This window comes from Rattus rattus, chromosome 6 (assembly GCF_011064425.1).
Source record: "Rattus rattus isolate New Zealand chromosome 6, Rrattus_CSIRO_v1, whole genome shotgun sequence".
In the NCBI taxonomy this organism is placed as follows: Eukaryota; Metazoa; Chordata; class Mammalia; order Rodentia; family Muridae; genus Rattus; species Rattus rattus.
In genome coordinates, this window is record NC_046159.1 from 146701973 (window position 1) to 146846151 (window position 144179).

The following is a 144179-nucleotide window of genomic DNA, read 5'->3' on the forward strand; positions in this document are numbered from 1 at the left end:
CATTCCTATACGCTGGGGCACCAATGTCCTCCCCTTCAATTGATGACAGATAAAGCAATCCTCGGCCACATATGTAGCTGGAGCCATGGATCCCTCCATGTATACTTTTTTTGGTTGATGTTTTAGTCACTGGGAACTCTGGGTAGTCATGTTAGTCGACATTGTTCTTGCAATGGGGTTGCAATCCCCTTCAGTTCCTCCAGTACTTTTCCTAGCTCTTCCATTTGGGGTTACTGGGTTCAGTCAGATGGGTGGCACTTGGTATCTGCATCTGTATTAGTCAGGTGCTGGCAGAACATGTCAGGGAAGAGCTAAACTAGGCTCCCGTCAGCAAGTGCTTTTTGGCATTAGCGATAGTGTAAGGGTTTCATGTTGGCACACAGGAAGAATCCCTAGGTGGTGTGGTCTTGGGATGGCATTTCCTTCAGTCTTGCTTCATTTTTTGTCCCTGTCTTTCCTTTAGACAGGAACAATCGCTGACCTCAAGCTATACGACAGAGCAATAATGATAAAAACTGCATGGTATTGGTACAGAGGTAGGCAGGTAGGTTAATGTAATAGAATCGAAGATCCAGAGATAAGCCTATACATATACAAAGAAGTCAAAACCATCCAGTGAAAAATAGACAGTATTTTCAACAAACAGTTCTCATTCAACTAGTTGTCAGCAGGTAGAAGAATGCAAATTGACCCACTCTTATCTCCTTGTACAAAGCTCAAAGTCTAAGTGGATCAAGAACCTCCACAGAAAACCAGATACACTGAATCTAATAGAAGAGAAAGTGGGGGAAAGACTTTGAACACGTTAACATAGGGCAAAATTGCCTGAACAGAATACTAATGGCTCAGGCTCTAAGACCAATAAATGAGACCTCATAAAATTGAAAAAGCTTCTGTAAGGCAAAGGACACTGTTAATAGGGCAAAATGGCATTCTACATATTAGAAAAAGATCTTTACCAACCCTATATTCAAGAAAGGGCTAATATCCAAAATATATGAAGAATTCAAGAACCACTCTAGAGAAACAAACAACCCTATTAAAATGGGATGCAGAGCTAAACAAAGAATTGTCAGCTTTGAAATCTTAAATGGCTGAGAGGTACCTAAAGAAATGTTCAACATCCTTAGACATCAGTGAAATGCAAATCAAAACAACACTGAGATTCCACCTCACAACAATCAGAATGGCTAAGTTTAAAAACATAGGTGATAGCAGATGCTGGCGAGGATGTGGAGAAAGAGGAACAATCTTCTCTTGCTGGTGAGATTGAAAGCTGGTAAAATCAGTTTGGAAAAGAATCTGGCGGTTCCTCAGAAAAATGGAAATAATTCTACGTGAGGACGCAGCTATAAAACTTCTGGGCTTATACCAAAAGATTCTCCAGCATATAACAGGAACACATGCTCCACTGTTTATAGCAGTCTTCTTTATAATAACCTGGAGCTAGAAATGACCCAGATGCCCCTATGGATACAGAAAATTTGGTACCTTACACAATGGAGTTCTGCTCAGCAGCATTGAAAACAGTGATATCGTGAAATTTGCAGGCAAATGGAGAGAACTAGAAAATATCATCCTCAGTGAGATAACCTAGTCACAAAAGAACACACATGGTATGTACTACCTGATAGGTGGTGATTAGCACAAAAGTTCACAGTACTCACAATACAACCCACAAAGCATATGCAGCTTAAGAAGAAGGAAGACCAAAGTGTGGATGTTTCACTCCTACATAGAAGGGTGAACAAAATAATTACAAGATATAGAGGGAGGGAAAGACCTGTGAGGCAGAGAGGAGGGGGAAGGAAAAAACCAGGGGCACGATCAGGTGTAGGAAGGGACAGAAGTACAGAGGGTCAGGAAATGGAATATAAATATGTAGCAGTGGGGAATGGAGAACTGGGAGTATCCATTAGAGGATGTTTTTCCTATAGTCAAAAAAATCACTTCTATTTCTTGCTTCTGAAACTTTTTCTTTTTGGGGGATCTATAAGAATAAGTTATAAGCAATTTCTCTAAAAATTTTAATACTATAAAATAATTTTATTGATATTGAATTGCATTTGTTATATTAAGAATTCATCTGCATTCTCACTGCCAGATGACTGTTGGTAATGGTGTATTTTTATATTTATGAAATAAAGGTTTTAATAGTATAGGGAGTTTTTATAACTTAGGTCATAGGAAAATATTGCAAGAACTTTAATGCAGTATTTTCTAATGTTGTAAATGAAATGACCCAGACCCAGGACAAAAAATGGGCTTATCCTTTTCAGCATTTTAAAAACCATTTTGCTTAAACTGGCATTTCCCCTTGGTTGAATATGTGAGCCTTTGTTTTAGCATATTTTCAATTATAATTTCTTTTCCTTTATCAGGTATTTCAAGATTCAGATTTATTTCCTCTCGCTTTAGTTTTAGTAAATTTTATTGCTCATCTCTGTCAGGGAAGTATTGTATTACTGTGATCATATTAGATCATGAAAATTCATGTTTCTGGTAATTCATGTTTCTTTTTTTTTCTTTGCTTTTGGTTTTAGCTTTGGGATGATTTAAGATTTTTTTCTTAAGGGTTCATGTGTTGAAATTGGAGCCAAATAGGAAATATTGGCAAGGTAGAAATTAAGTTTGGCTATTGTGAGTAGGGGCAGCCTTTGGTATGGGATTAGGACTGGATAAGGTTATGAAGACAGAGTTCCTATAATTAAAATTGCAAATCTAGTAAAGGTAAGAGAAATCCAACCAGCATCAAACCAGCACACACACACACACACACACACACACACATGCACACACACACACACACACACACACACACACAGAGAGAGAGAGAGAGAGAGAGAGAGAGAGAGAGAGAGAGAGAGAGAGAGAGAGGAGAGAAATGCAAAATAGACTATCACAAATTAGTCACTGTATTTCTAGAACAGGTACCTTAAGGAAATGATTATTTTATAAAGTTAACTAAACTAGCTTTGGGTGATATTTTTAATAGGGAAATCAAAAATACCAATGGACTAATCTAGAGAGTGAGCTTGTGGCTTTCATTATACAATAGTAATTTGCATTTTTTATGTACATTATGAAGATTATTTTGGCTCTATTTAATACTTATTAAAACAAACAAAGTGAGAAGGTAGAGATAGAATTTTACTGAGCTAAATTTTTATTAATTGATAATCTGTCATCTCAACTTTATGTCAGAATATATGAAAAATGGAAACAAGAAATAGAATTTTTCCTTTCTTCAGATATATTTTGCGACTTGGTAGTTCCTTTTTCAGGAAAAGTGGCCCATATGGAATTTGTAAAAAGTTAGTTTGATCTGGAAATAAAGGTTGTAACATCTTGTTTTTGGACAGTGCTGGAGCAGAACCAGAAAACTAAGTTTGACTTTTTAAAATAAGGGGATAGATAATTACTAATGTCTTTGCAAAAATAAAAAAATCAAGCTTTGTTGAAAATAAAAATTCAGGTGTGGTGGCACATGCCTTTAATGCCAGCACTTGGGCAGGAGAGGCAGATGGATCTTTGTGAGTTTGAGTTCAGCCTAGTCTGCATGTAAGTTTGCGGTGAGGCATAGCTTCATAGTGAGACCTTACCTTAAAAATTTCCTCAACCAAAAGTCCATATATATATGGAAAAAAGATGAGCACAATAGTTATGTTCACAAATGACCTTTTAATATGACATAATATCACATTACTTAAGTGTCTTTGTTTTTTATTATATCTACCCATAAACATATTATATTGAGAAAAGCATACATGTGATACATGAGTAATTCTATCCAGTTTATAAGGAAAGATGAAATGGTGAACTTTGCTCATTAGTGGCTGACATCATACAGACTGAGGTGAGTCTCACTGAGAAGGGCAAGTGCTGCATGTTCTCACTCACCTGAGGACCCTAGCACAAAATCTCGTGAGTACGTATTCTTGAATAAGTATAGAAACCAGGATAGTAAAATGTTGAATTACTGGGTTGAGAGGAGAAAGATGAATATAGAAAAGAATGACAGAGTATAAGATCAGAAAATAAGACAAACAGGGAGACGCTACTCAGGGCAGAAGGTAAAATAGCACTAAGGCAGTCTGAGAAGAGTCATGAGGAATCATATGATTAGCTATCGACCTAAAACAAACAAAGATGCATAGAATTCTGTGTGTAAATATGCAGATAAAGATTGTAAAAAGTTTCCTCACCTGAGTGGACAATACTGCCTCCAAGGGCTAAAAAAAACAGTTAATAAACCCTGAACACTGGACATGAGAAGCCTTCTATTGAGTTGTTTCTTACGGTTGTCAGAAAGGCTCCCCAAATATGACAGTCTATTGCTGTTGTCCTTAGTTGGCCCCCAGAGGTGGAAGGAAAGTGCCTATAGCAGAAGACACCAGGTACTTCAAAATCAGGGTCCAGCAGCTCCTGAATTAGAACTGATCCCAAATCCTTTCCTGTGAAGACTTTTATGGTATGAGAAGACACCATGAACGATGCTAAAAGAGGGAGGCAACCTACATTCCTACCCAGATATGATGTCTATAAACCAGAACAATGACTAGCATGGCATGCTATTCCTAAGAGTACAGTAGCACCATATAAATCTTTGCATGTGCACTCTGATTGGACTTAGGATACAAGACCCACTCAATAGGAGGGAAGCAATACCTAGTACTAGAAACAGACAATCACCCAAGCAAGTGAAGACATGGATTCCTGAAGAAGAACATGCAAATGTCATTTTACTAAACCAGCATAATCTGTAACTATTTGTTCTAAAAAAAAACAAATACAATATAATCTCCTAAAAAGGAAATCTTTTCTTTTTACAGCAGACAAAGACCAATACAGAAAGCCAATAAAAATACACAGTTGTGTAGGGGCAGCCCAATTCAAATTTATAGAACTACGAATCACCTACTGGACTTTAGGATTAAGGAATATTGTGGAAGATAGAATGAAGAGACTGTAAAGAGTCAGAATACTGGAAAATTTCCTGTGAAATTGTGTCTCCAGTAATTTCAGAAGCTATGCCCATAAAGACTCACTAACATGACTAAACATGAGCTGAACAAGTACACTAACACACATGCTAATGTGAACATGGAAACGCCCAGGAAGACTCAACCCTACACAAACTGATGGGAAAAATAATCTTCCCTAAAGAACAGCATACTGATTGCTTATCCAAAGCTAAGTAGTCAAACCTGAAAATATACATATACTGTAATATTATACACACTGAGCAGGTCACATTTATGTGTGTGTGTGTGTGTATAAGACATATATATATATATATATCATCTATAACACATTTATTATACATATAGTACACCTATATATAATGTATATTATATGTATATAGGGAATAGATATGTAAATATATGTCTGTGTAAACATCCATACATATATGTATGTAACAACAATTGATTAAAATAGAAGCCATGAATTTGAAACAGAGCAAGGATGGGTATATAGAAGATTAGAAGAAATGAAAGAAAAGGGGGAAATCATACACTTATAATAGTAATTTCAAAAACAAAAGATATTGATTTGCTAAGATAAAAAAAGAATATAACAGAGAGTGCTGTTCCACTTCTTCAGATGCAGCAGTTGGGAGGCCAAGATAAGTAAACATCTTTAAGTTGAGCTCAGCTTGGTTTACATTGTGAGTTCTGACTTCCAAGCCAGTCAGAGCTATGTACTGAGACCCTGTCTCAAAACCAAATTGACAATGAAACATACAACTCCCAACTCAAAATTCAAAACCAAAAAATAACAACCACCACAGAAGCCAAAAAACAAACAAACAAACAAAAAAACCAAAACAAAAAAAATCATAAGTAATCCTTTGAGTGCCTAAATTCATTAGATTTTGCTTTTTACAAGTAAATAACTGGGCAGAAAAAAGCTATTATTTTTCTATTTTGTTCATCATTATTTTCTCTTTGTTGGTGTTTTAGAGTCTTTGAAAATACATGAATTGTCTTCTGTTTCAGAGACGGTATAAAAGAACAAGCAAGCAGTTGTCTTCCAGCTTTGATTGGCTGTTACCAAATCTCTGTGAAAAACGGTCTGTGCACATAAATAAGCTTGTTTTCTTGCTGCTAGTATTCACTCTGTACTATCATTCACTGTTTGAGAGGGCTGGGATGAGAGAGCGCCCATCCTGGTGCAGAGTAAAATTAGACTAAGGAGACCTGAGTGATGCTGCAAAAGTCTCAGAGGAGAATAAATACTTTAGTTGTCTCCAGATGGAGGATTGTGCACACAGTCAAAAGGCAAATGCCCCATGCAAGCAGCTCTGTGTCTCAGAGGACAGCCATAGGCTCAGAGAGGCTGCAATTAGATGTCTCTGTTATGCTCTAGTTCTGATTTTGAGAGAGAATCGCATTGTCAAGTCCAGGCAAGTCTTAATTTTTGATGTATTTGCTTCTGCCTCCTGAGTACCAGTGCATGAGGTTTGCTATTTTGCTTTTCCTCCTCCTTCTCCTCCTTCTCCTTCTCCTTCTCCTCCTCTTTCTCCTCCTCCTTCTCCTCCTCTTTCTCCTCCTCCTTCTCCTCCTCCTTCTCCTCCTCCTCCTCCTCCTCCTCCTCTCCTCCTCCTCCTCCTTCTCCTCCTCCTCCTTCTCCTCCTCTTTCCCCCTTTTCCTCCTTATCCTTTTTTCTTCTATTCTTCTATTTCTTCTTTTAAATTCTTTTTAATTTTTATTACTTTTTTTTTTTACACTCCAGTCATTACCACCATCTTGGTCCACCTTCCCACAGTTCCTCATCCCTTTCCTCTCCCCCTTGTCTTCAAGTAGATGCCCCCACCCCCATCCTGGCAGGCCTCCCCATTCCCTGGGTCCTCTAGTCTCTTCAGGGTTAAGCTTGTATTCTCCCACTGAGGCCAGTTCTTTGTTGTATATATGTCAGGCCTCGGACAAGCTAGTGTACACTGCCTGGTGGATGTGGAGAGCTGCAATAACATTCGCCACCACAAGATGGCGCTGGCTTCCACTGTGCCCCACGTGGAAAGCTGGGATAGCATTTGCCATTACAAGATGGCGCTGGCTTCTGCCGCACCAGCCCGACTTCCTTTCAGGAAGTTAACTGTGTGTGCATGTGCAAGAGTGTCTTCGTGCCAGATCTTTGCCCACTCCGGGGCGTGCCTATGAGATCATGGGTAAGCGACCAATCAGGTGTGGATGCACCGCGCTAGGGTGTATATAAGCCGCACCATGCTGGCACACCGGGTCCCCTCTTTAAGATACAATAAACGCTTTGCTGCAGAAGGATTCGTGTGTCTGAGTGCGTTCTTGCTGGCGAGATGATAGCGCAGGACATTTGGTGCTGAAACCCGGAGAAACACCACACCATCACCAGGTGCAGAGGGGGGCCCTCCGTCCGCGGAGAGAATCCAAAGCTGCAGGACGCGGGTAAGCTCTGAGAGATATGTTTGGTCTTGACCTCTTTCACTTCTCTCCCCCACTAGAAGATGTGGCGGAAGCTTTTGTTATCGTTTTAGCAGCCTTCATTCTTTCTCTTTTGGTTTTTGATTTTGTGGCTGCTGCTAGGCACCATCAGAGGTCATGCCTAGAAGATGGGAAATGCCGCCCAACTGTGATAGCAGGACAGGGAGTGCTAGGGGAGTTACAAGACAGCATGACAGAAACAGAGCGGGATAAAAGATTAAAGAGCTCAAAGAGAAAAGGTACAAGTAAGAAAACAGACTCTTCCAAAGACTTTATATCTGAGGGAGCGAGAGATTGGGGAAAGAATGCCCCGGGAGAGAAACAGAGAAAGGAGAAGAAAGCTTTGAAAAGGAGAAGCCTTTATCCGGTAAAGGAGTTAGAGGCTTTGGAGCTTGATAGTTCAGAAACAGACGAGCTTAGCTCCTCTGAGGAAGAGGATTTAGAAGATGAGGCAGCTCACTATGAAGAAGAAGGATACCACCCAGATGAACAATGAGCTAACAGCTTGGGTAAACAGAAGAAAGTGGGAGGTGGAAACCATGCAGTTTCCCGGCCTATAAGCCCCAGCGCCCCTCCATCTTATATGGAGAGATTTCACTCAGATTCCTTCCTCACTAAAGAGGAACAGAAAAAGATACAGCAGGCATTTCCGGTGTTTGAGGCTGCTGATGGAGGCCGTGTTCACGCACCAGTAGAATATGTTCAAATTAAGGAACTTGCCGAGTCGGTCCGTAACTATGGAGTTAGTGCCAATTTTACTATTGCTCAAGTCGAGAGGCTTGCCACTCTGGCCATGACTCCAGGAGACTGGCAGACAACAGTGAAGGCTGCGCTCCCTAATATGGGACAATATATGGAATGGAAAGCCTTGTGGTATGACGCCTCTCAGGTGCAGGCCAAAGTCAATGCCATTGCTGAAGGCGATCAGAGAGATTGGACACTTGATCTACTAACAGGACAAGGGCAGTATGCCAATAATCAAACAAATTATAACTGGGGAGCATACGCTCAAATCTCCGCTGCCGCTGTTAAGGTGTGGAAGGCACTTTCCAAAAAGGGAGAGTCTGGGGGACACTTAGCAAGAATTATACAAGGCCCCCAGGATCCATTCTCAGACTTCGTGGCTAGGATGACAGAGGCAGCAGGCAGGATCTTTGGAGACCCCGAACAGGCAATGCCTTTAGTGGAACAGTTGGTCTATGAGCAAGCCACACAGGAATACAGAGCAGCTATTACACCTAGGAAGAGCAAAGGGTTACAGGACTGGCTGAGAGTTTGCCGAGAACTTGGAGGCCAGCTGCTATCCTACAGGGCCAAAAGCGCTCAGGTACAGGTGATCGCAGGGTCTGCTATAACTGTGGCAAACCAGGACATCTGAAAAAGGAGTGTCAGGCCCTCACAAAGAGTAGAGCACCAGGACTGTGTACTAAGTGTGGGAAAGGCTATCATTGGGCAAGTGAGTGTTGATCAGTTAAAGATATCAGAGGCAGGCTTATTCAGCCCGCGCCTCCCCAGGCAGAAGGGGTGAAAACACTCCAAAAAATGGGTATCTGGGCCCCAAGTCTCAGGGCCCCAAAACATATGGGACTCCAGCTCACAACAAACGGACACCACGGTTCACAGAGCTACAAAAGACTCAGCAGGAGTGGACCTCCGTTCCACCACCCAATTCATATTAATGCCACTGATGGGTGTGCAACCTGTCCCCACTGACTACAAAGGCCCCTTACCCGTGGGAAGTGTCGGCATTATTTTGGGTCGACCCTCCTTAACCTTAAAGGGACTTATTGTTTACCCTAGAATAACAGATCAAGATTACACGGGAGAACTTCAAGTTCTCTGCTCTTGCCCTCAAGGCGTTTTTTCCATCTCCTCAGGTGACAGGATTGCTCAGTTGATTATCCTTCCAAGCTTACATGATCATTTTCCTTCTTCCAGGGTCCCTAGAGGTACCGTGAAGTTTGGCTCTTCCGGGACTGATTCTGCTTATTTAATGATGGACCTTAATTCCAGACCCTCTTTAGAGTTGAATATAGAAGGGAAAACTTTTACGGGAATTCTAGATACAGGGGCTGATAAGAGCATTATCTCCTCTAGTTGGTGGCCTAAGGCATGGCCTGTCACTCAATCATCCCATTCCTTACAAGGACTAGGGTATGAGGCCAGCCCCACTATCAGCTCACGCTCCTTGATCTGGCATGCTCCAGAAGGCCAATCAGGAAGGTTCATTCCTTATGTCCTCCCTCTTCCTGTTAACCTTTGGGGGAGGGATATCTTACAGGGTCTAGGACTGACATTGACCAACGAGTACTCTCGACAAGCTGTCGAGATTATGAAGAGAATGGGTTACAAGGAAGGGAAGGGATTAGGAAAAAAGGAACAAGGAAAATTAGAACCGGTCCCACAAGAAGGTAATATAGGAAGGCAGGGCCTGGGTTTTTCCTAGGTGCCATTGAGGGTTCTATGCCCATACCCTGGCTCATGAAGGAAGCTACGTGGGTTCCTCAATGGCCTCTATCCTCGGAAAAATTGGAAGCTGCCACTAAATTGGTTAATGAACAATTACAGCTTGGTCATTTAGAACCTTCCATTTCACCATGGAATACTCCTATTTTTGTGATAAAGAAAAAATCAGGAAAATGGAGACTTCTCCATGATTTGAGTGCCATTAATGCACAGATGCGTTTATTTGGCTCGATCCAACGAGGCCTACCCTTACTCTCCGTCTTACCTAAGCAATGGAAGATAATAATTATAGATAATAAGGATTGTTTCTTTTCCATCCCCCTGTGTCCACAAGACAGACAGAGGTTTGCATTTACTATACCAGCTGTTAATCATCTTGAACCTGATAAGAGATTTCAGTGGAAGGTCCTGCCTCAAGGCATGGCCAATAGCCCCACTATGTGCCAACTATATGTGCAACTAGCCCTTGAACCTATAAGGAAGCGATTTCCATCTTTGCTTCTGGTTCATTACATGGATGATATTCTTATGTGTGATAGAGATTTAACAACCTTACAGACCTCATATCCCATCTTAATCAAAACATTGGGACAATGGGGACTACAAGTCACTACAGAAAAGGTTCAAATTGCAGAAATTGGCTTATTTCTGGGATCGGTCATTTATCCTGAAAAAATAGTTCCTCAGAAATTAGAGATTCATAGAGATCATTTACATACCTTAAATGATTTCCAAAAATTATTGGGAGATATAAATTGGCTGAGACCATTTTTAAAAATTTCCTCTGCTGAGTTGAAACTTTTATTTGATATTTTGGAAGGGGACTCTCATATCTCCTCTCCAAGAGCATTGACGCCAGCCGCAAACCAGGCCTTACAAGTTGTAGAAAGTGCCTTACAGGATGCTCAATTACAGCGCATTGATGAAACCAAGCCTTTTGATTTGTGTGTTTTCAAAACTATGCAATTACCAACAGCTGTCCTGTGGCAGGATGGGCCTTGATTATGGATCCATCCCAATGCATCTCCTGCTAAGATTATTGACTGGTATCCCGATGTGGTTGCTCAGCTTGCACTCCATGGGTTGAAGGCAGCTATTACTCATTTTGGGAAAGAATCCAATATTTTGATAGTACCATATACAGCCATTCAGGTTCAAACATTAGCTGCTACCTCAAATGCTTGGGCAGTGTTAGTTACTTCCTTTGCTGGACAGATTGATAATCATTATCCAAAACACCTGATCCTACAATTTGCTTTAAGCCAAGCCATTGTGTTCCCACACATAATGTCTCAGAAACCACTTGTTGATGGGGTTGTAGTGTATAGAGATGGGTCAAAAACTGGTGTAGGTGCTTATGTGGTCAATAATAAGGTAGTATCTAAGCAGTACAATGAAACCTCACCTCAAGTTGTAGAATGTTTAGTAGTGCTGGAGGTCCTCGAGACCTTCCCAGGCCCGCTTAACATTGTGTCAGATTCCTCCTATGTGGTTAATGCAGTTAAGGTTCTTGAGGTGGCTGGGTTTATCAGGCCTTCCAGCAAACTTGCTCAAATTTTTCAACAAATTCAATCTACCCTTCTCGGCAGGAGATCCCCTGTATTTATAACACATATTAGAGCTCACTCGGGCCTTCCTGGTCCAATGTCCCGCGGAAATGATCTAGCAGACCAAGCTATAAGAGTGATTGCAGTTGCCTTGTCCCCCCAATTAGATGTAGCAAAAGAATTTCACAGACAATTTCACGTGACGGCTGAAACTTTACGCCACCGATTTGCTTTGACTAGAAAAGAAGCTAGGGAGATAGTTACCCAATGTCAAAATTGTTCTCAATTCCTGCCTGTACCCCATGTGGGAGTTAATCCATGAGGAATCCGACCGCTACGGGTCTGGCAAATGGATGTTACTCATATCCCTTCTTTTGGAAGACTTCAGTATCTGCATGTTTCTATTGATACATGCTCTGGCATCATGTTTGCTAGACCTCTAAGAGGGGAAAAGGCCTCGCATGTAATTCAACATTGCCTCGAGGCGTGGAGTGCTTGGGGTAAACCCAAACTCCTTAAGACAGACAATGGACCAGCTTATACTTCTCAAAAATTTCAACAATTCTGCCACCAGATGGATGTGACTCATCTGACTGGTCTCCTGTATAGTCCTCAGGGACAGGGCATTGTAGAACGTGCCCATCGCACTCTCAAATCCTATTTAATTAAACAAAAAGGGGGAGTCGAGGAGGCTCTACCCTCAGTACCAAGAGTAGCTGTTTCCATGGCACACTTCACCCTTAATTTTTTAAATCTTGATGCCCAAGGCCATACTGCAGCCGAATGTCACTATTCAGAGCCTGATAGACCAAAAGAGATGGTCAAATGGAAAGATGTTTTGACTGGTCTATGGAAAGGCCCGGATCCTATTTTAATAAGATCCAGGGGAGCTGTTTGTGGTTTCCCGCAGGAAGAAGACAACCCATTCTGGCTACCGGACCAACTGACACGGAGAATTCTGACTCCTAGAAATGACTCCCGATGGATCCCTCAGAAACTACCTCTAGCCCTCACACTGCCTCTTTGGATTTGGATTCCTAGTACTTCAAAAGAATGGATGGGGTGGCTCTGTTTGGTGCAGCCTATGCTGTGGATTAGTGTTCATGCTATGGTTGGTTTGCAAACTCAGATCTCAACAGAAAATGACAAGGTCGTTATCACTCAAACACTTGTGGCCATTGAACAAGGGGCCTCCCCTGGAATTTGATTATCTATGCTCAGGAATTAGTCGGTATCTGAGTTCTCTGCTCTTGCACCCCATGGATCTGTGGATCCATTGCACTGGGATGAGAGAGACTCAATGATTCTTTGATCAGCCCTTCACATCGCTGAGGTTTCCTCATTGCACTGCGATAGGGTGATCATTTTCCCACTAACTCATTTTCTGGCTGGCCTCTTTTGTAGAGTTTGCCCTAGGTCGTTTAGCAGTTACTGTCACACAGCACTGCGGTATCCAGAGACGGGCAACTTTCCTCATGCACAGACCAATTTAAGACACGGGGCCTGGTGGTGATAGGGTTACCCTATGACAGATAAGGCTGTGACATAGAGGAACGACCTAAGACAGGAGCCACGGCAGATGGACGTAACTGCAGGGACCTAGACCAGCCTCATACTAGTAAAACAATAAGGGGGAGATGTGGAGAGCCGCAATAACATTCGCCACCACAAGATGGTGCTGGCTTCCACTGCGCCTCACGTGGAAAGCCGGGATAGCATTTGCCATTACAAGATGGCACTGGCTTCCGCCGCTCCAGCCCAACTTCCTTTCAGGAAGTTAACTGTGTGCGCATGTGCAAGAGTGTCTTTGTGCCAGGTCTTTGCCCACTCCGGGGCATGCCTATGAGATCATGGGTAAGCGACCAATCAGGTGTGGATGCGCCATGCTAGGGTGTATATAAGCCGCGCCATGCTGGCGCCCCGGGTCCCCTCTTTAAGATACAATAAACGCTTTGCTGCAGAAGGATTCGTGTGTCCGTGTGCGTTCTTGCTGGCGAGACGATAGCGCAGGACAGGTGGGTGGTTCAGTGTCTGGGAGATTTCAGGGATCTGGGTTAGTTGAGACTGATGGTCTTCCTACATATAGGGTCACACTTCTCTTCAGCTTCTTCCAGCTTTTCCTAGTTCAACCACAGGGGTCTCCCACTTCAGTCCATTGGTTGGTTGTATATATCTGTATCTGTCTCAGTCAGTCGCTTGTTAGGCCTCTCAGAGAACAGCCATGCTAGAATCCTGTCTGTAACACATCATAGCATCAGTAATAGTGTCAACCCTTGGAACCTCCCATTGAGATGGATCCCAAGTTGTGCCGGTGACTGGACCACCTTTCCCTCAGTCTCTTCTCCATTTTTGTCTCTGCAGTTCTTTTAGACAGGAACAATTCTGGGTCAGAGTTTTTGACTGTGGAATGGCAACCCCATCCATCTACTTGATGCCCTGTTTTTCTAATGGAGGTGGGCTCTGTCTTACACAATGGAAGACTATTCAGCTATTTGCAGGCAAATGGATGGAACTAGAAAATAACAGTCTGAGTGAGGTAACTGAGACCCAAAAGGAATGCATGGTATGTATTCACTAATAAGTGGATATTAGCAAAAAATACAGAATATCTAATATATAATCCACAGAATTTAAGGAGGTTTATAAGATAAAGGGCCCAAGTGAGGATGCCTCAATCCCACGTGGAAGGGAGAAGAAAGCCATCATGGAGTGTGCTTTTAAGCTGGAAAAATATGAATTCAAATTTCTGCACTTACCAGTACATGTCCAATAAATCTTTATTATTTTTTTGACTTTATATTTTGATTACTTTTTTGTTTCTTCTGTTTTTTGTTTTTTTAATTTTATTTTCAATTTACATTTTAAATGTTATCCCATTTCACTCTTTCCCCTCCAGTAACCCGCTATTCTACCCCCCTGCTTTTATGAGGGTGCTTCCTCACCTAACCACCCACTCCCTCCCACCTCCCTGTCTTGACATTCCCCTACACTGTGGCATTGAGCCTTGACAGGACCAAGGGCCTCTCCTCCCATGGATGCCAGACATGGTCATCCTCTGATACAATGAATCTGTTAATTTTCCACCCATGCATTTACACCTAATTTGAAACACTAGCCTTGTGAATAGAGACTGTGAGGACATGTAGTATCACTGCACTTCTTGATCATTTAAGGAGGATGCTTAATTGATGAAATTGGTGTCACTTGAATATGATAACATTTCAACAGGAACACACACTCATATTTCAGGATGTTTGGGCTATTTGTGTTAATTATTAGTAGCTTCCTGCCTAATCAAAATTCCATTTTCTCAGAATCATGTTCTTTGATAAACTGTATCCCAGAATTTCATTCATTAATAATGTCACCTTTAAATATGTTTAGAATATTCTACTCAATGGGTTTTTTTCTATACTGGAGCCTTCTAAACCCTTAAAAGTGTTTCGTCTTTGGCCTTACCCTACATTATACCATGTGTTTTTCCAGGCCTTCTTCAATGCATGTGATTCCTATTAGACATTCCCTCAGAAAGTATATCTGAAATTAAAAACATGTGAGGTTTCATATTGTGTTTAACACCATCGAAACGGAATACGGAGATAAGCTGTACATATCAAGATGGAACTATCATCAGGTCAGTGGCATACAGATTATGATTTAATATCCTGAGCATGAACACGTGATAAAAGCTTAGTTCCAAAAGTTACTCAATTGACTGTATTCTTAGAAGGAACTTTCTATTTTCTTATGCATTTGCATTCACAAACCTTTATTTTCATTGTATTTCTTGACATTTCACCATTATACTGGGAAGACAGCGTAAGTGCATCCATACCTATAGATCTCCCTCTCTTCTCACATTTATATGATATTGTTTTCTAGATATGGATGTATAGATTCACAGGTCAGTTACTCTTTTCTATTCACTCTTGTTTATACATTTAACTTTCGATGCAAATATTTTCAATGAAACAAGATTTTTGTTGTCAAAAGCAGCACACAGCCTATTCTGCTTGCCAGAGGGCACTATGGTTCAATGTCAGCACTCCTATTCTTCTGAGAGCTCGTTAGAGTTTAGTTTTGTGTGGAAGTCTTTCATGAAGAAAATATTTATGAGTGAATTTCAAGCAGCACCACACAGCTGTTGACGGCCTCCTTCTGACTTGAAAGGTTACTGTTGCCTGCCAATAACAAGTACTTTGGTACTGTAAATATTTTGCATGTTGATATGTTTTTATTACATACATTTGTACAAATGTAATTTAACTACTTAAAAATGTGGGGAAATTCCCTTGTATTCCCATGATTATAACAACACAGACTTGCTATTAAATTAAATGTTTATTATTCAGGAATAATTCTAATTTTTCTACTTTGTCTAGAAAAGGTTTTATGTGTAAATGTGCAGCTCGTGTTACTCTGTCACCTTCAATGCTTTGAGAAGTAAAACCTATAAACACGCAATCTGGCTATGACCCCCAAAATCATCAGAGTCACCATATAACATCAAAAAAATCTATCTATTATGAGACGGCGGGCAGTGAAAGGTACCCTGATTTCTGGTTGAGACAGGTTGAACCCCTGAGAGACCCTAAAAGGGAGGGCAGGTGCATTCCCAGCCTCCGAGAACAGGGCTGCACTAGCTTCAGACCCCCCACCCCACCCCTGTACAGAGGTTTGAGACAGACCAGTTATGTAGAGCAATGCTCCAAGCCCCTCCTCCATAGGTGAGGACTTGACCACAGATTACCTAGGCTCAAGTCAGATCACTCACAGAGGACAATGCCCAAACTCCTCCTCCACAGGTGAGGATGTGACCACAGGTCACATAGACTCAAGACAGATCAGCTATAGACACAAGACCACACCCCTGAATATATAGATGAGGTCTTCCCAAACTCTCAGGCCAAACCAACAGGACGTACCTGCTGTCAGACACTGACCTATCCAAAAAATTGCATTTAACTGCTGTGTTCTGAATTAAAGGTGTGCAGGAATTGTTCCATCATCTGAGAGCTTCTGTCATAAGAGCTGTAACACCGCCGATTGGGGAAGAGATCTTTTCTCCCTGAAATCACCACCAGAAGCTCCCCTGCACTGCGCTCACCCGCTAGTCAGTCTCCTGCTGGCTCAGCCTAGTTAAGCAACCAAAATGGCAGGCAGCAGAGGAAAGGAGAAGGACCAGCAGCTGGGGGTGGCAAAAGATGTTCTGCCTCCCTGTTTGAGTTCCCTCTCCCCTCACCCAAACCCACGCATCTAGCCAGGCGAGAAATCACTATGAAGAGTACCTTGGTGCCAGAGCCCTACAATCTGTCATTAATTAACCATTATTTTAAGTTACATTGCTAGGCAAAGGTTAATCACCATTTAGCATTAAGTGACACAGATACTAGGAAAGAGGAAATAGAAAAAAGTGGGAGGAATTTAACTAGTAATCAGGGAGGAAGGATGGGTAGATAACACTAAGGATATTGGAAAGGTCATAGAGAAACATTATTTTATTTTAAAAACATGCATAATATATAAGTAATTACATACATATGGATTTTAAATGAAATTATACAATTCTTGCAGACAATGCTTTACCCAAGACAAATGAATAGACTAGCTAACACAAAACTTAGTGGCATGCAAGGGAAAACTCCCTTCATCTTGTTTGTCAGGGGAGTTAAAGAGACTTCCAAAATGATACGGTTATTGCTATTGCCAGTGGTTTTCTCCAGGAACTTAAGGGTAAAATCCAATAATAAAGACAGCACATACTTCAGAAACAAGACTTGAAGAAATTAAGCTAGAACCGAACTAGAGCTCCCCACTCTCAGAGCTAAATTTTGTACTATGCAAACTGACAAATCAGAACAGCAACCTTACCTATTTACATAGCTTATGAATCACAACAATAATCAACATGACAATATGTTCCCATAGGTACAAGGGTAGAACTTATAGCTTAACAAACACCTGTCTTATATGATTTCAGCCCTGCATAATGGGGAATTGGTGTTGGCTTCTGTATACCTGTTATCTTTCTGAGTCTGGTGAAGTCATGGACCGGAGAACAGAGTTTGCTCTTGCCAATATCCTAAACAAGAATTATTTCTAGGTGAACTCTAAATAATTACTTTTACACCCACAGGTAAGTGGACGTTTCACCTCTTCGTCAAAGAAGCTTCACCGTTCACCGGAGTATTATAGGAACTACAACTGCAGAGAACAGCGGATCACAGCAGTGCCCAACCAAAATCAGTACAAGCCTTGCATGGGAAGCTCAAGGAACATCATGGAAGAGGAAGTGAAAAAGATAGCAAATATCAGGACATCTGCTTTGAAATAATGTGTTTATATATGACAGGGAAGCTGTACCCATGAAATATCGACAATGTTATGTAAACAAGATCATTACAATGGTACTCCCAGTCCGGATAGGGAAATTGTAGATTTCTTTTGAAGAGAGGAAAAAATGTGTGTTATTTAAGGATAAGCACTTGGTAGGTCATCCAATAGCAAGGTTTTCCCCTTAAACTCATATACGTACAATTAATACTAAGAGTACTCTGCAGGATATACGCATATGCATATGTATACATATATACATACACGTCCAGATGATGTATATGTGTATGTGTACATGTCTATGGATATTATTCTATGCATATGACCTATATTTGTATGAATATTATTTTATGTTATGATCTATATGTATATGCATATGACCTATATGTATGCAATAACTACTTATCTGTTTGGAACAATAATTAAAGAAGATGTCATGAGTTTGAAAGAGAGTGGCAAGGCACAGTGGTAGTTGCCAGGAGATACGGAGATAAAAATGATATAAATCCTGTCTTAATAAGTGAAAAATCTCTGAAAATATAAATTAAAAAAGTAATATCTTTTCTATAGCATAAAATATATTCGATACAAAATTCAGGTTTTGTAAAGATTGTCTTGGTGTCCAAAGAGAGGAGTTTTGCAATAATTTAGAAATTGCTTTAGGAACTAATTCTCAAGCTAATTTTTCTTTTTAAGCATCTACATTTTTATATAGAGGTTAAAAAATAGGGTCAGTTTTCTGTTTTGTGACTGACATTAACCCTATTGATTGGACAAGTCTCCGAGTTATAGATCCATTTCACTAGACAGGAGAGCAGACGGTGTCAAATGCTTCCTCATATCAAGTAAAACACACTGAAAAAAAAAACATATTCCTCTTCCTGTTTATGTATAAATTTTCACCTAAAGTCTTATAAATTTGAGCCGTTTTCTTCCAACTGATAATGCTGTTTTGGAACACCATGGACCTTTTTGGACATAGACCCCATTTGGTAGATATATGGCCATAGAATATTAGAAATTTGGCCTTAGGAGTTATAGAACAAAACTGCTTCCAGTTGACTTTTTCTGCTTCCTTATTGGCCTTGGAGATTTTGGTAGGCTGCTTCATGTTTCTTGCATGGTAGACAGAAACTGCAATTATTGCCATAAACAATGTTATATCCTGTCCCTCTGCCACCTATTAAAATGATGATGGTTTCAAGTAGCTTCTATCACATATTTTATCTCAGAAAAAGTAACCAATGCAATGCTCATACTTAACTAAAACTGAAGCCACAGCTAACATAGCTCTTGGTGAATTAGGTCAGCTGAAGACAGATAGTCCTGGGAGACTATAGTATTGGTAGAATAGGTCTCCAGGACATGGTTAGGTCCTAAAGAAATTTAATGTGAGATACTTCTCCTAGCAATTCCACTACTAATTATTGAGTAGATAGAAATGGTTTCCTAGCTGACATTAGGGGTCTTCTTGATTAAGATTTTGAAATAAGGATAATGGAATCCACACTAACCATTTTTAAGCAAAACAAGATTTACTTGCATTTATTTTGTGGTGTACAAAATCCTTGGAGGAATAGAAGGTGGGTGGTGTGGTTAGATAAAGCCTAGGAGAGACTGCCAAGGGAAACACTTACTATGAGACTCTCTTGGTAGAAACCCTAAGACATTGGTTCATGCCATTTGGCACCCAATATAACAAGAACCAGATGCTGGAATCGCCATTCAGGCAGGACGGATGGCTCTTCTTTATTTAATGTGCCTGTCTCTTTTGTAGCCTCAAGTTGTGTCCTTTTCCTTGGTTTCCTGCCAGAGTTTTTACTTGAATATCTGTAGAACTTTGGTTGTAAATGGTCTCTTAAATTTACTTTTAAAAATATGACCACTTTGGCAATAATGATACATGAAGATTGGGATCCATTTTATTCAGACATCCTGACTTTGAAGAGCAATCTAAGAGGGTATATACCAGCATTTGAAGTAAGTGAGTGTTGTAGTATTTTTCCATTGAGTTAGGATATAATGAAATAAACTCTCAAATCACTATAAACAAAAGAGACTTACTTTTTAATATTTAAGTATTGAGCAAATTACCCAGAGCAGAAAGCCAGGCACACATCATCCTGGTGGTCTCATACTACCCCCTGCCACCTTGAAATTTTACACAGAAAGAGCTAGTAACATCTCAGTGTTCACCATTGTTGAAACACTCTCAGATACAGAGGTAGCAGAGACTGAATCTTTCTGTGATTTCTTGTCAAGAATGGCCTAGACCCCAGAAATACCTTTTAGATGGAAATATCCCCTTGTTATCCTGGGTCTTAAAATCCAGACCTAAATCTGATGCCAGGATCAGCTCTTTAGATTGAAGAAGAGATATCTAGGTTCTCAGGCACTTAGCACTCACTAACAAGCCAAACGGACTGTGAAAACAGATTTGTAACTCATGGATAGCCACAAAGGATGAAATTATTTATTCATTTTCCTGGAACATTTTGTCATCAATGTGTACTGCAAGAATAAGTCCAGTTTGCAAGAGAAGTGGGTACAATGTGACAAACCCGGGGATATGAATGAGCTAATCAACTTTGAACTACCTCAATTCATTCAATTCTCTCAATTCATATCCATGTGCATGCACAGGAAGGCCTTGTTTCTAAAGGTAAGTCCTCAGAAGACATCTTTTTTCTTTGTCTTCGTCTTCATTTTTATCTTCCTCCTCCTCCTCCTCCTCCTCCTCTTCCTCCTCCTCCTCTTCTTCTTCTTCATCATCAAGTCAGGTTTTATTTATTTTTAATTCTAATTGAAATTTTAATTTATATTTTAAATATTATCACATTTCCTGGTTTCTCCTCCAGAAACTCTCTATCCCACCACCAGCTTCCACTTCTATGAGGGTGCTCATAGCAGTGGGTACACTGCTATCCCATCCTCCCATCAACCCACACTGACATTCCCCTACACTGGAACATTGAGCCTTGACAGGACCAAGGGCCTCTCCTCCCATTTATGCCTGACAAAATGAGACAAAAAACACTGTCAGCAGAGTCTCTAATGGAAAGCAATGTACAGAAACCCTTCAATACTACTTTGAAAGCAGCTGATAAATTCAAAGTGGCTCTCACCATTCCTGGGAAACTACTCAATGACAGTACTATGAGCCATGGAGTAGTTTTCATATTTATTATTCAAAGAGAGAGCTGCCATAGACCAGAAAGGGGAATTGTTCTTGTGACAATCTTAAAGAGAAAGGCTAGGCATCTCTAGGGCACAAGAAGTTTCTGCAAAAGAAAATTATGGAGTTGGCCATATGGAGGTACAACCAAGATTTCCCTCCAGACCACATCGGTTCTCCTCTGTTCATATCCCAATCCAACAAGAAAAAACAGCACATATTAGAAAAACTAAGAAAGACACATACAAATGTGAAGAATGTTCTAGATTTTCAGCAACTGTCACATCTTAGCTTATTAGAGAAGACACATAAATGAAACCACTTGTTTATATTGAATGTCACAGATGCTTTTTTTCAGATTCCAAACTCATGAGTACAATAGGTACCTCACATAAAAAAGAATTTATTTGCAATGGAACAGGCAGGAAAGTTCTTCAGCTACAAAACCAACTGCAGGCTCATAAGCTGGTTCACTATAGGAGAAAAACCTTGATGTGTCCTTCCTTTAGCAGAAAAATCTAGCCCCAATTTTCAAAGACCATCATTACTTGAGGGTCTCACCAGAAAATTGTACTCAAAAGTGCTCCTTCCTCATGAGAGAAACACACACACACACACACACACACACACACACACACACACATACACACACACACACACACACACCTGAATGGATAAATATGCTGGCTAAATCTTATAGAAAAAACACTGGAAAGAGGGGTTACTTTCAATTCCTTCATTTAAAGGTTCAAATCACTAAGGGAATTGTTTAAACTCAGTGCACTAATCTTTCTTTCTTTCTCTTTTTTATTCTACTGACACTGCACTATTTTTCTTTATTTTAAACTTTTAAATATTTTACTTTTTTGCCTTTCACTTGTAAAGTTTAAAATTCCTACTAAGCAAAACAAGCAGAAGATAGTGTTTATAAAAATCCAAGTGGGACACTTAGGAAGCAATGAAGGAATGCTGAAAACTACAAGAAATCCAACTCCACCCTGGCAAAGAATTTCACACTGTGGAAATAGCCTTTGGTGTACTCAAGGAGAATATTACAGAGATGAGTAATATGCTTTACCTCACTTGGTGGTGATTATCTTTCTCCTTGCTGGATAATTCTAGTATGAACCTACTACAAATAATTTATTAGGTGCTTATGGTGTACAATACACTGTGTAAGAGATTTAAAAGAATTCATATATAACTCTCACAAAATGTTAATTATGAACTAAGTATTGGATCATGAAATTTCTACATTTATTTGTATTTCACATACAAAGACTAAAAGATAACTGGTGTTGAAAATTGGTTCAAATGCTTTGTTTCAATGAAGAATCTCTGTGTCCAAATGCTAATGGTCCTTGTCCCCAGTTGGACTCTTATCAATCAATAAAGATGCCAGCAGCTAATGGCTGGGCAAAGGGAGACAGGACAGGACCCTTAGAATTTTCTGGGTTATGGCTCAGCAGAGAGGAGGGAGAGATCACCATGAAGTGGTGTAAGGCAGATGGACATGTGAGTAACAGATGATAAAGCCAACCAAGCATGTGGGAACTTAAGTGGGTGGCCTTCCCTGATATCAGGGGAAGGTTAAGGAATGCCTTAACCTTTGAGATAGCCAACGCATGCCAGCCTTTGAGATAATCAAGGCATTTTTAAATTAACTTGTGTGTGTGTGTGTGTGTGTGTGTGTGTGTGTGTGTGTGTGTGTGTGTGTGTGTGTGTCTTCCAGAGTTCCTGTCAGGGTGACTGGCTGAGAACACAAAGCGGTATAGCTCAATCTCACTTCTACAAACTGGGATCTTTAAAGTCTATGCTATGCCTACTTTTAATATACTATTATATCAATGATATTTAATATATTTTTAAATCTCTGCTTACTATTTTAAAGAAAAAATTCAAATTTTTAATGTTGTCTTCTAATACAAATACAGCACCCATAAAATCAGAATCCATAAAATGAACCTTAGGTTGATTGGATAGACTATGCTCATAAAAGAGTCTTTCATTTTCACTTGTGATCTGATTTATCGTTTTCACCTATAAAAATCAGGTGGTATATTCTTTTTGTACATAAATGCAGTTGTCCAGGTCAAATCTTCTGTGCTATTAGAGCCACTTTAATAATTTTCCAATAATATTTTCCTTACTACTGTTATGAATTTTAAGCATATATCATTTTCAGTTACACAAATGAATGATCTTCTGGAACTAGACACATGCATTCCATGAAGCTCACAATCTTGCTTTGAACTTTGCTTAATAAGGATTTCTCTTTAATGCTAAAGTAATACTACTAATGATATGTATGACTGATGCATATTAGACATGTCTTGGACTGCTTGCATGGATAGAAATTTTGATTGAATTGCTTTATAAAATAGGTAGGACATCAACATTTTAGAATTAATGATTATGCAAAATTACTGGAGTAGAGACATGATGGATGTTCATTACCTTTACTGAATATGAGAGGCTAAGTAAAAATACAGGGCTAAGAATTGGTTAATTCTTTAGGAGTTATTAGCTAGTAAATTTTCATAGATTTCCAAACATAATAGAATTCATCATTTTCTTGGATCCTTTCCAGAACGTGACAGTAAGACCCTATTGTTGAAGATTTAGCTAGGTAAAAGAATGTGGAGAAATTAAGCTACTACTGACCCAGAAATTTAACACCTTCTGGCTGGCTTTCATAAACATGTACATGTTACCACAGGGGAAATATGATTATAAATCATTACCAACAGGGACTCTGTGACCCACAGTGACTGACATATAAAGATGTGCTCACTAATCCAATTGTGATATGAACATGACAGAACACAAACACTTTGTGATTGAATTAACTCCTCTTCCTCAAATGAAACCCATACCTGGAACCCCTAACAGGTAGAATTCAGAGAGAGGAGTGAATACAGTCAAGACATAGCTTATGAAATTCTTAAGAACCAATAAAAATTTTAAATACAGAATTAAATTTATTTTTTGAGATTTTCATAACTCAATATAATCTGTTTGATTAAATTAACCACTTCTTCCTCTCTAACTCTTTCCATATCCCTGTCTCACTTATCATGCATCTTTCTCCATATACTCATATAAATATGACTCATTCATATATACATATGCATATGTGGATATGTATATGATGTATATGTATATATAGTAGTAACTTTTATTCAGCAGATGTAATTATTGTCTTAGAGGTTTACTACTGAGTAAACTCACTATTTCTAGTTCTTTCTTAACTCTGACTGGCTGGTTCTGGTTGTTCAAAACGCCTCTCCAAGCTGACCCATTCAAATGGGTTTCTCTTGGTTTCTTACTGAATTTTGGTATTTGGAAAAATTGCCTCTGAATGCCACAAACTGAACTGCACTGTCTGCTCTGACTGCATAACCTGAACTGAGTGAACAGAACTGCACAAACTCAGCAACTCAACTGTACTCAACTGAACTGCACTGAACTGAACGCAAATGAATTGCACTAACTACACTCCCTCCTCTCCTGACCTACTCTGCACTGCTCTTAAGTAGCCTCCCTTTCCTGTCTGTACTCCTGAGAGTTGGGCATAATCTATTTCTGATTCATTCTATCAAATCTTTCTCTGATTCCTCACTTTATCTGCCCCTGAATCAGATGTTGCTTTGAAACATGGCTTCTTCCTTCTACAAACTAACATCATTGTTTGGGATGAAAGGTATGTTCTAAAGGTGTGTTTGTATTTCAGCCAGAGGGATTAAAGCTGTGGATTAAGGGCATATCTGTATTCCAACCTAACACACAGATCTAGAATGTCTTTGCATATGATCCCTTACCAGAGCAGCTATGTTGCTGGAATTACAACTCACCTACATCTTCACTCCTTCTGTTTAAGCTAAAATTTTCACACAGTTTAACATTTGCAACATAAATAATTATCAAACTCATAAATTTGACAGTCTAAATGTCCTAAAGAAGATCCATTAATGTAATGATCTTTCATAACTGCAGTCTTGGTCTTCTCTTGTTTAGCGATTGCCAATTTCAGAATGTCATTTTGAGTCTGCCTGTCTGATGAACAATCCATCTTTCTTCAGATTGTGTGCTGTGCTGTCCCCATGCATGGGCGGGGGGTGGGTGGGTATGTGTGTGGGTGTGGAATCATCATGCTCTGCATTTCTGTCTGTCTGCATCTCTTGCTTCCTTGAGTTGTACTTTTCATGTGGAAACTTCTCTTATTCGGGACAGACCTTTACCAATTTTGATGGAGTCCATAGACTGTCAATACCTGTGTTAATATAGGCAAAACCTCTATCCCAATACAATGCATTCCTTGTTTTCGATTCTGAAGCTACTGCATCTAAAAGTTATATGTTGACACAAACCAGAAGTCTTCCTACAATCTAATGTCTTTCAGCTGATCTTACTCTCTCCTTCTGTTTATCAAGGTAAACTTAGAATTTTGAATCCACACATAAACTAGACATAGAGACACTCACATTCGCTGACCAGCCCAATACCAATGAGATGGACTTCTCACTCATTTAAACACATAAATACATACATAAATACACACACATACACACACACACACACACACACACACGCACGCACACACACACAAGCACACACACACATACATACACGCACAAAACAATTTAAAGACAGAGTTTAGATAAGAGAATTGAACTTTTTGAAATTAATTTATCCACTCCCTGAGCTTTATTACTAAATTTTGTTAATAAATACCTAGTTTTATGTCTTGATGGAATCATTTTGTTGAAACTCAAAACACAGCATCCTTAACTATTTCTGATATTTATTATTTTTTAGCTTTCAAAAGAGACAGTGGCTCTTGCCTTTAAGCTATGGATTAAGGAGACTGAAGCAATAAGATAGCCATGAGTTCAAATTGATCCTAAGCTAAATATCACTCTAGGCCCAAATAAATAGGACAAAATAATCAAGCACAATTTTGTCTTATAAAAGTAGAGATGTTTAGAATTAAAACTAATTTTGCAATATTAAAAATTGTATGACACATATACATGGAACATACTACTGTTCTATGAAAACAAACTAGTATGCTCTGTTTCAACTGGAGGTAAATATAGTTGTCGAGTTATAGATATTAGAGAAATATATTAGCCACCTATAGATATCTAAAAGTATCTGCATTTTTGAAACTACAAACATAAAATATAGCTTAATATATTATATATTTCTAAGTTAAACTCCTAGTGAATAAATTAATTTCTGATGGGAGGAATGTAATGAAAAAGTAGCAATTTTAATAGTCTAGAGTTACATTAATATCAGTTGTTTGTCAAGACAATGATTGCTAACAGGATGGAAAAGATGCATGTTTTCCTTCAAAGGACTGCAGGCAATTTTTTAAGGCAAAGGAACATGAGAATACATGAAAAATAGTCTAGGTTACACTTATCTCACCACCCATGGGCTCTTTGCTTTTCTTTTACTAAATATGGCTCTTCTAATAGCAAGAGTTTCTATTAGCTCTAAATTCTTGCGATGAGATGTCTGAGAAGTGGCTGAAATTCAAACTTTAATGCTGAATCTTCTTGAACATAAGTTCAAATTTCAGGAAGTGTCATTGCACATTAAGGTAACAAGAGCACAATAATAATATTCAAAATGGTCTATTATAGTGGGAGGAGTGTGAAGTAAGAGTTACATTCCTTCCAAATCTGATGGGACAAGGTGGAATCCTATGTGTGTGACTGACATGATAAATGACAGGGATTCAGGTAAAAGTTTATTGGCTTCTCATGACTATCTTCTTTGTTGTTCCTTAGAAGGAGAAATACATGCATGAAAAATAAAATTATTCATTATTATAATATTGTGTTTTATAAGAATGATGTACACAAGCAAATCATGTTTGAAAAGTGCTATGAAATAAAAGGGTAGTATGTTATTGGTATAATCTGATGCTCAGAACATTAGACCTGGTCCTTGAGATTTAATAAGAGGCATTGTCATGAATAAAAATGGATAAAAATGGACTATTATATTCTCTCTAATCTGGGAAGGTATGAGGATGTTCATTTCATACTTACTTTTGATTAATGCTGAATAACCAATTCAGTTTTTGGCTCATTTTGTAAGAATTCATTATGTTTACACTATTAAGTAGCTGAATTTATCAAATACAAAGCATTTTTTACTAAAGACTTTAAAACTTTTTTTTCTAGTCAAAACTTTCATTTGATATTTGTTATCTGACTTAAGAAAAATGTTTAGCTCATGCATCCTTAAGTACATTAAAATTGAAAAGTTTAAACATTTACAATTGCAAAGTCCAATGATTTCTTAAAGATCTATTTTTTTTTAACTAGACATCATTAACTACAAAAATCACCATGACTCAAATTACTTATTTGAAAAATAGAAAGCTGGGAGATTAAATAAAAAGAAGAGTAGAAGAAAGAAGAGGAAGGGGCAGAGAAGAAGAGAAGAGGACAGAAGAATGCAAGGAGATAATGGGGGAAGATGCTAGGAAAAGAGAAGAGAGGGAAAAGAGGGGAGGGAGAACCACACTTTAGATTGGATATCATGTATACCCCACACCAAGGGCTTAGGTATTCAAGTTGCAATTTCAATATGTAGCTATTGGAAGATGTAAAACTTTTAGGAGGTGGAAATAATGCAGCTCGAGATGCTATATCACTAGAGGCATGTCCTGGAAAAAGCTGTGGTTCCTTGGGAACTTTCTCTCTCTCTCTATTCACGCTCCAGATACTGGATGAGACTTTGGTTCCACTACGGTCTTTAGCAGTGATCTTATGTCCTTGTTCAATCCTCAGAGTGATAGGTTTTGAGTCCTAGTACAGGGCATCTTTGGGCCTTTCTATTTGCAAACCTCTTCCGTTCCACCAAAGAAGTATTTACATGGCTTTGACTATGTAGGTATACATGAATATAAAATAAAATTTATCGATAATAATTTATCAACTTATTTAAAGAATTCAATGGTACACATATAATGTAAACATTTACTAAAAACAAATGCAAATTTGTATACTAATGTGATTAAAATCTAAACAAAGAATCAAATATGAGAGGAGTACATGATTTTACAAGATACAGTCATTCTCAATGTCAAAGCAAATCAATATGTTGATTTTGTAATTGGGATCAATGGCAAGTATTCTGCTTTGTATAAGTATATAAATGTATAATGTAACACAAAAGAGCCGGACTATATGTAGAGATTTTAGAAAGTTCTTTCATCATCTCAGGGTAAATTTATTGAATGATTTTAAAGAAATTGATATAAAAATTCAAACAATTCTTAAGGTCAAACATTCAAACACAATAATATCCAAAGCTTTACTAATTTGGTTTATACCAGGAACTGTAGAAAGGAAAACAATAAAAGTGTTAGTTTTTCATAAACAAAGAACTATATTTCTGTAAGAGCAGAAAACTGCAGGTCCAGCATAAGTATATCTTACTTTAGAAGTGAAGAACACAGTTCCTTTGGGCCAAAGTATAATGGGAATTCATAACAAAGTGATAGTCAAGTAGTCATGGAGTATGGTGGCTGTCTAGTTTCCTTTCTTCATTTCTTATATGCTAACAAGCAGGAAATGATACAAAGAACACAACAGGGACATATAAGAAACAGACAACTACAGATGTAAGTATCACCAGCAGAATGCAAGAGATAGAAGAGAGAATCTCACGTGTAGAAGATACTATAGAAGAGATTGAAATAACTGCCAAAGAAAATTCAAAACATAAAAAAAAAATCCTAACCCAAAACATACAGGAAATTCAGGAAACAATGAAACAAACAAATCTAAGGAATACTTGGAATAAAGGAGAAGGCAGCTCAAAGGACCTGAAAACGTATTCAACAAAATAGTAGAAGAAAAGTTCCCCAATCTATAGAGCGAGATGGCCATAAAGGTACATGATGGCTATAGAACACCAAACAAATGGGACCAGAAAAGAAAATCCTCTCGTCACAAAATAATCAAAACACTAAGTGCACAAAACCAAAAAAAGAATATTAAAAGCTGCAAGAGAAAAGGGCCAAGTAACATACAAAGCTAGACCTGTCAGAATTACACCTGACTTCTCAACGAAGACTATGAAATCCAGAAGAGCCTGATCAGAGGTCATGCAGACTCAAAGACAACACAAATGCCAGTCTAGGCTACTATACCTAGCAAAACTCTCAATCAACATAGATGAAGAAACCAAGATATTCCAGGACAAAATTGTCCAAACAGTATATATCTCCAAATCCAGACCTACAGGAGACCTGAAAAGAAAAAAAAAAAAACTCCAACACAAGGAAAGAAAAGACAAGAAATTAAGCATCTCACAACAAAGTCAAAATGAGAGAACCACAAACACATAAAGTCACCTACAGAAACAAATATAACAGCTAACAACAGTCATCTGTCTTTAATATCTCTCAATGTTAATGGACTCAACTCAAGGCAACCTTGGGAGGAAGAAGGTTAGGAGGACCCTCCAGAAACCTGGGAAGTAAGAGACTCTCAGAATGCAAAGGGAGGGACCTTAGATGAAATGCCCTACAGTAGGGAGAGGAAACTTGTAGTGCCTACCTCGAACAGAAAGACAGGGCATTAAGTGTGGGATGGGGTTGATATTCCACAGTCAAAACTCTGACCCATAATTCTTCCTCTCTGAAAGAAAAGCAGGGATGGAAATGGAGAAGAGCCTGAGGAAAAGAAGGTCCATTGACACGTCCAAAATGGGGCCCAGCTCAAGGGGAGTCCTCACGACCTGACACCATTACTGAGGCTATGAAGTGTTCACCAAAAGGGACCTATCGTGGCTGTTCTCCAAAGACCCAGCAAGCAGCTGAAAGAGTCAGATGCAGATATTTGCACCCAGCAAATGAACGGAAGCTGCTGACCCCTGAGGTTGAATTAGGGAAAAGCTAGAAGAAGCTAAGGAGGAGGACGACCCTGTAGGAAGACCAGCAGTCTCAATTTTACCTGAACCCTGGAGATCCCTCAGACACTGGATCCCTAACCAGGCAGGATACACCAGGTGATATGAGGCCCCTAACCCATAAACAGCAGAAGACTGCTGGGTCTGGGTTCAGTCAGAGAAGATGCACTAACCCTCAAGAGACTGGAGGCTTCAGTGAGTTTAGAAGTCTGCTGGGGAGGGATGGGGTTGGGTAAAGTGGGACATCCTCTTGGAGCTGGGGTGGGGGTATTAGGATGCTGGGATGGGGTGGGGAGGAGATAGGGGATTTGAAATAGTTGGAGGGTGGACCGGGAGGTGAATAAAATCTGAGGTCAAAAAAAAAAAAAAAAAAAAAAGAAAAGAAAAGAAACAATTAGATGTAAGAATGTGAGTGACTTAAAGTGGTTTGATAATGGAATGAGAAAAAATGTAGAGTCTTAGCAGCAATCACAGGAGGAAATGTGAAAATGAGTCAATGTCAAGCATAGGTGAGATTTATAGAATAGCAGCCAGGTGAAATGAGTGCTGGTGATCTTCTTATGATATTGAGGCTTTCCAACATAAAAAAACAAAAACAAAAAAAAAACAAAAAAAAAACAAAAAACAAGGTCAGTTGATACAAGATCCTGCACACAGGGCAGCTCTGACAATGAGGTTGTTGTGTGGTCTTTGTCCTCTAGAGGTTTTAAGGATGGTCTTCCTCAGTCAACCTGACCGGATTGCAGTGACAGTTGCAAATGCTAAAGGAACACTTGCTATGATTTCCATCAAGAGGATATTATTATTTACAATAAATACAAATGATCAAAGAGCAATAATCAAGAGTCTTTTGTCCCTAGTTCTAATCCTGCGTAGAACAGTTAAATCTGATTTCTTGGTATGAAGTTCGTAACGATTGTTTTTTTGCAGGCATATCATGTTTGAAGGCAGGTGTTTTTATTTCTAGAGATGCTGATGAGTCAAATACATTACTTACTCTGTCGATAATATGATACCTACATTTTACTATTTATGGTAAGTTTACTGCAAGTGTGAAACAGGTTCAGAAATTTATTTCTACACAAGATAGTATTTTTTAAAAAAATAATTATTTTATTTATTTATAATCCAAGTTTTGCCCCATCTGCCATAACCCCTCCCACAGTGCCTCATCCATTCTTCCTATCCCCTGTTTCCCAGAGGGTGCTCCCTCTCCCAGGCCTTCCGCGTCCCTCGCTTCCCTCGGGTCTCATGTCTCAGTTTAAGCCCACCTTTTCCCCCTGAGGCTAGACCAGGCAGACATCTGCTGTATTTGGGCAAGACCATCACCTGTGTCTTTGGTTACAGTGAACCTCCTGAGAGGCAACAGGCTGTTGGCTGGGGGTGGGTATCTTGGGTCACTCATGTGGCCAGGGCTGGAAAGCAGACTAGAAGGGAAGGCAGTACTTTTAAAATAGCAATTATATGAGAGATAAAAGTACTTGAAAATATTAGGAATTTTTAAAAAATGAACTTATAAAAAGACTTTGTAAGAAACAACACAGTCATTTTACTAAAAAAATTAAGCACAAGTTTAAAAGCAAATATTTTAAAAATATTTAATTTTTGAAAAGGCAATGAATAGTATTTCTAATGCTTTTCTTAAAGGAACTTTTTCTTCTTTCTTTTCTTTATTTCTTTTTTCTTTTTTCCTTTTTACTTTCTTTCCTTCTTTCTTTCTTCCTTTCTTTGTTTTTCTTTGTTTGCTTTTGAGATGGTGAGTCATGTTTCTTAGGATAGCCTCAAACTTTCTATTTACCCGAGGGTGATCCTAAAGTCCTGATCTCTCTTTCTCTGTCTCCCAAAGGCTAGGATTTCAAGTCTGCACAGTCACATTGCTTTTTATGTGGTGCTATAGATGGAACCAAGGGCTGCATGCATGCTAGGTATTCAGTCTGACAGCTGTGATAAATCTCTAGCCCCTCAAAGTACATTAAGAACTTTATATAAAGACATCAATATACATCTAAGTAAATGTGCCTTCCTGGCACCCAGGAACCTAAGTTCTATGACCACAACCATGTTGGAAGAAAACAAGTAACTGCAGAAAATTGTTCTCTGACTTTCATACACGTAACATACAGCACTCACTCCACTTCCTGCCCATCATATAAGCACCCCCACAATAACTATAATACATACAATTTAAAAAGCAAGAGTTACATTAAATATTGATACTTTAAAAACATGACTGAAAAGGTGATGCTGCACTTGATTTTACTCAGGATAAAGCAGGTGATGGGATGTCAGTGTTTTGTTTAGAGCTTTCGTTCAGTCTTTTATGTGTAAGTTCCTGGGGATCCATCCATTTATGGCATTTAGCCCACAGTCAAAATGAAAGCAAAGAGTAAATAAGCAAACTAAGCAATACTTCGAGTACATCAGTAACTGATTGCATTTAGAACCTGGCTTAAGGTGTGGGCCATCTAGTCTCAGTGCTGAGTTTAGAGCTTACACAACACATTTATCTTTGTATTCATAAGTATGCATTCTGATACGCTAATCACAAAGGGACTCTTACATCTCTCTGTATCTCCAGGGAGCTCCTCCCTCATGTGAGCAAATATAACTTTCTAACATCCAGAAAATAATTAAGACAAAACTCAGTTCCTAGGGCTTTATAAACCCAATGAAGAGTATTTTAAGAATACTGTGTCTTGGTATCAGGAACCGCTTTCCCCTACAGCAGTGATGTCACCTGGTCACCTGCACATCTGTTGCCATGGCAGCAGCCATACATGCCCATCATATATTTGGTTCAGCTCCCACCTTCACCTGGGAGCAATTATCTCACAGTTCAATTAAAAGGCCGACCCTTGCTGCTCCCTTCCTCTTTTTCTTTCTCTTTTCTCTATTTTCTTCTCTTTCTCTCTCTTCTCCCTCTTGCCACCCGTCCTTGTCTCGATCTTCCCAATAAACCTCATCCACGTGGGACTGTGTTGGCCTGGTGTGGTTTTTCCAGTTGTGAACCAGTTTTCTGTCTCAACACTGTGTTTCCAAGAAAACCATTTAACAGTTAACCAGTTAACTAGTTTCACGTCACTCAGAGTCCAACAGGAGAGATGTCTATGCTGAGAGTGAAATGCACTTTCTCTGGAATAAATGTTTTTCCCTCTTCTAACTAGCTGTTGTGAAACACTTGGCTCTTTCTCCTTAGATCTCCCTGCATTATATCATAGTTAGGTGTGGTTCTGAGCGATCACTTACTTTGTAAGCAGCTTTTGAAAATTTTACAATAAAATCCCAAGTGCACCATTATCCTTGAGAGGAGAGAAAGGACATATGGTTATAATGTGTGCTGTCAGTGTTTCCTTTAGTTATGCAAAGGAATGCTGGCAAAACTTAACCTGGCATTGAAAAAAATCTTAAAAGCTTGTTTTGATATATGCACTTTGCATAATCTACAGCAAAATGACAATGTCACTATTATATGAATTATGCCACTAAATTTTACTTTATATGGATGTTTGCTAATGACCCGAAAAGACAAGTTTAGGAGTAGTTCTCAGATATAGAATTTTTCTTTAGGTTTTTTAACTGAATGAATTCCATTTTTAATTGAAACTTACCTATGGATATTATTGATTGTAGCTTCTACTATGCTAATCAAGAATATTCTTATGTTTTGCTTTTTCTCTGTTAATAAACCTAAATAGAAACTGAGTAGTCAATGTGAAAATCTATTGTATTAAATTTCATAATCATTGAGATTTACTGACATGCTTTATCATTTATGTCCGGATTACCTAGTTTATAGGAGGACTCAATAAATGGTTGTTGAGTTGGTTAAAATTTATGTTTTTAATAATGGGAAATTATACTGATAGAAAAATATTGCTAACTCTTACTTCTTGTTCTTTATTGAGGGTTGAATTCATAGCGGGTATGGAGAGCAAGTGCCTGGCACCAGAGTCTTGAAATAGATGCACAAAATGCATTTAAACTAACAGTGTGATGAGAAGTTAGTCCAGTGGATGGACATAAAATATAACCACTGACTTTCTGAGATTTAGACTTGGTCAGAAAAAAGGCAAATGAATACAAATCCTAAAAGATAAGTAAATCATGCATGAAAAGGGAAGGGTTAAGTCTTAATAAAGAAAATTATAATAGAAGACAGTCTTGGCCAAAGAACAATAATCTTGAAGAAAATATGGGGAGAACATAGAAAAAAAAACCAAGTCTTTTTAATATTTATTTTCTTTTTGAGAATTACACACACACACACACACACACACACACACACACACACACTTGCATGCATGCATGTGTGTATGTTATGTAGTGAGTTTTGAATAACCTCCAAATATCCCATCTCTCGCACCATTTTTTGATAGTAGTGACTGCAGTGCAACACTGTTTTCCAGATATGACAAAACTGATTTTAAATAGACAGAAATCCCGATTTCTTCTGGAATTCTGTGTGTTTCTATGCTCTTGTATAAATCTCCACATAATAATTCCAGGTCTTTCAACCTCAGCTCTAATACATTAAAACCTGAATTCATTATTTGCATCCAAATGTTCATTCTCCACTCTTATTTCTCTTCTGATAAATATAAATAGAACTTTATTCTCAGGAGCACTCTGGGAATTGCCTTAAGTAAACTCACTTTACTCTTGATGCTTCTAAAGTCTCTCTTTTTCCATATTTCTTTATTTACTTATAGCTTAGGTGCTTATCTCACTTTAAGTGATCAATCAGAATGATTGGGAGAGTAAATGTAAGGCTGCCTAAAGCATTAACACTACATTGTATGAGGATATCACTATGGCATGATAAAAACAATTTGTTAAAATATCAGCTTTTCACTAGTCACCAGTTTTCCTACTGTCTTCCAATGGGGAGGCCTTGCTGAGTTCTGAGTTAAAGGTACGCTTTGGCTTTAGAGTATTTTGTTCTTGTTTGGGGGTTTCTATTGCTGTGATAAAATACAAGGAAAGCCTATTTCCACAGGGATATGAACCCTACACATCAACTATTGATGAAAAAGAGCTTGTCCAGACATCAATCTGATTGGTACATTTTGTCAGTTGAAGTTTCCTCTACACAGATGACTTCATTTTCTGTCTAGTTGACATAAAACTGGCCAACATGTTTCCATCTTGTGAAGAAAACAAACTTCTACTGTTCTCTGTATATCTACATTCTCCATTTACAAACAGCTAATGCATCCCTTAAATACCTCTTCAGCTGTGATAAACACATTTCTTACCCTGCATATGCTATCTAGAAATTTATGAACGCTTATTACGGTATCTAACATCTGTTTAAATGATCACTTAAATTTTGGTCTTTGCAGTAGAGTAAATTTGTCTAAAGCTATGAATAAAATGTAGTTGAATTCACGAACTCTACAGTGTGTCCATCCATAAGGCTACATGTGATGTCCACATCTATGTTAATCAGTTGCTTTCCAGTGTATACTTTCTCACTCTTTAATTTGTTTTGTATTTTAACTACATGCTAGAAGAACCAGCGTCTGAAATGTTTTAGTGTATAGAAACCAGGAAACATTTTTCAGAATTATTACCTCTGAGAACAAATGCTTAACTACCTTTGGAGCAAACATACTGCTTGAAAGTGACCTTTGTCTTTGTACACAGTTTATTTCCCAACTTTGTACACAGTTATTTTCCCCACTTGTATATATACACATCAGATAGGGGTTTTAGATCTTATTTTCTTTGGAGTCCAGAAAGCTAGAAATATCTTAGGTTCTTAGTCCACAAAATTTTAGGTTATTAGAAAAGAATCTTGTTTTACTTCTGAGGCTGGGAAGTATTTAATCATGTCTTCTACTCATAGAATTTTTCAAGTTCACATGAAATAACTGGTAGCAGTGTGTGAAGTGACACAGTCAGTAAAAGATTTGCTTCGTAAGTACTGGGAGCTGAGCTGAATCCTCAGAATCCACATAAATATGTTCATGATGATAACATATGCTTGGAATCACTGAGGAAGCAGATACAGAAGAATCCCTGGGGCTTGCTGGCCAGCCACTTAGCCTAACCGCTGAGATTCTGTAACAAAGGGCTTTAACAACCTTTTCTGACTATTGACAGGTAATTTTGCAGGATCCAAATGCAGAAAACATGCACACACACACACACACACACACACACACACACACACACACACACACACACAAACACACATACACACAAACACACACACACACACACACACACACACACACACACACACACGCCTTTTTCCATGGATATGTTTTTTCCTTTTTTTAAATGTTTTATTTACATTTCCTGTTTCCTGTCTTTAAGGCCCCTATCTTGTCCCCCCTTCCCCTTTTCTAAGAGAGTGTCCCCCCACAACAACCCCCCTTCCCACCCTGACATTCTCCTACAATGGAGGGTCCAGCTTGGCAGGACAAAGGACTTCTCCTCCCACTGGTGCCCAACGAGGCCATCCTCTGCTACATATGCAGCTGGAGCCATGGCTCTGTCCACGTGTACTCTTTGAGTAGTGGTTTAGTCCCTGGGAGCTCTGGTTACTTGGTATTGTTTTTCTTATGGGGTTGCAAACCCCCTCAGTTCCTTCAAACCTTACTCTAACTCTTCTAATAGGGACCCCATTCTCAGTTCAATGGTTTGCTGCTAGCATTTGCCTCTGTGTTTGTCATGCTCTGATTAAGCCTTTCATGAGACAGCTATATCAATCTTCTGTCAGCAAATTTAACCAGACAACGGTCTATAAGCTTCTGAGCATTACCTTAGCTTCTAAATTTTGCTTATGTTTATTTGTAAACTACATGCAGAAAAAGTAAATTTGTTACCTTAGGATAAAAAGCAACAAGCTTCAATGATAAAAATGGTTCAGAGAAGAGACAGAGACTAAATGGAATAAACTAGGAATATGAACTATAGAGAGATTAATATTTTTCAATTGTGAGTATGGCAGTCTTTACAAAACAATTCAAAAGGGTAGAAATACTCTTATGAAACACTCTAATTGGCAATATGTCAAATTTTAACAATTCTTTTTAGTTCAATGATTACATTGATGTATGTTGTTATATGAAAAATACTTTTAGGGATGTCATGTGCTTAAATAGCAAACTATAGTACATCTGGAGTATCTAAGGAGTAGCTTTGCATATGAAAAATAAAATGAACTTGTAATCTGATCTTTGTGTGATATCTGTCTACACTGAATCCAACATCATTTATCACTTCTGACTCTTTTCAACATTCTATATGTTTTGAGATAAAAACATTGAAATTAAGAACTCAGGTTATGAAAACTCAATATTGAACAAAACAAATAATAAAATTATATAATAATATTTTTACGAAAGGTGTAAAGTATGATTGCTGCCTTTACTCTGGTTTTCATATATTATTAAGAACATGTCTTGAAAGTTTTAAACGGACTAACTTAATAGATCAGGCATTTTACACAGAGCCAGAAGAGGCTGAATCATCAGAAAAATCTGTTATCCACAGAAAGGATATTTATTTTATAATAGACTATTTTCTGTGGATTTAAGCCATGAGGTGGAGTTAAACTGAGGTTCAGAAGACAGCTTCATTTTGGTGCAGCCAGATGCCAGGGATTCAGCCAAATGATTTTGCTTTAAGAAAAAAAAATGTTTTTCTAAATTTCTTTCACTTCGGGATTCTTATATTTTAGGGCATTCATAAATGTAGGACATATACTTTTTAAAATATAATTTTTTGTAACATAAAGCCATATATACTGAGATAAATTTTCTATTATATACATAATTTTAAATAATTTGGGGTATTGTCCATTTTATCTTTACATTCTTTTTGAAGGTATATTTAGCTTTAGTGTGTTAAAATGTAATCTCGGAAAGCAAATAGTACATTTCTGATCGATGAAAACGATATATTAAATTAATGCTTAAAATAGGTAAGAGTTTGAACAGTTTAACTATTTTAACAGCATTAAACTGTTTAACAATATTCATTAATCTGTGTTCAGGAAGTATTGGTGTTTTTGTGTGTGGACATACCCCTTTCATCTGGTAGCTAGTGCACACGTGAGACTCTGAGACGTTTACAGAGTCTGCATTTTATTCACACAGAGACGCTCGTGTGAACTCCTGAAACTACTTGTGCTGTTGTTCATACTCAAGGTGACACTTATCCATTTAGTTTTTAACACTCTTGATTTACCTTCTGAGAAGTAGTGGTTTAATTGTAAGATCACCTATTATAAATCAACAGCCATTTTTAAAAATGATAAGATGTCTTCATCTGGAACATATTCAATTCTCACCCGGAAAAGAAAAGAAATTTTGGGCCTCATTCTTGTGACTGGTTCTCAAGTTTCCTCAGTCACATTAGTAATGTCTGCTCATTCCCATACGCACTCTGGGGTTTTCAGGAGTACATCATCCAAAGAGACAAGTAAAGGTTTGGGGCAAAATGAAGATGTTAGGTGCCTGAACTCTGAAGGGTTAACTGAGGCTGTGATGTGTTGTGAGAAGCCAAGGAGAAAAGTGGTGTTTCTGAGTGAGAATTATGTTCCCATTTCCTTGTCACTCTGCCACCATTCCCCTTTGAGATAAGACAAGATGGGGATAAAAGCTTAGGATATTATAATATTATGTCTGGAGTGTAATCTGTCCTTATCAAGGTATTAATCTTATCGAATGTTTTGCAAATTCAAACTATAGTTTTTAACATAGAGTTGTTGTTTTAGTCACATTCTGGGAGGAGGAGGAGGACCCAGAGGTTAAAATGCAAATGATGTGTGGCTAGTACCTCCCAAAAGCAAACCGATCTGGCTCTCAGGTCACAAAATTCCCCCTCACCACCTACCTCCTTTCTCTTTTCTTTTCTTTTCTTTCTTTCTTTTTTTTTTTGAAAAGAATTTATGTCACGATTTTTGTTGTTGTTGTTAAAAACAGTCTTCAAATACACTCAAGGAACTCAGACTGAATTTACATTGGCAAGCAGTTAAGTCATTTACTTCTGTGTGTCTGAACTCCAAGGTCTGAATAGTCTGCTCTGATAATTCCACACAGTGGCCATTGCCTAGATTCTCAGATACCCACCTATATTCAATGCCGAGTTAATAAAAAACAAAAACAAAACGAAAAGCTGGCTCAAGTCCTATACCAAATAAACAGGATACACAAATTGATAGAAGGAGCATCTAAGTTAAAACAATTAATAGCAAAGTAAATAATATGGAACAAATAGAAATAGCATGTAACCCAAAGCATGAAATAGCTTCGTTTGAGTTTGTAGTCAAACTTTTTCTTCATTGTATGTTTTCTTTTTGTAGATTATATGATTACATCATTTACCCCTTCTGTCTTCCATCACTCCAAATCCTCCCACATGTTCCTCTTTGATCTTTTTGAAATTCTTGGCTTCTTTGGTTTTTTTTTCCCCATTAGGTGTTATAACATGCATTTATGTACATACATACATAATAAGAAAATACTACCTGCTAAGTCTGCATAGTTTTGTTTGAATGTATGATTTCAGCATACATCAGTAGATACTGAATAGCCAATTCACATGCTCGTCCCTTGGAAGAGCATTTCTCCAGCTCCCAGCCTCTACAGTTGCTCTGTAGTTGTTTGTCATGGGCTTTCCTCTGGAAGAGCAGCCAGTGCTGTTAAGCATTCAAGCATCTCTCCAGCCCCTATAGAATTATGGTTTTCCTTTTGGTGTTTTGAGCAGTGTTTTTCTGTGTAGCCCTGTCTATCCTAGAACTTATTTTACAGAGCAGGCTATTCCAGAACTCATACACAACTACCTGCTTTTGCCTAGATGTGCTGGAATTAAAAGTGTGGGTTACCACGAGGCTTTACTGTTAATTTTAGTGCCAGTGCTAATGGCATTCTGCTCTGAAAGTCTTCCTGTGCCAATGCACTCAAGAACTATTCAGTAACTATAGGCACACCCAGCCTTTTTGATATTAGCATGCCTATGGCAACTACAGCAGTAGAGAAAATAAAATTTAATCAAACCTGAGTCAATAGGAATATGTCATTGGTTATATGTAGAGAAAGGAGACTAGCACTCATAAAAAGCAAAAATGAAATTATGAAATGAAAATGTCATAATGTACTCCATGTCATCTGAAATACAAAGAGTCAATCTTGAACACTGCACTTTGGTAAGGTTCTTCTAAAGCTGCATTCCAAAGGCACTGTCAGGGAGATGATGCCAAAAGTCTATTCTCAATTCACTCTTTTTGATTTCTTTTTGTTATTAGAATATATTTTTCAAAATAAAAAGAAGGGATGGGATTTAGTAAGGATGAGATCAGAGGAGAAAGCATGAGTCAATGAGTCAGGCTGCCTATATTACTAAGATTAATTTTGTTTTCCTGATGCTTACTAGCCAAGTGGAAAACTCTCTTCTCAAGAGCTTTTGGATGGCCGCCCAAATTTTAAGCATTAAGAGAAAAAAATGTTAAGGAGTGTAGGATAAATTTCTCAACATTTTACCTACTTGATACTTTTCAAGTGAATTCATGGTTTCTATTGTTAATTTTCTTCCATTATTGAAGTCAAACCCACAAACTATATAAGCATACACACACACACACACACACACACACACAAATACATACACATATACACCAACAGAGGCACAGAGACAGACATAGACACAGAGAAAGACATAAAGACAGAAATATATGTCTTCTCTTTTCCTTCAAATCAGATTGGACCCTAGTGAATAATTGATGGTCAATTATTTTAATTAAGATTAAGGTGCATTGTTAGATTGGTAAAATTTTAAGTTAATTTCATAAATGACAAATAAAGACAACCTAGGAAACATGGGATAAGCATTATTAAGATTAGAAAGTATCATTTTGGAAATGACTCTGTCTAAACATATTTGAGTAACAAATAGTTTATAAAGCAAACCAGTTAATTATACATTTTTAGTGTAATATTAGAATACTATTTCAAATCACATATTAAAAAACAACACACTTATGAATCTAAAAGCCATTTCAAGAATGCATTTTTGTATTTCTATTCTAGCATTTAAAGTACATGAGTATAAAAATAATGGCACTCGTGTAAATTATTTTCAAACAACAGCTTGGGAGAAGACTTCACAGCTGTTGCTTGTATTATTTGTGTGTGGGAGGGAGAGGGGTGTATTTCCATGAGTGCATGTTTATTGCATGCATTTGACTGGGAGAAAATAATATAATAATATTCACCAACAGCCCAGAAATGATGCAAATTTTTAGAAAAGCCATGACCCACGGTTTGAACACATCTCTTAATCTTGTAGTATCAATTTGGGTATCACTTAATCTCTCTCTATTCTCCATATTTTAAATATAGGGTTTGAATTGGAGTCTTATCTATTTGAGGTAATTTTCATCTAAGATCCCAATGATGGGCAATGATTCTGGCTCTTTTTTCCCCCTATGTTTTAAAAATTATTCCTGAATGAGAATTGCAATAGTAACTTTTATTTGACAGATATAATTATCATCGCAGAGGCTTACTGCTGAATGGATTCACTCTAGCGCTTTCATCTTAGGCTGACTGGTTCAATGTAGGTGTTCTTGTTCAAACTCCTCTCTAAGATAACTGATTCAAATTGGCTTCTCTTGGCTTCTGACTGAATTGTTCTGCTTGGAAAAATTGCCTCTGAACTCCACAAGTTGACTGAATTCAATAACCAAACTTCCCTGAACAGTCTGAGAAGTTGAGCTCGACTTCACTCAACAGCATGGAACTGAACGGCATTCACTGAACTGATTGACTCTTAATAGCTTCCTTGCCTGTCTGTTCTCATGAAAATTGGGCATATCCTGTCTCTGACTCATTCTTTCAAATCTTTCTCTGATTTATCACGTCAATTAGATGTCACTTCTAAACATGGCTGCTTCCTTCTACACACTAATTTTACCTTCATTGTTTGGGATTAAAGTGTGTACTAAGGGTGTGTCTATGATCCAGGCAGAGGGATTAAAGATATATCACTGCAGCGGGATCACACAGACTTACAAATTCTTTGGATGTGATACCTTGCTAGAGAAGCTATATTGCTGAGATAAAATTCCACTAGATGGGATCCCAACTACCAAATAAAATAAAAACCAATGACTTATAGTTAATAAGTAAAAATTAGACAAAGAGAACGAGAGGAAATAAGACAGCAAACCATAGTTCTCCATATCCTCTTTCCAAGATGGTTATAATGGACTTCAAATATATGTTCCAGTAAAAATGTTATCAACATTAAGAATGCCACTACTATTTTAAAGTAAAACTATTAATATTCATCTTCTTGATTGTATCAGTTACTTTCCTTGCTTCTGTGATTAAAACCATACAATAGGAAGGAATTTAAAAAAGGAATTCTTTGTTGTAGCTTACAGTGTGAGGAAGTGGATGGAGAAGGGGTAGAGGTAGGGATGAGGCCATTGGTTACCCATTCAGGAAGTGGGATACTTAACTTATAGTCTCGCTAGCCCCAAGAAACAAGGCACCTCTGTAGAAGCTGTTTCATAAAATTCCAAAACCTTCCAAAACACTGCCAGTACTAGGGGATCAAGTGTTTAAACACATGACTGTATAAGGAATGTTTAACATTCAAACCAAAATAACTGTTTAAAGATCAGTTCTAATAGAATGGGATCATAAGCAATCATAAGAAAATAGGTGCAGGGTTGGCAAAGTGACTCAGAGGGTAAAGATAATTGCTTCCCGACTAGTAACTTGAATTTGATACCTGCAACCTACATAATGGGAAAAGAGAATTAACTGTTTTCTGACCACTCACATGTTGTAGCCTACTGCTGTGCATAACTACACACACACACACACACACACACACAGAGTCACAGCCCCCACCAACACACACACATGTAAATAAATGTAAAAACAAATTAAAATATTTAAAAAGAATTTACAGATAATATTACCATTATTATGAATACAACAAACTTAAATATTCAAATGTAGACTATAACTACTTCACAGACTGATATACACTAAGTATACAGAAAGTAATATGGTATAGTCAGTGTCTTTGTATGTTTACACATATGCATATTTGTATACGTGTGACTTATATAGGTGAGTTTGAATGTGAAGCACAGAGGCTGATATAAGATATAGACAGTCTTTAGTCACTATTTTTCTTGTTTTACTTTTGAAAGTGGGTCTATACTGACTTAATGTTTACATTGCTGTGAAGACCAAGGCAACTCTTATAAAGGACAACATTTAATTAGAACTACATTACAGGTTCAGAGGTTCAGTTCGTTATCATCAAGGCAGGAAACATGGCACCGTGCAGGCAGGCATAGCACTGGAGAAAGAACTGAGAGTTCTACATTTTGTTCCAAAGGGGACCAGGAAAAAACTCACATTCAGGCAGCTAGAAGGAAGGTCTCAAGGCCCCAAAATACTGACACACTTCCTCCAACGGGGCCACAACTACTCCAAAAAAGTCATACTTCCTAATAATTCCACTCCCTGGACCAAACATATTCAAATCAGTACATTCTACTCCTGGCATTCACAGACTTGTTCGAACACATGAGTCTATGGAAAACATGCCTAGACATAGCATGTGGCAAAACACATTAATCCAACTTCAAAAGTTCCATGGACTAAGCAAAAAAAAAAAAAAAAAAAAAAAAAAAAAAAAAAAAGAAAAAAAAAAGCCCAAAGCTCAATGTTTTTTCCAAGATTCATCTAACCACTTAACTGTATTCTCCTGTAAAATCAAAATTAAAAAGCAGATCACATACCATTAATATCACAGAATATATATTATCATTCCAAAATGTCATAATGAGGAAATATTGGACCAAAGCAAGAGCAAAAACTAGCTGGGCAAATCCCAAACTCTGCATTTCCATTTCTTTTTTTTTTTTTTACTGGTTATTTTATTTATTTACAATTCAAATATTAGCACCCTTCCCAGTTTCCCCTCCACAAATCCCCTACCCTATGACCCCTTACCATGCTTTTATGAGGGTGCCCCCCCATTCCTGCCTCTGCCCTAGCATTCTTCTATACTGGGTCATTGAGCTACAAAGGAACAAGTGACACCCTTTCCATTGATGCCATATAAGGCAGTCCTCTGCTACATATGCAGCAAAAGTCACGGTTCTTTCCATGTGTACTCTTGGTTGGTGGTTTAGTTCCTGGAAGCTTTGGGGGATCTGGTTGGTTGATATTGTTGTTTTTCTTTTGGGGTTGCAAACCTCTTCAGCGCCTTCAGTCCTTCCCCTAACTCCTCCATTGGAGTCCATGGGCTCAGTCTGATGGTTGGGTACAAGTCTCTGCATCTGTTTTGGTCAGGTTCAGGCACAGCCTCTCCGGGGAGAGCTACACTAGGCTCTTGTCAGCAAGAACTCCATGGTGCTAACAATGCTGTTTGGGTTTGGTGTCTGCATATGAGATGGATCCCTAGGTGGCGCAGCCTCTGAATGGCCTTTCCTTTAGTCACTTCTCTACTCTCTTTCTCTGCATTTCCTTTCGATAGGAAAATTCTGGATTCATATTTTTGAGATAAGTAGGTGGCCCCACCCTCAACCAGGGGCCATACCTATCCATTGGATATGGTCTCTACAGGTTCATTTTCCCCTTTGTTGGGTATTTCGGCTAATGTCATCCCTGTTGGGTCTTTGGAAACTCTTGGTTCCCTGACATCTGGAACTTTCTAGTGGCTACCTCCCAATTCCACATCTCTCACTGCTCCACATATCCTTTCAAATTTCTGACTCTATGTACTTCTCCCCTGTCTCCTATTACATCTGATCATGCTCCCCTTTCCTCCTTCCCTCCCTCTCTCCCTCCCTGATCCCTTCCTCCCTCTACCTCCCATGATTATTTTTCTTCCCCCTTCTGAGTAGAACTGAAACATCTACATTTTTGTCTTCCTTCTTGGATTTCACATGATCCGTGAGTTGTGTACCATGGGTATTCTGAGCTCTTTCGGCTAATATCCACTTATCAGTGAATACATACCACGTGTGTTCTTTTGTGACTGGGTCACTTCACTCAAGATGATATTTTCTAGTTCTATCCATTTACCTGTGAACACATCAGCACAGCAGAAAATTTCTTGAACAGAACACCAGTGACTTATCAACAATTGACAAATGGGATGTGATGGGTAGGTGGGGGAGCACCCTCATAGAAGCAGGGGTTGGGGGATAATGGGTCTCCAGAGGGAAAACTGGAAGGGAATAATATTTGAAATGTAAATAAAATATATCCAATAAAAAATTATTTGAAATCTCTTTATCATCATGTAGACCTTCAGACATTCTTCACCAAATTATTACAAAAACAATCTCTAGGCCACATACTGAAATTCTTCTCCTCTGAAACCTCTGGAGCTAGGTAGGGCCCCACGTTTCAGAATACCATGGGAAACACTATCTTCCATGCTTGTACTAGTATGGCTCTTGCGGTCCCACATAAAGAATGCTGCTGCTTTACAAAGTCCCAAGATACCCATTCCTTCAAACGATAGCTTGGCCAGACCTATCACAACTATACCCCAGTCCCCCATACCAACTTCTGTCTTAGATAGGGTTTCCATTGCTGTGCAGAAATACCATTATCAAGACAACTCTTATAAGAGACAACATTTAATTGGGGCTAGTTTCAGAGGTTTACTCTACATCAAGCCAGAAAGCACTAACAGTTGGATCTCAGGGATAGGCTGTCAGCTAAAATTTTTGTGGACCCAAGGAATCCAAACAAGAGCTTCAGGCTTGAGTCATGTACAGAAATCATTGTACTCAGTAAGTTGACTCCTTCAGTCTTGTGCTTTATGTATCAGACACAGAATTTTCCCTTGGATTTACATGATGGCTTTGACAAATGACAGTATGAGACAAAAAGGGAAAATGAATCTGTCCATTTAGAAATAATAAATTGTACCTTCCATTCAGCTTATAAATACAGCTTTCCTTTCTTAATTCTTTTTTTCCCAACTTGGGTAATAAAGTAATTAAAATAATGTCTAAGAGGCTTTATTAGTGTATATTTTGTTATTGTGATTGGAAAATCATAAAATTAGGATCCAAGATTATAAACATACCACATATGCATCCTTACTTTAACATTAATGTTAAGCAAGTCATTACCAAGTTTGAGTACTTAATATTAAAACATAGTATGTCCTGTTCTTTGAGTTAAAAACCTGTTTCACACATACTTGAGAAAGAAAAGCTTCATATTTTTCAATATTTTGGAGAAAAAATAGTAGAACCCCTTTTTTATAGTTTGTTAGTTTTAAAGAAATACATTTTAATAAACAAATAATTGACGACTGATTACTGCAAGAGTTACTAATCATACTTTCACTAGGATTCCATGTTTCACTTACAATATTATCAAAATTCTTGCTTTTCTGAGATACCATATATGTTCACTACTAAAAAAAGTTTAAATTTGTTATAATATTTTGAAATAACAGTTGTAATATTAGTAAATGATGAAATCATAATTAGTATAATAAAATATTCAACATACAAAAATTTATAAATTCTCAATTTCTTTTCCTAAAAGAAAATAAATATGATGTTTATAAGTTTAATAGTTTGTCATAAATATATCATATCAAAATGATGAAGAACATGTTTATTATGTATTCACAAATACAGTCATTAAACTTTTTAATATTAGAATTACTTTAGATTTACGTAGTTAATATAAAGATACACAAAGAATTTCCACACAGACCACCCTCAAATGCCTTTTGATTAGTATTTCCTATTTGTTGTGTAATTTGGATTTGCAATGTTCCCCAAAGGCTTGAATTGAAGGTGTGGTGGTTAATTTGGCAGTAGAAAAATATTAAGACCTTTAGGAGATAGGGCCTAGTGGAATTTTAGGTTATTATGGGAATTGCCTTGAAAGGAATAATGAGATTCCAGTCTCTTTTCTTTGTTTCCTGTACACCAGTAAGTAATCAGAGGCTTTCCCTAGAATGATATCTTGTTTTGATTTAAGTAACAAGGCCAACTGAACATGAATTTGAATTCTCAAGAATGTGCTCCAAAATAAATCTTCATTCTCTTTTTAGTTGGTTATTTCAAGTATTTTGTTATATGCAATAAGAGAGTATTAACCAATACAATTTAGATCATTTGACACTAGTAATGAATCAATGCTCTCATTGTTAATTAAAGTCAATGCTATGTTCACATTTCTTCTTTCTTATATAACCTCCTTTATTTTTGGTTCAAGAATCCTTACAATGGTCCTACACTCATCAGTTGGACCATCTTAGGTTGTTATAGTCTATAAAATGCTTCATGCTTGTGTTTACCTGGAGTGTTTGGAGAACTACATATCAGATATTTTCTTCAGTGTCCCTCAATATGAGCATGTAACATTCTCATTTCTCGTAATAATACAGATAGAACATTTTCACATGTTTAAAATGGTTTTTTTGTTTTATAATATACCAATTTATGGTTCTATAATTTTGAAAATTTTATTTATGAAAACCATTACTCTGTCTCCTTCTCCCCTCCAATGAGCTTCACCCCAAATTCATGCTCTCTTTTTCATTATCATTGTTATATCTGTATATCTACGCATATACATGTAAAGGTATAAACATTCTATAAAGCCCATTTAGCATAGCTCATATGTACACATGTTCAGGCTTTGCCACTTGGAATTTGATATCCATTCAGGGGCTCTTCCCCAGAAAAAAATATTTCTTCCTCTCTCATTGACCCATTGACTCTTTTCTAGATTTGAGAATATCACATGCACACATTAAATGTGTTTATTTTTCCCTTGTGGTTATATTATTGTTGGATTATTGATATAGTTTATGACCATATATATGTTTCTATCTTATGTTTTATGCACCAATGCATGTCTTTTATCTTGTTTGTGCACAGAATCCAGTGTTTATCACAAACTCTTAATTCTGATAGCAAGTTTCTAACCTGCTACCATGGCTCTGTATGGAACCTTTGTTCAGCCCCATCTCCAAGCTACTGAAAGTGGCAAACCATTTTCGTGTTCTTTGCACTTGACCTTTTAGAGTAAAATTGTGTTTCCTCTATACTCAGATATACTCAGAAAACAAATGATAATACATTTTCCAGATTCTATTGACATGAACCATGACACCAATGTATTTATGCGATCTACTATTAGAGAGAAGCAACTTTAATTTCAGTGAAGATCACATAAAACACTTGTTTGCAGATATCCTTTCATGAATAGCTTTCTAAGGAGTTGAGCAGACCACAGCATGAATGGTACTAGCTAATTTTAACTTTTTAAATGATACTGTGGAATTAAATTCAATGTGAATGCTTTTACTAATCCAGAGAAAGAAGAAATTTGTTGTGTAATGTTACCTTTCTGAGTATTTAATCCTTTGCACCTAAAGATTAAATTAAATTTAAAAACGACTTTTATATCATTAATATGCAAGTATGTGTATTCTGAATAAAATTGCTCAGAATCATAGAAATCAATGGTCATATATATATATATATACATATATATATATAACCATATATGTGACCATATATAATGTCACACACACACACACACACACATATATATATATATATAATCACATTTTCACATTTTCATAATTTTCTTGATGGTAGAATGTTATTATTTATAGAAGTATAATGTCCAATAAAATTTAAATTCCTTGATATTGCAGTTTGACTCAGTTATAAAGAGCTCGCTTAGCATGTACAATGCCCTGGGTTCAAACGCTAGCAATAATCCTACAACACCGACCACAGCAAACACAACAACAGACACAACAACAACAACAAAAATGTTCTCAAGTTCTTAAATCTAAAAGGGAGTTCACTAAGTTTTCAAAAATGTGGAATTTTCCAGCATTCTGATTAATAACGTCTAATGTTCTTTGAAAGCTTTGCCCTCATAATTAAAGAAATTTTGATTACATGCAAAAACAATAAATGAAATAAATATAAGGTAGTATAGAAAATATTTGATGTATACATCGGAAACAGTGAAGTCAGATCAAATTAAAATTTAATAGTACCTGATGAGGGGGAATAAAGTTTGAGAACATGAAAGGGCATCTCTTACAGCTTCTCATGAGCAAAGTCCTATCCTGGGAGTAAGCATTCCTGTGCACCTGCCTTAAGAATTCTAGAAGTTTGTTAATTCGATCATTCTTGTACAATAATTGTTACTATTGTAACAGGTAATTACCAGCTCATAATTTTAACAAGTCATATGATGAATGGTTAAACAAATGTTTTCGTGTCTGTTGTATGATTACTTCATTGTTTAGTCACAGCTCAACTTATTTTACAATGGCTATCTCCCAAATGGAGAGTTTAAGACCTGAGAAAAATAATGGCAATGAGAAAAATCTCATGGCAATTGATTTAAATAGACTTTTCAGTAATGCCTTTTTTTATAATAATAATCAAACTTGAGGGCCAATCTTCTAAGTTTTTTAATCTGTTCTTTATTCATTCCTTCGGCTGCTCCCACTACATGGAATTTCAGACGTCTATTATTAGGTCATGGATCTTCTTAAACTACAGACATCGTCTTGTCAGACTTATCTAAATTTCCTTCTTTAAGCAAAAATTTCAAAGTTTACTCTCTGCAAGCATTTGCAAATATTGACTCCCATCTTTGATAATTTCCTGTAATTACATGCTGTCAGAGAATGGAAAAATAAAATCTTGGAAACATGTTTTGTACAGAAATCATCTTCAGTATTCATTTGAGAGGTGTCAATTCTGACCAGTATTATGCAGAAGAAAAATGCCATTAATCAAATTTCTTGTACTTCATGTAGTGATATTGTCAATTATACCATTTTAATCCTTGAGGTTTATATATCAAGCAAAGCCAAAAAACCTTACAGACCAACCCTCTTAGGCATGCATCCTTCAAACTGCAAAGAAACTGATCTGAGAATGTTCTTACATCAGAACTATAACTCAACAAATTGAGTTTCAAAATAATCTAAAAATATATACACAGTTATTAATGAAGTTTTATAAATATTCACCAGTAGTGAATATTTATAAAATTCACAAGTAGTACAGGGAAATAAAGAAGATAAAAGCAATATAAGCAAGTACATGAGACACAGAGGTCATGTATATAAAGGGCAAGTTATACCATGTGAAGGCTTCTGGTCATGGCGTTTAATTTTTTTCCATTTAACACACATCCTATGGAAGTGTGCAATAAACTTTCCAAAAATAAATAAATAAATATTTTATTTGGGAAGTATGGAGTATATGAAAAATGGAGGAGAAATATCCAATAATATATTCAACAATACTTGAATTTGACTAAGCCAAAAAGTCTTTTGCCAACATATGATGATTGAGGATCTGCTAAGGTTGTAGCATTTCAGTGTTTTCTGTGAACTGGACTAGGTAGTCCTTGGTTAGTATACAAGAAAGCTAGAGTATAGAGTCATATCTGCCAGGGAAGTTATTTGGCTTAAATTAACAGGGGATAAAAGAAACCTGAACACATACTTAAGATTTAAAATTTAGAAAATTTCCTTACAATATAAAACATTCTTCAATGTTATTTGAATTATTTTATATATAAACTTCACCACACCCATCTATACAATATATTCTACCAAATCTATATGGAGTTCAGTATTCCATATAAAGTAAAATGGAGCATGTTTTAAAAGCATATAACTACTGATAAACCCAGTAGATAATAAATTTATAAATATATACAATCTAATTATATACTAATAACTAAAGAACAAATAATTTAATTTTTCAAGCTTTTAACTATTAGAGTTCTGTAAAAACTTTGTGTATTAATAATAAAGTCAGAAGGTATGTTCTTTTTCAAACTTTGAAGATCTCTATTCATTATTTTTGAAGAAAGTTCCAGTAACATTTAAAAAAGATGTTTGGAAAATTTGGTGAAAACTTAATTGCAGGAAAAAGATATTTCATCACTCAAGGTTAATATTATTTGTTAATATAAACTCTTTATATTTATTAAAATTGTTTTTAGTAAGTAACTAACAAATATAACCAGACAGAAATTTGTTTTTCCTAAGTGATAATCAACTTAATTTGCTTCTTTAACATCACTGCAATTACTTCTTTACAAGAGAGCATTGTCCTTCCTCAGTCATTGCCCCTGTACTTGGAAAAGTGTTCCATGCGTAAGCAATGTGCAGGAAGATTGCAACAGTGTTGGATTTTCCCATCCATGATCTTCTGTCAGCAACTGCCACCAAGTCCAGATGCAGATTATTGGATTCTGGTGAACCAAGCACCCAAGAGGTTTTCTAACATAAGTATTTATGTGTGGCACAAAATATTTATTTGCTGTAGTTAATTTACTGTAAAGCAAATCAGAGGCAAGGGCTGCCATGCTCAAATGCCAGTCTAAACTGGTGTGCAAAGACCACAGGGAGCAGGAATGTGAAGCAGTAGGGAGAGAGAATGAGAAGCACAGAAGAGAGAGTTAGAAAGAATGGAAGAGGTCTGGTGATGTTCTAATTTCCAGGAGCAGCTGCTATACTTTTAGTAATTCTAATGTATTGCTAATTCTTCACATCCTTAAAGTAAGACTATTTTACTCACTAAATGAGTTCTTTTGGCCCCTGTACCTGAACTACAGCTAAAGTAACAAGCAAGCCTTATTTGAACAGTAGGCTGCTCGACTGTGGGAGGTTCGAACTGATTGCCTGTAGTTTTATACTCTGTAGAAAATTGAAACTTAACCTTCCTGTAGACTGTATAATATTAGTTGAAGCAAATCTTTCTTTTGATTAAAAATGTTTAAAGAATTTTCTTTATTTAAATGAGGAATTTCTAGTAAGACATTCTGGAGAAATAAAATTAAAGATAAAAATTACATACGAACCACACATATTATAGCACTATTCACAGTTTGTGTCTTAAGTGACTCACTATAAGTACTCAGACCCCCTAGAACTACCTTACTTCCACAGGTCTCAGCCTTCTTTTGGGGTACCATTGGAGCCAGGCACTCTTTAGGAGCCTCCGTCAGCACTCAGGAGTGACACTCTTTGTCTCTTAGTCTTGTGCATGCCTCGAAAGATCTCTAAGTATGAATAAGCAATGCTGGCAGCCCTTTTATAATCCTTTCCTGACACTTCATTGTCAGTAATCTTATGTCAAAACTCTGTTAAGCACATCCATGGTCATTAGGTATGTTTGGCTACATCTTGCCTTGGCCCTTCCAGAATTTGGGTTCTTCCATGTTTCTCAGTACTTTTCCCTTAAGCAAAGCTGACAAATGATCAAGATTTTTTTATTGCAGTGTTCTGCCATATCAGTACCCCAGTCCAGTGCCTTACCATACCATCATGCTGACATTCGTATCACAGCTCCCTTACTTCAGTCTAGCTCCTATGACCTATAGCAACCCAGTGAAGATTTGTAGTTATGTCACCCTTGGCCATACACACACACAAATGGCTCCTAATAGTTGTTCAAAAATAACCTAAAGTCACCTAGTATTTATAAACCTTGTATGTATAAATATTAAATTTAATTGCTTCTTCAGATAACAGAAAAAGATATTCCAGAGAAATACAGATTAACATGTTATAAAAATTATTGCTAAACCACATTAAACTATCGAGACATTTTACATTTCATTCCTAGAACAAAATATTTCTGCTGAAACTCTGTGGATACTGAACTTTTTATAACAATTTTATAAAAGTAGGCTGACACAATGGTATTTATACACCTTTTACTGGTTATAACAGGAAAGCAACATGCTCTATGTCAACACCTCTCTTTTTCTTTTGCATTGCACTAAAATAAATGTGATTGGTTATTAACATAATTACAAGTTTTATGTAGAGTTAGAGAGGTCTGCAGTGTTGATCTGATATTGGATGTTATTGTGTGAGAGCTGATATTCCCTGTTAGGAAGCACATTTTGTCATGATGCCATGTATTGGTAAATAACTATTTTGACTATTAAAATACAAATGTAGATATGAAACACAGATCAGCTTCTTAAATCACAACTATAGATAATGCCTTGACTTTCTTATATTTGTTTATTATGCTGAGGGGAGGAGGGATTGTTGTGAGACAGTGTTTCCCTGTGTAGCAGAGGCTGTCCTATAACATGCTATATAGACCAGGTTGGCCTTGAACTCAGATCTGTGTGTCTCTGTGCCAAAGTGCCAAGGACCAGCCTTGACTTGGAGAGGAGTTCTGAAGAAGGGGTGTCTGGAAGTGGTGAAACAAATGAGTCAAAGTCAAATCAACGGTCTAAGGTGGTGGCCTATGTTCTGCTATAGAAAGATTTTCATCCTGCTTTCTCTTTGTTCTGCTTGCTCAGGAGATCTCTAGACAGGTATTTCACCATGGTCTGTTCGAGACAGTTTTCTAAGTGGTTCTCTCTTGCTATTTGAAACAATTTTCCAGAGAGCTTATCTTTCTATGTATTCTGCTTGAGACAGTTCTCCAAGCATTTTTCTCTTGCTATTCTAAAAACTTTCTATGAATAACTCTTCTCCTGTAGATCATAAGCCCAGTCTTTTGTTTTATATATCAGTCTGGTCATTTATGTCAAGGGTCCTTTTGATTATCCTAAGAATCACCAGCTCACTACTCCAGCCCCTTAGTTCTCAGGAGACAGCAAGCACACATTTTCTTTCAACCTTGCAAAAGAATTTAGAGATCTGACTCCCTCTGATAAGCACAGCTGCATGGGACCCCTCCTGAATTACCATTTCTACCACACATGAGCCTGGACTCACCCTGTCCCAGGCTGACCTTGAACTCAATAATCTGACTGCTTTTGCATCTTTCTGACAAAATGCTTATAATGTAGCTGCCTTTGTTCCTTTAGATTTGTGAAGCCTTTCATAATGCATACTGCATCTTTATATATATTTTGAACTCATGCTTTTAGAGTTCTTTCCACAGCCTTAAGGGCTATTCTGATGGTCCCAGCATTTACTACTTTGCTAAGACATTAAACACAACTTCACTTCCTAGACTGGTGCTGTCTCATTAAACTTAACAGGAGGACCTTCCTCAAAGGAAGAATGTAAAATATGAACATTATTATACAAACAAGCCTTATGCCCAGGTCACAAACCAATCACACAAGGGGTGTACCATGGTTACATAGCTATTTGTTTATTATTCTATTTGCATCCATAATCTTTTAGTAACATGTATATTCAAGAGAAAGTCAGATGTGTTTGTAAATTATTCAAATTATGTTTCGTTAGGATGGTAATTAATCTTGTTAGTATAAATGAAATTCTGAATATTTGAATTTTAAATAAAGAAGGCAGACAGTTATCCTCACTCATGACTGTCAATCTTAACCTTGACTTTAGAATGTTTTCTAGAAAACAGATTCTATGAAAATATGCAATATGATGTCACTTTCCTTAGGGCATAGGTTGTTGATAACTACATTGGAGAATTACACTGGAGAACAAAGAAACAAAAACACCATTTTTGTAACATGATTTGTATATTGAAATAATCATCCGAACACTAGAATTATTTAGTAGAAAAGGTCATTATAAATAAAATACATTTATTTGCTCATAAGAACAAACTAAACCAAAATTGTGGTTGTTGTCACAACCAATAGAAGGTGCAATGTTAGACATGAGATGGCATAAGTTTTCTAAGTAAAACTATTATAATTAAAGAAAACTTAACCATTTAACTCCTGGCACGAACAGCTAAAATACATTGTGTTCATAATGATTTTAAGAAGAACTGTTAGTTACTAAATCTCCCCTAAATCTTTTTTTTTTGGATGAAAAAAACCTAAATTGCTTATTTATGTTCAATGCTTATTTTCTATTCTACAGGGGATAGGAGGAAACATTTCAAAGCATGAGCAGCAAGAAATAAGAGTATAAGATATATTTAGCTCTTTCCATTTTCACATGTTGTGGTGCCTTCTTTAAATTTCTCTACTATTTTATTCTTTAAAAATTCATGTAAGTGATATAAATGAAAGAAATCTATTGTTTTATATAACCATGCTTATGTTAAGTAATTTATTAAAATTATTTTGCCACACAAAGGAAAGAGATTTATAGTATGATCAAGATTCTAAGATTCTGGGTTGGGGATTTAGTTCAGTGGTAGAGCTTGCTTAGGATTCGGTCCCCAGCTCCGGAAAAAAAGAAAAAAAAAAAAAAAAAAAATTCTAATTCTTTTCTTTTTTTTTTTTTTTTTTTATAACTTGAAAAATTTCTTATATACATTTCGAATTCCCTTCCGAGGCAAACATCCCCTTCCTCCCCCTTCCTTATGGGTGTTCCTCCCCACCTCCCCCCATTGCGCCTCCCCCGACAGTCTAGTTCACTGGGGGTTCAGTCTTAGAGGACCCAGGGCTTCCCCTTCCACTGGTGCTCTTACTAGGATATTCATTGCTAAGAGGTCAGAGTCCAGGGTCAAGTATAGTCTTTAGGTAGTGGCTTGGTTCCTGGAAGCTCTGGTTGCTTGGCATTGTTGTACATATGGGGTCTCAGGCCCCTTCAAAGCTCTTCAGTTCTTTTCTCTGATTCCTTCATCCCGTTCTCAGTTCAGTGGTTTGCTGCTGGCATTCGCCTCTGTATAGTGGAGGTCTCCTTAAAATGAAAAAGTAGTGAAGATGAACGCTTAGTAAGTCCTAGAAACTAACTAAGATAAGTAAGATAAGAATGACTTGGTACAATATTCACTCTGACTTATGCTAGACACTTAATTCTTTCTAATGATTCAAGCTCAACATAATTTCTCTCTAAACATTATTATTTTGAAATGGCTGGTGACTTGAAAAGTTTTATTATATTATGCATTTCAGCATAGTTTCAATATCAGATTTCTCTTCATTTCCAAAAAACAATTTTTTTCATTGGAGAGTCATGCATATTTTTTAAATATTTCATTTATTTATTATATATGAATACACTGTAGCTGTCTTCAGACACACCAGAAGAGGGCATCAGATCTCATTACAGATGGTTGTGAGCCACCATGTGGTTGCTGGGATTTGCACTCAGGACCTTTGGAAGAGCAGTTGGTGCTCTTAACCACTGAGCCATCTCTCCAGCCCGAGAGTCATACTTATAATAAATTGTTAATGGTTTAATCTGAACTTGCACATTCTTAAGATTTAAATACGTTTTGTCTAAATTACCCTTTGAAAATTACATTTGACAAACTAAAGTATTTTTGAATCTGAGAAGTAATAGTGTTTTCCCAGAACAAATGATGATTCATGATAATTGAATACAAACAATTAAGATTTTCAACTTGTAATTTATGCCCTTAGAATATTGTTTCTGCACTGAGCTCACTGCTAGGTGAATAGTCACACTTAGCAGGTTATCCCTAGCTACATGCAATCTAATTCATCTCAGAGTTCAAAGAATTCAGTGTGTTATATACTTTGATTGAAGCATTTCTTTAAATATTGAATTTCCAATGTCAAGAAAAATGTAATGTATGCATATAGTACCAGCTTCCCAGATGTACATTCAGAATTAATTTTCACTGAAACACTTTAATTTTTAGACAAGTATAAAATACAATTATAAGCTTGATACTATTTAGCTTGTAATGATATACAATTCTGACAATTACTTCTACCAATTGAATCATTTATACAAGTGAGAACACTAAACAAGTTTTAATTATAAGAGTAAGTGAAGTATTCCTTCAACAAGTATCAAAGTTCGAGAAGTTTATTAAAAGCAAACTGAATCTAGATACATTTCAAATGTCTTAATTCTAACACGAAAGGAGAAGAATTGTTTAAAACTTCATGTTTTCTGAATGGCTTCATGGCAGAATTTTTTCCCTTTTGAGAATCTACTGTGCTACTGAATCATGGTGTGGCACGGAGCAAAGATGACATCATTATACCACACCAAAAGTATATCTGGAAAATATTGAGGTTTTAAGAGTTGTGATTAGATAGTATGAATAAAAATCATAAAATTATCATCATCAAACATGACTCACAAGTCTACTATGAATTTTGAAAGAATAAAGACAATAGGTGGAAACACTCAAATGCACAGTCATTCCATATGCCCAAACACTTGACATATGGGCGCATTTGTCTCTGACACTGTTCCAACTATGTGTTTAAGAATTTTGCTTTTATATTTTTCCAAAATTTCTGTGTAGTCAGGTAAATATAAACATAGCTCTATAAATTTTATTTTTGTCAAATAGTTACAGAGTAGTACCCTTGGCACTCCTTACTATCTTAAAGCTTGCTTTTCTTTGCATTTTTACATATAAGTCAATTTTGGAGATGACAGATTTTCTGGAAAACAGGAGACCATTTTGTGAGGGACTGAAGAGTCTACTTTATAGACACCCCCCCAACTAAGGAGTAACAGGAAGCAACAAACAGCTGAGTTGATTGAAATAGATGCGATTCCACAGGAGTCTGATTCCAAGCAGAGAATGACAAGGATAAAGAACAGTTATATGGAAAACTGCTTCAGATTTCTGTTGTCAAGAAAAGTAGTATTTGGACAACTTTAGCATGTGGGTCATGCTAATCCCCAAGCCTCAACTGTCAGTTTAGATTTATTAATTTATTAAAATTATTTTAAAGTCAGAAAGGCTGAATCTAAGGCATTCCAAGTTATTTTGCCATGACTGCATAGCCAGCCATGTATCTGTTTCTAGAATTATGGCCACCTTCTTTTGAGGACTGTGCCTGTCCTTCATGTCTCAGCCCTTATTAAGTAGAAAACAGGCTTAAGTTCAGTGAAGTCAGATTGATGGTGGCTGTTGTGAATTGGTATATTGTTTGATGTCATGAACAACTTAGGAAACACAGTTTGAGATTGTGCTATTATATTGTATTTAAAGATGTTTTGACAACCAAGCAAAAAACTCATCTCTTACTTCATATAACCAAACTATCTCAGTAGATTATAGTCCTTGTCATTTCTGCTTACACTCTAGGTTTTTACATTTGAAACTCTCTCTCTCTTCATTTTTAGTCTCATACTACATTTAGTTTTATTTAGTGGTGGTGGAATAACATTCTGACACATGATTACCCTATATCTCCCTATAACACATACTTCAGTAGTATGATTCACTAAAAGAGAGAAATTTCTTAGAATCAAGTGTGAGTTTCTCACCAATAATAACTAAATATCTCTCTAACACATACTTCAAAAGATTGATAAGTAGAAAGATCCATTCATTAGGCAAGATTTCCATCAATTCTCAGAGAGTATTCACAAAGAGGTTTTTACTCAACTATGCCTCAATTCCCTTCTTGAAGTCTCTTTGTCTCAACAGTAAGGCTACTGACTCATCAATTTTAAGTTCTCCTGCTACAAATTCTAGAACAAATAATATGACTGATAACCCCTCTGGTTCCCGAAATGTCCTCCATTTCCAGTTTTCTCTCTAAGTTCTCTCTCCCTCCACCACCATCCCAACTAATCCCTCCTGTTCCTACCACACACTGCCCACATTTCTCAGATAATATCTAATCTACTTCCTCTTCCGAGGGTGGTCCTCATGTTATTGAGCCTCTCTGGGTCTGGAGACAGTAGCATGGTTATGTAGCTCAACCATTTTTCATAGTAGCTTTATTCATGATAGCCAGAAACTGGAACCCACCTAGATGTCCCTCAGCCAAAGAATGGATAAAGAAAATGTGATACATAGTTGAGCATATTTGACCATAGGTGACCACGGTCTTTGTGATAGGATGAAGGATTTTTGATTGAGCACAAGAGTGGTATAGCTGAGTCAAGAGGTAGATCAATTCTTGATTTTATGAAATACTGTCAAACTAATTTCCAAAGGAACTGTACAAGTTCACACTCCCACTATCAATGGATGAGTGTTCCCCTTGCTCAAAACTTCCTCAGCACAAGCCATCCCTTGTGTTTTCGACCTTAGCCATTCTGACAAGGTCCTAGATTTCTTAAAACATTTGATTCATCATAAAATGACTATTTTATAGAGTAATATCTATACATTTTCAAAAGACTGTTTTCAAATGTTACAACTAGGTTTTAAAAATGGAAAAGTCAAAGATAAGGAATACTGAAACATAAGCACATTTTAAATGATAGGCTAATACAACAATATAGCTATCATATTTTGAAATGTAGTAAGATGAGGTATACTATATATTTAAGATGTTCCTGAGAAGATCCTGGAGTGGAGATTCAAAGGCAAAGGATCGTGGAATACGTGCAACCACAGAGGAAGACGTCTAATCCTGGAGACCTCAATGTACATGGTTTCTGTCCATCATATCCCCTATAGGAGATTCAGATTTAAAAATAAGCAAGCATATTTCTTAAGCAGTTGGAAGAAAAACTACAGTTTATTCTTGAGTTTCACATTGCATTTTAAAAACATTTGATTTTCATTCAGGAGTCGTTATCTAAGCTTATTATGTACCCAATGGATGATACCGTCAACTACTGACCATTTTTGTCTTCACACCAGTGAGTTTCTCTCTCTGCACATATCTCAAGAGACTCCTCAATCCGGTATTTAACAATGCCTCAGATGTCCTGATATTCATTCCTTAACTATGATAAAAGTGTGAAGTGATGTTCTCCGAAGGAACTACATTTCTATTAAGAATTCTGCAAAATGCTTGACCTTGGTTGCTTAAAACACCGTGGCTACAGAGGTGGAATGCTGGAATTCAACAGCTGAAATTATGTTGGACCCTTTAATAACCACTTACTTTAACTTTGGTATCTGACCTGCTGACTGATAGATAAATTTTGGAATGCATCACTCAGCGTCACAGACCCTTTCTAACTCAGAACATCTGAAACATGTAGACTCCTCTGCTTTGCTTTGGTCTCATTAGTCAATGCTTCAGCCAATGGAACTTGTATGTTGTTTTATGACTTTCGTTTGGTTGATTAGTCTCTGAGTTTGTTTCATCTTCTACAGTGGAACATGCTAGCCAAGGTAACTTTTATCCATAGTCTGTGCCTGTGTTTATGTTACTTGGCTCAGAATAAACATTTTTTTCTACTTTCTTTTAAGGTCCGTAATCATAAAAACTAAGAATGTGTTTTGGATAAACATTTATGTGAGTTCAGTCACAGCACCATTAATAAATATATGTATCTTATCAAATCTCTGTATTTCTATAGACAAAGAAATGAGTTATGTAAAATAGGAGAAAGCTGGCGGTGCAGGTAACCTTAAAACTCACTTCACAGAACAATATGTGGCATTGGAGACACCCAGTCTTGCTAAGACTATAGATAAAACTAACTTTGCTCTTCAGATTATCCTCATTTTTCAAGCAACAGCCACAATTCTCTTGTCTATGCATGTGCAAAACCTGCATGGAATATGTTTATTTTGCATTTACTTCATCATCTAAATTATCTACTATCTACTTCTCAATGATTGTCATAAGTTCCCTAACAGTGGAATTAGTGCATAAGAAGGATACATATTAAATATAAAAAAAGTACTGGGATCAAGAGGCTCAGAAAAGAAGAAAGGGTTCTATTAAAAAACAGAACTGGATAGTGCCTTTACTGAGACTTTCCTCTTGCTGATGGTAAACATATGTATGGAAGAAGATACTGCTTCTTGACTTAAGCAAATATTTTTAAATTTCTTTTTCTTTACTTTTTTAAAAAAATTTACACAGTTCCCACTCAAGGTCAGAGAGGCCATCCAGAGAACTACTTAACCTGATAAACAACTTCAACAAAGTGTCAGGGTATAAAATTAACTCAAACAAATCACTAGCCTTCCTGTACTCAAAGGATAAACAGCCTGAGAAAGAAATTAGGGAAATGCCACCCTTCACAATAGTCCCAAATAATATAAAATATCTTGGTGTGACTTTAGCCAAGCAAGTGAAAGATCTGTATGACAAAAATTTCAAGTCTCTGAAGAACGAAATTGAGGAAGCTCTCAGAAGATGGAAAGATCTTCCATATTCATGGATTGGCAGGATCAATATGGTAAAGATGGCCATTTTGCAAAAGCAATCTACAGATTCAATGCAATCCCCATGAAAATTCCTACTCAATTCTTTATAGAGATAGAAAGAGCAATTTGAAAATTCATTTGGAATAACAAAATCTCAGGATAATGAAAACTATACTCAACAATAGAAGAACTTCTGGGGAAATCACCATCCTTGACTGCAAGCAGTATTACAGAGCAATAGTCATAAGAACTGTATGGTATTGGTAGAGAGACAGGCAGACAGATCAGTGGAACAGAATTGAAGACCCAGAAATGAACCCACACATCTTCGGTCACTTGATCTTTGACAAAGGTACAAAAACCATCTAATGGAAGAAAGATAATATTTTCAACAAATCGTGGTGGGTCAACTGGAGGTCAGCATGTAGAAAAATGTAAATCAATCCTTTCTTATCACCCTGTACAAGATCAAGGACCTCCAGATACACTCAAACTAATAGAAGAAAAAGTGGGGAAGAGTCTTGAACACATGGGCACTGGGGGAAATTTCCTGAACAAAACACTAATGGCTTATGCTCTAAGGTCAAGAATCAACAAATGGGACCTCATAAAACTGCAAAGCTTCTGTAAGGCAAAAGACACTGTCATTAGGACAAAACGGCAACCAACAGATTGGGAAAAAATCTTTACCAATCCTAGAACTGATAGAGGGCTAATATCCAAAATATACAAAGAACTCAAGAAGTTTGACTCCAGAGAGCCAAATCACCCTATTAAAAATAGTGTACAGAGCTAAACAAAACATTCTCAGCTGAGGAATATCGAATGGCCAAAAAGCACCTAAAGAAATGTTCAACATCCTTAGTCATCAGGGAAATGCAAATCAAAACAACCCTGAAATTTCACCTCACACCAGTCAGAATGGCTAAGATAAAACACTCAGGTGACAGCAAATGCTGGCGATGATGTGGAGAAAGAGGAACACTCCTTTATTGTTGGTGGAATTGCAAGCTGGTACAACCACTCTGGAAATCAGTCTGGTGGTTCCTCAGAAAATTGGACATTGCACTACCTGAGGACCCAGCTATACCTCTCTTGGGCATATCCAAAAGATACTCCAACATACAGCAAAGACACATGCTCCACTATGTTCATAGCAGCCTTATTTTTAATAGCCAGAAACTGGAAAAAACCCAGATGCCCTTCAACAGAGGAATGGATACAGAAAATGTGGTACATTTATACAACATAGTACTATTTAGCTATCAAAACAATGACTTCATGAAATTCATAGGCAATTGGAATGAACTAGAAAATATCATCATGTGTGAGGTATCCCAATCATAGAAAAACACACTTGGTATGCACTCATTGATGAGTGGATATTACTCTAAAAGCTCAAATTACCCAAGATCCAATCTACAGACCACAGGAAGCTCACAAAGAAGGATGACCAAAATGTGGATGGTCCAATTCCTTTTTAAAAGGGAAAAAATATCCATAGGAGGGGATATGGAAGCAAAGTTTAGAGCAGCGGCCGAGGGAATGGCCATTCAGAGCCTGCCCCATATGTGATATATTAATTAAAACTAATGTTCACAATTGCTAACATTTAAAATACATATGCATGTTTTAAGTATAATAGCATATTTATTAGATTTATGCACAATGTCCAGAAACTAATCACTATTGTATTTGAATATCAATATAACATATGTAACATTTTTCCCTTTTTTTTTTGCAATGCCTTCTTTACACATCTTTTTTGACTTTTACATTTTAATTACATTCTATGAAAAGAAGCACAAGGACAAAACTGAAAATAGTATTTATTATGTATAAGAAAGAATCATAATCTAAATTCTAGGCTCTACACTGAAAAAATGTGAAATATATAGCACTATGATTTGAAAATGAAAACCACAGTTTTACTTTGTCAGAGAATGTACTAGGGCCTCATTAAAATTTAAGATTAGAAATAAAATAGTCAGATACACTGTCTATATTACAGTGTTAGAGAATTTTAGAATGGAAAATTATATTATTGTCTAACATTAAAAAATATTAAGTGTCACAGGCCTCTGTGGTGATACTGATTTCCAATGGTGGGGAGCGAAATTACTTACTCCAAGTATGTATTTAAAAACCATAAAGCATTTTGATCATAGATTTACTGAGATGCTTCTACTTCTCAGTGTTGAGATCATAGATGTACACCACCTTGAACTGATATCTTGAATCTGTGATCAAAGACAAAGTCCTATGAGTAGATAGGACACCATTTTAAACCTACAATCTACTACTCTTCTCTAAACCTAAGCACACTCAGTAATAGGCACAATTCAGTGTCAAGCTTTTGTATTTGTCTAACGTGGTTAAAATTAGTGTGAGGAGCAAGGCCCCCTTTTAAATAAATTTTGTTTCTGAACAGCATTGGATCTTAGGCAGAACTTGTTTTTTTTTCCTATTAAACTTGTATTTTTCAAGGCCTCAAAATGAAGATTATTTTAAATGTAAAAGACAATATTCCTGTTACTATGTTTACACATAAATGTGCATAGCATTATCCAGGGCTACAACTTTGTATATGTCATGATGAGAGCTCTTTTTTTCTTTTGAATCTATCTGCACGTCTTTTGGCTTAGCTTTCCTATGGCTTTCAGTAATTGGCTATTCCATTTATCTATTATTTATTTATTTAGCTTTTATGTTTCTTATTAGAATTACCTCATAAAACACAAAATTAAACCTCTTAAATTATCTGTGCATACACGACTTAGGTGTATAAGAATGGTTCTGTTTCTAATAAGCAATGTTAGGAAAATATCTCACAGCTATCTAGAAACTATGTCCTCACAGTAGTTGTTGTTTTAGAAATAACATGTGGGAGGGAGATAACTACTTTTAATTCTTCATTATTCCAGTTTGCTGAAATACTGTGTGTCCCATAACTATGGAAGTGTAAAGAGTTCTTTGGGGTTTCTATCACATTGAATGAAGTTAAAGTATTTATTTTAACATCCTATATTTATTGTGTCAAAATTGAGTGAGTGATTATGAGCATTAGCACTAACAACCAGGAGAGAGGAAAATAGGAAACGCCAAGCTTGTCTTTGAAAACACATAGTTAAATGGGAACAGTGGAATCAATAGACTTCTAGAAATCAGTTAACTAAACTCAGAGAAAAATTCTTTAAGGGAAAACATTGAGTTTTTTTAAAAGAATGTTTACTACATTGTCACTTACTGTACAGTTCCATCATGCACTCTTGTCTTTCCTGGTATTTTTAATGACAACATGCCATAGTCTTTGTGCAAGAGAAATCAAGACCATATGCACTATTGGACTTCATTTCCAAAGAAGCTGTTGCTCAGGTCTCGTTCTTGTTTATTAGAAGAACAAAGCTAAGGTTATTCTTTGTTTAATGCAGAACTATACAGTACTATAAAACTGGGTCTATGCGAGTGGGCAAGAGTACTGGTCCCACAGTGTAGGATGCTTTCTCCTGTGATGATAGGTGATACAGCTCAAACAAACAACAGGACACTTGCACATTTGAGGCTGTTTACATGGTCAAGAAATCCCTTATAAAGCTCTGAATTTTCATCTCTTGTTGACTTTGAAGGTCCAAAGAGCCAACAAATTTGATAATGTAGAAGAATCACATTTGAATAAACACAAAAGCAATCAAACTGATTCACAGAGAATTAAAGTTCAGGGTAGAATCAATGATACAATAAAATTAATTAGGTAAAACTAAAATAAATCTAAGATCATATGTGTCTATTGGTAAATTCTTCTGAATACATAAAAAATAATACCAATTCCTATCAAACTTATCTCCAGTGAAAAGAGAATATTTCCTCAATTCATGATGCCAGGTTATCTTATTGTAAGTCCAGTCAATAAGATTTTTAGACTTAAGGCACCATAGTGGTTGGATAATAAAGAACCCCAAAGTTTGTTGGCTATTTGGTCCTCCATGCTTGTTGAATGCATGCTTCCTAGTTGGTAGAACTATTGAAAAGGATTTGGAGTTGTGGCCTTGGGAGGAGATATAATTATTCACGAGGGAAGAGTAAAGCTGCATATGCAAATCCATCCTCACTCCTCACTAGTGAGCGAATATAACGTTACTTGTTCACATTACACTAGCATCAAACCAAATTTCTCAGCCTTCCAACTTTAACTAAAACCTCTACTTCTTGTAAGGATCTTTAAAGCCTTAAGCTTAGGTTGAGAATGCTGAAGAATTGCTCTAGCCTTGTGAATAGCTACTGAGCTCTCAGCTGTTAGAACAGCTGTTCTCAGCTGATTATTGGGCAAATCAGACTTTATAGTGTAGGCCAAATCAATCTGTAATATGTATTATATTGGTAGATTCCATTCCTGTAGATTATTCCAACTAATCCAGGATTTAAAGGACAATAAGTACATAAGCAATTTCCTTAACCACTGTGGAAAAAATCTCAAATTATAATGAGACACCTCTCAACACCCACCAGAATAAAAATGATAATGCTAATAATGAATAGGAATTATAATAATAATAATAGAAAATAAACTTCAGTGATGAAGGAGTCTCTTACATATTGTCAATGGGGGCGGTAAATGGTGCTGCCACTGTGGAAACCAGTTTTGCCATCCCTTAAAATGTCATTCATATATTTACTTAGCGACCACGTCTTTCAAACCCTGGTTGCATATGTGAGGTATGTTCATGACAAGCACTTACACACAAGTATTCACAGCAACATTGTTCAGGTCCATAAAATAACTACATGGGAGAAACATGAACACACACTCTGTAATATAGAGATTTAAAGGTGGTATATCCATACATTGTGCTGAATCATCCTGATGCATAGGTTACAGTGATGGTCCTGGAAACTCTAGGCTAAGCCAAAGAAAAAAATCATGGAAGGGCATTATGCTGGAAAAGTCTACTCATATAACATTTCCAGAAGATGCAGGTGTGTGCATGCAGAAAAGAGATGTATCTGAAGGGAGTGGAAATTTCCTGGAATTAAATGAGAGTAATAATGGCGGAAAACGGTTACCTACAAAGGGCCACCGACTCAAGTAGTTGTACTGTAATGGCTTATTTTGTGTTTTGATAAATAGATTTTAATTTTAACATCCTAAAATGAGTTAAACTGGATGGACAAAGTGCACGATAAAATCTATACTTATGGTAGTGCGTGATGAATGTTATAATACAATTCCAAGGAAAGCCAAGAACAGAACAGCTAAGCCAGAGGAGTCATCAAGGTTAAGTGGACTTGATACTGGAGTCATTATAGATAAACAGTAAGATAAGCTAGATGAAGAGGAAGTGCTCATTTTTCCATTCTTTACTTAAAAATATTTATTCTCTCTCTCTCTCTCTCTCTCTCTCTCTGTGTGTGTGTGTGTGTGTATGTGTGTGTGTGTGTGTGTGTGTGTGTGTGTGGGTGCGTGTGGTAGTGGCTGGGGTTGAGGGCTGGGGTATGTGTGTTGGGGAAAGGTGTTCCTCCAGAGGCTGAAATAGGATGTTGGGTCACTTAGAATCAGAGGTAGTGGATCTAAGCTGCCTATATGTTTGCTGGGAACTGACCTGGGCCATCTGCAAGAGCAGTACTTGTAACTGCTAAGATTTCTCTCCAGGCTCTTCATTGTTGATTTTTATGTATACTTTTAAAAGTAAAGTAAGCAGTCTTATCACTGTATAGTTAAATAGTAACCAATAATAAGGTTAGCAAAGGGTGTAATCACAAACCTAAGACTTCCTATTAAAGGAAAGATAAGTTTATCAGTCAGAGACTGAAAATCACTCCCGTTATCTTGTGGGGGGTTCCTTTTAACTGAACAATTAATGAGGATATATATTTGCAGTGTGGGGACCTGGGACTCTGACATGCCATATGAAGCGAGTTGGATTTTATTCTAGATGCTTTCCAGGTTCTATTTTATTGGGGACAGTGAACCTATTAAGTTAGGAGGCTGAATATCTTGAAACAGAATTCATCAAAGTGGAAAAAACGTGCTCTTGCCCGAAGTCCAGGCATCAGAGATCCCCAAACATGCTGGCAGGCGTTCCAGATAAAACAGAGATGAGCATCAGGAAGTGGGCATTTTTCAGAGCTGCTGTATGAGGAAGTCCAGAGAGACCCGTTTTGAGACTGTTCCCAAGTATTATATTGGACATTATCATGGTGTTTATATAGAAATGCTTCCAGTTGTGCTAGTTTGATCTCCTATAAACATTGCATGTGTTTATCCAAGGATATGTTTCTTATTATTCATGAGTGTTTGCATATGGTGTTTGCTGATCAGCCTTCTTCATTTGTCTGCTTTGCACACGTGATTCACACTGTACTTTCAGCTTTAATTCATTTTGAACTCCAAGGAACAAAGCTTTAGTAAAAGCTAATTAAGTTAGTAACATTGTTATATGGAGAAAAAAAAGTTGTTAGTGAAATCCTGAAGTGGGACTTCCTGTTTACATTTCTCCAAAATAGACTTAATAGCAAGAATGAAAAATGTAGAAGCTACCCTCGGCAGTTATGTGTATAAGTGTTTTACCTGCATATGTGTTTCTTGTGCCATCAGAGGTCATAAAAGAGCACTGTAGTCTAGAAATGGGGCTACCTATGCTGGACACTGTCATGTGGGTTCTGGGAATAGACCACGTTTCTCTGGAATAGCAGCAAACACCCTATTTACTGAACTATCTCTCCAGCCCAGTTATCAATATTTTAAAGTACAAATTTTAATGTGTTACAGAAAGAATTTATGTAACACTTTGGGCAATTTCACAGCACTTTGGATTTGTACAAAATACCTTTACCCACAACATGGATGCACTTTCAGATTCTAAGTGTCAAGCTCTACCACCAAACAATATTAATCCTAACCTTAGGGGGCTGGGGTTTTGTTGTTATTGTTATTGTTGTTGTTGGTGGTGGTGTTTGTTTGTTTGTTTGCTTGTCTTTCAGGAGTTTATGTTGTTCCAGCCCGCCCAAACTTTACTCCTTTTTAAAATCCATCAGCCTACACTGGTTAATATTTGACAGTGTATTCACTGTGGGAGCACACAAGGGCTTTGCAGATTCCTCATTGCAATGACCAGACTCTTTCCTACTCACAGAACATGTGTCCCTATGCTTAGTATTTAAAAAAAATATTACTTTTCAGGTTAATTATTATTTTTATCCCTTTTCATGTTTATTCAGAAATGTTTATTTATATGCTTAGCACCACACTGTAAAAACAGAAGAATATGCTGAGTACACTGCTACGTAGCTTTCTGTCATTTGCTTTGCTTTCTGTCTGTCCCCCAAGGTCACACTTACTTCTCTTTTTTTCCATCTTTATTAACTTGAGTATTTCTTATTTATATTTCGATTGTTATTCCCTTTCCCGGTTTCCAGGCCAACATCCCCCTCCTCTTCTATATGGGTGTTCCCCTTCCCATCCTTCCCCCATTACCACCCTCCCCCCAACAATCCCGTTCACTGGGGGTTCAGTCTTAGCAGGACCAATGGCTTCCCCTTCCACTCATACTCTTACTAGGCTATTCATTGCTACCTATGCTGTTGGAGCCCAGGGTCAGTCCATGAATACTCTTTGGGTAGGTCACACTTACTTCTAATTATTACCTTTGCAGATTACTTGCCCATCTTCCTATGATACCAATGGCCAGTTAACTACTGGATAGATTGTTGCTCTAATTTGCAGAGATGAGAAACACCAATAAGACTTGTTCATCTGTATATCACAAATCCCTAAGGAACATTGTCTCAGACAGAATAAACAAATATACTTGTTAAAAATAAAATGAATAGATTTAAGCTGGTATAATGTTAACTTTTATACAGTTTCCACGCTACAATCAATGTTATTATCCTTTCTGGTGGATATTATGGTACTATCATCAAAAGTAGCATACTTAATTTTTAGATTTAGCAATTACCTCTAAAAATTTACTTTAAAAAAGCATGCACCTACATTCTTATGTTCAAGTTGTGTATGTGTTGTACGAATGTAGATATGTAGGTGCACACACTTGTGTATGCCATGAATAGGTAAAAGTCAAAAAAGAAGAGAAGGAGGAGGAGGAGGAGGAGGAGGAGGAGGAGGAGGAGGAGGAGCAAAGGAGGAAGAGGAGAAGTTTCTGTTTTCTTTTAATCTTTGCCATACCTCTTAAAATGGATTTTATTTACTGAAACAGAAATTGCCATTTCACAAGAATGGCTACAAGTAAGCGCATAGGAATGGCCTAATATCCATCCCATGTTTCTGGGGTTACTGATATTTGCAAATATGCTTGGTCTTTTTATGAGTATTAAAGATCCAAATTCTCATACAAACCAAGATATACTACACACTGAACTGTCTGCCCACAGTACTATTCTGAGTAATTGCTTCAGAATTTTGAATGGTTTAAAATCTAAATTAAATAGTTACCATCAAAAATGATTTGATAAGAAATACTAATGTTTAATATCCACCCATGTTCTAACCATGTATGGCCTGTAGAGAACATATGGGCACATTATACTGAAATGTGTATAGATGTTACATTTCCCATAGTTGTCATTTACACTTTCAGCAGTGGTCACATCCAGCTTGATTTTGACAGTTTGGTTTAAGAAGTATCAACAATCTGTTTGACAAGCTGATATCAGAAGATAAAACCAGTTCAGTCAAGTTCAACCTTTCCCTCTACTGCGTTTTACTGGAAGACGTGGAAGAGCTAGTCATCGATTCTATCAATTGGCCTATTCTCATTCAAACTGAATGCTTGTTAGCTCACAAGGAAATCAAGAGTTGTTCTTTTTAGCACAATCAACTGATGGATAAATTTTAGAAGGCTCACACTTTTAAAATCTTGTACTATGAATCAAGTAAAGGAGCAAGAGCTATGTAATAACATGAAAAGATAAAAAGAGATGCTTAGAAAGACATGGTTTTGCACACCATTTCTTAGAAAAAGACCAGTTGTAACTACGTACCACAACCAAAAGCAACTTGCAGAGAATGACGTTTACTTGGCTTACAGATTAAAGTCAATCTCTGAGAAAGGGCAGGGAAGAAATCCAGAGGCAGAATGGAAACACAGACCATAGAGAGATACTGCTTAGTGACCTGTTCCTCCTTACTTGTTCATGTAGCTTTCTTAAACAGTCCAAGGGAGGGCATTAACTGGGCCACCCTATATTAACTAGCAATTAAGAGATGTCTCATCATGTGAAACTCAAGAAGAAGGAAGACCAAAATGTGCATGCTTCAGTCCTTCTTAGAAAGGAAAACAAAATATTCAGAGGAGGAAATACAGGGACAAAGAGTGGAGCAGGGACTGAAGGAAAGGCCATCCAGAGACTGCCCCATCTGGAGATCCATCCCATATACAGTCATCAAACCCAGTCACTATTGCTGATGCCAAGAAGTGCTTGCTGACAGGAGCCCAATATGGATGTCTTCTGAGAGGCTTTACCAGAACTCTACTGATACAGATGGTAATGCTTGCAGCTAACCATTAGACTGAGCACGGGGACCCCAATGGAGAAGTTAGAGAAGGTACCAAAGAAGCTGAAGAGGTTTGTAAGAGCAATATCAACCAACCATAACCCCAGAACTCCCAGGGACTAAACCACCAACCAAAGAGTATATGCAGAGGGTCTCATAGTCCCAGCCACATATGTAGCAGAGGATGGCATTGTCTGGCATCAATAGGAGGAGAAGCCCTTGATCCTATGAAGACTTAATTTCCCAGTGAATGCTGCTGGGAGATGGGAATGGGTGACTGGGAGTAGGAGCATCTTCATAGAAGCAAGAGGAGTGGGAAAGGGGATAACATTTGAAATGTAGACACATAAAATATCCAATAAAAAATAAAAAATAAATCCCTCAAAGAGATGGGAACAAGCATAAGTGACAGAGGCAGGTTTTCAATTTTGTCTTCTAAGTATGTCAGTTGACATCTGAAGCCAGGTATAATAACACCTATAATTGGAGAAATCGGTGATCAAGATAGACGGACACAACATTGTAGGATAGCGAGGGATATATCAAAATATCTAAACTAAAATAAATAATATACATTGTTAAGTTAAAAATGGACGGTTTAACGAATTGGTAATGTACATAAACATTTATATGAAAAGCACTTGAATATTTGAATATAAATGATGCTAAAACAATAATATTTATGTCAAATAAGTAACAATAAATTCCTTTAAGAGCACTGTAGAATTGCAATTAAATACAGTTGAATAGAATTTAAGTTGTTCTCATACGTTGTCTTATTTAAATAGTTTTAAAGTATTCAAAATGACCAGATTTTATAAAACGGGATTAATGAAGCTATTTGAATGAAAAAATATTCACATAAATGACAGTGGTTTCTACTAGAGAAATATTTCACTGGCTAATATGTGTAAAGTATTCACAAATTTCAGTGAAAATCTCAGTGGCTAATCATCACCCTATTTATCTAAATTTAGGACAAACTGTTGATTCAGGTGCTTTTCAGAACCATGTCAATTTGTGTCACCTCATGTAGCCATGGAGACAGACTGACTCTGGCTTTTCTAATAAGTATGCTGTTGCAGTGCCAATAAACCCAACTAATGATCCATATAAATCAGAGTATGGTTAGACCTGAATTGTAGATTCACAATGAGACCAATTGTTCTGGCTTCACAAGTGGGGAAAGTGAGTTGTCTCGAGGTTGAGGAGATGGCTCATTCAGTGAAGTGCTTGCCTCATACCATGAGAACCTTCATTAAATCCCCCTACTCTCATTCTAGTCTGGCAGTGCCTTGAATACCAGTAGGTAGGAGATAGCAGGATTTCTGAAATTTCCTGACTAGTCAGACTGGCTGATCATTGAGTTCCCGATGCAGTGAGCACCTGTGTTACCAAAAACAAGGTAGAGAGTGGACTGAGGAAGACACACAGACACAGACTTCTGGCTGCCACATTTATTCATACGTGTGAACGTGTTCACAAACACACAAACAGATACACAAATACACATGCATGCCACACAGGGACACACATCAAAAAATTGTGAAAACACAGTGGAAAGGGAGAGATGCTTCTACCTACCCACCAAATTACACCAAGCTTTTCCTTTCTTGGTCAGTACCTAGGAACTCAGTTCTTATTTGAAATGTTGATGAAATAACAATAGAAATGTGTAGAAAATCTAGGAAGCTTTTTTTTTTTTAAATGAGGGAAATGGTAACAAGTGAGGTATCAGACTCTGACTAGAATTACAGAAGACTACAAGAGATATACTGCATGTTTATCAACATATCATCATATAGGACAAAACAGAGGACTGAGTTCTGACAGTGTGATTATTCCAAGAAAATCAAAGCTTCAGTTAAAAGATATTCTTCACACAAAGACAGAAAAGCTAAGTTCTAGCCTAGACATCCCCCAAATTAAGTGGTAAGAAGTAATTGTGTGAGGAAGCAGACGTCAGACAAGTTGTCAGAACGCTGTCCCTTTGAATATACAAAAGACTATGTCGATTCTCGGGGTGTGGAGGCAACTTAATATTACACTGCGGCTCATTTGAAGCTCAGAGTAATTTAATCACTTAAAAAAACTTCTGATAATGTAAGTATAATTCATAACATGCAGAAATTAGTGACACCCAGCACAGTATTAAGAAAACGTCTTGAATATCTACTGATGACTGTTCAAGGTTCTGTTGTCATAAGATGATGGAGACTGAGCAAGAGGTTGACACATGTTAACAGCTGTGCAGACAGAAGTCTACCCTTGTAGTTTATTAGAACTGGAGAATCATCTACAAATACTTTCTCAGTTAATTTCTGTCACCTTCCAGAGGAGGGAGCAGAAGAGCTTATAGATGATGAGAGCGAAAAGGGCAGGCAGTGAAAGAGCTTTTGTTGTAACAAAGAATCCAAGTGAGAACCTCTGACGAGTCAGAAAAGCAGCTGGAAAAATCTACACACCGCCAAAGTAGCAAGAATATTGCATGTGCTCAGGGCTCAATCTACAGAAGTCTTAGCAATTTAAACAAGCCCCTTAGGCTCTCGGTGGAGCACACATTTTAACTTCTTTACTGTGCTATTTAACACAGCTATTTAAAAATCAAGGTAAGCTTTACTTGAGCACTTGATGCAGTCCAGCTGTCTTAGTCTGTTTCTACATTGAATGTCCTTTGCTGAAAGTCCTGGACCAACCCTTGAGTGTTCTCCAGTCTTATTTGCAACCTGCTTAGCTCCATAGGAAGCCATCTTTGAATTTAGCTACAGAATAGGATTAGATTCTTTTTTTTTTTTTTTTAAGTATTTTCCTACTTAAGCACCACCCAACTCTCTCTGTTTATCCTGATTTTCCTGATACCGGTTACTATTAGTTTTCTTAGACCACAGATCTGGTAACATCCACTGGGTTATACCATCCCTTGGTGTTACAAGCTGTAATTGCCCGTCTGTCTCCTGCTTGAATTTTACCTGGATCTACTCTTATCAGAAATGAATAGTTAATGTTTGAAGGCTGACGTAACATAAAATATATCATAAACTATCATCAGATAAAAAAACATGTCAATCAAATTTAAGGGTTACTTAGTTTTTATGTGTGGGAAGCAATCTAATTTGAAGTTTGTGGAAAGAAATAAATTATTTGCACCTGAAATATATTGTCAACATCTATGTCTATGTTTGTTGATTAATTATGGTAAATTCATTAAGATTCATTTTACATTGAAGAACTTCAATTAGTTTGAGTTCTTAAGTCAATGGAAAGATATTAATTCCTTTTCAAGTACATGTAACACTATATGCATTTCCAAGTCTACTTCAAATGTAAAATTTAATCAAATAAATATGAAAGGGTGGAAGTTTGGAGCTAAAGTTTTTAATTTCCATAAAATAAAGATATTAAATATGTTTCCAATAGCAATTTGCATGGCTCATGTTTATGTTTTTTATTTCCATATTGAAAGTAATGTCCGAGTCAAACATGTTCTCTTTTTTATGGTTCTCTTTATTTTTATTTATTTATTTATTTATTTATTTATTTATATTATTTATTTATGTATGTATGCTTCCCATGTGCACGTGCACACAGAAACCAGAAGATGTTGAACAAACCCCTGGAGCTGCAATTACAACAGTTGTATGCTCCTATGCATTAGGAACAACATGAGCATATAAATTTGGGTCCTTTGGCTGAATAGTGCTTACTCCTTTGTTTAAAACAAAATTTTTATTAATTATTTGAGAATTTCATCTGATGAATTTTAATTAGTATCTCCTCCCCAAACTCTTCTTCTTCTTCTTCTTTTTTTGATGGTTTAGAACTTAAATTCTTCTTATAGTCATCATCTTCATTATAATCTCCCTGCCAATTCAATTTTAAGGTCCCCCACCATCAACCCATGGAGTTCATACGTGTTAACCAGGCACTGTTGGGATGGAGCCTTGTCTGAAATATTGTTATCACACCAAGGGCCACATCATTAAAGGCTACTGATTCTCCTTCTTCTAGTAGCTGTTAAATAGCTTCTCAGCTAGTAGTGGGATTTTCTGCCTATCAGCCCCCATCCATCCTGGGATTTTTTTTTTTTCTGATTTGAGTTTGGACTTATCTTATGGTTGAGATCATAGTCAATGTGAGTTCACATATGAAAGTGGTTGGAAAACATCATTTTCCTTATCTACCACCTCTAGCTCTTAAAATCTTTCTACTCTGGTTCCAGGAGGATTCCTGAGCCTTTTGGGGGAAGGGTACATGACTGCCCTATTTATGTCTGCCCTGTTTATGGTTGAATGCTGACTCTTAACTGGTGAACTCTCTAGTTTCAGAAATAAATATTCTTCATATTTCATGGAAACAATTAAGAGTACATATTTTATAATATTGATTAACTAGTAGTGCTACAAAAATGTTCTTTCCTATAATATTATAAAGTCCCTATATCCTGCAGTTTTCTGAAGCTATAACTTATGACTCACTAAAGGTTTAAAAAGAACAGTATAGTGGTATTGTACAGAGAATAAAGTACTTTCAGTATGTGTCCTGAAATTCCTTTACATCCTCGAAGGTATTAAAATTAATTCCCATGACAAAAGAGTGGGAGATGTGTACTGCAGGAGTGGTGGGATATGCCTCTGCTCAGAACAGATTATGAAAATGTTGCATCCTCATTTTCATTTTATTCCAAGATAATCTTTCTGAGCAGAGCCACCCCTCTTTTTTTTTTTTTATTAACTTGAGTATTTCTTATATACATTTCGAGTGTTATTCCCTTTCCCCGGTTTCCCGGCAAACATCCCCTTCCCCCCTCCCCTTCCTTATGGGTGTTCCCCTCCCCCCCCCCCCCCCCTTGCTGCCCTCCCCCCCACAGTCTAGTTCACTAGGGGTTCAGTCTTAGCAGGACCCAGGGCTTCCCCTTCCACTGGTGCTCTTACTAGGATATTCATTGCAACCTACGAGGTCAGAGTCCAGGGTCAGTCCATGTATAGTCTTTGGGTAGTGGCTTAGTCCCTGGAAACTCTGGTTGGTTGGCATTGCTGTACATATGGGGTCACGAGCTCCTTCAAGCTCTTCCAGTTCTTTCTCTGATTCCTTCAACAGGGGTCCCGTTCTCAGTTCAGTGGTTTCCTGCTGTACGCCTGTATTTGCTGTATTCTGGCTGTGTCTCTGTGATCTGCATTCACATTTTGATCATCCCCTTGAGTTTCATTTGTTCTAGGCATCTAGGGTAATTCAAGCATTTGGGCTGACTTATCAATGAGTACCATGTACCTGTGATTGGGTTAGCTTACTCAGGATGATAGTTTCCAGTTCCAACCATTTGCCTACGAATTTCACAAAGTCATTGTTTTTGATAGCTGAGTAATATTCCATTGTGTAGATGTACCACATTTTCTGTATCCATTCTCTGTTGAAGGGCATCTGGGTTCTTTCCAGCTTCAATTATAAATAAGGCTGAACATAGTGGAGCACGTGTCTTTTTATATGTTGGGGCATCTTTTGGGTATATGCCCAGGAGAGGTATAGCTGGATCCTCAGGCAGTTCAATGTCCAATTTTCTGAGGAACCTCAGACTGATTTCCAGAATGGTGCAGCAGTCTGCAACCCCACCAACAATGGAGGAGTGTTCCCTTTCTCCACATCTCAGCATTTGCTGTCACCTGAGTTTTGATCTTAGGCCATTCTCACTGGTGTGAGGTGAAATCAGGGTTGTTTTGATTTTGCATTTCCTTATGACTAACCCATATAGTTTAATGCAAGCATGCCAGGAAGAATCTGAGGACTGAGCTCGTCAGTGCCCAAAGGATCAACCCCAGAAGAGCTTGGAAGCACTTGCTCCAGAGTTAGGTGCATCTGTAAATAACCGCTAAATTGCCCCCTCCCATGAGGCCCTAAGCCAGAAGAAAAGGCTAAAATTGCTCCCAGATTTTGAACCCAAGGAAGTTCTGAGATAACCTCTTGGTGCGAATGCTGGTGCAACTCTGACACTCCTGGAGGGAGATGAATTACTCTTTTAAAGCCATGGGGTATGCAACCAAACACTTCCATTTATCAAAGCCGATGGAGCAATAGAGAAGATCACCTCTCACCTCTCTCTCTCTCTCTCTCTCTCTCTCTCTCTCTCTCTCTCTCTCTCTCTCTCCTTCTTCCCTCCCTCCCTCATCCAATCACTTGTAATAACTAATTGGTTAGCTTGAGCCAAACAAAAAATAAAGGAAAAAAATTAATCAATGAATCAAGGTATAATTGTGTGCATGTTATTTTATTCAGATTGGTTTTAATGCAAAAAAATTATGAAATGGCACATTAAGAATTTAAAACAAAAACAAAGCACAAATGAGCCTCATAACAAAATCCTTTTTTTTAACTAGACCCATAATAACAAATTTCTGTCAATTGCAGGCCAAGGATAACAGATTGGATGAGGAGACAGAAGGTGATTATTTATGTGAAAGATAGACTAAGCATCCAGAATGTATCATGTGTTCACAAATTAAACACAGTGGCCACCATACCACACAGAGCATTTATTCATACTATACTGGTTTTGTTTTACCTCATTTAAAGCATACTTCAAAACTTTGATCTTCACAATGCGAATTATCCTTATACTTTTAAAGAAGAAGGAAATTCTACTGGTGTTTTGTTTAACCAGTGCCCTAGCTTTCATACATGAGCTAATTCTTTTTCCTAGTAGTTTGCTATTACAAGCTACTTCAGAGCTCCTTGTTGAAAATGTGCCACTTTGGAATATATTCCACAGGCAAATCTCCAGCTGTGATATTACTTTGACCAAATGTGCAAACATACTTTATACAGTTTGATGAATGGTGTCAAAAAGCCATACAGAAAGATCGCATCAATTCACACCTTCCACACACTGTGAGTGGCCATTTCTTCCTATAGTTTCCGTTACTCATTATGAAAAGTTCTGCATGTACTTAGTCACTTGACAAATGAACACATTTTCCAATTAATTACAAGTAGTTTCTAGTATTTTCATTAGAGTACATGTATGAGCTATCTGAATTTTTTGTTCTCTTAAGTGTTATTTTGCACATTTATTCTTTTATGTCATTTTTCTTTTGTTATCTTAGTTCTATGAGACACGTTTGTGCAATAGTGAAAGCTAGTAAGCAAGTTTTATATAAGTTTTCTAGGTTTTTTTGTCCATCTTAATTATCATTCTAATTAATTCCTTTTAATTGGTTTTACTTTAATAAAACTACCAACATTTTTTCCAAAGATTTGTCTGCATTTTGATAGTTAGTTTTGAAAAACTTCCAAGACTAAGAAGTCATTAATAAATAATAAAAGAATGGTTAAATGTAGGAAAGTGTGGAAATCTGACTTGAAATTGTCATATGGGTAGGTATGACGTCAATATGCAGAAATTCTGTAATCTTCTTCAAAGTAAACTTTATTGTCTGGCCCAAGTGAAGTTTTTCCAGAGCCTGCCAAATATTTACTAAGCAGGAAGTGAGCATCTCCCCTTCGCAGTGTCACTGAGTGTGATAGTCATTCCATAGCCCTCAGTAGAGAACCCCCTCCCAGCAGCAGGGCCCCAGTGATTTAGCAAAAGGAGTCAGAATTTCCACTGGCCAAGTTCTTTCCCAGTTCTTGAAAATTATAATTGGTAGACAGCCATCTTTTATAATAGTCTAGAAATTCACACTTTCCAAAGTTTCACTGCAGAGAACAAGCAGTCGTATCTAGCAAGACAATGAAGGCTTTATAAAGAAAGGATCATGACCAGCGTGAGTGCGTACTGCATGAAACCAGACCATGATGTTATGACCATTAAATCAGCATGTAGTAGAACACACTTTTTCCTAAAATATTTCAAAATAGCAAATGTGGTAAAAGAAATAATTTCAACCTTCTTTTCCTCTAGCCATATACTTTTATCCCTAAAAGATTGCAAAATAACAAATGTGTTTAAAGAACAATTTTCATCCCCCTTCTTTTCCTCTGCCCCCATCTTTTCAGATTCTTATTATGAGGCAGGATATTACAGCAGAAGACTTGAGTTATAGAAGCAGGCACCTTGAATTCTATTAGTTGTTGTCTTTGTGGCTTGTATTAGTCAGTTTTCTCTAGAGTAACAGAGGTTATAGAATAAGCCTCTCCATCTACCTACTATTTACCTATCTATAATATACACACACAGACACACACAGACACAGACACACAGACACAAACACACAAATACCTACACACACACACACACACACACACACACACACACACACACGAGATAATATTTGTTATAGTGACTTTCTGGCTGTGGTCCAGCTAATCCAATATTGGCTGGCTGTGAACAGAAAGTTTAAGCGTCCACTTGTTCAGTCCAAGAGGCTGGTTGTCCTAACTAGTTTTCGGTATACTCTGAAATCCCCAAGAAATAGACTCTCAGGACAGTGAAGGAAGGGATTTGGTAACAAGGAAGTGCAAGGAGGTAAAGAGAAAAGACTTCCTTCTTTAATGTCCTTCCACTGGCTTCAAGGAAAAAGTGTTACCCAAATTAGATCTGGATTAAGAATCTGGACTCAAGGTGTATCTTACGACCTCAATGTTGCAGACTAGAAGTACATCATCTTACTTTTAATTAATCAGAAATCTGTCTTAGTTGGACCCTAATCAATTCCAGGTGTAGTTAAGTTGATAAGCAAGATTGACAGTCAGAGTGGGTCCACCACCTTCTTTTACAAAAAGTGCCTCCATAGGTCTTGTTTTTTTCTTGATTCATTTATGTTTAAAGCAAGAATAACAAGCAAGGAAGAGATCTGATGGAGGTAGAGATGGGAAACACAATATAGTAATGGCAGTTATGATATGAAAGCAGAATTACCGATAGTAGAAAGATGGAAAATAAAACAAAATGATACATATATTGTCTTAGTTAGGGTTTCGTTGTTGTGAAGAGATACTATGACCACAGCAACTCTTATAAGAAAGAATAGTTAGTTGAGACTAGCCTACAGATTCAGAGGTTTAGTTCATTATTATCATGGTGAGAAGCATGGCCTTACACAGGCAGACTTGGTATTGGATGAGCCAAGAGTTTTATATCTTTATCCACAAGGATCAAGGAGGAGGCTGACTTGCACTGGGCAAAGCTTGAATGTATATATGAGACCTCAAAGTCAGCCTCCACAGTGACACACTTTTACTCACACTGCTTTATGACTGGTATTACCATGCATATACATACATACTTAAATACATAAACCTATTGGTATTTTATTTACTTTTCAATTATTGTGAGGAAACAGTATGGCAGAAGCAATTTATAGAAGGCAGAATCCATGTAAGGATTACTCTTTCAGATGGATAAAAAGCCATTAATATTATGGAAGAGTGGCAGCAGACAGGCATCTAAACTAGAGCTGAAAGTTGAGAGCTGGAGTCTCACATACTGACCTGCAAACAGTAAGCAGAAAAGACAAAACTGGGAATACACTGTAGCTTGAAAAATCTCAACTCTTGCCACCTGCACAATTCCTCCAGCAAAGCAACATCTCCTGCACTTTCCCAGATGATACCACCCTGGGAATCAATTATTCAACTTCCAGAGTATATGAAAAGGTATCCATCATTCAAATCATCACATTGCTATCTATAGAGACATACATGTATACAAATATAAAATATATTGCAAAAAAAGTGAAACCAACAGCTGAAAGTGGTATTAAATACTAAAGTGATTCTTTGGGCTATTTGTTAGTTACATATTAACTACTATGGATGGACACTTACTAAGAAAAAAGAAAATAATATTTAAATCAAGCCTCAGTGCTGCACATGTATATTTGAAAGAAGATACACATTCTTTTTATTAGACAGAGGTATTACTGTTCTCCTGACCTTTTATATACCTTCAACTTCAAGTGCCAAATAGAACCATATGCAGGAATATAACATGATCAAAGCTTAAAGAAACAGAAGTTTCAAATAATATACACAATTAAAGATAGAATCCAGCTGTATGCTATTGCGAAAACATTAGGTGGCAAGAAGAGTTTTCACTTTTACTTTATTACTATTATTATTAACCCACTTAAATTAGATTCACTTTTCCACCTTAATATTTATTTTCTTGCCAAAAGTGTAACAGATGGGAGAATTTTGAGTAATTGAAAACACTTATTGGTATGTCTTTCTGCTAAGATACATTATCACCAGTATAATTGTGACCTCTTAGCAAATGTTATTCTTTTTCTTCTCATGTCAGACATGTGATCATTTTTCCATCTATTATTATTATGTCCTGCTATATAACCTTTCAGAACAGCCCTTCTGTATACTGTAGCATACCTATGAGTCATATGATGACACCACGTACCAAAAAGATTAAGCTCCAAGGTAGCCACACAACTAATTTCCCAAGCAAGAAGTGAAGAAACAGTAAACTGAGAAAAGTCTGTATTGTTTCTATGTAAAACAAAAAACAGAAAAACCCCAAAAAAACAAAAAACAAAAATAAAAACAAACAAACAAAAAACACACCTACAGAAAACAATTAGGAGCAGAAAGAGGCCATAGTGTTGGAAGGAGAGCTAGAAGAAGACACCGATCTTATGATGTGTGGGCCTCTGTGCATGAACTCAGGAGTGCAGAAAAGGGTTTACATATGGGAGTATCTCATGAAGCAAAAATGCAGAACCACAAATCACAGCTTCTTTAAGCTTCAAATGTGATCGCAGAACTAAAATATACTCAGCAGTGTTGAAAGACCCTCTGGGTACACCCCATCTTTTAGATGATATTTGGATACAAGGATAGCGAATGGCAAAGGATTCACATACATGTGCATCATTATGGAAAGCTGTAGGGAAAGTATATTAAAGCCTCTAATCTGCCATACTTCCCACCAATATTTTCCAATAGTCAGATTACATTACGTTTAATATTAACAAGAAGAAACAAAGAATGTGTGCATCACTAATGGTGGCCAGGGCTCAGGTAGTCAGAGTACATGCTACATGATAATCAATTATATTTGTGTTCCGTTTTCATGTCTCTGTCTCTGCATTCAACAGGCTTCCTCTATTGTGTGACAAAGAAATATAACAAGTAAACACAAAAGCTAAACTCACCCATGTTAAATCGCAGCTAGTTTCAATCCTGTTACCCAAGCACATGCCTGTATGACTAGCTTCTCTTGCATGTTTCAATGTGCGCAAACATGTATTGTTTCATATATGAGCATAGTACACATTTAATAGTTAAAAATAAACAGGAAAGCATTCATATATTTCCCTTATACTAAAATTGCCAGTATATTTTCCTTATTGATAATTATAAACTATACTGTATTCATAGGATTGCAGTTGTGCATCTCTGTCTTGGCAAGATCTCCTGACATTGCTTTTACATGCTAATTTTTAGCTTTAAGCATCATGCAGGCTTTAATTGATTCCTTGAAAGAGTGAGCATCAAGTGTGTTCTCACTGAGCAATGAGGAAGGAGGATGTTTTCTGCATCCTTATTTAGTACTAACAATTCTACATTTAAGCCCCTTTAGTTGTGAAGTACAGTAAAATTTCACTTTACAGATGAGAAGTGTGTAATCAAGTCAGGCATCTTGATCGTCAAATGAGATAATTGATTTTTATAATTACAGTTTGATAGCGTTATGCCAGGAAACATTCATGAACACCAAAAGACCACCAAGGAGCCATTTCCAATGTAATCGCATTAGAGTGTCTTTACGTTAAAGTCAAGATTGGGCTTAATAACCACAGACCTATAGGATGGTTTGGTGAAGCAGCCCCCAACACTCATCTGGACAAAGGTTTATAGGAAATAGAAATAAATGGGGGGTGGGGTTTGTTCAGCCTGGCAGGGATCTAACTCAATGCCTATTGTAAGCGGACAGGTGGGTGCTCTGAAGCAAGACTGTATATACTCATGAGCAGTCTGAAAGTACATATGAAACAACCAGACTAATATTTGATTAGCTGTTGCTAGGGAGTAGCCGGAAGGTAACTCTGGCCAAGGACAAGCTGTGGGGTCCTTCCTGGTACTTGTGTGTATCTTGGGTTCAGCTGTGGGCCAAGTTCTCAGGCTTAATTTTTTTTTCTCTTAAGATGAAGGCCGGCTCCAAGATGGAGTAGGTTTGGCCTCTCAATAGCACTAATAGATTGTACTTTTTAAAGTGCTTTGAATGCTTTTGAAATCTAGTCTGTAAAGGTATACGCAAGTAAGTAAAATAATTATAACAATGTGCATTACGGTTTATTGAATAAATCGCTATATTTTTATAGACTTAACACTAATTCTTCACAAAGAATTAGCTTAGGTTCCATAAACCTCCAATTCTAGAAGAGTCTTACATATATCAAGTAAATAAATCTGCCAAAAATTAGCCGTTATCTTAGCACAATTTATGAAATATTATTTTATGACCTACAATTGTGAATTATTATTTACAAGGTAGGCAAATTATGTAAAATAAATGTCTTGCTATGCAGCTCAGGCTGGACTGAAGCCATGATCTTTCTACCTCAGCTTTTCAACTGCTGAAGTTATAGGTATACAGCACTAAGTGGTCAGTGGAGAAGGCCATTTTCTAAGGCATTTATTATACAATGCATATAAAGGCACTATGGAAACAAGGTTAGCTGTGGAGTAATGCTTCAGTACACCAAGCACTTGCTGTACGTATCTGAGAATCAGAGTTCAGAATCTCAGAATCTATATAGACACTTGGCAGGCATGGCTGTTTCCAGCCACTTCAACACCCTGGAGACAGGGGACATGCTCCACATGCCTGTCTGGAATAGATAGAAATGGTGAACTGTGGATTCAGTGAAATATCATGTCTTTATAAATAAACTGGTCGGCAAGAAATGAAGATGTATATCTACCCACCAACACACACACATACACACATACCTGATGTACACAGGCACATGGTCATAAAAGCAAGCAGAAAAAGGAAACAAGGTTTGCCTAATCAAAACTATAGTAAAACAAGTGGCCTCCAGCAGTCATGATTCAGGGGAAACTAAGTTTAATTTCAATTTTACCTTCACCGTAGAGAGGTACGTCTTTAATAGGTCAATTTAAATAATTGCATACTAACAGTGAGAAATTCTGTGTTCCTAATGAAGCAGTAAAGATTCAATCATTTCTCCTTTGCATCTGCAAAGCACCACTTAGCCCCCTTTATAGCCAACATCAAGTAAACAGCTCATGTGCAGGGATCTGCAGTAACAAGGAACAGATGAGACTTGGCCCCATGAGGACTTGCCATGAGCAAAAAAGTGCCATGCTGTTCAGAAAAATCTTGGCTTAGGAATGCTAGAATGACTAAATTTGATCATAAAAGGAAAAAAAAAACACTAAACAATCTTATCTCATCACTATTTAAACTTAAAATAATGTCACAGCATTGATGTTTCCTACAAAGCTCCAGAAAAAGAAGAGAAGTAGATTCAAAACAGTTATTACTTTCTTTCTTTCTTTCCTTTTCTTTCTTTCTTTCTTTCTTTCTTTCTTTCTTTCTTTCTTTCTTTCTCTCTTCCCTATTGTGAGTGAGTGAGTGAGTGTGTGTGTGTGTGTGTGTGTGTGTGTGTAGCATATCTGTCTACTCACTGTACATACTAGTGGATTCATATGGGCATTTTTATGCCACGTTGGATGTCAGAGGACAGTTGTAGAATTCAGTTCTCTCTACCGTGGGGCTTCCAGAGTGACCTCCGGGCTTCAAGCTTGGCAGCAAGTTTTCTCACTTCCTGAAACACTTTGCCAACTCTGGCTGCTTCATATCCTCCTATTTAGTATTAGCCCTACAATAATATAATGGTTTTACATGAGTCCGTAAAACACTCTATTTTGCAGATGCTTCAGGTAAACAAAACCTTAGGTCTAATCTTGAACTTCAGGTAAATGCACAGAACAAAGGGTAGGAACTAAGAATCATCTTCACTGAGTAGATTGTTGTAAGATGTTAAAAACGTGCAGGCGTAATAATAACAACTGATGAGTGTTAAAGGATCTTTTTCCCTTAAACTGTTGACTTTATGCTCTTTTACGTCATATAGTTGGGTTCTTATGAAGGTCACATAAGGAAGGACATATTCAATAATAATGTATAATTCTCATAGAGCCAGGGACAAATATTCCAGCTGTAATGTAATTTTACTCATGAACATAATTCAATTGATAAGATTGTTTCTGGACTAGTTGATAAAGTTTTAGGCAGGTATCCTGCCCTTTTTTTTTTTTCTAATAAGCAAAGCACCAATGACCACATGATATTTTTAATGATCATGAAATAATGTAGATGAATAGTGTGGAACTGTAAAATGTTCAGCCCATACTATTATTTACTACTTAATGCTCATTACATAGAAATTTCAATCCCAGAAATTATGCAAAATGTGAGCCATGACTGGCATGAACCTGCAACCCCAGTGCTATGCAAACAGGAGGATTACTAGGGCCGGTTGCCATCCAGCCTAACTCTAGGTTCAATGCGTGACTTTGCTCTAGGGGAGTAAGTGGCAGAGTGAAGGGACCAAGATATTTGACATCTCCCTCTACTCAAGCCTCTGTTGTACACAGGCAAGTATGTGCATACACACATGAACATGAATTATGCATATGTACACACAGAGGGGTGAAGTATACATAATCATTCTAGGTAAATGAACATGGAAGATATAAAATACTTAGACTATAATGATGATGTAATCATATAGTAGATAGAGTATATTAAATTCATATGTACTTTGGAAAGTTTAATAGTGAAAATGAGTAGCTAGCGAACTAGACATTATAAACTCCTCATGAGTGCTCTTCCAGAGGCGGGCAATCATCTCCAAGGCCCCGCCCCCGTGTGCCTTAGAAATGTCCAGCCACGTACTGGGGCCTAGCTGTGTGCCTTGGGAAGCTCGGTACTTAATGTCTTCCCCCACTGATCATCATTCGAGAGATCACTAAGTTGTTCGGACTGTAAGCGGTGAAATAACTTTCTCAGAATTTTCTCCTGAGCTTGACGCTGACAGACAGAATTGTAAGGAAAGCTGGCAATCTAGCAGATGTTTGTTTACGAAGTGGGTCCCGGGCGCGGGGGAACCGCAAGATTCGTATTCAATGCTGATATTGCTGAGTGGTTGAAAAGACACAGTTCATGGAGATGTGCTGACATATAAGGTAGAAAAGGTTTTTCCAGACGACATTAGAAGACAATGGGAAGATGATCCTCCAAATGTACATATTATTGGAAATCTGCCTTTTAGTGTTTCAACTCCATTAATTTTCAAGGGGCTTGAAAATATTTCTCTTAAAGATGGTCCTTTCATTTACGGCAGAACTAAGATGATGCTACCATTTCCAAAGGAAATGCCTGAGAGACTTGTAGACACTAGAGGAAGCAAACAGCGTGCAGTCGTCTTTCCATTAAGGCCCAGTACCTCTACAGTACCTCTTGAACATTTCTTTACCACAATTCCAGGAAAGGCTTTTGTTCCCAAAGCAGAGGTTGATGTAGGAGTGGTATTCCTTATGCTCTTGACACAGCCCAAGATCAAGCAGCCATTCAAGCTGGTAGAAAAAACTTGTCCAGAGTGTGTTTCAGTTTCGAAGCAAATATTGCCACTGAGGGCTTGGAATGTTATTCCCTGAAGTGCGACACCTAGAAAGCACTGGAAGGCTGTCACAGTTGGCCGACATCGATCCAACTCTCTGTCCCACTCAGCTCTCCCTCATGCATTATAAGAGTTTGTGTGATGGATACAGAAAAGGGTGTGGTGAAGACCCACACCTCTTTGCTTATAACTGCAGAGAAGAGCTCAAACAAAAGAAAAGGAGAGGACAAGAAAAAGACGTGGACTCTGAAAGCTGCGGGTTCTAACTGGTGACTTAGGGCTCCCACCTGACAGTCCCTATCCACAGTACAGATCTCCACTTAAGTATGTACTTCCCTACCACTCTGTAAAGACAAACACCGATGACCTCATGCCATTTACTAGTCAGCTTGGAAAGAAAATAAATACCAAGTAGATCCAGGGGGAAAGAATAACTAAATAGAATACAATATACAAATGAAAATTACCAAGATATATACTCCCAAGTCCGAAGCAGCTCTGTGAATGGCACAATGGGACATATGTCATCATGAAATGACTTTCCTAGTATTGATTTTAAGGTAGGAATTCAGGTAGAATTTGAATCTGATAGATGCAATGTTACATAATAATGAAATCATGAAGCTAGGCAGAATTGAAATTACAAATACAAATTCCTACCTGCTATTTTCATTGTCCTTGAATTTGTCATTTAACAGGACTCAAACTGTTTTTTTGTTTTTCTCTCTTTTCTTTGTTTTTTCTTTGTCATGGTTGTTTTTATGACTATTTTTTTTGTTTCTTCTCCATAAACTTAAAAATATAAAGGGTAAGATGAACCATTCTCTCTCTCTCTCTCTCTCTCTCTCTCTCTCTCTCTCTCTCTCTCTCTCTCCCCTCTCTCTCTCTCTCCCCCCCTCTCTCTCTCTCCTCTTGCTTTCTGCCTTTGTCTCTTCTTCCTCTTCTGAGTCTATGTGTGTAATACAAACCTGCTTTGCCGTGATATGTGAATGGCTATAAATGTCTTCTATGGTATGTCAGTAGGTTGAGTTGAAATGTTATGGCAGAAAGCTGGCTATGAGAGATGAGCAGGGTGCTGTTAACTGATTAATCCAATGGGGAGGCAGTGACTAGAGAACTGTGAAAGGCAGGTGGGCCTAAAGCAGGAAGGAAATGCTGTACCAGAGTCTGTCCAAGTCGTAACAGGAGGGAATAATTTCATATTCACTCTGTTTGTATTGACATTGAATAGCTCAACAAATCAAAGTCTCTAGATCTGAGTAGGAAATAAGTACTTCTCATGGATAACAACAGAGTGAATACAGCTAAGAACCTGATGGTGCTTACTATGGGCACCTGAGTCCAGAATGCACAAGAGCGCTTAAGATGGAAAGATTTGAGATTCGGGGACCCATAGATAATATTCAAGGTCTTGGAAACAGATAAAATATTCCAATAAGTATGTGAAGATCAAAAAGAGGTTAATTTCTAGACTCATTTCTCTAAGTATTGGCCATTGAAAATTAAGAAGAGAAAGAGAAGGAACAGTCTGAGGAGGAGAGGAGAAGGGAAGGAAGACAGGAGGGTGCATTGCAGTGAGATCAAGTGAGAAGTGCCTTCCTATGTTAACCTCAAATACTGTTTAACGATAATGTATGAGCCACGAATTTGGGTTTATACCAATAGAGACATTATTCTCAGTAAGACGGTTAGAGTTGGGGGTGACAGGTGGAGACCTAGTCAGATTAGGTTTAAGAGACATTACCAGGAGAGAAACCGAAGACAGCAGTGTAGATAATCTTGTCAAGAGATTTGGACATGAAAGGGATCAGGAGAACAAATCTGGAGATACCGTCTCTGATTTCAGAGAGGGAACTTCAACCTTACACTAAAGGAGCTCAGTAATATTCTCTCACACTTCTTTCTGTTCCTCAATTCAACTTCTCATAAAAGTACTCAAGACACAGCTACAACTAGCTGACTAAAGGACCACCCCCCCCAAAAAAAAAAAAAAAAACTAACAGAAGTTTTTGGAAAAAGTTTTCATTTAAATACTTGACATACAAATCATAGACATTTTCAGACTAGCACTTCAAAAACAGCTGCTCCAAGCTGGGCATTTTCAGTATTTTTCCATTAATATACAAACGTAAAGGTGGAGTAATTTGTACATTTATGTAACTGGTTTTTAGGTGAGCATACAGCTCTGTTGGCAAAGTGTTTGCCTCACATGCATGAAGCCGTTGGTTTAGACCTCAGCACTGTAAACACCAAACCCGGTGGCACATGCCTGTAATCCTAACAGTTGGGAGATAGAGGCAGAAAGATCACATGTGATCACCTACAGCTGCAGTATGAGACATGTATGTAGAAATATATACTTAGCTATATAAACACACACACACACACACACACGCACACACACACACACACACACGCACATCATACCATCACCACCACTATCACCACCACCACCACCACCACCACCACCACCACCACCACCACCACCAGCACAACAACCACAACAATCAACTAACGAAAAAGAAGGCCATGGATTTGCAATAAGTGAAGGAGGTTGATTTATGGGTTGTTTGGAAGGAGGAAAGGGAATCGGAAAATGGTTTAATTGTCATATAATCTCAAAAAAAATAAATTAAATAAACTATTTTACTTTAATGTTTCAGTATACTACAGTTGTCTTCAGACACACCAGAAGTGGGAATCTGATCCCATTACAGATGGTTGTGAACTCATGACCTCTAGAAGAGCAGTCAGTGCTCTTAACTGCTGAGCCATCTCTCCAGTTTAAATAAACTAAAAAATATATAATCCTCTTTGGCCCTGCCCACAGCAGCCAAGGAAGACACAGAAGAAAATGGTATCAAAGCATTAGTTGATTGTGGTGACTATAAATTACCTAGTGATCAATCCCTTCCTACTTCATTGCGAATGACATGACACTGCATGTTTGTTAACATGATTTGAGAAATGCTGCTGTTAGTGAATGCTTTTTAAAGTAAAGAGAAATGTAATCTGGAAGGGTAGGATGACCCACTAAAGATGCTGTAATATGACTTTAGAATGTCCTAGATTAGGCCCATCTTGGGGGGTGGGTGGGTAAAGGATATTTCAGGTAGACAGATCCTGAAGGAAATAAAATAAGATTAGAAATCATTTCCTGTCTGTTAATTATTTTCTTCGATGCACCTGGGAGGTATTAAAGGAAAAAAGTTCTTTCTTCTGTGACCTTTAATCATTTACAAGAAATGATTCAGCTCAACAAAAAACCAAGTACATGCTGGAGAAGAAATCAGAATAAATGTATATGTACACATATTCTGGAGACTGGGACTTCCAGAACCTAATATTCTACAAAGTATCTTTAGTCCCAAGAGAAAAAACAATAAAAACTATAATATTTTACAATACAAACCCAGCTAACTTACAAGGTCTTCCATGAATAAAGTGAATGAACTTATTTTTATAACGATTTCAAAACTGGGAACAAGGTAAAGCTTTTCCCCTCATTTTAATGAGGGAACAAAGATTGCCATGTATGTTTTCTAAGATCATAAAGCTAGAAAACTGTAAAAGTGGGATTGAGACTGTTAGAAATGATTATAAATCCAGCACTGTTGCCATAAAACAAAGCCGTAAGTCATAACAGGCTGCCAGGAGATGGTGTGATTTATGTACCAATTGGTAAAGGGGATCCAGGACACTGTGTCTTAAATTTAATTTTGTTAAACTCAGAGCAATTCATCTTATCCAACCAAGCAGTGTCAGTTAAAGTGACCGAGTTCTATTTGCTTCAGTGGAGGGCAGCTATGCCCACTCACATAGTCAACCATAGGTGTTGTGCTATGAGGCTTCTTAACATAGGCAAATTGGGGCACAGCCTTTAAAGAACACCTCACTAACATTTTCCACATTTTATCACAGATTGCTCACTGTGTATGCTTGGGTGCATTCACCCTGACATAATTTTCTAATCACATTCGAGAGAGACAAGGAGACAAAGACAGATATACATACGTACATACATATATGCATACATACATACATACATACATACATACATACATAGAGACAGTCTCACACACACACACAGAGAAAGAGAGAGAGAGAGAGAGAGAAAGAGAGAAAGACAGAGAGAGACACAGAGACAGAGACACAGAGACAGAGAGAGACAAAGAGAGACAGAGAGAGAGACAGAGACAGAGAGAGAGAGAGACAGAGAGTTAGCTATTACAGAAGGTGAATTGGGTAACAACATAGACATCAATAACTGAGAACCAAATACAAGGATAGACACACAGTGAAGCCATTACTTTGGTATACAATTAACAATTATTTTGATATCCTGCCCTTAATTCAGTCACACAGATGATGAGTAAATTGTGTACAGTATAAGTAAATGGATAAAATAATAGAAATGTTAAATCTGTAATTTTGGTTATCAATTCAAAAAGAAATAAAACTTATAGAGGAATAAAAGGACAACATAAACATATATGATGAATTGGTCAGAAATTTGAAAAATTGAGGCCAAACATATAGAGAACGAGAGTTCAATTTGATTTACCTCATTTCTGTTTGAACATTTCTCCAAGTTATTAGTTCTGAACTAGTGGACAGATTTTAATATTTTTCACATATAACATTTTCTATTTATTTAAATTCTCATTTGTATGTCAAATTTTAATTGAATATTACTTTACACTTCAAATGTTGTGCCCTTTCCCGGTTTCCCAGACATAAGCCCCTATTCCATCCCACTTTCCTTCTTCTATAAGGGTCTTTCCATCCCCAACCACACCCCTTCTTCCCTTCCCCCGACATTCCCCTACACTGGGGGGTCCAGCCTTGGCAGAACCAAGGGCTTCTCCTTCCATTGGTGCCCAACAAGGCCATCCTCTGCTACATATGCAGCTGGAGCCTTGGGTCAGACCATGTATAGTCTTTGGGTAGTGGTTTAGTCCCTGGAAGCTCTGGTTGGTTGGCATTGTTGTTCTTATGGGGTTGCAAGCAACTTCAGATCTTTCAGTCCTTTCTCTAATTCCTCCAACAGGGGTCCTATTCTCAGTTAAATGGTTTGCTGCTAGCATTCACCTCTGTATTTAACATGCTCTGGCTGTGCCTCTCAGGAGACAACTATACCGGCTCCTGACAGCATACACTTCTTAGCTTCATCAATCTTATAAAGTTTTGGTGGCTCTGTGTGTGTGTGTGTGTGTGTGTGTGTGTGTGTGTGTGTGTGTGTGTGTGTTTCCTTTATATATATATATATATATATGTATATATATATATATATATATATGGGTTGTATATACATGTGGGGCAGGCTCTGAATGGCCATTCCTTCAGTCTCTACTCCAAACTTTGCCTCCATATCCCCTCCTATGAATATATTTGTTTCCTCTTTTAAGAAGGAATGAAGCATCTGCATTTAGTACATACTTCTTATTGAGCTTCATGATATCTGTGGATTGTATCTTGGGTAATTCAAGTTTTGGGCTAATATCCACTTAACACTGAGTGCATACCATATGTGTTTTTCTGTGATTGGATTACCTCACACAGGATAATATTTTCTAGTTCCATCCATTTGCCTATGAATTTCACGGTAGCTGACTAGTACTCCATTGTGTAGATGTACTGCATTTTCTGTATGTATTTCTCGGTTCAAGGGCATCTGGATTCTTTCCAGCTTTTGGATATTATAAATGAGGCTGCTATGAACATAGTAGAGCATGTGTCTTTGTTGTACATTGGAGAATCTTTTGGGTATATGACCAGGAGAAGTATAGCTGAGTCCTTAGGTAGTGCAATGTCCAATTTTCTAAGGAACCTCCAGACTGATTTCAAGCATGATTGTAAAAGTTTGCAATCCCAACAACAATGGAGGAGTGTTCCAATTTCTCCAAATTCTTGCAAGCAACTGTTGTCACCTGAGTTTTTGGTCTTAGCCATTCTGACTGGTGTGAGGTGGAATCTCAGGGTTGTTTTGATTTGCATTTCCCTGATAACTAAGGATGTTGAGCATTTCCTTAAGTAGTTCTCAGATATTCGATATTCCACAGCTAAGAATTTTTTGTTTAGCTCTGAACCCCATTTTTAATAGGGTTATTTGGCTCAATGGAGTCTAACTCCATGAGTTCTTTATATATTTTGGACATTAACCTTGTATCAGATGTAGGACTGATAAAGATCTTTTCCCAATCTGTTGGTTGCCATTTTGTCCTAATGATAGAGTGTTCTTTGCCTTACAGGAATTTTGCAGTTTTATGAGGTCTCATTTGCCGATTCGTGATCCTAGAGCATAAGCCATTGGTGTTTGGTTCAGGAGAGTTTTCCCACTGCCCATGTGATCGAGACTCTTTCCCACTTTTTCTTCTATTAGTTTGAGTGTATCTGGTTTTAAGGGGATGTCTTTGATCCACTTGGACTTAAGCTTTGTACAGGGCGATAAGAATAGATCAATTTACATTCTTTTACGTGCTGACTTTCTATTTGACCAGCACCATTTGATGAAAATGCTATCTTTTTTCTTTAGATGGTTTTAGCTCCTTTGTCAAAAATCAAGTGACCACAGGTGTGTGGGGTCATTTCTGGGACTTCAATTCTATCCCACCGATCTACCTGCCTTCCTCTGTACCAATACCATACAGTTTTTATCAGTATTGCTCTGTAATACTGCTTGAGGTCAGGGATGGTGATTCTCCCAGAAGTTCTTTTATTGTTGAGTATAGTTTTCACTACCCTGGGTTTTTTGTTATTCTAAATGAGTTTGCAAATTGCTCTTTGTAACTCTATGTACAATTGAGTTAGAATTTTGATGGAGATTGCATTGAATCTGTAGATGGCTTTTGGCAACATGGCCATTTTTACTCTATTAGTCCTGCCAATCCATGAGCATGGGAGGTCTTTCCATCTCCTGAGATATTGTTCAGTTTCTTTCTTCAGAGACTTGAAGTTCTTGTCATACAGATCTTTCACTTGCTTGGTTAGAGTCACACCAAGGTATTTTAGGTTATTTGTGACTATTGGGAAGGGTGTCATTTCCCTAATTTCTTTCTCAGCCTGCTTATACTTTGAGTAGAGGAAGGCTACTGATTTGTTTGAGTTATTTTTATACACAGACACTCTGCTGAATTTGTTTATCAAGCTTAGTAGTTCTCTGGTGGAACTTTTGGGTTTACTTAAGTATACTATCACATCATCTGCAAATAGTGATATTTTGACTTTTTCCTTTCCAATTTGTGTTCATTTGACCTCCTTTTGTTGTCTGGCTCTGGCTAGGACTTCGTATACTACATTGATTAAGTAGGGAGATAGTGGGCAGCCTTGTCTAGTCCCTGATTTTAGTTGGATTGCTTCAAGTTTCTCTCCATTTAGTTTAATGTTAGCAACTGGTTTGCTGTATATGGCTTTTATTATGTTTAGGTATGGCCTTGGATTCCTATTCTTTCCAGGACTTTTATCATGAAGGGGTGTTGAATATTGTCAAATGCTTTCTCAGCATCTAATGAAATGATCATGTGTTTTTTTTTCTTTGAGTTTGTTTATATAGTGGATTACTTTAATGGATTTCTGCATATTGAATCATCCCTGCATCCCTGGGATGAGGCCTACGTGATCATGTTGGATGATTGTTTTGATGTGTTCTTGGATTCAGTTTGTGAGAATTTTATTGAGTATATTTGTGTTGATATACATAAGGAAAATTGGTTTGAAATTCTCTTTCTTCATTGGGTCTTTGTTTGGTCTAGGTATAAGCATAATGGTGTCTTCAAAGAAGGAATTGGGTTTCCTTCAAAGAAGGAATTTGGTCTTTTTCTATTTTGTGGAATAGTTTGAACAGTATACACATGAGGTCTTCTATAAAAGTCTGATAGAATTCTGCACTACACCCATCTGGTCCTGGGCTCTTTTTGGATGGGAGACTTTTGATAACTGCTTCAATTTCTTTAAGAGTTATGGGATTGTTTAAATGGTTTATCTGATCCTGATTTAAATTTGGTGCCTGGTATTTGTCTAGAAAATTGTCCATTTTCTGCAGATTTTCAAGTTTTGTTGAGTATAGGGTTTTGAAGTAGGATCTGATGATTTTTTTAATTTCCTCATATTCTGTTGTTATGTCTCTCTTTTCATTTCTGATTTTGTTAATTTTGATACTGTCTCTGTGCTATCTGGTTAGTTTGGCTAAGGGTTTATCTATCTTGTTGATTTTCTCAAAGAACCAGCTCCCGATTTTGTTGATTCCTTGTATGGTTCTTTTTGTTTCTCCTTTGTTGAATTCAGCCTTGAGTTTGATTATTTCCTGCCTTCTACTCTTCGTGGGTGTATTTGCTTCATTTGTTCTAGAGCTTTAGTTGTGCTGTCAAGCTGCTAATGTTTGCTCTCTCCTGTTTCTTTCTGCAGGTCCTCAGAGCTATGAGTTTTCTACTTAGCATTGCTTTCATTGTGTCGCATAAGTTTGAGTATGTTGTACATTCATTTTCACTAAATTCTTAAAAGTTTTAGTTTCCTTTTTTATTTCTTCCCTGAGCAAGTTATCATTGAGTAGAGCATTGCTCATCTTCCATATATATATGGAATATATATCTGATTTTCCATATGCATATATATGGAAAGCCATATATATATGGGCTTTCTGTCATTTTTTTGTTATTGAAGGCCAGCCTTAGTCTGTGGTGATCTGATAGGATTCCTGGGATTATTTCAATATTCTTATATCTATTGAGGCCTGTTTTATGACCCAGTATATGGTCAGTTTTGGAGAAGGTACCCTGAGGTGCCAAGTAAAAGGTATATTCTTTCCTTTTAGAATGGAATGTTTTATATATATATGTATGTATATATATATATATATGTATGTATATATATATATCTGTTATATCTATTTGATTCATAACTTCTGTTTTTTTCTCTATATCTCTGTTTAATTTCTGTTTCCATGATCTATCCATTGGTGAGGGTGGGGTGTTGAAATCTCCTACTATTAGTGTTTGAAGTGCCATGTGTGCTTTAAGCTTAATAATATTTGTTTTATAAATGTAGGTGCTCTTACATTTAGAGCATAGTTATTTAGGATAGAGAGTTCATCTTGGTAGATTTTTCTTTTTATGAGTATGAAGTGTCCTTCCTTATATCTTTTGAAAACTTTTGGTTGAAAGACGATTTTATTCGATATTAGAATGGCTACTCCAGCTTGTTTCTTCAGACCATTTGCTTGGAAAGTTGTTTCCAGCCATTTACTTTGAGGTAGTGTTTGTCTTTGTCTCTGAGGTGTGTTTCCTATATGCAGCAAAATGCTGGATCCTCTTTATGTATCCAGTCTGTTAGTCCATGTCTTTTTATTGGGGAATTAAGTCTATTGATGTTAAGAGATATTACAGAATAGTGATTGTTACTTACTGTTATTTTTGTATTTAGAGGTGGAATTATGTTTTTGTGTCTCTTTTCTTTTGGTTTCATTGCAAGGAGATTAGTTTCTTGCTTTTCCTATGGTGTAGTTTCCCTTCTTGTGTTGGAGTTTTACATCTATTATCCTTTGTACGGCTGGATTTGTAGAAAGATATTTTATAAATTTGGTTTTGTCATGGAATATCTTGGTTTCTCCATCTATGTAAATTGAGAGTTTTGCTGGATACAGTAACCTGGGCTGGCATTTGTGTTCTCTTACGATTTGTATGACATGTGCCCAGGATCTTCTGGATTTCAGAGTCTCTGGTGAGAAGTCTGGTGTAATTCTGAGAGATCTGCTTTATATGTTACTTGATCTTTTCCCCTTACTGCTTTTAATATTCTTTCTTTGTTTTGTGCATTTGGTGTTTTGATTATTATGTGAAGGGAGGAATTTCTTTTCTGGTCCAATACATTTGGAGTTCAGTAGGCTTCTTTTATGTTTATGGGCATCTCTTTCTTTAGGTTAGGGAAATTTTCTTTTTATAATTTTGTTGAAGATATTTACTGGCCCTTTAAGTTTGGGGTCTTCACTCTCTTCCATACATATTATCCTTAGGTTTGATCTCCTCATTGTTTCCTAGATATGCTGGATGTTTTGGGCTAGGAACTTTTTGTGTTTTACTTTATCTTTGAAGATTGTGCCGATATTTTCTATAGTATCTTCTGCCCTTGAGATTCTCTCTTCTGTCTCTTGTATTCCATTGGTGATGCTTATGTGTATTACTCCTGATTTCTTCCCTAGTTTTTCTATCTCCAGGGTTGTTTCCTTTGTGCTTCCTTTATTGTTTCTATTTCCATTTTAAAATTCTGGATGGTTTTGTTCAATTCTTTCACCTCTTTGGTTGTAATTTCTTGAATTTTTTTAAAGGGATTTTTGTGTTTCCTCTTTAAGGGCTTCTTCTTGTTTACTTGTGTTGTCTTGTATGTCGTTAAGGGAGTTATTTATGTCCTCTTAAAGTCCTCTATCATCATCATAAGATGTGATTTCAAATCCTAATCTTGCTTCTCTGGTGTGTTTTGATATCCAGTATTTGCTTTGGTGGGAGAAGTGGACTCTGATGTTGCCAAGTAGTTTGGTTTCTGTTGCTTGGATTCCTGTGTTTGTCTCTCGCCATCAGGTTGTCTCTGATGTTAGCTTGTCTTGCTGTCTCTAACAGTGGCCTGACCCTCCTTTAGGCCTATGTATCAGCACTCTTGTAGATCTGTTTTCTTTCTACAAGATCTGGGAAAAGAGAGCTCTTCCTGGGTTTGTTTGACCTGAAGCCTCCAGGCAGGTTGCTTAGTGCAGAAGAGTTCGTCTTACCTCTGCTATCAGGTGTATAGCGCTCTTGGAGACTGGATTTCAGCTCTCAGTGCAGGCAGAAACCCAAGGGACCTTGACTGCTCCTAGGCCCTTGTGCCCAGAGGTCATAGATAGCACTAGGGGGTTTCCTCTTGGGTCAGGGATGTGGGCCAAAAGTAGTTGTCTCTTCTGAGTTCTCAGGATTGTCTGTACTTCTGAGGGTCCAGCCCTCTCACCTATGGAATTTTGGTGCAGGGAGATGTACATATACCTGTAAATATATATGTGTGTGTGTGTGTATATATATATATATATGAAAGAGAGTGTTTGGTGGTCTAGATATGTAGTTTAGAATATCACAACTCACTAAGTAACACACACAAACTTTGAACTATCATTTCTTCTGCCAAGTTCCTAGGGTTACAGGCAAGTTCTAAATATTGGTTGTTTGCCTATCCATTCATTGGTTCCCTGCCTCATTTTCACTGGAAACAAATGGCCTGCCCAGTAACTGTCTTGGGGAAATTTCTTAAGAAGGATCTCTACAGAATAATGAAACGGGATTTTATAATGTAAATTCTCTTTCATAGTATGCATACTACATATACATTTTTATCTGAGGTGATTAGCCTCAGATGGTAGAAGACATGTTTTTTGTACTTTGTTTGGACTTTGAAATTTTTGTCTTATCGCCATTGTATATTGTTTCTAAACAAATAAACTTTTTCTACACTATAAAACTATTAGATTAGTGTATGTTATCTGTGGGGACATAGAAAAAAGTAAATACTAATAAATCATGACCTCAACTTGAGAGTATAAATAATACCTCACAGAGGCCGTTTCATGAATGATAGATGAGACATCATTTTATTTGGGCCCCGAGCTATGAGCAATGCTTAAGGGAAAACATGTTCAAAATTCAAATTGGTCTTGGTTATCTGGAAGAGGATCATAAATAAATGTAATGGGGCTAAACTACAAAGTCATTGTAATACATCTTAAGTGTGTGGTGGGGTGGGAGCGGATGGGGAGAGAAGCAGAGAGGAAGTACAGCTCACCAAAAGCAGGAAGTTGCTTAATCTACATGAAGGTATTCAGTGGCACTCTTCTAGGCAGAGTGGGACTCAGATGGGGGTCTTTGGTGCTGACCCTTAAGTACTTCTTTCCACTGCATAATGGGAGAAATAAATAAGAAAATAAGTTATAAATACAAGTTAAAATGCCCTTAAACCCTGAATAGAGGCATATAAAAGTAGGGAAACATGAACTATCAATTCTGAACTGGTTATCAGGGGACCTTCCTTGTCTTCCCTCTATAAGCTGCCATATTGCTACCGTGCTTATCTCCTTATTCCAAACTCCTAAAAGTAGCAGAGTAATTTTGCCAGATAGTCTGAGGGGAAATAGTATTCTGTCCCACTGTATTCCCACTCATTAGCAGTGGTAGGTGTATGGTTGCGTGTGTTTCCCCAGTATCTATTGTGCATTCAATTAGAACTTCTAATATAAAAGAGAAAGGTTAAGTTTTGCTTGATATGTTGTCCAGTCTGTATGAACAATAATTCTATCTCGTCCTTGTTTGTTTAAAACCAACTAATTAAAACTCCACATCAATGACCTGTTTGGATGTTGCCCTGAATCCATTAAAAGCAGCAGTCAGCAGGTACCTTTCCTTTCATGTCTGTGCTCACTCTTTGTGTTTTACCTAATAGCAAGTTGTGTGGCTTTCAAGAGCTCCAGTGAAAGACTCCATAGACAGTCACATTGCGCCAGTAAAGCCCTGTCTGCCAGGGAAACCTATGATAGGCTACCTTGAAGAAGACCATCTAGGAAGATTGTCTACCATGCTGTTTTACCAGGATCTAGCCCTTGTGTGACTGCAGGATACATAAGCGAAAGCTGACTGGATGGAGGAAACTTCATTTCTATTACTGGGCTTATTAATCTGAGTAAAAAGCTACATGGTATTGTGATGATTCCTGATGTGTTGGGAAATCGCTGTTTCTACATAATAACACTTCGCCCAAAACAAAAACAAACTTTCCTCGTAAGACCAAATTTGAGACATCTATATATGTGTCTAGTACTGTTAATAGAAAAGGAAGCAACTTGGAAATGTTAGCAAAGATTATATCCCAGAAATACTAGAATTCACTGTGAGTGAGCACATGGGGGTAGTACCTAGTTAGGATACCTGCAGTATGTAAAAATCTTCATTTACTCCTAATCAGAACATTTACCGATCTCTGTATCTCAATGTCCCTAGCAGATCTGTAGTACCTATGAAGGAAAATCTAATGTATGGTCACATATCTTGGAGTAACTACCCACAGTTCTTTTTCATTCTGCTTTAAACTTACAGGAGGATGATGTATTTCCTGACTGCAGGAGTCTTCTAACAAGTGCCTTTCCCTTACCTCACTTAGACAGTTAATATGTCACTAGGGAGATTGTGGATGACAAGAGCATAATGCTGACAGTAGTCCTGTGTTTATAGAAAGAATGCCTGCTGCCTTAGGGTCAGAGGTTGGAGAGCTGTGGTTAGTGGGAGAAATTAGTCAGGAAAATACAGCATAGCCCAGCAGGGATTTATTTGCATGAAGCACTTCCATTTCTTTGTTTATTTGAAAAGACTTGGATTGTGAAAGTGTTGAAAATTCCTCCTGTCACATAGCTGGAAGGGAGTGAGCTCTCCTCAGCGCATCATGCTGATAATGATTACTTGGAAGATGGGATTGCTGTCCAGGACAAAGAATAAAGCAAAGATTTCAACACACGGGGAATTCAAAATGTATAAACAGGAATGTTACCACACCTTTAATACTCAGCATGGTATTCAGAAAGTCAACATACGAGCAGGGTAGTTTTCAGAAAGATAAATGTGAATTAACTCCCTAAGATTCTTCTGTGCTAAAGGTAAATTTTAAAATTTTGAATTTTGTTACTGGATGAGTTCCAGTCCATTTCCAGATTTTTATGGATGAAACTTTATAGCCTTTTGTCTTTACCTTCAGTCATTTGAAGTTTCAAATGAATCCTGTTATAGAATTCTCACATAGTTCATTGGTGTGTTAAAGATATTAGGAATATGTTGAGAGCATCTCTGTGATGACGATGGAGTTAAACTCTTTACTTAAGATTCATACACATTGCACATGTCACCATCATACCATATCCCACTGTATATAGTATTCACTGTACAATATTCATATATCATTATTTATTGATTTAGTCTGCCCTTTCTCACTTAATAAATAGCTGTCTTTATAAGAGGTTATATATCAATTTAATTTACTAAACCCTTTCATTGTTTAAATATTACTTCTCTTTCATATTCCTTAGGATCTCAGTCTTCCTTCAAATGGAGAGAGTAATATAAATATTCCCACAGGTATTCCTGATTTCATCGAATAGTCTTTATAGGATTTGCACGTCTTAAAGTTAAACAGAGTCCTTGAGAAGGATGAGGGATAGGGAGCAATTTGCTGATTGGGTGGGTTGCATTCTGTTAAAACACCAAGACAACAAAATTATTGCTTCTGGTGTAGGCTTCATTAGACTTTCAACCATCTTATTTCATATCAGTAAATGCTCTGATGTAGATTCCCGTACACAATAGGAACTATAACTGTGATGTGCAATGAAACTATGATATCATGTGTTTAAAGCTACTCTAAATTTAGGTGTTTTGTTCAGGTGGCGATGAATGCATTCTTCTAGAGTCAAACTGTACTTGAACCATGACAAGATCAAAACATTAAGTGACAGAAGGCAAAGGCAACAGCAAGTCTGTGATCTATGATTTCATCCAGATGAGCTGAGAATGAAGTCAAATTAGTTCAGTGACAGAATTCCGAACTGTGAAATTGACTTTGGGAAGGACATGGATACAGGGAAAGAACTGTTTTGGAACCATCTTCTGTCTCCCAACTCCACTCTGTGAGTACTATTGGGTATATGAGAGCACATATATTCCACCCTCTAACACACACACACACACACACACACACACACACACACACACACACACACTTCACTTCCCAAAAAATCCCTGATTTAAGATGGTTTCCTTTGGTTCATGATTTTAAGTAATTTTCTAGTGGTATGTGAATTAAAACTATTGGTTTATTGGTAATGAATATAGCACATAAAATCACTCCCATGATTTTGTTATAAGAGATTGTGGTTGCTGACTTATTAGGAATCTCACCCTTTTGGTGGGTTACTTTGGTGATGGAGAGACTCATTTGACAAGGAACATACACCCATTCCATAAAACCAATCAAGGTTTCAGTCCTAATGCAATAGCCCTGTCTGAACTCAGTGCTGTTAATGATTTAATGATGACAGAACATTGCTGAGGCGAAATGAATCAAGTGAGCCAAGGCCAGTTGTCACCAGTTGTCATCACCAGTAAGTCTCACTACAGCCACTTCAATGACAGTAACACTTAAGGGAGAAAAAAAGAAAATAGTGCTATCCTAGGACAATTTTGCTTCATACCAGGAATGGAAACTAATAATTCAAAACTTAGAAAGGGAAGAGGAGGGGGGGCCTATGCTATCACTACTTCAGCCTCTCTCTCTCTCTCTCTCTCTCTCTCTCTCTCACACACACACACACACACACACACACACACACACACACACACACAGGTCTGTTACTAACTCTACACACATACAACTCTTTGCTACATGTTACACATATTTCACATTTACTCTTGGGAAGGGTACAATGTGAAGGTTGTTTAATAGACTTTATTTACTTATTCATGTTGAAAGATGTGTACCAGCTCTCCACAGGACTTTACTACATGCTACATGAGAATGGTGCAAGTCAAAAGTTGTTTAGTAAACCTTATTTGATTATTCACATTGAAAGAACATGAATGTTGAAATTACAAATGAATGCATTAGAATTAATTTCATTTTTTCATTACATTTTTTTCCATTTATGTAAAAGGCAAGGTGTGTTGCTAAATGTGTCGAAGCTAAGAGCTAATTAGCAGTCTCCACGAAGCAGATCTGGTATTTTTTTTAACACTGGGTTGTGTCACTAGAAATTCTGGGAAATCAAGAAATTCTGGGAAATTCTTGTTAAAATGCCATTATTCTATCCAGGAGAAAAGGAACACTTAGTCCACACCACCCATTCAGTCAATAATATGGCTAAATTACCACGCATCTCCTAACTGTACTCTGAAAAGGAGCAAATGTGGAAATCAGGAAAGTATATTTTGCTAAAGCCTTCATGACCTCTTTCCTGGAGAACTGCAGACAAGCCTTGTGAGTCTGGAAAAGGGTTTGGATGGTAAATCCAAAAGAAATGTCTGTATTAAATATCCAATGAGCTGTGTATTACTGCATGCTTAATATTGAAACTTTGTTTAAAATTTTGAACCTGTTAAGTGCTCTGTCATACTAAAAATCACTGAGGCATAAGAAAGAAGTAGCACAGTCTGGATGAGCCTATAGAAAGGCTGAAATGTAAAGGTTTTCTTCAAACGACTGATCTTTGAAAGCTTCTTCACCTTGTAAGTATATGCACAGTTTATGTTTTTTTCTTTCCTTTTAATCAAGCAGCATATGTTCTTATCTTTATAGCAATCTGATCAATTCTGTCTCAACTAAAGTTTTAGAACACTGGAATGCTCGACATTAAGATAAGACCAAACTTATTGAAGCAGATAATTTTAAAAAAAAAATGACAGCTGCATTATAGGAGAACTAAAATAACTGACAATATAATGATCTTAGAAAAAACGTTTGAGTAACCACTGTAACTGATTGCATGCGTTGTGTATTTGGTAGAAAAAGGAACACAGAAGCTCACATATACTGTGCTTTATGAAAAGTAAGATGGCCATCATTATAGTCATTGCTGTTATTGTTGTCGTCATCATCGTCATCGTCGTCATCATCATCATCATCATCATCATCATCATCATCATCATCATAATTATCACTGAGATTGTGGAGTACAGATTGAGATTTGACAGGGCATTGTTAAATGTTGTGGATTCATTGCAGCTTCCAAGTGCAGCTCTGACAATTCCTGTCCTTATAATACAGGGAGATTCCTTGACCTTTCAGTTTCTTCAGGGATAATGAATTCAGCCATTATCAAATTCTGAATTGATTAAAGTGGCACCTAGTAGAAAATTTCAGTTGTATAAGGTGATTTTGCAGTGATAGCTCATGAAAATAGAAGGTCATCATCTTAAAGCTGTCTCTCCTCAAATTCTTAAATGGAAAAACAGAATCTCATGCTAGAGAATATTATAAAAATAATAATGGACATAGAAATGACATAATAAAATTTCTTAGTTAGGTATTTCATCACTATGAGGAAACACCATGATGAAAAGCAGTTTGGGGAGGAAAGAGTTTATCTCCCTTACATCTCTTGGTATAGTTTATCATTAAAGACAATTGGGAATGAATTCAACCAGGACAGGAACCTGGAAGTAATACCTGATGCAGAGGCCATGGAAGAGTGCTGGTTACTGGGATGTCATATTAGTCACTTTAATATGTCTTCTTATACACCTTAGAAACAACGACCCTAGGATGGCACCATCCATAATGGTCTGGACCCTTCCATATTAATCCTGAATTGAGAAAATTTCTCACAATCTTGCTCATAGTCCAGTGTGGTGTGAGTATTTTCTCAGTTAATGTTTTGGCCAGTAAAGGAAATAAAATGAATTAAATAGATATACTACCAAACTTTGTTTAGATCTCGTGTCAACGATATATAGCTGAGACATTTCACTGTGACTGAACACGTAACTCACTAGTGAACCACCAGCCTTCTGAAAACAGAAAGCCAGTAAAAAGAAGATGGTGTCTTCAAGTATTTATTTTATTGCATGGACACCTCATCATGTGGCTAAGTATGATGATGGAAAAGAAAAGGTTGCTGGCATAGTAATGCATATTGAAGCTACTTCTAGGAAACAAAATTGGATGCATGCCAAAGATTCTCTCCAACTCAGTATGGCAAGCCAGTAAGATGTCTGCCCTATGGGATGTTGAAGGGCCTGCAGCTTTGATCTTTTATTTCTCTGTCTGTAGTCTACTTGAGTTGTTCTGAAATCAGTCCACCCGCATTTCAATCCATATTTTTCAGAGTTCAAAGGACTCATTTGCACACAATAAACATCATGCCTACTGAAAGAAAATACTATATTGGGTCCTGGAAATTTATCCTGATTAAATGATGCTATTCCCTTTGAGGGACAATGAATGTATTTGCCAGATGGAAGGGAAATAATACATTGATTCATTGAAAAATATTAGTTGACTAAGTTATGAGTCTCATCATTGTTTCTTTATTAATATATTCTCTAACAGACCCACAAGGAAAAATCTCTAAAGTGTTTAATATTGACATGCTTCCAAATTCCTAGTGTCAGAACAAATTTTCCCCAGAGGTAGTGTTTACTCATGAGCTCCAATTCTATAATTGAAAAATATCGATAATAGTTGTTTGCATGACAAAAAAGACTGCTTATTCATTTTCGAAACAATATTTGACAAATACCCAGTTTTTTAAAACAATCATTTTGTAATTTATTCTTTTACAAAAACAAATGGAGTTTCATGAAGGAGTGTCTCCTGGAACTTACAACTTGGTTAGAAACTTACTTTACAAGAAATTACCGTAAGAAGTCTAATATGTGGCACAATCTGTTTGTTTCTCAATTTTTATAATGGAAGAATACTGAAAAGACAATCAAGGAAATTCAAGGAAGTGAGAATCATTGATATATTGAGGTGGAACTGAGTTATTATTATTACTTTCATTCTTTTGATTACATCCTCTAAAGGTTAGAGTTTAATGTGAATGATTAGATCTGATCACAGGATTCTAAAATATATAGACTCATAAAAGTAGACAGGAATTTGCCTTCCTCCAAATTTTGGTCATTTGCACATTCTTTATAACCAAAAATGACCAAAAGTCCTTAAGGCCTTGCCATTTTTGACCAGCACTCCTCAAGCTCTAGAGAATTTTTGAGCCTTAGCTGAGATTTCATTTGGAAGATCTACTACTTGACATTGCTATTTTGAGTGTGATTATCCTTATTTTGGACAATTTCTAATTAAAACACTTGGAATATGTCCCAGATTTTAGCTCAGATGAACACTGGTACTGTATCAGACATACACAATCCTATGCAGTTGTGAATACAATTAAGCAGAAAGCCATCTGCCTGTCTGAGTGGACTGTGAGGGTTCATGGCATTTGTGCAGCTGATTGGGTCAGTGACCTTTGGGACTGCGTTTCAGGTCAGCACTAAAAGTGAGTACTGCTGCCTCATGTCATGCTGGGGAAAGCCGTAATTAAATGATATATGAGACAAAGTAAACAAGGGTTTTTCCACCTCTGTTAATGTGATTAGTTATTATCTTCAACACAACTGCAAATTCGCAGGGTGATTAACCTTAGGAACTTTGTGGTTTAGAAAACAAGAGAAGCAACAATTGCTTCATTTTTTTGGAATCTCATGTAAGTCTCTCTCTCTCTCTCTCTCTCTCTCTCTCTCTCTCTCTCTCTCTGTTGTATGGATGAAATTGTTTGAAAGAGCACTAATGTTGCGTTGCTGCATACTATCATTCTAAATGTATTACTTATGGGAGGTAGGGACAATGGTTCCTGTAAAATGACAAGAATTAAGGTTCTCCTATAAATTGCACCTCTGTCTGGGATGGTACCAGCTGTTTCTAACAGTGGGAATTGGGAGCTGAGAAACTAGTCCAAATGAACAATTATCCCTGACTAACTGGCATGCTCCTTGTGGTGTCTTTTATTATTCTATACTAAAACAGTTTTGTATGTCAGCTTTCTGAGTAAGTGAAAACGAAGAGGCCACTATCTGGTAGTAGAAGAATCGACTCATAATAATTTTATTACCTGAATTACGATCTCTTATTTTTATGACAGGATTGATCTCCTTTGGATGAATTCATATAGCTACACATTAAAATGCTATCAACAGACAAACACTATGTGTATATTTGCTCAAACTTCATAAAGTTGCCTTTAAAAAAATTCATCAGTGAGTCATTTGAAATAAAATGTTAAAATCTGCCACTGAGATGCTATGCTAGCTATGTTTAATACAGAAAGGTCTTTTTAATGTCCCACTAGTTACTGATTGCCATGCTCTTTGCTTGTCAGTACACTGTTTGGAACGCTACCCCTCCTACTGGTTTTCTTCCTCACCCCTTCTCTCGAAATAATAGGTGTGAGTATTTCCATTTCTTGTGTTCCATTGCTGGAAACTCCTTGAAATTTTTAAGACTTTTTTATATTCTTTTTTCTTTGTTTAAAGAAGTAAAATTTAAAGTATATTCACAGTTCAGAAATGGACTCATCAAATAGAAGATGTTTTAAAATACATTTTGAATTTTGTTTATGTGACGTTAACAGCCATCTCTTGTTTTCTTGTTTCAGATAACTTTTCCTTTGAGATTTGGTATAAGCATACTGCTTTTTTATTATTTTTTTAAAGAATTTTATAAATGAATGTAATTCATTTCATCATATTGAATGCTACTTCCTCTTGCAGTTTCTCTCACATTCTCCTGCCTTTCCATTCTGCAGTTTATATCTTTTTGGGTTAATGGTATATACTTGACTATGGTGCTGATCTCTAACCATTAGGCATGAGTGCATGTGCATTGGGAAACTGTGGTGAAGAATCATCCCTATTAAAAAAAGGACTATTTATCTTTAAGTAGAAGCTGACTGCCTCTAGATCTTCAACCATGAGTGGGGTCTGTGAGCCATTCCCTCTCCATGCTAGAATATTGGCTGGCATTGTCTTGTGGAGATCTTATGAGAGTTTATGAGTACATCATCTCTGTCATGTTGACAAGACATTGTTTCTCAAAAAGTCCTCCTGGTCCTCTGGCTCTTACCCCCCCCCCTTTTCTTTGTTTGCTTGCTCTTCCAAAATCCTCTTAGAGCCTTCTGTGTAGTGATTATGTTTAGACACATTGAAGGTCACCTGATCTCTGCAGTTTGAGCAGCTCTGGTATTCTGTGAGCATCACTGCTGCAAAATGAAGTGTCATTGTTGAGCTCTGAGAGCTGCATTAGTCTATGTGTATAAAAATTAATATTTAAAGAACACTCAGTTACTGCTTCAATTTAGCAATATTGTAATAGTGGGATCTTCTCTAGGATTTATGACTTCTTGTGTTATAATTTTTATGCGCAGATATGGAATTGTGTTGCTTGGGTATGTTTTTTTTTTCAATTTGAAAAAGTTTCCATTAATTGTTTAAGTGTTAGCCACCAAACCCCCTTTGAGTATTGATTTTTCATTGTTTCAACCTTACAGTAACTGAAAAGTGTATTGTGTATGTAAAAATTCTCACTCTGTTCATTGTATTTTTTTATTAAAAGTATGCAGAACCCTGGGTTCGGTCCCCAGCTCTGAAAAAAAAAAAGAACAAAAAAAAAAGTATGCAGAATTATAGAGGACCAGTATTCCTATTCATAAATCAAACGCCCTATGAAATTCTAGGCTGGATTGGAAAATATTATAAGGTGTATTGATTTGAGACATCAATATTAATCAGGATGAAACTGACTTAATTTGAAAAGTCCTGAGAAGGATGTCAGATAAGAGTAAATCATGGCATTATGTCCAACACTGAGAAGGCTGAGACTAGGAGATCATGGAAGACTATATGGTGTATGGTCAGACTTGTCTACAAAGACGTGAATAGACAGATGAGCTCTTATGTCTTTAATTGACAGAAGGGTCTCAATTAATGCATGATGAGGGGCGGGGCAAGTGAGATATTTTGGAGATCAGGCATTCTAAACCAAAGTACACCAAACGGGAGCTAAAGAAATAGAGAAAAACCCACAATGTCTAATTTTAAAGTAGCTATCTAAAAAAATAGATCTAAGATGGAAAAGAATGCATTGCTGCATTACCCAAACCCAGCTTCAAGAAGTCAAGGTGAAAGAGCAAATCTGTTCTTTGGGAGGGAAAGGCAGAATTAAATCTGGACCTTAGACTGGATCCCAGTGCTACATTCACCATGCTGAAACGCCCTGCTGGACAAGTCCTGTGACTCATATTGCAGGGTCAATACCCATGGATTAGGGCACCCAACTTCTAAAGGTCAATAGTCTTTACTATTAATCCACTGTGGAGGGATGCACTCAAAGCAAGTGTTACATTTTTATCCCTGAGTATACGTGAACAAACATCTTTGTCTCAGAGGAGCCATGAATGACAGATCAATAAAATGATTCTATCCAGGTCTAGTTAGGTAAACTAATTAATTTATTGTGGTTACTTCTCAGAACACAGGTGAACAGGAACAGCTGAATCACAAAAAAATGTATCCCACATGAGTGGGGACTCAGGATAGCTATGTTTTTGGAGATCTCTGCCTAATATGCAGGGGGATTCGGGGAAGGGAAGTAACTGTTTACTGCTTATACAACCTTTGGTCTTATGAGTTAATTCAGTTTCTGGGCTGGAGGTGGGTGGAAACTTCATCCATGCTATGGGTTTTCTCTGTCCCCTAGAAGTGGAATGCTTCAATTTGGAGAAAAGAGAAAACAATAAGACTCTTTCCACTGGGCAGCACTGAATAAATACTTGATCAGAGCTTTTTCTTCAGTTGATATCAGGGCCATTATAGTGAAACAGCATCTAGTTGCCTGAAGCCCTACTGAGGACCTCCAGATAAAACCTCCACTATAGCATAGAGAACAATATGAAATCTATACAGGGCAGACATGAATTATCAACTACATCAATTATAACCTTGGAAAAGATCTATATGAACATGCCTTCCTTATAATATGCTAAGAAACTTTGTGGCATGAGAATCATGCTCAGTGAATTTATTGCTTTTTTTTTTGGTAGAAAAAGACCAGTCTTTTAATATTAGGTGTAAAGGACAACCAGTGCTCATACATAGGGTTCTAGAAATTTCCTGGTCCAGCCAGACTATTGAATATGCTTGGGTTTGGGTCCAAGAATTCTGGACCTAAAACACTCTTCATGTTATACAGGCCCTTGAGGTTATGCCTGAGACTACAAGGCAACACCAACACTATTTCAAACATAGGTAGCAAAGCTTTGGCTAAGACTGACTCATTAAGGGTAGGACAAGGTAGGAAAGAAGATATTTTACCTCAGATCTTAATACTGGGCTGGTAAAAGCTAACACTGAGTAACCTTCATCCTCAAACCTACCTGTGCAGGAAGAGTGTAGCAGAGGCAGTGCTGAGGGGAGACATGTGTCCCCAGCATATCATGTTAGACAACATTACTCATGACTGCTTTTTTTTGTGGTCCTAACCACATTGTGAACTACATATAAAGGAATTGTGTCTCAATATAGTAAATGTCATGCACAATAATACAAAGGCTAAGACACCAATAAATGAGGACACACCAGAGCTTTCTCTTAGAGATTTAGAATAAAATGAAAATTCCTAGGTTTACCATTTTTATTAAGCAGAGTACAAAGAGTTCTAAGTCAAAAAAAGCAATAGAGAGCATCCAAGGTGGAAAAGAAATTGAAATAATATTTAAAGACAATGGGCTCTCTCTCTCTCTCTCTCTCTCTCTCTCTCTGTGTGTGTGTGTGTGTGTGTGTGTGTGTGTGTGTGTGTGTATGTGTATATTTAAACAACACCATGAAAATTACAGGATCTACAGAATAGGCATAATAGCCATGCTGACCAATGGGCTTGGAAATGAATGTGGATTCAGGCAACAACAAATCAACAAATGCTGTTTGAAATAATTGCCAAGGCCACTCATTAGAGAAAGTCTTACCTTAACAATAGTTCTAGAAAGACTGGGTGTTCCTATAGAAAAGAACGTAGCTACATTTTTATTCGTTATCTGTAGATTTAATTTTTTCAAAGCCTACTTTTAATGATGGTTTTTAAATACTTTATCTTCCCTTCTAGTTCACTACCCACCAGAAATAACGGAAAAGAAAGATTATTAGGAAACTGGCAAAATGAACGTATTTAGAAATGATTCTTTTGAGCATATTCCATCCGTTTTGCCAGGAAATCATCAGTATAGTTCACAAGAGGCAGCAGCAGCAGCAGCTTGATCCATAAGAAAACACTTCACATACATACTAGCAGTCCAGTTAGGTTGTGTCAGGATAGCAGCAGTAGTGGCATGACTTAGCAGGGACAGCCAGTCCCTCGGTCAAATAAGTAGGAATCAGCAGGAGAGACCAGGATCAACAAGGATTCTAGGGGTTCTTTTCTGTGCCTCTCTCAATGAAGCAAAGATCAGGGAAGTTTCTAGATCAAGAAGGATTGCATAGCTGGGTCTACAAGCAAGCCAAGCCTCTGTCACTGTCAGTTAAGTCCTATTTATACTCCCTCTGAACACCCCATGTCCTCCATAGATTGTGTCTTACCATGTGTCTTGCCTCAGCACATGAGTCTCCCTTAGCACAACTCCATGTGAGTTTGTCTCAGCTGACATCACTCTGCCAATTGGCTGAGTCTCTGGAAGCAGCAAGAAGCCACAGCACACCACCAGAAGCTTTGTGGTGCTTTTTGCTCTATGGCGGTGCGTCCTGACAAATGAAGCGAAGTGAGGCAGACTAATAAGTGAGTGTCCTAAGCAAAGAAGCCTTTCTCACACATCCTTTCATGTGCTTGCTTTAGCAGAACACCTTTTCACCTCTCTGCTTCAGCGAACCATGCCTTCATGAGTCTGTTTTAGTGAAACATCCTTTTAGCTGTGTATACATCACGGAAATATGCCTTCACATGTTTGCCTCAGTAAAATACCATCCAAAGAACCCCTGAAAAACACTTTTCAAAGAACCCCTGAAGTTTCCACTTCAGCCATCAGTTTACAACATTCAACCAGAAATTAATTAAATTCTTAATTGATTTAAAGCTGCACATAACCTTATTTTATTAAAGGACAAGATTTGTATTTATTTTTTCATGAACAATTATAAAAGGAATGCTAGACTGCGTTGGAGTGCAGTGAAGATTGTCTTGCTAGCTATGCTTAGCTTGAGAAGTTAGGGTCTCAGAACTCAAAAGCTACCCAATAGAATTCACAGACCACAAGGGTAAATTTTGAGGGAAAATATTATAGCACTCTTAATAGAGAAAAAGCAATACAAAGTCCCTATTTAGCAATGATTCCTGGATACCACTGAGCACCGTCACCTTGGAATTAATGTGTCTTTAGTGGAGGAATGAGCTTAGTCAAACCAGTTTACATTCAAGATTTCAGGGTCCTGCTCAATGCAGTTTTTCATAAAAAAGATATTTCTTTAGAGAAAGGAAATAATGGAAATTAAGACATCTTTCTGGCATCCTGATACAGTTGTCATGGCAAAACAAGAGGAAATTTTGCCTTTGATACTTCTGGCATTTCTGGCTTCTGCCAAGGATAAGGCTACAGACATTCTTGGGGTTGTTTCTGGCTTTTAGCTGAGAAAGAAACTGGGCAGGTTTTGTTGGTATCTTTTAAAACCATTTTCCCCTTCATGGTCTCATCAATAAAATGCCATAATCATGGGAAATGAAACAAAAGTAGAAAATAAAATAGAAAAATATTCAAGTTAAGAGCTAGTGAAGCCATGGTTATGGGGAAGAATCTATAACTATTAATTTATCAAGCCAGCATAATCTCTTATAACACTCTACAAACATTTGTCCTTATACCCATAGGTAACCTGTAATCCTCCTGCCTTATCAAGGAAATTTCCATTTTCAACTGACAGAGACCACTACAGAAAATGACAACCAATCAAAATGCAGTTGTGGAGCCCAATCCCAATGGATACATCTGCAAAGCATTCCCACACTGAAGGCTCAGGGAAGATTATAAAACAGGGGGTAGAAAGACTGGAAGAGCCACCTTGTTCTGAGAGTGTATCTTTTATTAATGTCACAAACTACTATTATAAAATTTCACCAACATGATCAGCAAAATGTGAACTGAATAAGGATTACACCAAAGATTATACCAAACTGAACATTGAAAAGCCAACATGGTCTCAATCCTACAACAAGAATTCCAAGCAGCTGGGGAAACCTGTGAGCAGTAGTTGTCACTTCACCAGGGAAGAGCACAACAATTGGTTTCCCAGTGAGTTATATTTGAGAGTACATGGGCCATGAATCTGAAGGAGGGTGGGAAGGATAGACAGGAATGTTTGAAAGGTAGAAGGGAAAGGGAAAAATATAATTGAATTATAATAACAAAAATAAAAATAAGTGAAGAAATAGTGTACAGAAAAATAGTTTATAAATACTATTTTTTAAGTAGCTTGCATCCAGAAAAAGAAGTCAATGCAAATAACAAACAACAAACAAAAAACTCAAGCAAAGGACAAATCAAAAATCAACTAGTAAGCAAAACTCAACAATTCTGAAAAAAATGACTTATATACCTAAGTGGACATTTCTAATAAGAAGGCATATAAAGAGTCAAATATATTAAAAAGTACCCAACATCACTGGTAAGGAAATTCAACTCAACCCAAATCCACAATGAGCTATTACTTTATCCCAGTTACAAACAACGAAGGGTAATAAATTCCAAAAGGATATTGAAAATAGAGATCTCTCAAAACTCTTGGTAGGTGTATAAGTTAGTAAGGCCCATCTGGAGAAAAATGTGCAGGAGACTTAAACATTAAAATAGACCTGTGGAAGTGTCTTACTGTTTCACTATTGAGAATGTGTGGAAAGGAAAGAAGCATTTCAAAGAGACATCTACACTACTATTTTCATTGTTCCTTCATTCATGACTGTGTGTAAACACAGATAATTGTGTGTATCAACTGATAAAGAAAGAATGAAAACACTTGGCATGTACAATGCTGCAATATGATTGAGTCATGAAAATGAAATTTTGTCATTTCTTGAGAACATGAAAAGAACTGTGGACGAATAGGTTAAATGGCATTAGCAGGGAAGGAAAAGACAGTTTCTCTGTGTTCTATCATTTCTTGAGCAGCAGACAGTCCTTATCTTTTCCTCATACTAGGGCAGGACATAGAGTGGGGAAGAATCTACATTTATGGAAGGATCTGTATTCTAGTTTGCTTCCTGTCAGCCTATTCTAACTTGGGAATTGTAAAGAAACAAACAAACAGGAGGCTGAAATATACTCAATCCAAGTTTGTAAGCAGTCATGCCCAGCAAATACAGGTACATGTTTTGACACTGTAGCCCTGATTTCCTCTTAGCTGCAAGCTTTTACGTTTCTCTCATCTTTTATACTTTTTAAAACATCTGTTCTTAGAGAGAGGAAAACGATTATTGTATTATTAGTCTAAAATGCCAACAGAAATAGAAGTCTTAAGTTGTTCGATATAATTAAAAAAAATAAAACCAGATATGGGGTTTGCAACCCCAAAGGAAGAACAACAATATCAACCAATCAGACACCCCAGAGCTCTTAGGGACTAAACCACCAACTGAAGAGTACACAAGGACAGATGCATGGTTCCAGCTGCATATGTAGCAGAGGATGGGCCTTGTCCAGCATGAGAGAAGAGTCTCTTTCATTTAATAATCGTAACCTGTAAAAGCTGCACAACTAATAATGACTGTTATATATTATAATGCTTGAAAATTATATTGGTTCTATAAAACAATACATGTGATAAGTGTTTTAATGTGTATAATTAAAAATCTTTCTATTATCAAAAACAGTCATTGACTGAATATGTCCTATCTAAAGACAGAAAGCTACTGAATGATAAATTTATTTTGCCATATTTAAAGGGAGAAATATAAAATAATATAATTATTTTGTAACTGAATTTAAATATGACATTGGTAACATGAAATTGTGACTATATGTAGAACCTTATTAAAAGCATTCGCAAATGTTTTTCAAATCACTCTGTAAACATGTACTTAAAATTATGATTAAGGCAGTTGAAGAACTATTGACAGTTAGAAGAGGGAGAGTCAGTTTTCTTTATGGGTGTGGTCTCTGTTAAGCTCACATTGCTCCAGCTGTAGGCTCCACACCCATGTGGGTGTATAGACCTCTAATTAGAGCCCATGAGTTTTTCTTTTAAGGCACTAATTTTGGATGGGGATGTGAGTGCAGGACATGGAAGGGATTGAAGGAGGTTGTTTTCAGTAAGGTCATTTGTTGTTGTTGTTGTTGTTGTTGTTGTTGTTGTTGCTGTTGTTGTTGTTGTTATTTGATTGGTTTTGTTTTGGTTTCTTGAGACAGGGTTTCTCTGGTTAGCCCTGGCTGTTATGAAACTTGCCTGACTGCCTCCCTAGTGGTGGGATTAAAGGTATATATCACCACCTCAGGGCTCCAAAGTCATTGTTAAAATAAATTTTATTTTCTCTTGAGAAGTACTGAATTATTTTTGTATTTTTTTATATTTAGCGATTTTTATATATACCACTTTAACTTTTTTTGAGGCAAATAGCCTAGGTAAATAGAAAAAAATGTAGACAAATATATGTCAGATAGAAGATACAAAGATTCATTGGTAAATTATATATGCATATACTTTTATATTAGTGTTCATACATATACATTCATACGGTCATAAAGAGGTGAAATTTTAGGTATTTAAAATACCTCAGGATTCTATAAGACAGTTAAATTTCAAGAGGAAATAAAAGTTTAGGGACTTACACTTTCAAAGTTTTGGGAGGAATTTCATGAAATGGCATTTGTCTCTTTCTACCTACTTGCTCTCTGGGACACTGAGAGCATTTCAAAAACTAAAAATATGAAATTATACAGCAGATGTGTATTTCATTTCCTCATGCCCTGGTGGTATAAACTGCCTTTAATACTCTGAAATTGGGTTTCATAACATGGAATGAATCCATTTCCTGGATTATTTACCCACTATTCTTTAACTAATACCATATAATTTGTGGTATTCAAGGATTTAATTCACAAATATAATAAAATTTGAAGGAACTGTGGGAAGCCCTCTCATTGCATATATTACCATTAAATTAATACCTTCAAAAATCATGTCATCCGATGACAAATTTCAAAGTATCAATATTTTGGGAATAGTGTGGGATTAGCTTTAGTATTCTAAACTTGCAAATCAAAGAAAAGTATCCACTGCCAAGGGGCATTTAAATACCTAGCCACATAGTTGAACTTGTAACATTTATCCTCATGTTGCATTCCACTGGCCTTGGTCTTCTCTTTTCTTAAGAATGGCTTCCAGATGTCATTATTATCATTATAGGTCCATTTCAAGGTTTACACTACCCAAGGTAAGGGATAAAACGTTTAAGTGAAAAATCAAATAAACAAGCTAAGATTTAGGAGCCTGTCATGCATTCATTCCTGATTTTATACAGATATGCAGGCTACAGAGAAATGGGTGATTTGTTGAATTGTTATGAGGGTAGAATGTATTTTAGCCTTTTAATCACTTAAAAGTATTTCAATAGAATAAAAACAAAATCCTTCTATTTAGGCTATACAAGTGAAGAATTATAACAATTCAAATCCTCATAATATTGACCATTTGGTATAGAGAATACTGCACTGGCGTTTTATTGAACAGAGCATCCAAGACCTGTTATTATTTTATGATATACACTATAATCCATGATTGATTTATTTTATGAAATACACTATAATCCGTGACTGATTTTATTAGCACCTATGATAAAAACTGCAGGCTAATACTAGAATCCTGATACTAGATACAAAAATAAAGAATCTCTTAAATTCAGGTTAAGCATTAGATACTGTAGTAATAACAAATATGTTAATGTTTATTTTTGTTTCAATTCTGTGATTGAATTTTTCTTTATGAGTCATTGGCAGATATACAACTTATATAAAACACTGTAATGATTTATTAGAACCCATTTGTTTTAAATAAAAGCATTTTATATAGTTATATATAGTTTTATACAGTAAGTAAATTGATGGTTAATTTTGCATAAAAGAAATTTTTCTTATGCATCAGTAAAGTGCTTAATAATGTGCAATCCTTGTACATAGGTTTGAATAATAATAATGGTAATTAATGGAAATTGATTGTTATGTTATTGACTAGATAATATTTTCAGTTATTGTTGAACCTTGTATATGAACTAACTTATATAATTATTATAATATACCTATGGAATAAAAACTACCCTTTACCCACCTAACACATGATAATTAGTATGTAGTATTTGCCCTGGATGGTTGTATGAACAATGAGTTTGCTCATATATACCATTTATCTTCTGCTGTGCTGGCAACTGGCATTTCAGTCCTAGGGAGGTGACATCATTAATTTTGACCTACTGTGGATGTTAGCTGTTTGGAATTATAACACTCATTTTTCTTTCATTAGGCATAATTATAAAAAGTGGCAATTGCTTTGTGAAAAACATCAGTTTGAAATTGGTATGATCTATGGGACAGTGCTAGAAACTGAAAATATACATTGCTTTCCTGATGGTGGATGGATGTTAAAACAAGTGGAAGACATGGGCTTGTTGTATGCATTGGTCAGTTGGGAAAGAATTTCATAGGGCATAGGAAACTTTGGGAATCTATGTAGTAACTAGTAAAAGAGAGTCTAAAAATAAACTAGGTGTGGATACTGATAAATCGTCAACATATATAAATATCAGGCCACATAAGATTATAATGATTTCCTGTTTTTACTGCTTTTTTATTTTCTTTAATTTTTTTATAGTCTAGATTATAGTCCCCCTCCTGGTCCACGCTCGTACTGTTGCATATCACAAACATCCTCCCTCCACCGCCACTAGGATATCCCCAGCACTCCATCCCCTAGCCCACCAAACTTCACCACACTCTGGAGCCTCTAGTTTCTTGAGGGTTCTGACTGAGTCCAGACCGGGAAGTTCTCTGCTGTATATGTGTTGGGGGGCCTCATATCAGCTTGGTATATGCTGCCTGCTAGTTGTCCCAGTGTCTGAGATATCTCTGGGGTCCAGGTTAGTTGAGACTGCTGGTCCTCCTACAGGGTGGCCCTCCTCCTCAGCTTCTTCCGGCTTTTCCCTAATTCAACCACAAGGGTCAGCAGCTTCTGTCCACTGGTTGGGTGGAAATATCTGCACCTGACTCTTTCAGGTAATTGTTGATCCTTTAGGAGGTCAGCCATGGAAGGCCCCGTTTTGTGAGCATACCATTCTCTCAGTAACAGTGTCAGGTCTTGTGGCCTCCCCTTAAGCTGGATCCCAGTTTGGGCCTGTCTCTGGGTCTCCTTTTCCTCAGGCCTTTCTCCATTTTTTGTCCCTGCAGTTCTTTCAGCCAGGAAGAATTAGGGACAGAAATTTTAACTGTGGGATGGCTTGCCTCACTGCCGGAGGTGGGCTCTACAAGTTTCCTCTCCCAACTGTAGGCAATTCATCTAATGTCCCTCCCTTTGAGTTCAGTGAACCTCTCACCTCCTAGGTCTCTGGTACATTCTGGAAGGCTCCCCCCACCTCCTACCTTTTGAGATTGCCTTTTTCCATTCTTTTGGCAGCCCTCAGAGTTTAGTCCTGTTTCCCCCACCTAAACCTGATTCTGTTCCCTTCTTCCCCTCTCTGTCCACATTTCCAACTAAGTCCCTCCCTCCCCTGCTCTTGTGATTGTTTAATTTTTCCTCCCAGTGGGATTGAGGCACCCTTACTTGGGCTCTTCACGCTTGCTAACCTTTGTGAGTTTTGTGGATTGCATTATGGGTATTCCGTATTCTTTAGGCTAGTATCCACTTATTAATGAGTACATACTATACATGTCATTTGGGTCTGAGTCACCTGGCTCAAAATGATATTTTCTAGTTCTGTCCATTTGCTTGCAAAACTCAGGATGTCCTCCTTCTTAATAACTGAGTGGTATTCTATTGTGTAAACGAACTACATTTTCTGTATTCATTCTTCTGTTGTGGGGCATTTGTGTTGTTTCCAGCTTCTGGCTATCACAAACAATGCTTCTATGAACACAGTGGAGCATGTGCCCCCCCCCCCGTGTTATGGTGGGACATCTTTTGGGTATATGCCCAAGACTGGTATATCTGGGACTTCAGGTATTTCCAAATTTTTGAGGAATCTCCAGATTGATTTCCAAAGTGGTCTTACCAGTTTGCGATCTTACCAGCAATGTAGGAGTATTACTCTTTCTCCACATCCTTGGCAACATGTGCTATCACCTGAGGTTTTGATCTTAGCCATTCTGATTGGTGTAAGGTGAAATCTCAGGGTCATTTTGATTTGCATTTCCATGATCACTAAGGACTTTGAATATTTCTCAAAGTGCTTCTTGGCCATTTGAGATTCCTATGTTGTGAATTCTCTGTTTAGTTCTATACCCAATTTTTTGACTGGGCTGTTTGGTTTTTTGGTGGTTAATTTCTTGAGTCATTTACATATTTTGGATATTAGCCCTTTAATCAGACGTGGGATTAGTGAAGATTTTTTCCAATCTGTAGGTTGCAAATTTACTCTACTGACTACATCCTTTGCCTTACAGAAGCTTTCCAGTTTCGTGTGGTCCCATTTTTTAAATTCTTGATCTTAGAGCATGAGCCATTGGAGTTCTGCTTAGGAAATTTCCCCTCAGGGCCAATGATTTTGAGACTCTTTCCAAGTTTCTCTTCTATTAGATTTGGTGTATCTGGCTTTGAGGTCTTTGATCCACTTGGTCTTGAGCTTTGTGCAAGGTGTCAAATATGGATCTATTTTTATTTTTATACAAACAGAACGCAATTAGACAAGCACCATTTATTGAAGATGCTTTCTCTTTTCCATTGTATATTTTTGGCTTCTTTGTCAAAGATCAAGTGTTTATAAGTGTGTGGTTTTATTTCCGGGTCTTCAATTATATTCCATTGATCAACATATCTCTCTCTGTACCAATACCATGCAGATTTTAACATGATCATCTCCTTAGATGCTGAAAAGCATTTAACAAAATACAATATCCCTTTATGTTAAAAGTATAGGAGAAATCAGGACTTTGAGGCCCATACCTAAACATAATAAAAGCAATTTGTTGCAAACCAACAGCCAATATTAAATTAAATGGAGAGATACTTGAAGCAATTCCACTAAAATCAGGGTAGTAGACAAGGGTGCCCACTCTCCCCATTTCTATTCAATATAGCACTTGAAGTTCTAGCCAGAACTAAAAGACAACAAAAGGAGATCAAGCAGATACAAATTGGCAAAGAATTAAAGTTATCTCTATTTGCAGATATGATAGTATATATAAGTGACCCCAAAAACCTCTACCAGAGAACTTCTACAGCTGATAAATAACTTCAGCAAAGTGGCCAGATATAAAATTAAGTCAAATAAATCAGTAGCCTTCCTCTCTCTCTCTCTCTCTCTCTCTCTCTCTCTCTCTCTCTCACACACACACACACACACACACACACACACACACACACAGTCTGAGAAAGAAATTATGGAAACAAGTCGCTTTATAATAGACACACATAATATAAAATATCTTGGGGTAACTCTAACCAAACAATTGAAAGTGTTATATGACAATAACTTCAAGTCTTTCAAGAAACTTCAAGAAAGAAATCAAAGAAGATGTTAAAAATTGGAAAAATATCCCATGCTCATGGATTGGTAGAATTTACATAGAAAAAATGGCTACCCTACCAAAGGCAATCTACAGATTCGATGCAATCCCTACCATAATCTCAACACAATTCTTCAAAGACATGTAAAGAGCAATTCTCAAATTCATTTGGAAAAGCAAAAAACCCAGAATACTGAAAACAATTCTTTTTTTTTGTTCCCCCAACCCCCTGAAAACAATTCTTAACAATAAAAGACTTCTGGAGGAATCACGATCCCTGACCTCAAACTATACTACAGAGCAATAGTAATAAAAACTGATTTCAGTTTTATTAGAGCCTTGTGAAATGATAGACAGGACTCTGATATTTAAGGAACCCATAAAAAGTTTGTATCAGTGGAAAGTCAATAACCAAAAGTTAAAAACCAGTAGTTAGACAGAGACTCTAATGTTAGGGTCAGACACAGTATAATAGATTTCATGTGAGATAGTTTGGTACATTAAGTTAAAGATCATGAATAGTCTAAAAAGTTCCGTGTACTGGGACTTTAACATGATTGCTGGTATATGACTTGAAGGAAGTTAAATCATATATAGTTTCATATGCAGGAAATATAAAACTTAGGCTAGCATAGAAATAATAATTTTCAATGAAATGTTTTGTTTCTAAGCATTGAATACAAAACAATATTATGTATTTCTATAACTCTAAGATCTGCCGAATTTAAAATAATGGAGTCATAATAAATAGAGAATTTCAAATACAAGTAAACAAAACTTTATTAGGAACTGATATATCAATGAAGAGAATGGTATGGATGAGTTATGAATATTACCTATATTACCATTCATTTCTCCCACATATTGATAATCACCAATATTTCAATATCACCAATGACAGCCAGTATTGTAAAGGTAGACAATAAGACAGAGTCTACAGAACTTTAAACAGGTACACAGTGTTTGCCTGACTTTATTTTATGACATACATATTATTTTATTCATAGAATTATTTTGTGATGACCAAATGACAAGTCCTAAACACCACCTTAAGTACCATGCATACAATTTCTATATAGCCTCTGAATTTTATAATTCAAATAAAACAGTGTTGCCCACATTAAGATGATACATGGTGTATATGTTCAATGGAATACCCAAGAGCACCCTGATCCCATATCACTCTCCCTAATATCATAACTACCTTTACTTCCAGGTATGTGGTAACATGATCCAAATTTTCACAAAACTTGACACAGAAGCAGTACAACTAATCAATTAACCTATTCAATTGCATTATTTTCTCTTCATAAATAAAACATTTTACTTTTGCCTTATAATTTGTTTTCAGTATTAGTAGTCAAATTCAGGACAGTAAAGGCTACCTTGATTTTCTTCTGCAGAGGAGACACAATCCGCTTCAGTTTTTACTCTTTCGAACGAGAAGTTCTTGAATAGTTCAGTAGACTTCTCAAAACATCTCAGACTCATTTTACAGAAGCCTCAATGTTTTATGCTAGTAAACTACTCCCACATTGAATAAGTTTTATTAAAAGGTACTTCTGATGTGAAACATGAAAACATTTTCTTTTCTCCTTTTCTTTGTAGTTATTAAATTTGAGACAGATAACTGTTTTAAGGGAGTAAAATCTGAAGCAGGACAGCTGGCCTTCATGTACTTTTATATGTAATGTAAAATAAAAACATTTGTTAATATGTAAAATTTTTAAATAGTTTTCTCACTTCAGTCCTGAAAAGATATGCTTCTTACAGATACGGCTGGATACAACTATCCTGAAGGAATTTCTCATAGGATATTCTGTATGGACAAGGTAGCATGTCAGCTTGAACACTAGTAACTGCTTTTATGAATGCACAAGAAACCATTAATCAAGTGAATATAGATATTGCATAATTTGTGCCAATGCATTGACAGCAATGGTTCAAAAATTAATTTATAGTAATGAAAGCAAAGCTTATCTTTGTAACTAAAATAAGCCAAGTACCTCATATTCTCTATATTAGGAATGACAATAAGCTCATGGCACTATATGCCAAAACTAATTCTTCAACTTGAAAGTTCATAGTTATAGTCGAATACATCTGAATGAAAATTTAATTAGGTAAAACTCTCATTCTCTATCTCAGTATATCTGTCTCTGACTCTCCATAAAATAGTATATATATATATATATATATATATACATATATATGTATATATATATTGTATATGTGGTATACACTCATATATATGTGGTGATGCTGGAAACATGAATTTATTGTAATTTTAAACAGTCCCTAACTAGATAGTCTATATTATACTTTCTTATTATGCTGGGGAAAAAGACACAACTCCCCAGTCAATTGTACTGTCATAAAGCAACAAATGGAAAACCCTGACATTTGATAATGTGTTGTGTTGTTAAGTTCTGATAATATTTATTTGTACATATGTTGCATATTCTAGGTTGTACTTTTCAAAGGCAAACGGTGCGCACATTAGTTTTGATCAATATATATTTTAGAGTAGAGGAAATTAATCTCCAAGGTTAACTGGCCCATTTCTCCATGTTAATTATCCTGTCCTTCTTAAAGAGCTCAAAACAAATTTTTTTCATGCCCTGTGGGTACAAAGTTGCAGTAGTGGTCAGTAGTTGGCTCATGCTCAAATGCTTGTGAGGAAAGTTAATATGTATGAAAATTCAGAAAATGATAAAACCGACAAATGAAAAGAGTTTTCCATAGACTGTCTTTAGTACCCACTCACTTTTTCAACTTGACATCTGCACACAATATGCTTTAATGTCCTTAACTAAAACTTAAAGCAAGAAATTTACTTCCATTGAAAACAGACTCAAAATATCTTTCAAAAGTCCTTGTGAAGAGACGAATCTTTATCTTAGAACCACACTATGGCTACATGGGACTGTAAACACACACACACACACATACACATCCACACACACACACACACACACACACAAACACACACACACAAGTTATTAAAACCCATGAAAGTAAGTGTATGAGTACTCAAATTATAGATTTTGTTGCTCAAAATCAATGTGTATAACTTTTCTTTCTAAAGGTAGAGCCTAAAATATGCAAATCCTGGATGCTCTCTTTCATTTTCTGGCTGTTGCTCTAAGGAACAACTTAAGTCTGTCAAATCTGGTCTGGAAAAAAGAATCAGGGGAGCTATGTATTCCATTTCCTTCTCTGGAATCAATGAAAGTCCGTCACAGACTGGTATTAACCATACTTCTCTTTTGAATTCTACAAGAAACCAAAGGCCGTTTTTTTTTTGTTTGTTTTTTGTTTTTTGTTTTGTTTTGTTTTGTTTTGTTTTGATTTGATTTTGGTGTGTGTGTGGGCTTTTGAATGAGAAATCATGAGGCCAGTAGACAATGCAGGATTGTCTGACTGAAATCAATAATTTCTATAATATATGTTTATTTAAACTTTAAAACTCCACAAAAGAAAAAACATAATCCCTTCTCTCATACAATTGGACATATAGACAAGACCAAGAAAAAAAGACGCCAAGTCTATTCTTTTCCATTGGTCCCCTCTTTTCCTTCAGTCACTCCTGCGATTTTGAATGAGCAGCATCCTTTGTCTTTTGCTTCGTTCCAGGAGGTACTTGCATATTTTCAGCACACTATTCTTCTCTTATGCTGTGATTTCTTTCACATAAGTACATGGATCTTGACATTTCTTTCAAAGATCCTTTGTGGGTACAGTTCATTGGTAGAGCACATGTATAGCCTGCAGGTGGGCCTTCTGGGTGCAATCTTTAGCATGCAAAAAGTATAATGCATGTATATAATATATAGTTTACTGAACACACTTTACAGTGCACAAAATCATGTATTGAAAATACCAAGACTTACAGGAAAATTGATGCTATGCCATTTTGTACCAGAACACTAACAAACTCATAATTATTTTAATAATAGAAAAAGCAACTCAGAAAAAGAAATAAAAATCCTTGAATATAATGATTCAGAAAATACAAGATTCTGCAGTAAAATGTTAAGACAATGTACAGTAATGTAGGAAATGGTTATATCTATAGAATTAAGAATACGTGGTGAATGAGCAAAAATGAGAGAGAATTTTACCATAAGCTCCCTTTAGAAACATGTGGGCCAAGGAACAGAATGAAGAGATGACATACATGGAGCTGCATCTACCTGTATAAATGCACTCAGGTGTATTTTCTTTACGGTGAAAAGATTCTGGGAAACTTACCTGAACATAAAATGTGACCTTTCAGTGATTCATATATCACTTCAGCAATAGAGTGCAAGCTGACACTCAATGCAAGCATTGTCATGTAACAGATAGCAATTCAGTTTGTAAAATGAAATTTAAGTAGGCATCCTTCCTGACATGCTCACTCTTGTTTACATCTGCTTGAGATAATGACAGTGCTGGCATGTATTTTCATGCAGTGGAAAAAAGATCATTCACTGTTAAGAGAATCTCAGAGTTGTATCATCATTGACTTCCAGAAATAACATTGTTAGCATTAAGTAAGGACATTAAAAGATCCTTAAAGGATTTAGAACATTGTCCTACAGGTAAATTCCCAAGAAATGGCAGTACACTTTCATTCCTGCATGACCTGACTTGTGCAGTGTCACTCCATCCACATAATACTAAAGTTCTTTGTGCCTCTTAATTATCTTTAAAATAGTTTTAAAACTCTCTTGAGGTAATGATTTTTACAAGCACAATGATATATTTTCATCATTTCTTCATTACCCAATTTAAAACCAATTTGACAATGGGATTCTCTTGTTTATACCTTTTCCACCAAATTAAGGTATGTATTGCTCTGAGAATATGAATCAAATTATAGATTTCCCACCTGGATTTTGATGTTTATACACAACACTTTAACTTTGGGAAGCATTTTAACAGCACATAATAACAACTTCCCCCTGTAAACTTAACATTTCATGCTTTTAAAATCAGAGAACATTTTCTGTAAAAAGTAAGTTATTAAAACATAATTAAAATTTGGAAATGTCTATTGAGGCTTAATCAGACACTTTTAAATATACGCAACTGCTCTGCAAGATACTTTTCCATCATTTTGTTAGTAGAATCAGATAACTGGATATAACATTCTAAACCAGACTGAAACGTGGTATAAAATATGACTCATAAATATTTTCTACTGCCTATTTTTAACCCTAGAATTTTGACTTTTCTCAATCTTTTCACATTAAAGATTTTATGTAAATACTACTTGTATATACATTGTTTCAATATGGAAAATGATTTGGGCTGTAAGGCTTGGTGACTAACTCTAATAGGCAGGTATATGATACCATTCATGAGTATTATTACATAAAGTTACTTATCTTTCTATTCTTCCCTGTATAAAATATGACATTCAGAAATGCTGTTAGCATCTTCTCACTAAGGTCATAATTTAGTAAACAGTTAAGAAACATTTTTAATTGGAAACTACATTTATGAGATTACTGAATATTTATAAAGACAAAAAAGGATCATATGGTTTAAATAAAAGCTAGGTATTAATATTTACCATATGTTGTTCCTGAAACTATCTTTCACTATTTGTTTACAGATTCAACATATAATTCAACAGTACATATCATACTGATATTGGCAATGGTGAAGAATATGTTAATTATTATTGTAATTGAAACAGAGCCTAGAGTACGTTATCTGCTATTAAGAAATGTTGGCTGAATAAACAAGTAAATGATTCAATGGAAAAAATTATCATCTGTCATAAATGATTGGTATCACAGATTACAGTTTATAGAAAATTTGGCAGAGCTTTTGTTTCTTATCTGTAAATATAACTCATCTTCAAAAACTAGGAGATCTGCATCTCCTCTTGGTATGACTCAGAGTTTAAAGTAGAGAAGAAAATTGAAATAGGTATAAATAATGTACTAACTAAAGAACGTGCGAGATTAAAATCTAAACACACCTGGTACAAGTTAAATAACTCCATAATCATGTCAGTTTACTCCACCTTATAGATAGGAGGAAATTTGGACTCAAATGAAAGTACAAGTTTCTCCCGTTATGATACTTCTTTCCTAGAATGCTATATGCTACTAAAAACCAAGACAAGCAACTTTTACTGAAGTGATACCTCACACTAATTCAAATTTGCTCAACTACTACCTGGCCAGAGAATAAAGTTTTTCTGTGCCATGATAGATATCTAATGGAGGTTTTGTTGATAGCAATATTATTTTATATTCCTCAAGATTCTCTGTTTTAAAATATGCTAGTAATATCCACTTTCAGCTCATGCATATAAAGAGCTTAGAAGTCATCATCATGCCTATCTGTACAATAACTGAAATCGAAGCAAAGGGTAAGTAAATGGACTGGATACGGAAGAGAATTTACAAGGGGAAGAAACTGGCATATGGTGATCTGGAACAACAGGCAGAGAGCTGCTACAGCCAGGAACCACTTCTCCTGTGATAGCTACTGATGCTGTATGTTATTAAAATATCTAATGTTAATATTGAAAAGTTAGCTAAAGGAGACTATCATAAGAATGAGCTACTAATGGTGATACTGTAAAAGTTTCCTTGTAATTCCATAAATTATAGCTATAGGCACCTGACTAAGCCTTGGCAAGGGAGAACTTCAAGCACCAGGTAAAGAAAACTGTAATTGTTGAGTAAGCTTAGCAAGATGGAGGGAAATGTATTCTTCATGAGATAAACAAATGATTTCTTGTGACAGAGGTTTCCTTTTCTAACTAAAAACGTTACCAAATCACTATTCAAGCTATGATTTGGTGTGTTTCTTCTTCATCCAATTTCTAGAGTTTCTGGGTCAGAAAAAAAATATCCTTAAGATCATCTGTGACCACCACCTGTAGTCACTGTGGCAGAAAAAGAATGAAATTGAATGATGCAAACATAGATTGACTTCTCACCTCACATTTTCTTAGCTCAGTACCATTGTCGCTTACAGTTGCTAATGAGTAAGTTTTCTACTACCTTAGCTGTATGCCAAGATATTAGAAGGTTATTGTGAATGAGATTGTTCTCCCAAGTTTATTCTCTGTAAGTTGTCCATGTATAGTAAGGCTATTTGTTGTGTGTGTGTGTGTGTGTGTGTGTGTGTGTGTGTGTGTGTGTGTCTGTGTGTGTGTGTGTATGCTAATTTGCTGTATGTGTTTGTCAGCTGCAAAAGCGTTCTGGTGAAGTCTTTAGGGTCTTTTGTGTTTACATATAGAATTATGAATTATGTCATCTGAAACTAATAGGACTCTGACTTCTTCCTTTCATATTTGTATTCCTTCTATCTCCTTCACTTATTTTTACTGATAAATCTAAGACTTTTTTGAATAGTACGACATCTGTAGATTTTTCAAGCTTTTAGTGAAAACGCTTTTCTCCATGTTTCTGCCATTTTTCTCCATTTAGCAAGATGCTGGCTGTGGTCTTGCTTATATTGCCTTTATTGCATTAACATATGTTTCCTAGATCCCTATCTTCTCTGGGACTTTTGTTATGAAGAGATATTGAATGTTGTTAAAATCCCATCTTTAACCTAATGAAATGATCAAGTGGTTTCTGTCTTTCAGTATATTTATATAGTAGATTCTGTTCATTGATATAATTCTTCATTTCAACACAGCATGTCTTGCCTTTACACAAAGAAATTGCAAGGAATTCTTGCAGACAAGAAGAGAAATCAAGTAATAGCAACAAATCTCATTTTTCTAAAGGACAAAGAAAATAAATATTATAACAGATATTTTAATATATTATAAAAAATAACTACTATCACATGGCTCATAATAAAATACAGTCATTAGTAAACCTAAATGGTAACTATAGGAGTTTAATAGCAGGGTGCCTATGTTGGTTCACTGTTTATAATAAATATACCACTGTAGTATGAGAACTTGATATTTAAGAATGCTGTGTGTGTGTGTGTGTGTGTGATATTGAGTAATGTGCGTATAAGAAGTCTATGTGCTTCTCCAAGCTTTGATGTGAGTCTAAAGATGCTCCAAAAATAATTTGCTTTAGAGAATAACCTGTTCTGTTATGTAGCCATCAATGATAAAGGGAGGATAAACTGAAGAAGAAACAAAATACTGTAAGAGAGTATTAGGCGCTGAGAATCGATTTAGAGGGTTACTAGAAGCACAAACCACTGCAGTGAAAGCAGAAAAGTATTTGATGATTCAGCAGCACAAAACTCACCTTATGGACAGAATTTGTAAGCTCAAGCAGATATCAATAGAACCACTCCAGTCAATTGAAAAGGAAAATAATAAAATACTGAAGGAAAAATGTCCCGCGTGACCTCTCGCCAGCAAGAACACGCGTGGACACCAGGATCCTTCTGGAGCAAAGCGTCTATTGCATCTTGAAGAGGAGAGCCCCGAGCCCCAGAATGGCGCTGCTTATATACTCCCTATCGCGGCGCGTCCACACTTGATTGGTCGCTTACCCATGATCTCATTGGGCACGCCCCGGAGTGGGCAAAGACCTGGCACAAAGGCACTCTTGCACATGCGCACACAGTTAACTTCCTGAAAGAAAGTCGGCTGGCGCGGCGGAGGCCAGCTCCATCTTGTAATGGTGAAAGCTATCCCGGCTTTCCACGTGGGGCGCAGTGGAAGCCAGCGCCATCTTGTGGTGGCGAATGTTATTGCGGCCCTCTACATCTCCCCCTTATTGTTTTATTAATAACAATAAATTATTGTCTAGGCTGGTCTAGGTCCCTGCAGTTACGTCCATCTGCTGTGGCTCCTGTCTTAGGTCGTTCCTCTATGTCACAGCCTTATCCGTCGAAGGGTAACCCTATCGCCACCGGGCCCCGTGTCTTAGATTGGTCTGTGCATGAGGAAAGTTGCCCGTCTCTGGATACCGCAGTGCTGTGTGACAGTAACTATTAAATGACCTAGGGCGAACTCTATAAAAGAGGCCAGGCAGAAAATGAATTACTGGGGAAATCATGATCACCCTATCGCGTGCAATGAGGAAACCTCAGCGATGTAGAAGGGTTGATCAAAGAATCATTGAGTCTCTCTCATCCCAGTGCAATGGATCCACAGATCCATGGGGTGCAAGAGCGGAGAACTCAGATACTGACTAATTTTTGAGGATAGATAACCAAATTTTAGGGGAGGCCCTTTGTTCAATGGCCACAAGTGTTTGAGTGATAACGGCCTTGTCACGTTTCTGTTGAGATCTGAGTTTGCAAACCAACCGTAGCATGAACACTAATCCACAGCATAGGGCTGCACCAAACAGAGCCACTCCAGATAAGTAGTGGGCACCTCATCTGGTTCTCCTCAGCTGCTACGGCCATACCACCAAGGGCCATAGTCAAGTCACTCCTATAATAAAATTTAGAATTCCCAATTGTTAGCAACTACTCCAGAAAGTTCACCCACTGTGCTTGTCTAACAATAGATTGGGGGAGGGTAACTCTAGACACTGCAGACACAATGGCTGCAGCAGTAATGGCTGCTACAATAGCAGCAAAAGTAACAAGGTCTTTTCCAGGACAGTTTAGGATCGGTCATTCTTCTCTGGAACAACCAGCAGGCAGTGGAACCATGTCTGAGATCTGTACAACCAGGGCAGAGTTCCCCAGTCCACAGCAGCAATGCCAAAATCTCTGTGATGACAAAAGATGTGGGGGAATCCTCCGTCTTCCTCCAAGGACACAGGAATGACTCCAGGGACCCGAACCATGAGAGCTGAATCTTCATGCTCCCAGGATCAGCAAGTCTCAGCAACCTTACCTCTGGCAGCTGGCATACTCTTGTAGCATCCTGTAGAAAAAACACAAACATTCCCTCTTCCCCATATAAAATACCTGGACAGGATCATGCCAAATGCAGAAGTATGCCTAATTGTAGGGTGCCATAAACACTCAAGAGTTCCTTGGCATCCAAATTTTAAAATTGGAAATAAAAGGAGTATTATTAAATAATTGTATAGCATACATAGCATACAGGGATATAACTCCCCCTTTTTATTTATTAAGATATAAACTGTCTAGTATCATTGTCCTCCCTCGTTAAGGGGTCCAGGCAATCTAGTTTGAGTTCCCAAATGGCCTACAAAGGAACAGTACTTAGTGCTCTTAACCACTACGCCATCTCTCCAGCACCTCACAAGTTTTAAGCATTATTTAGAAATGCCGAATCCTGTAAACAAGGTCCAGATTTAGCCTTATTTAGAAATCCCTGAGTTGGCAGGGTGAGGCTGGGCGTTGAAAGTAAGCAAATGGAGTCTTTCTCTTTTCGTGAGGGTGTGTTATCAACTCCATTACCATTTTCAAAGAGCTGGGTCTATGGTTTTGTTTAGTTGTCTGAGCCAGAGCACTGAAAGGACAGTGAGTTGTCAGACATTCACACTGAAATCACTCATTGATTTCAAGTAGAAAACCTGCCTCTAATAAAGCATTAAGTAATTGTAAAATTTGAGGGCTAGTAGTATCTAAAAAAAAAAGGAAAACTTTTTAATCAATTATAAAACCACAAGCCACACATTGGCTATCAGTATATGAATTGAAAGCTTGATTTTTTTAACATTGTAAAAAACAGTGGCTACAGCACTGTTGAATAGTCTGTGTTGAAGCAGGGGAAACTCAAGAGAATAAACAAGTGATGCAATCATTCATGTAGCCTTTTCATTATATGAACCACCTATAAATACACTAAGTGCATTTTCTATGGGTTGCATGCACAAATTTACAGTAAATACAGAAGCATGCAAAGAGTAAAATTATCAATTTTGCCTGAAATTTGTATATGTAATAGGCCAAATATCAGTATTTTGTAATAACCAATTTGATTGCTATTTGGAATAAGGTATGTTTCACCAGGTTTCTTTTTAAAATACTTCCATGACTCTATCCTACAATTTTGTACTAATATGACAAAAGCTTTATCTCCAATGAGGATAACAAAGGCTTAAGTCCTCTGGTAAGGTGAGGTATTTTGTCCAATTAACATATCCTTAGAAGCTTAAAATTAGTTTCAAATATTCTTTTCTGGAGTAGTGTAACAGCTACTCCCCAAATATTAAAGCTCATTTTGAGAGCAAAGGTTTGTAGTAAAAATTTCCATATATACTGAAAGATTCAAGGTTCTAACTTCTTACATTGAAGAAGCGACAAAATTACATAATATAAGGCTATTAGCCATTTTTTGTAAAATTTTTAATGATATCACTTTATGGGCTCTCTAAAATTATAAGCAAGCTCACGAAATGAAAACTCACAATCGCCAGGACGTAAACAAACTGCATAAAAACAATCCTCTAAATCTATCTTGAAATGGCAGTTGGAGTAAGCAAACAGGCTATAATGCTCTCACAAGTTCTAAAACCTCATCAATCCTTTGTAAATCTTGTAACAGTCTCTACCTGTTTGATTTTTTTCTTAATTAAAAATAAGTTTGAGTTAGTCAATGTAACACTGGCAATCCTTAATCAAATCCTTAAGTTCTCCTTGTAACACCAGAGCACAACCACAAGGTCACCTGAGTTCTGAGTAGTGACTAGGGAGCTGTCCTTGGTGCAGTGGAATTAGCATTAAAATACAGATAACTTCAGGGCAAACCACAACTTTGGAAAGCAAAACTCAACCTCTAACAATCTAGTCTCCAAAATCCAGTCTCCAAAACACCGAGTCTATCCTTCATGCTACAAAGTTTGACTGCCAATTCCTACATATGAACGCACAATGGTGTGGTCTCCAATACCTCAACAAAGAGACATTGTCCTAAATTGTTTTAGAAGCCTGGTTTCTAGGATAAGAGTTCCATAAAAATATTATCTCAATTTAGACCTGTTTCCCTAGGATGGCTCATGCCTCATGTTGTCTAGAATGACTTCATCCAAATTACAGTTTAAAGTCAACTTTCTGTTACCAATATTATACTTTTTTAACCATATCCAATAACCTAAAAGCCAATAGTCCATAACCAAGGCATATAGAGCATATTTATACATTTAAAACCAATCAGAAACAAAATTGAATTGGCTGCACATATCTTTAATATTTAGACCAAGCACCATTTTTACTTTTTCTAGCTGTAATATTAAGAGAAGCACCTTGTCACCTGCTAAGTCAAATAATAAGTCAGGGATTTTTCTAAGAGAAACAACCATCCACTCCCTTAACATAGAAGCTGAGGAGCTGCTGGCGCCTTTAAGATCAGCTCATGTAGACGCTCACCCCTGGGCAGCTTCTCCAGCTGACCTATGCTCCTAGCTACAGGTGCAGGGCTCTAAAGGCCGATTGAAACTGCTTTTTATTCATTTGTTCCTTTTTGAAACGAGTTAAAACCAAATCAAGATGTGAACGATAGACAGATAAAGTTTTTACCATTTTTTTCTTTTGAACATGAAACATTTAAACAATGAGAAACAAAAACCACAGACATAAACTGACAGACATAGACAGCTTGGTGCACCAAGGACAGACAATAGACATAGAGGGAAAAAACTAGATGGTGTCCCACCGAAGGGACCCACATATCCTACCTATGGAACCCAGAACCAGAAATAAGCATTTCTCCAATAGCAGCCAGCAAAGAGGCAGGACGTCTCCTGCTTTCCCTCTGTTCCTAGGAGAGCTCTGAAAAGGTTTTTCTTCTTTCTCCAAAGCATCCACGGAGAGTCCGGGAGGACTGTTTTTCCCAAACCCATTCTCTCTCATGTCTAGGGTGTAAACTATCTCTACTCAGGGTCCAAAGACTAAAATATCACTCTAACAGAACACATATGCAAAAACACTTTACCATTACCTTGTCCCTTTTTTATAGCTGCTACCGTGAACTTTACTTTCGGTTCACTGCTACTGAATAAATTTTTCAGGCGGTCTACCTCTATCAAATCTGATCAGTATGACTCTGTGAGGTTTCCAGAGCCTAATCACACCTTTTACAAGCACAAAGACAAAATTTTTCTCCCAAAATACTGTGTTCCTTTTATCTCCTTTTCTTTTCTTTTTTTCTTTCGAGACCTTTTCTCCCTCTGACATACTTTCTTGTTGCTCTGCAAGGATCCTCTGACCTGTCCTAACGGCTGTAACGGCTTCCCACACAAAGAAAAAATAAACAAAATTACCAACCTTGTCCACAAAGGATCCATAACTTTCGGTTTCTTCACACTGGCTCTCCACCTACGCCCATATCTTTCTTCTTCATAGCGAGCTGCCTCATCTTCTAAATCCTCTTCCTCAGAGGGGCTAAGCTCGTCTGTTTCTGAACTATCAAGCCCCAAAGCCTCTAACTCCTTTACCGGATAAAGGCTTTTCCTTTTCGGGGCTTTCTCCTCCTTTCCCTGTTTCTCTCCTGGGGCGTCCTTTCCCCTATCTCTCGCTTCCTTGGATCTAAAGTCCTTGGAAGGGCCTTTTTTCTTATGTGCACCTTTTCTCTTTGAGCTCTTTAACCTTTCATCCTGCTCTGTTTCTGACATGCTGTATCAAGACCAAACATGCCTCTCAGAGCTTACCTCTCGACCTGCAGTTCTGGATCCTCTTCGCGAGTGGAGGCTCTCCTCGGCACCGGCAATGGTGAGGCATTTTTACCGGGTTTCGGCACCAAATATCCCGAGCGACCTCTCGCCAGCAAGAACACGCGTGGACACCAGGATCCTTCTGCAGCAAAGCGTCTATTGCATCTTGAAGAGGAGAGCCCCGAGCCCCAGAATGGCGCTGCTTATATACTCCCTATCGCGGCGCGTCCACACCTGATTGGTTGCTTACCCATGATCTCATTGGGCACGCTCCGGAGTGGGCAAAGACCTGGCCCGAAGGCACTCTTGCACATGCGCACACAGTTAACTTCCTGAAAGGAAGTCGGCTGGCGCGGCGGAGGCCAGCGCCATCTTGTAATGGCGAAAGCTATCCCGGCTTTCCACATGGGGCGCAGTGGAAGCCAGCACCATCTTGTGGTGGCGAATGTTATTGCGGCCCTCTACAGAAAAATACCTTCAAAGAAGCAGAAATGTTGAATATATTCAAAGGTGGTGTGTGTGTGTGTGTGTGTGTGTGTGTGTGTGTGTGTGTGTGTGTGTGTGAATTACATTGGATTGCAACAGATATAGCATCAAAAAGAAAGAACGCAGTAAGTGTGATAAAATATTATACCGTGGAATGAGAAGCATACAGAAAACACTGACATACACATCTGTGGGCAATTAATACATCTTCTAAAATGGCACAAAAGCACAGATATTCTCAAAGGACTAAACACTGGATATTTGTTGCTCATCCTTAGAAAGAATATATATGGGGCTAGTCTAACTGGTAGTCTGTATATAGAAAAATGAAAATAGACCCATATTTGTCAGCTTGCACAAGACTCAAGTCCAAGTGGATCAAAGACCTCCAAAAAAAAAAAGATACACTTAATCTCATAGAAGAAAAGGTTGGAAAGAGCATCAAACACATTGGCATGGGGCACGGATATTTCCTAAACAGAACCCCAGGTTCTAAGAGCAACAATCGATAAATGGGATCTCATGAAGCTGAAAAGCTTCTGTAAGGCAACGAATATAATCAATAGAACAAATTGGCAACCTACATATTGGGAAAACATCTTCATTAACCCCACATCTGATATAGAGCTAATATCCAAAATTTATAAAAAAAAATTCAAGAATCTAACCTCCAAAAATCCAAACAACCAAATCAAAATGTGGAATATAGAAGTAAACAGAGAATTCAAAACAGAGGAATATCAAATGGCTAAAAAGGACTTAAAGAATGCAAATCAAAACAACCCTGAGATTCCACTTTACACCAATCAGCATGGCTAAGACAAAAATCGCAGGTGACAGCAGATGCTGGCAAGGATGTGGAGAAAGAGGAACACTCCCCCTTTGCTGGTAGGAATGCAAACTAATAGAATCACTCTAGAAATCAATCTGGATGTTCCTCAGAAAATTGGAAACCTGAAGATCTAGCTATACTGCTCTTGGCCATATACCCAAAAGATGGCCCATCATACCATAGGTTCACATGCTCCACTATGTTCACAGGAATCTTGCTTGTGATAGCCAGAAGCTAGAAATAAGCCAGATGCCCCACAACAGAAGAATGGATACAAAAAATGTGGTTTGTTTATACAACAGAATGCTATTCAGCTGTTAAAATAGAGGACATGAGTTTTGCAGGAAAATGCATGGGACTAGAAAATATCATACTGAATGAGGTAACTCAGATCCAAAAAGACATTCATGGTATGTACTCACTAATAAGTGGATATTAGCCAAAAAAGAACTGAATATCTAGGATAAAATCCACAGAATTTAAGAAGGTTAAAGCAGAAGGGCCCAAGTGAAGATGCTTCAATTCCCCTTGGGAGGGAGAAGACAATCATAGGAGGCAGAGGAAGGGAGGGACCTGAGTAGGAGAGTATAGAGGGAGGGGAAGGAGCAAGCATGATTAGATATTAGGTGGGAGGAACAGGTCTGAAACCTGAGTTCCAGCAGAAAGAATAGAAACAGGCAACCTCAGGAAGTAAGAGGTGGAGGACCCTCCAGAATGTACCAGAAACCTGGGAAGTGAGAGACTCTCAGGACTCAAAAGGAGGGAACCTGAGTGAAATGCCCAACTGGGGAGAGGGAACTTGTAAAGCCCATCTCCAGTAGAAAGACAGGGCATCAAGTGGAGAGATGGAGTTGCTGTCCCACAATCAAAAAATCCTGATCCAGTATTGTTCCTGTCTAAAAGAATTGCAGGAAGAAAAATGGAGAAGAGACTGAGGGAAAAGAGGTCCTGGTATCAGCCCACCTTTGGATATATCTCAAGGGAAGGTACCAAGGTCTGACATTATTACTGATGCTATAGTGTGCTTACAAACAGGAGCCTAGCATGACTATTTTTTTGAGAGATCCAAGAAGCAGCTGACTGAGACAAATGTAGAGATACTTACCCACAACCATTGGATTTAAGTCAGGGCCCCCGGTGGGTGAATTAGAGTTACTGGAAGAAGTTGAAAATGAGGGCAGCCCCATAAAAAGACCAGCAGTGTCAACGAAACCAGATTTTGTGTCTGTCAGTCACTGACCCACCAACCAAGAAAATATACAGAAGCTGATGTGAGGCCAGTGACATGTATAGAGCAGAGAGGCCTGCCTGAACTGGCCTCAGCAGATGAAGAGATGCCTAAGCCCCAAGAGACTTGAAGGTCCAGGGAGTGGGAGGTCTGGTGGAGGGTGTGTGATCATCCTCTTGGAGATAAGGGGAGGACAAATGGGATGAGGAACTGTTGGAGGGTGGACTTGGAGGTGGGCGATTGCTGGACAGTAAAAAAATTAAAGTAATTAAAGTAATGAAAGAAAAATAGGGAACAGAGAAATAAAGTGAGTTTGCAATGAATTTGAATTGCAATGATATTGAATAGAATAGACATGGGTCAATATGAACCTAACCATAGGAATAGTCACTTTAGACAATGATAACCAGCATGACTAATAAACTATACTCACCTCTAAGTTATTTATAAGAAATAAAGAATTCACTTCAAATATAAAGACTTCCTGAACATAAAAATGGGTGAAGAAAAATGCACTACTTCAGCACCAATTGAGCGTACGTTGAGGAAAGTGAGTAGCTATCAAAACAAGTAACATTACCTTCTTGAGAGAAGAAAGTTATGTATAGATTGAGGAAGCTATATTAATGACATGGGGATCAGTTCTCTAGAAGACAGCCAAGGTTTCCATTGTTCAGCCCAAGCAGGTTGGAACAATGCATGGCAAGTAAGTCAAAGGCAAGTTTGCCTAGAGTCCTTAAACTGTCTCTGAGTCTCTGTATATCAAACGGGTAGAAAATAATTAACACTGCAGAAGATCCAATCAGACTTCCCAGGTTGTTGGTGCCAGTCCACATTTATAGCTACAGCTATTTTGTATACATTACCAAAGGGAGCATGAAGGTGACGTGAAAAGAGAAAAGATCCTTAGTAGCTGTGATTGTTTGCATGTGATTGGCCCAGGGACTGGCAATATTAGAAGGTGTAGCCTTGCTGGAGGAAGTGTGTCACTGTGGGCTTGGAGACCTTCCACCTAGCTGAGGATGCTCAGTATGTTCCTGGCGTCCTTTGGATAAAGATGTAGAACTCTCAACTGCAGCTCCTCCTGCACCATGTCTGCCTGGATGCTGCCGTGTTTGCGACTTGATGATAATGGACTGAACCTCAGAACCTGAAAGTCAGCACCAATTAAATGTTGTCCTTATAAAACTTGCATTGTTCATGGTGTCTGTTCACAGCAATAAAACCCTAACTAAGACAGAAGTCCGCATCATACTATAGAAAAGAAAAATGAAGCGACTTGTACCTTTCAGCTCTGAAGCTGAAACCATAAAGCTACTCTAGTTAAGCAACATAACATTTATAATAATGAACTAAAAACCCATAAAACTGGATGAAAGTTACCACATTCTATAAGCAAGCACAGTTCAATGAATCAAATATTCAGTCTTAATTAAATGAACAGTTCTGACAACAGTTTCGCCTCTATGAAGCAAATAGTCAAACAAAACTAAGATAATAGAGTCCTTTAAGGAAGCTATAAATGACTCAATAAAAGAAATACAGGTAAACAGGTAGAAGGCCTTAAAGAGGAAACAAATAAATCCCTTAAAGAAATAAAGGAAAACACAATCAAACAGGTGAGGGAATTGAATAAAGCAGTCCAAGACCTGAAAGCAGAAGTAGAAACAATAAAAAAAAATACAAATGGAGGCAAACCAGAAAATGGAAAACCTAGGAAATAGGTCAAGAATTACAGGTGTAAGTATCACCAATAGAATGCAAGAGAATCTCGGGTATAGAATATATGATAGAAGAGATAGTCACAACAGTCAAAGAAAATTCAAAACATAAAAAATCAATACATCCAAGAAATTCAGGACACAATGAAAAGAACAAATCTAAAAATAATTGGAATAGAGGAGAATGAAGATTCCCAGCTCAAAGGACCTCAAACATCTGCAATAAAATCATAGAAGAAAATGTCCCCAACCTAAAAAAAGAGAAAGCCATAATGGTGTAAGAAACCTACAGAACACCAAATAAATGGGACCAGAAAAGAAAAGCCTCTCCTCACATAACAGTCAAAACATTAAATGAACAGAACAAGGAAAGAACATTAAAAGCTGCAAGGGAAAAGGGCCAAGCAACATACAAAGACAGACCTGTTAGAATTACACCAGATTTCTCAACATAGACTGTGAAATCCAGAAGAGCCTGATCAGAGGTCATGCAGACCCTCAGAGAACATAAATGCCAGTCCAGGCTACTATACCCAGCAAAACTCTTAATGAACATAGATGGAGAAACCAAAATATTCCAGGACAAAACCAAATTCAAACAATAGTATCTACCAATTCAGCCCACACAGGATCCTAGAAGGAAAACTCCAATACAAGGAAGACACCCATACCAAAGAAAACACAAGATATTAATATCTCACAACAAAGCCAAAAGGAGAAAACCATAAGCACATAAACCAACTACAAAAGCAAATACAACCAAGAGTCTTCTGTCTTTAATATCTCTCAATATCAATAAACTCAACTCACCTATAAAAAAACATAAACTAACAGACTGAATACACAAACAGGATCCAGCATTTTGCTGCATTAAAGAAACACACCTCATTAACAAAGGCAGATATTATCTCAGAGTAAAAGGATGGAAGAAGGTCCACCAAGCAAATCGTTCCAAGAAACAAACTGGAGCTGCCATCCTATTATCCAATAAAATAGACTTTCAACCAAAAGTTATCAAGTGTGAAGAGGAAGGACACTTCGTATTTATAAAAGGGAAAATCCACCAAGAGAAAGTGTCAGTTCTGAACATCTATGCCCCAAATGCAAGGGCACCCACATTCATAAAAGTAACTTTAGTAAAGCTCAAAACACACATTGAACCACTCACAATAATAGTGGGAGACTTCAACACCCCACTCTCACCAGTGGACAGGTCATTGAAACCGAAACTAAATGGAGACACTGAAACTAATAGAGGTTATGAACCAAATGTACTTAACAGACATCTACAGAACATTTTACCCTAAAACAAAAGAATACACCTTTTCAGCATCTCATGGTACAGTCTCCAATATTGACCATATAATTTGTCACAAAATAACACTCAACTGATACAAGAAGATTGAAATAATTCCATGTACCTCACCAGACCACCATGGCCTAAAGTTGGCTTTCAATAACAGCAAAGGCAACGGAAAGTCCACATATATGTAGAAACTGAATAACTGCCTACTCAATGATAATTTGGTCAAGGATGAAATAAAGAAAAATATTAAAGACTTTCTGGAATTTAATGAAAAGGTTGACATATTATACCCAAGCCCTATGAGCCCAAGAAAGCAGTGATTGGAGGAAAATTCGTAGCACTAAGTGCACTGCTAAAAAAAACCTGGAGAGATCTTACACTAGCAACCGAACAGCATACCTGATTGCTCTAGAACAGAAAGAAGAAAACTCACCCAAGAGTAGTAGAAAGCAGGAAATCGTCAAACTCAGGGCTAAAATCAACCAAATAGAAACAAAGAGAACAAAACAAAGAATCCATATTGGGAAGAATAATGGCTACAGTTGACAGATAAAATGATGCCTATCTATCTAAGTTTAAATTTCAGATAAAAATTTTAAAATGAAAGTGCTACTCTAATACTGCACGTGGCATGCTTTCATTTTAAGTGAATTGGTTATCTGAAATTTAAAACTCCATGGCCTTTACTTTTATGTCAACTCGCACAGTAAATGACAAGACATTTTTTTTCTAGTAAGAAATACGTTCCTAAGAATTCCATAAACAATTCCTTAATTTTTGCAGCAGTTAGAGTTATATCTGAAGATTATATATTTTCAAGTCCTTCAGCAATGGTTGCTTCTGGGGAAGTAAAGATCCCAAGTACAAGAACATAGGAAATGCTCCAGTACAAACTCGTTATGGCAGTGCCATCTTGTTTGTAGGTCCAGTATGCCAGGAATGCCCTTGCATATTTAAAAGTATAAATAGAACCAAACCTGGTATGTACTGTTATTTCTTTATGCATAAATTCTTATAATAAAGTTTTTTATAATTATGCACATTAAGGATTTGTAAAGAAGTAGTAAAATAATTACAACAATGTATGATATTAAAATATATGTAGATATAGCATATATTTTGTTCTCTGTGTCCTGTTGATTTCAATAACTAATGTTAAAGATGAGGTGCTATAAATTACTTATGCCTCTGGTCAATATTATTTGAAGATTGCTGGAACCTAAGTACCAATAATCTTCCCAGCTTCCTAAGTGTAATAGTATACGCAAAATAAATAATGTGGAGACCAGGAAGATTTACAACTCTGGGCAGAATGTATCAGAACATGAAATGACATTATTATGCTACTCAGAATAGGACACAATGTCAAACATGTTGGTTATTTCTGGTATCATGCTCATAGTATTTTCAAGCCATATTAAGTTGAGCCATAAATAAACAACTCATGAAATAACATCTACAGATAAGTAGGGGCTACTGTAGTAAAGTTTTAAATAAAACGTAAAATAATAAATCACTTTAAGAACTAGGCTATGAGGTAGAATCACCAAATAATGTTAGCCAAAGCTCCAACTAGGCATTCCTTGCCATCAAATGAAACTTCTAGTTACATAAAATGAGTTACATCTAGTTCAGTTATGGGCCAGCAGCCTAAGCTTTTGGCAAGGTATTGATTTTTCTCTACAAACTGATGTTAAGTCCCTGTTCCTGAAGATAACACAACCTCTTATCCACCACAGAGAAGTTGAGCTGTTGACTACCTAGATCCTTCACTCCGACTGACCAGTATTTATGGTACTAGAGAATACTCTGCATGCTACCAGAAGAGAAAGATTAAACACCAACCCTGATCCAAAGCCTTCTATCTACAATTGTGACCTGCCTGAATGATATGTTGGTGCAATAGTGGCACAAATATTGTGAGAGTAAGCAACCACTGTGTGATTGGATTGAAGCCTCCCTCCACAGACATATCCCATGCCTTATATAGCTCAGATGGCCAAGAATCAGCAACTAGATAGGCCATGTTACTAAGGGAAAACAAAATACTAGTTTCTGGTAAAGGAATGTAGCAACACAGTGACTCCTAATGACATCATGCTTCATGGATCAGGGGCCTGATCAGCCATTATCAGAGAAGCTGTCCCCACACAAGACATGAACTAATATAGAGACCCACAACTACTCAGTGTTCAGAGACTGAACAACCTTGGAACAGTTCTGAGTGGAACATTTTTATTAAATCCCGCCCCCAGGGCTGAGAAAAGAAAGCTTAAAGACTCTGAGCACCAGAAGTGATGGATGGTATCAAGAAAACAGTGTCTTCCAGAAACAGGGCTGACACACAAGTGAACTTGAGACCGTGGCATCATAGAGAGTGAGTGTACAGATCCAAACAGCACAGGGAATAAGGGCCCCTGAGATTGGGAAGTTAAAATAAGCAGTCATTCCAAGCAAAGAAGCTACCTCCAACTGACAACTGTGTACACAGGAAAATCAGTTTCTTAAAGGGAGTCTCACTGGTTATACAAATCATACATAAGGGCAGGCCCCATGCCCCGCAGTAGATGCCCAACACAAAACAAATTCACAGATATTTTTGGAGAGATTTTTGGCTTCTGTTGCTTTGTTACCTTTTTTTTTTTTTAATCCTACTAGTCTTTTGTTTGTACATTATGGTTTTTTTTTTTTTAATTTTTCGTTCTTATGCATGGTGTGTGTGTGTGTGTGTGTGTGTGCGCGCGCGCGCGCACGTGTGCATGTGTTTCTTGTGACTTTTTTTTGAGTTGTTAGTTTGCTTGTCTTGTTTTTGTTTGTTTGTCTTTTTTGTCTCTTGTCTGTTTGTTATCTTAATAGAGAGCTAAAGAAGGAATGGAGCTGGAAGGGTAGGGGGAGGTAGGAGAATTGGGAAGAGAAGACGGGGGAAACATGCGATCAGAATATATTATATGAAAATAACTCTTTTTAAACAGATTATACTTGTGAGAATAATTTCAGGATAGAAAAAAAAAGTATAGACCTGAAAGAAATGACACTTTCTAATTTAAAAATATTTTAAGATTTAACTAATTATTTTAAAGTAATTAAAAGCATGTCATTTTATTTCTAGAAAAAATTAATTTAATCACATTTCAAAGTATGCAACATCAAAGAAATTTTAATGAGGTCTGAGGAAATTGCTCAGTGGGTAAATATTTGTTAGGGAAACATGAGAATCTGAGATCAGGGTTCTAATATCTTCATAAAAGCTGAGCATTTTGGTGCTAGCTGTAGTCCTAGGACTGGGGAGATGAGGACTTAGAATATTTCAAGACTGCTGGCAAGCCAGTCTAGTCCAGAACGTTAGCTCCAGTTCGAATGAGAGTCTGCGTTAAAAAGTAGCTGCCTATGTAGCAGAGGATGGCCTTATCAGGTATCAATGGAAGGGGAGCCCCTTGGTCAGGTGAGGGCTTGATAATCATCAGGAGAGGGGAATGCTAGGCCACTGAGGTCAGACTGGGTGAACAGGTTGGGAAGCACCCTTTAAGATGCAGGGTGGAAGGAGGAGGGGCTAGGGAGCTTGTGGAAGGGAAAATGAGAAGGTCGATAACATTTGAAATATAAATAAATAAAATAACCAATAAGAAAATAGTGGAGCGTTATAGACTAAGACTCTGACCAGGACCTGTGTTTTCCTGAACACACACACACAGACACACACAGACACACACACACACACACACACACACACACACACACACACACACACACACGTTCTCACATCCCACAAAAAAATTTAACAAATCACCATATAAATCAATTATAAGAAACAAAACCTTGTTTTTTCCTCAAACCTTCACCAGTCTGAAAAAGACTCTTCCATTTCCTAATAAAACTTCAACGCAAATTTCTAGTCATTTTCCATGTCTTGTGTCAACACATGTATACAGTTCCTTTTCTATACATAACCAGAAACATGACATCTGAGTGTTGTTAAATACACCTGTAATGCCAGCACACAAGGCCAGCATGGGACACAACTGAGATAAAAATAAAATAAATTAAATTAAAATAAAAACTAAATTAAAAAAACAAACATTCACATTTATTAGCAAAATTGCTTTGGATGACAGTCAAGCAATTATATATAGCAATATAATTATATTTGGCAATATATCTATGAAATATTGTATAAATGGAGCAAAAAGTTTAATTTGTAAAAAAGTTTATTATGTGATAAATTAGCTAATATATAAATACCTTGATGATTTATAGTTGACATTTTATTAATTTTTAATTTTTTTTCTATTTTAAATGCTACTTAATTTAAGCCTTAGTTTCTGCTTTAAAAATCATTTTTTTACTACACATTCCATTGTTCCTGCCCTGAAGATCCTGCCTACTCAGTTTCTGTATTTGCATCTGCATCGTCATATTCAGCGTGTCTGCAGCTCGTCTCCCTGTCCAGATCACTTCAGAAGATTAGCTCTAAAGAGGAGCCAAAAATCCCAGAAAAATTTGGACAACTTTCAAGATGCTCTGAAAGTCTGACAGACTTCCTTTGAACCATCTTCTTCTGCTTTCTGTCTTACAACATTCATTTGCTCCTATAAAGTTTGCTCTCAACAATTCAGTTAACCATCTCCAGTTTGTCTGAAATCACTATTTATGGCAAAGGTGGGAGCGATGGAAATATTACCCAAGAAAAGAAGGTAGGAGCTTAGGAAATGTTCAGTTCTTTACAACATTTTCCAGACAATTTCTCTTCAATGAGGAAAAAGTCAATGTTTGGACTGTGGTGGTGGTTGCTTTTTCTCATGCGTGCTCATGCTTGAGTATTGCTCAGAGAAAATTTCAACGTCCTTAGAATGTCCTCATCTGAATCACTTGTGATTAAAAACTAAATGTTTGCTTTCAAATGAAATATGAATAGAATTTATTCTTCTCTCATGTTGATATCGGAGGTAAGCTTGGGCCTTTTACTACAGTATCAGTAAGTCCATGTACTTTTACGTAGGAACCAGTGGGGTCAAGGACACCACAAGAATACAGCCCACAGAATCAGCTACCCAGGACTCATAGAAACTCACAGAAACTGAACCAATAATCAGGGATACGGAATGGGTCTGAACTAGGTCCTCTGCGAATATGTTATGACTGTATGGCTTGCTGTTCTTGCAGGATTCCTAACAGTAGGAGTGGGGACTTACTCTTTTGTCTGCCTTTTGAACCCTTTTCTCCAGTTGTGTTACCTCATCCAGCCGTGATATAAGGGTATCAGGCTTAACTTGCTATGCCATGTTTGGTTGATATCTTTGGAAGCTCTGCTCTTTCCTGAGGAGTAGTTGATCTGGCAAAGTAGGGAGGTGAGGGAAGAGACTTGAATGAGGGGAAACTGTGGTTGGGGTATAATATATGAAAGAAGAATAAATAAATAAATAAATAAATAAATAAATAAATAATTTTTATATATATTTTATTGGATATTTTATATATTTACATTTCAAATGTTATACCCATTCTGACCTCTCCCATTCCCCCTCCCCCTGCTCCTATGAAGATGCTCCCACTCCCACCCATCCACTCCCATATCAACACCTTGTCATTCGCCTACATTGGGGAAATGAGCCTTCACAGGACCAAGTGCTTCTCCTCCTATTGATGACAGACAAGACCATTCTCTGCTACATACACAGCTGGAGCCATGGGCCCCTGTGGGCTGATTCCTATATGCAGGTGAAGGCAGACACAAGATAAGGCAAGGCCTGTGACAGGGCAGTGAAAAAGAAAGGCAGACAGATTTTTGGAAATGGGACAGAGAGTACAGTGAGGGGAGAAGGAAAGAAGATGGAGGAAGAGTAGCATGACCCAGATCCAGGT

General features: G+C 37.2%; 1 protein-coding gene and 2 pseudogenes across 1 annotated transcript; all 3 read left to right on the forward strand.

Moving 5' to 3' along the window:
- The first annotated feature begins 7425 nt into the window (after window positions 1-7425).
- On the forward strand, window positions 7426-7953 carry LOC116904485 (igE-binding protein-like). Its single transcript, XM_032907287.1, has one exon. It carries the CDS (start codon window positions 7438-7440, stop codon window positions 7951-7953), a length of 516 nt encoding a protein of 171 aa, XP_032763178.1. The 5' UTR covers window positions 7426-7437.
- On the forward strand, window positions 7947-9183 carry LOC116903007 (annotated as a pseudogene).
- A 2027-nt stretch (window positions 9184-11210) lies between these two features.
- Window positions 11211-86225, forward strand: LOC116904486 (annotated as a pseudogene).
- The last annotated feature ends 57954 nt before the right edge of the window (window positions 86226-144179 follow it).

Bases quoted from the DNA above. Each gene is read 5' to 3' on its own strand.
- LOC116904485 (XM_032907287.1), top strand. From the start codon at position 7,438: ATGTTTGGTCTTGACCTCTTTCACTTCTCTCCCCCACTAGAAGATGTG.